At 47.3% G+C, this 144,179-nt stretch overlaps 1 protein-coding gene and 1 pseudogene across 1 annotated transcript; both read left to right on the top strand.

Moving 5' to 3' along the window:
- The first annotated feature begins 31,020 nt into the window (after window positions 1-31,020).
- On the top strand, window positions 31,021-108,965 carry LOC120842143 (tyrosine 3-monooxygenase). The gene is made up of 13 exons (XM_040213173.1): window positions 31,021-31,095; window positions 82,100-82,234; window positions 87,886-87,993; window positions 89,394-89,577; window positions 90,120-90,208; window positions 91,854-91,921; window positions 92,012-92,062; window positions 103,711-103,856; window positions 104,534-104,669; window positions 105,319-105,445; window positions 107,758-107,853; window positions 107,970-108,103; window positions 108,752-108,965. Exons 1-13 carry the CDS (start codon window positions 31,021-31,023, stop codon window positions 108,918-108,920), a joined length of 1,518 nt encoding a protein of 505 aa, XP_040069107.1. The 3' UTR covers window positions 108,921-108,965.
- Window positions 108,966-120,833: 11,868 nt separating this feature from the next.
- LOC120842137 lies at window positions 120,834-121,638 on the top strand (annotated as a pseudogene).
- Window positions 121,639-144,179: the final 22,541 nt, after the last annotated feature.

The raw sequence follows: 144,179 nt of genomic DNA, 5'->3' as shown, positions 1-144,179 counted from the left end.
GATCAAACTATAATACGGAAGGGTCCACAAGGGTAGCTCGGGCATATTCCATTCAGTACGCCAGCCGGTCGTAGGCAGACGGTCTTGCGACGAAGCAACGCTGCGCCGAGTCGGAGTGCCTGCTAGGCCTATATTCCGAGAGCTTCGTCGGAGCGGGATTCGCGGCTGTTGTCGCTCTTCTCGGGTGTTTGTGGATCCAGCGTTCTTGTTCGTCGTGGTTTGTTTTAAGTACATTTCTTTCTTGCTGCTTGAAGTCGGCACGCGCGAGATGAACACGTAGAAAAATAAACGTTCAGTCAGTCAGAGTTTTGAGAGGAAGGAAACCAAAGGAAATAACCGTTCTGAACTTGGCCCTGCCCTACTGCGCACGCGCAGTAGTTGCTTCGTTTACCACACGATAGATGGCGCTTGGCTCTCAGCATTATCAAGCAAAAATAGAGCACTTTGGAATTACAACAGGTATGAGGTAGTGAGAGAGATTTGGAAAGGGGTCATGGTGCCTGGCTTGACTTTTGGAAACGCAGTGCTATGCATGAAATCCGAAGTGCATGCGAAACTAGAAATAAAACAGCGCGGAGTAGGTAGACTGGCTTTGGGGGCGCATTGCAAAACGCCAAACCAGGGAGTACAAGGAGACATGGGATGGGCATCATTTGAGAGCAGGGAAGCGGTGAGCAAGGTAGAATTTGAGGATAGGTTGAGGCTAATGGATGGGGAGCAATGGGCACGAAAGGTTTTCAGCTATTTATACATGAGGAGTGTAGACACAAAGTGGAGACAGCGCACTAGGAAATTAAGAGGAAGGTTTTTGGGCTATAGCGAAGATACGGAAGAGCAAGTCTCAGTTAAGAAGAAAGTTAAGGCCACAGAAAGAGATCGGTGGCTAGAGGGAATGCAGACAAAGACTGCTCTGGAAAGCTATAGATTAAACAAAAGAGTTATTGCCAAAGAAAGCATTTATGACAATTCTAGGGGAAGCTCATTGCTGTTTGAGGCAAGAACGGGTGTTCTGCGAACCAGAACATACAGAGTGAAGTACCAGGAAATTGATACAGTGTGCACTGCTTGTGGAGAGGAGGACGAGACGGCTGAGCACTTGATACTCTACTGTAAAGGGCTTCACCCTATGCCTACCGAAGACAACATAGATTTAATAAAGTCATTGGGTTTTAGAGACAGCGAAGGGAGAGTGGATTTCAAGACTGTAGAGATTACCAAGCAAAGATTAAGTGAATGGTGGCAGAAATCGAGAGAAAACTAGGTATTTTCTTAATCACTGATGGCAAGGGGGTTTCATAGCCTCACTTTCTTTGCACTGCGGAGTGAATATAGATTTCACATTTAAATATTCTAAGCTAAAATGGTAAAACAAAATGGCTAGGTGGCGTAAGCTACCGCCCGATCCAAAGGGCTCAGCCGTATTCATCCATCCATCCATCCATCCTATCAGAGAGCATTATCAAATTTGGCAATTTTCGACACACATCTCTAATTATGCTACAAAATGTGGATCTGAATATTATTTAACAAAACTTTTAGGAAACATTCGCCGGCTATTTATTGTTTACGATCGCGGTGCTGGTGAGGTAGGCTCTTACCCAATAGGCGATGTGGATTCGGCTGACGTGCACCGTTTCTGCGTATGCATCGTAGTGAAAAGGCAGAGCTTTCGAAGGAAAGAAGTCGCAAAAGAGTCCAGTTTTCTTTTAAAAGTTCTATAGCAAATAATTTTTTTTGGCTCCCTAGTCTTGTGTTTTTGTGTTCCTTTTCACACCTTTACGACGTGCGGTGGATGAAATTCGATTTTAAAATCATTTCATGGTCCCTTTAAGACCAGCTCGGCAGCATCGCATCCAGTCCTAAGAAGTCGCAAATGCTTAAAAACCGGTCTGGTCTCTCTCGGTCTTACTTGGTCGTAAGAGTGTGAATGGCGATGTAGTGTCGATGAAACGTGTCTACAAAACGTGTATCGGCAAAAACGTGTTTTCACAAAACGCCAGGAGAATAAGAAAGTCAGTATTATACCTGCGGTTGTAACATGATTGTAGTCAGCTAATGGCAGGCGACTGCCATAGAATTTCGGGGAAATTATTCTCCCGGCTGCTAGAAAATAGACACTGCCTAATTCTAGAAGTAATCCGGAACGGAACTGTCAATTGTTGCAAAGGAGTAGGTTGCAGAGCACTTACGATGAAAACGCCGGACTCGAAATATGTAATCCGAAATATATGTCGATCCGGGCACTGCAGAACAACACAAAAACGAAAGGAAAGGGGTCCGTGAAGATCCAACACAATGTAGCAGAAGCAGTAGTTCGCCGAACCGAACACTAAACTCATCAGAAGAATTCCTTGGGCTTTTCTGAAGAACTCGCTTGTTGCCGATATACTCGTAGGACTTCTCAAACACTAAAAATCTTGGCACACTCGAATACATCGTCGCGGACGAAATCTACGGCAGCCCCGCTGGTCGCGGCACAGCGCACAAGAAACTAAGCCGGGAAGCACCGAGATAAAAAAAAAAAAAAAAAGATACTAAGTCATCCATGAAACCTTTACATTCTTCCGTGCTTTCAGCTTATGGAGAGAAAGAAAAAAGAAAGGAGTATGAAAGTTGCAGCTCCTTCAAGGCCAAAAGGGGGTGCCCTCGCAAAGGCTTATCTTCAGGGGCAACCCCACAATGAACACAACGAAAGGATTATTCACTTATATCCTCTTGAAAGTTCGACCCAGTTAATAGTGCAGTGGATGCTATCCGTGGCCTTGGCCTTCAGGCAGGTGCCGTGCTCTGCCTTATCTCTAGCTTGGAGACTATAGTCACGTGATACTACCCGGAGACCCAATTCGCCTAAAACAAGCATAGCGCCCACTCTACTGTCAATACCGAGTGAATGGGATAGCTCCATACTTCCTAAGAAACTGCCAAACCCAACAAGTGACCCCCAAAAAGGAATCCAAGCACAAGCTGATCGGGACGCGCGGCTAGCGTGGGGGTGCACTGATACACCTAGAGGTTTTTAAGGGAGAGGAGGATGCTCATTGTCGGTGTACAAGTACACTGGCTGAGAAACACAGGGTGCATCTTTTAGGAGAAGGGTGCATGTGCGCCCGATGCACCCGACTACACCCTTTTTTTCTTAGAGTGTGATGAAGATATGTTTGCGCTTTGCCTGGGCATTAGTGCTCTAAAAGGAGAGCCGCGAACGGTGAGCGTCAAGCTTCGGAAGAGCAGCAATACACAGTATTGGTGTCTTCGCGTCACAGCCTCTCAAATCGCGGCTCACCGTCTCGGTTTTAGTGTATTGTAACACGTAATCAAACTGCTCTATGGTTATTGATAAAAAAGTTTATTACTGCAGGCTACCGTGCGGTGTAGCATTACTACCGCAAGCTCGCGCTGTGCCTTTGAAGCACAATTTTCCGTGCGCGCCAGAAGCGTTGCCGTGCTCATCACTCTAAAAAAAAAAAAAAATAAATAAATAAATAAAAATGTTGTAGTTTTACATCTTTTGTCACATATACGACACTCCAAAACTTCAGTTCGCCGTGCAGCCCACTGGCGTCAAACTGACGACGGCCCCAACTTTTACGAGAGGATTGATGACGGCGCAATATTAAGATATGAAACAACTAAAGTACGCATCAAAGAGTACCGAAAAACAAAAGAAAAAACACCGCGGTTTTGCTGTAGGGCCAAGAAAACCCCGATTACTTTTTTTTTTTTTTACAGTCATTTACACTTACTTAATGTATTTTAATAATCTTAATAGGTGGGAACAGCGCAGGAAAAACCGACGAAGGACGAGTAGAAGACTTCTTCTACTCGTCCTTCGTCGGTTTTTCCTGCGCTGTTCCCACCTATTAAGATGCCTAACCAACTCGCCCAACTCTCTGCCGTGTATTTTAATAAGTTGCGCAACTAGGCTATCCAGCCGCTCGTGAAAGTTGGTAGCGCCGGTTGAACGTCGGTGTGCTGTACGTCCAACTGAAGTTTAGGGGTGTCGTACGCTATGCAAAAACCGCCTATTAACATAATCGGCGTCCTTTAGGGGTTTTATTTATTGCTCTATCAAAAAAATATTTTAATATACCGTACATTTTTTGTGCTGTGTTATTTGGAACATTGCGGTCCCTCTGGTCAAAACTGCGCGTTCTAAGCTCTCGTCACAAACGGCTGGCTAACACAGACGCGCTTAAAATGCTTCGAGCATTTCTTTATTTGCTTTGTCATTACGTGAAAGCAAGTACGGGTATTTTGTCTTTTTAAAGTGTTTGGATTAAAACGCGAACCCATTCCCGATGTGTATTGCTCGACATACCGTTGCGCGACGAGTTTTCTCCTACTTATGGCAAAGAATAGACTTTCCGTAGACCGTACTACAGAGTCCTTCATTATTAGCGGGAGCGTTTTCTGTCACGTTGAGCACAGATTGAGCTGGCGGCCATGCACAATACCAGAAATCCGCAGCGTATGCGATACGCGAAAAGTCCCTAATGAAATTAGACCTCCCGGTCCTTTGTGCAAGGCTGTTGCAAAGCGGAGCACAATAATTCCTTTTTTACCGCGCTCCATTTTTTCGTTAAAACGTCTTCACGCATAAAGGCCGACAGTCCCTGCCACCGTTTCCGCGCCGCCGTCGCCGTTTCCGTCCCCGCTCCTCTGGTTCTACGTTCGTCCGCGGGAGGGCGAGCGGCGCGCTGGAGGAACTCTAGTGTGACCTAAAGCTATGGTGCCTGGATCGCGTCTCCGACTGGTGTGTTTAGCGTCCTATCCCGCCAATACATCAAAAGTGGTCCCATAGTGGCAACAAATAACGTCACATAAGCCGGAGTGTCATGCTGTTGACTGCCGCGCATACCTCGGCAAACCTCACTCATGAGGGCCCTCACTCACCCTCACTCACCCTCATCTTCACAGGTGAGGTGAGGGTGAGTGAGTTTCTGAACCAGGAAAATTCATGAGTGTGAGGGTGAGTGAGGGCCGTGAGGGCTGTGAGGGCGGTGAGGGCGGTGAGGGCCGTGAGGGCGGTGAGGGCCGTGAGGGCCATGAGGGCCGTGAGGGCGGTGAGGGCGGTGAGGGGTATGAGTGCGTGAGGGGCGTGAGGGCGGTGAGTGGCGTGAGGGCCATGAATGCGTGAGTGGTGTGAGGACGGTGAGTGCGTGAGGGGTGTGAGGGCCATGAGTGCGTGAGGGCAGTGAGTGGCATGAGAGGCGTGAGGGCCGTGAGGGCGGTGAGTACATGAGGTGGTGTGAGGGCCATGAGTGCGTGAGGGCGGTGAGTGCGTGAGGCCCCCTTCAGATCGAGCATCTTTCTCAGCAATTATGGTAATAATGGCGGGTTGTTCTCTAGCTTTCCCTAGATCGACACGAATTGCTGAGATCGGGTCCGGCTCGAAATAAGCAAGCAACTCGGAGCAATTCGAATGCGTTTGAAGCGGCTGCATCCAATCAGGGACGCAAAATTTTCACGTGATACCTCGTGCCGGCGATGATGACACCGAAAGACTTGGTTCTGGTTTGAAATCGATCGTTTTTTTTGGAAATAAACTGTTTCAGAAAGGTGCATTAGTATTCTTAACGAGATTTATATGCATAAAAACACGTTTATAACGCGTAATTGTGTCTAAATAGTGCAAGAAAAATAAAATTTTATGATGACGATGGCAAATTCCAGCAATTGGTTGCTGCATGTGATCGCGGGCGGCCCGTGTTGCTGGTGTTGCGACGTAAAGTTTCTAGGCGAAATTGCCCCATCTGAAGCTGGCCTGAGTGGCGTGAGGGCCATCAGTGCGTGAGGGGCGTGAGGGGCGTGAGGGGTGTGAGGGCCGCAAGGGCGGTGAGGGGTATGAGTGTGTGAGGGGCGTGAGGGCGGTGAGTGGCGTGAGGGCCATGAATGCGTGAGTGGTGTGAGGACGGTGAGTGCGTGAGGGGTGTGAGGGCCATGAGTGCGTGAGGGCAGTGAGTGGCATGAGAGGCGTGAGGGCCGTGAGGGCGGTGAGTACATGAGGTGGTGTGAGGGCCATGAGTGCGTGAGGGCGGTGAGTGCGTGAGGCCCCCTTCAGATCGAGCATCTTTCTCAGCAATTTTGGTAATAATGGCGGGTTGTTCTCTAGCTTTCCCTAGATGGACACGAATTGCTGAGATCGGGTCCGGCTCGAAATAAGCAAGCAACTCGGAGCAATTCGAATGCGTTTGAAGCGGCTGCATCCAATCAGGGACGCAAAATTTTCACGTGATACCTCGTGCCGGCGATGATGACACCGAAAGACTTGGTTCTGGTTTGAAATCGATCGTTTTTTTTGGAAATAAACTGTTTCAGAAAGGTGCATTAGTATTCTTAACGAGATTTAAATGCATAAAAACACGTTTATAACGCGTAATTGTGTCTAAATAGTGCAAGAAAAATAAAATTTTATGATGACGATGGCAAATTGCAGCAATTGGTTGCTGCATGTGATCGCGGGCGGCCCGTGTTGCTGGTGTTGCGACGTAAAGTTTCTAGGCGAAATTGCCCCATCTGAAGCTGGCCTGAGTGGCGTGAGGGCCATCAGTGCGTGAGGGGCGTGAGGGGTGTGAGGGCCGCAAGGGCGGTGAGGGCGGTGAGTGGCGTGAGGGCGGTGAGTGGCGTGAGGGCGGTGAGTGGCGTGAAGGCGGTGAGTGGTGTGAGGGCCGTGAAGGCGGTGAGGGCCGTGAGGGCGGTGAGGGCGGTGAGTGGCGTGAGGGCTATGAGTGCGTGAGGGCTATGAGTGCGTGAGGGCGGTGAGGGCGGTGAGGGCCGTGAGGGCGGTGTTGGCCGTGAGGGCCATGAGTGGCGTGAGGGCCATGAGTGAGTGAGGGGCGTGAGGGCCGTGAGGGCGGTGAGGGCCGTGAGGGCCGTGAGGGGCGTGAGGGCCGTGAGGGCGGTGAGTGCGTGAGGGGCGTGAGGGCCGTGAGGGCGGTGAGGGCCGTGAGGGCCATGAGTGGCGTGAGGGCCGTGAGGGCGGTGAGGGCGTGAGTGCGTGAGGGCCGTGAGGTTCAGTGAGGGTGAGTGAAGGGCTGAAGGTGAGTGTGACTGTGAGGGTGAGGGTGAGTGAGGGGCTGAAGCTGAGTGTAGCTGTGAGGGTGAGGGTGAGTGAGCGGCTTAGGTGAGTGTGGCTGTGAGGGTGAGGGTGAGTGAGGGCGACCTAAAATGCCGACCTCTGCTGCCGCGATCTTGGCGGTTGGTCATAGAAATGCTGGCGAAAAGCACGAGCGAACGCGAGTGTCGCTGTCGTCGCGGCGTCCCAGGTGTCCCAACTTCAGGCTGCTCTAGACTCCCTGGTCTGTCACATTGGAGAGCGACCTGCAGCAGAACAGGCGTCTGCCATAGATATCACAACTGTTGAAACGCCGCCAGGATCGCGACCGGTGACAGCATGACACTTTTATGACGTCATCAAGCGGAAATCGAGGGACCACTTTTTTGGGCGCGGTAAACACACCAGTCGGAGACGCGTTCCAGGCACCATACTAAAGCCCCTCTATCCTGGGGAAAATGGTGCCATTCATTGTTGTAGAAATGCTCAAGGCACGTGTCGCGCGCCACTTCTGGGGAATTCATGGCGTCTGAAATCTAGTTCAGTGCTGCGCTGTGCCGCCATGATCTTCCCAAGGTCTGCACGTTGCACGTGCATCGACAAACCTTGCGCTACTTTTGGAACAGAAACGGTCGTATGGCTCGTGGCACCGATGTTGCTGCTAGTCCCCTGTGCACGTTACACGTTCACCGCCTGCTCTCGCCCGCGTCACGCGGTGCCAGCGCTGCCCAGTCTGCTCCGCTAGCCCAGCCTGCTCCGCTAGCCCAGCCTGCTCATCTATCGGAGGACTCGGAGGATGCCAAGCTGAGTTGTCTCTGATATGGGCTTCTGATCCGCTGTGCAGCAATTTTTACATGCTTTTGTGCAAGGCATCACGAAATGGATAAAGATTTCGCGGCTTAACTTGTTATTCTTTCGCACATAAAAAAAAAAGACGCATAAACGAGCATGTTTACAAGAGGCGTGGAATGAGTTCACGATAACCGGTGCTTTTGGCGCAACAAATGAGATAGACGCGCCCGGAATGGATGGATGCTTGCGCCACCTAGCCTAAGTCTAAAACGACAGAAACGTGATTCCTCCCGTCCTTTTAAGACCAATTTTTCTTCTTCTAACTATCACCGCGCAGTGTGGGATATCACCAGGATGACCTTCGGGGGATCAGGAAAAAAAACATCACCCCCCTGCCTCTTCCCCTCGGCGAAGGAGTCGCCAATTTTCCTCTGGTCAAACCTTTTCGGCGTTACCCCAGCACCGGACCCACTGGGAGACACCGTTGAGACTTTGGGCCGGAGCAACGTGGGAGGGAGTCCCAATTTTCCTCTGTCCCGCCTGTCCCCAGCTGTGCTACTTAGTTGTCCATCATTTAATTTTCCCTAGATAATTTCCACCAATCTTCTAATCGTCTCTTTGTCACTGTAATCTTTTTCTCTACCGTCCTTCCATCGTCGCCAGTGAAACCCAGGGCCCCGGTCAAATCCGTTACCCCTTCAGGGAGGCAGTGACGGATCCAAGGGGGGAGGGGGGCGGTGGGGGCGATAGCCCCCCCCCCCCCCCCCCCAAACGCCTCGCCAGGCAACCCCCCCCCCCCCCCCCCTCCGTGGTTCTTCGTCAGCTCGAAGAAAAAACGTAAGCAATCGACGCGAGAAACAAAAGATTAAAACAGCGGTGGGTGGACGCGCCTGCTGGGCGCTTCCAAAGTGGGGTTTATCTCCGTCAAGGTCACTATACGTCTTCCCGACAGGGACAGCGCCAGGAGTTTCCAAGTGGAGAGACAGTGGGGAGGCGCACCAAATATCAGGGTCCTCGACTGCAGGCACACTTCCAAACAAGGCCAGCACGTCGAGCACGGGGGGAAAATACCTTCAACGTATCTAGTCCCCTTTCTCTCTCTCTCTCTCCCTCTCTCTCTTTGGGGGTTGTCTGCGAAAAATTTGTGCCCTGAAAGCTCCCAAACGCAGACGTCAAGCAGCCTTCCTCAAGGGTAGCGAAATATCGTTCATCTCTAGCGGCCGCCTTTTCATCACTTTTCGTTTGATGGTTTCTTCGTGGTTCTGGGCTTTTCTTTTGGCATGTCTTTTTTGGCTTGCTTTGAGATGCTGTCGCCCACGGGCTCACTAAAGGTATCTTATTGGCACGGTGTGCTCATTGCCAAGGGAAGTGCGGAGGGGACGTACCGGGAGGAGACGTTATCGGAGGGGGGGGGGGGGGGGATGCTGCAGCTTGTACAACCAGGAGACCAATTGCTTTTCTTTTCAACTGAGAGAGGAAGCAAATGCTTTGGATACAGTGTAGTCTGGGTTTGAGCTTCTCCTAAAAACGCTCCGGACTTCCCCACGACCTTGGCTTAAACGTAAGCCCGCTTTCGCCCTCGCCTCCATCCCTCACTGAGGATCAGCGCCGCAGCGCGGAATACAGAAAGAAGCCGACAAGCACCAGAAGGGGGAGATGTTTCCTCTAATGGGCTTCATACTGCCTGCGGTACGACTTCTCGTGGCGGGAAGCTAATAAAAGAAAGCTAAACGGTACGAGCACTCTAAAGGCTGGAGGCTGCTTCCTCAAGCCGACGCCGTAGGCATTTATTTGTATACAATGCCGTTTCAACTTAGGGTAACGGGACATATTTTAGGAAAGGCGCCCGCTACCCTTTGTCTCCCCTTGGCGCCGTCTTTTCCAGTTAAACGCGGCTTCTGTGGATTGACGGCAGAGCTTTCGCGCGGCTTTGCAGGAGCGAATATGTGTGTGTCGAACGGACTTGGGGAAAACGAGGCCATTTCAAAGATGCGGCTATACATAAATTAAATAGACAGTGCCTGTGCCCGTTCGAGTGAACACCGACTCCCAAACATCCATGCTCCAGTCGTGATTGGGCTTTTTCCCAGTTGAGATTCGCCGACCTTCCAACCGCTCTGCCCTATCATATCTCTGCACCTGTCCTCTCGACCCTGACGAATGAGCTAACTACCCAGAAACAAGTAAGGGTTCCTTTGATACAGAAAATATCCAGACGAAGTGCAATTGAATATAATTTGGAAGGACCCATTGCTGGTTTAAGGTCTTGTCTAAGTTCAAAAGTTATAGTTGCCGAACTGCAACATGCTTTCAAAAATATTCAACAATTATTCGGTTTCGTTCTCTCGAGTTTATCCAGAACACGTGAAAACACGAGTTTGGGTTGGCAATGCTGCATGTGCTGAGCTCTGGACATTCCAAATATACGGCGAACAACCGACGAACTTGCATGGCAGCGTTCGTTTCGCTCGCCGCGTCAACAGTGTTTTGACGCCGCGAGCAGCGTCGAAGCCGCCGGGCCATTTTTGTCGCTTGTTTGCAACGTACTTGCTCCGCTGATTTAAGCCGCTCTTCCCGTCGCCGCAGCAGTTGAGCACTAGCTCCAACCAAAATGTCTGCCAAGGCAATGTGTTTAAGCTGCCCTAAATCGACTGCTCACGTAGTGTCGGTCTGAAACTCAAGTTTCAGAAAGGATAGTGTCACCACAATTTTTGAGATACTTACCTCTAGCGTGGTCACCCGAAAGGTTTTAATTCAAAGAGTTCATCCCCGACAGGTAAACCGATACAACAGCTCTCAAGAATCCATATTATGTTATCAGAGTTTAATAAAAACGATAACTCCACAAAAAATATAAACAATCCCCCCTCCCCCCCCCCCCCCCCCCCCCCCCGCCGTTTTACACCGAGGAACCGCCCCCCCCTAAAATGGAGGTCTGGATCCGCGCCTGCTGGGAGGGCAGGGCGAAGCCCCGTGCACTTCAAAACCAAGTGCTCTAGTGTCTCGCTATCATTATGGAAGGCGGCACATAGTGTGTCTGTCTCCTGAAATTTAGCCCTATACGTCTCGTCCTCAAAAGCCCCGTTCTTGCCTCGAACAGCAAAGCACTTCCCAGTGAATTGTCAAAAAGATTTTTCTTTCTTATGTCCTGCGTTCGTGACCTGTACACTGTTAAAGATGATTTCTCCTGCATTCTCCCCTCCCGCATTTTCCTCTCTGCCTCTTTCACCCCCTTTTTTACTGAAGTAGTCTGTTCAGCCCCGTCACCAGTGTGTATGTATTTAAATGTAAGCTTTCGGGTTCGGGTTGTCCATTTTGTGTTTAAACTTTTCATGTGCAAATACTTGAATACCTTCCGTGCCCACCGCGTATCATCCATTTCGGTCAACCTGTGTTCAAATTTCAACACCGCCTCCCTGCTCTCAAAAAATGACCATCCTCCCTCATTTGGTGTTTTTCCATGTGCTCCCAGCGCCAATCTGCCTACGCTTTTTTGTCGAATTTCTAGCCTTGATTTAACCTCAGATTTCATGCACAGTACTGCATTGCCAAAAACAGTCCTGGTACCATCACTCCTTCTGTACTACATCTGACCACTTCATATCTGTTATAGTTCCATAGTGCCTTGAAATTCATAATAGATGAATTTCTTTTTTCCTTTTCTAATTATATTCTCCTCGTGTTCCTCTAGATATTTCCTTCCCTCAATGAGCCAGACTCCCAGATATTTGTATTTTCCTACATGGTCAATTGCAATGTCTTGAGTCCTTCAGGGGTTCCCTCTTTTCATCATTAAAAACCATTACTCCAGACTTGTCACTACTAAAACTCATGCCCAAAGTGTCCCCTTCCTCTCCACATATTCCAGCCAGTTCCCGTAATGTATCCTGGTCATCTGCCATGAGTACTATGTTATCTGCATACATCAGTCCTGGTATTACCTGTACTACATTTCTCCCTCCTTCCATATAACTCACATCAAAACCTAATTGCACTGCTCTAATTTCTTTTCCATTTTCCTTAGCAGAGCAGAGGTGACAGTGGACAGCCCTGCCTAAGTCCTCTTATTATTGCTGCGGGTTGTGTAGTTTCTGCTGGCACAGCCCGGCAGGCTTGTCGTCAGGGTTGTGCACAGTCTAGCACACTCCGTCAGGGCTGCCAACACAGAAAGTCAGAATTTCCCCAGTGAAACGCCTGACATATCTCTATTTTTCTGCCGACATTTTCCCTTGCTTGCCCCAAAAAATTACGTTATATGAAATATTCGTTGTTTTTTTACATCACTTCTATTTTTACGATGAGAGATATATTCTGTAGCCTTTACGGCTCGCATACGTTTTGCAAAAAATTCGTTTATCGGGCCAAAACCGTGGCCAAAGCAAATCTGGCGAGAGGAAGCGTTACCGCGGGAGTTTTAAACTGACGAATGACACTATGGCTGTGTTCCAAATCTTACCCAAATGAATCCGAGTTACCCCGGCGGGTCGTGTCACGTGACAACACAGATTGAAAAACGCTGGACGCGGGTACGTTTTAGAACGCCAAAGTACAAAACCGTTACCCGGAGTAGGATCGACTAAATTTTGGAACGCGCCGCTTATGTGATGCACGCCATCAGAACATATGGTACTGCTTAACGTCCCACGCGCCACACGCGCACGCCTTCCTCGTATATAGGATTCTAAGTAAATAACCAAAATAAAGAGCTGGAGAACGCGCGTGCAAGTTGCCATTTGTTTTAGGTATTTGCTTTAGAAAAGTTACTACTGCTGAGGCCAGCACGTGCCAGCGCGTGAAACACCAATCCCTGCATTTCCCCTTGATGCTTGGGTAATTTAGCAATAGGTCTATTAGCGCCGAGATGTTTCGGTGGCGCCCTCTTATGGTTTCCCCTCCGTGACGTCACGACTGGAATTTGCCTCGCCGTGACGTCACCAGTTGTCATTCCGGCTACTTACCATCGGGAGGAACCACGAGTTCGATGATGTGTTCAAAAAGCACAGTAGAAGCTAGGAGCCATCGCAATTCGAAACCAACACCGTCAAAGTTGACAATCTGACAATGCTCATATACCCATGGTTTGGCCAATCGTGGAAAGCTGACCGCAGCGACGCTTTTGGCCGCGCACATCGCTAATTGACCCCCGTAAGTGGACTACGTCACAACATGGCGTCTGGGTCCAAACAAACCATTGCTAGGGACGTTGCTATGGACTAGTCCATAGCAACGTCCCTAGCAAAAACTTAGCCTCATGTGGAGTCTCCATGCATTAGCTAATGCATGGAGACTCCACATAAGGCTAAGTTTTTGCTTACAAGTAAGTAAATAATATTTTGTAAGCAACCTAACTTCTTGATATCTAATTATGAAAATGTTCTTGTCGTCTCAGTGTCGTATTGCAATGATGAAAGCCATTTCTGAAGTATTATACTCTGCTTTGCTTTGGTAGCAGACGACACGATATATTTGCTGGCCTCTGTTGCAACGGGCGTCTTCATTGAACTGCGTCGGTAAACAAGCGACAAAAACAAGTCCATTGCCGTGGCCGTAGAGGCCTCCGCAATGTGCGTTTTTTTTTTCTTTCTGTGAACTGTGAAGAACCCAGCTTAGTTCAAAGGAGTGAAAATGCCGTAAAATCAATCCACGTCATGCAGATCAGTTACGACGACGACCTGAAGGGCATGACCGGCGTAGTGCAGGGCCAGCATGAGAAACAAATCGTTACGCCGTCGAGGTAAGTCGTTTGTTCTTATTAATATTATTGAGGTTGTCAGGTTATTAAAGAATTGCATGTCTATCGCGATTTCGCAGTATTTTGCTTTTTTTTCACCCCTCGGTATAGATTAAATTTCGAAGATGTGCTCTTTTGGGGAAGATCTCCATCGAACACGCAATGAGAGTACAATCTGTAATAAAACTTACCTTAAGTTTTTTACCCTCTTCTTTCGTGCTTTGATGTCTTCCGGAAATCTGAACAAACTGCTAGAATCTTTTACAACCACGAAGCACCCCCCCCCCCCCCCCCCCCCCCCCCCCCCCCCCCCATTGCGCGAGTCCGCAAACAAAATGTGGGATCTCAACCAATCGCCTGAAATGCTTTTCTCACGGGTGCAGTGCGATCTTTTAGCAGACGATCATCTCGATCGACGCCCGGGCTTTCGATAAACCATATATATTTTCCATGGCACCCCACTATGAATTCTTATGTTTGAAACTCATAGTATTTCAAACAAATGCAATATCAGAATATCTTCTTTATCCACTTGATTCAAACGACGGTGCCGGCTTGGCCGGCCGGCGTGCCGTACACGGCATACTTCTTGTATTTGTCGTCTGCTGCAGACATCTTGAAGACCGGAAGTTGTAATCGTAAATATTCCAGAAACGAGCGATTACCGGCACACTTCTGTCGAAACATATATGCCATTCAAGCTTTCTATATCTGTTATTTTTAAAAGTTTAAATCCTACTCCTGATTTTTGAACGGTCGGGTTTTCGTGGCGAAACCTAGCCACATGTATTTGTCCATAACAACGACCCTAGCAACGGTTTGTTTGGACCCATGACGTCACACTTACGGACTCAATAGTCACTTCAAAACAAAAGGTGTAACATAAGCGAGAGTTCTCAAACTCGGACAAACGGAACGCGACACACAGTACTGCCATTTCGTGCACGGCACTTCACTCAATATTATTAGTCATTAAAAGTGTGCACCTCCAGACATCGCAGTATTTCTTATTGTTCTTATCGTACTCCAAGCTTCCTTTTTCTAGAAGACACAGCGGCGCCGTAGGAAGTTTCCATTTGGCTGATCTCTTCCTCCATAGTTTCCACGGGGGCGATGAAAACGTAAAAAATTAATTTTGCCCCCCCCCCCCCCAAAAAAAAAAAAAAAAAAAAAAGAATGTTTGAGTGCACCTCGGTGGTTCCAGAAGTTCGCACAACAAACTGCTAAACGACTGGAGGGAATAACCTAAATGTAACCAAAGCCGCTATAAAATTCCAGTTATAGATGGGGCCCAAAATTTCCCTCAAACTAGCAAGATTTCCCTTATTATAATCTGGGAAATTTCCCTCGGGTTGGCAGCCCTGCAGCCTGCAGTCCATGCAGAACCAAAACAATTGTGTGGCTTCGGCCTTACACAGACCGTGGCAGCCAAGTGAGTATACGCCGGAGTTTCATTGACTCCACAAGCAACCGAATTGAATGTAAGGATGAAGAAAACCGCCTTCAATTCCCTATTGTTGTACAAGCAACTTAATTGCAATTCGGTTGCTTGCAGTACATGCAACCGAACTGAATTTGTGGATGAAAAAAGCCTCCTTCAATTTCCTATTCTTCAATTCCGTACCTTGAATCTGGGTTTAGCTCCGATCACGATAGGGAATTGATGGAGGCTTTCTTCATCCACTAATTCAATTCCGTGGCTTGTGGAGTCAACGGAATTCCAGGCGTACTCACTTGGCTGCCATGGTCTGTGTACGGCCGAAGCCACACCATTGTTTTGGCTCTGCACGGACTGAGCTAGCCGGGCGCGTCTGTCACGTTGTTGCTCCAAAGGCGCCTGCCATCGTGAGCTCATTCCAAGCCTCTCGTGAACATCCTCGTGAGCGTGCGTCCCGTGGCAATCCTTCCGCTGCGTTGCGGAAGGATGTACCGCTCATTCCCACTGGAAGCGGATCCGCATTCGCAAAGCGGTTGCGAACGCGGTTGTATGTATACGATCCACTACAATTGCACGCGCACTTCATGTCATTGAGTGCGCGTGCAATTGTATTGGATCTTTATACAACCACGTTCGCAACCGCTTTACGAACGCGGATCCGTTTCCAGTGTGAATGAGTGGTTAGAGCTGTGCTCTAAAAGACTAAAGCGACAGGTCCAAAAACTGGCACATGCCTATTCATGGATGCTGTTTCAACTCTCCCAAAAATGTTCCTTGACATTTCATACACCTCACAGCAACAATGTTCTTTGTCGCTCACCTGCATTACCCTATTCACTCTTGGGGATCAGTTGAAAGAGAGGATAACGTCAACTCCCTCGCCGATGGCGTTGGCCCTGAGTCTCGACCCCCTTGGAGGTCGGAGGGGGCAGCTCCGAAAAAATCTGCTAGAGGACTATTGGCGAGTCCCTCGCCTGGAGCACTACTTTTATTTGTTTTTCCCCGAATGTTTGGTCGGAACTGGCCTCCTGCAGAGTCAATCCAAACTCATCCTCGTCTTCTTTCATTTTTGTGAAATTCTTATTAGAGCGCAGCAGTTAGGCGCCCGTTTCGTGCTTCGAATTAAGTAAATATCGAGTTTTTCTAGCAGTAAATTGCGATTTATATAATCAAACGCCTTTGTAAAATCTACAAAATGCCAAGGGCCAATTTCTTTCTCTCAAAACTCCATAAAATAAATCATTTTTGTTCAAGCAATGCAAAATCCGTTGATCGATTTTTTTCGAAAGCCGAGCGGAGCATTAGTAATTATTTGATGCTTATCCACTTGATTTTATTTTTACATATATTATTGAATTTATATGCACTTGAAGAGCTAGGTTCGAGCTTTGTGATAATATCAAGGTTCTTATAATACCTTACGTTGGTCACATTACTAGAACTTGGCAAACCAAAAGTCATTAAAAAAAATCTCAACTTTTTATTAAAAAATTATTCTAAAATACTTTTTTTATTTATTAAGCATTATTAAATTTATTTTGAAAGTGTCTCAGAAGAGGTCTAGGGCAGTAGTGTTTAAAGGTGCAGGCATACCAAGCGGTCAAACATGCGATCTCCGACAGGTGTAATATACGTCAGTTTAAAGGTGCAGGCGACCAACCCGGAAGGACGCCTTACCAAGTTACAGATGCGATTTCGTCCAACGAATAATTATTCGAAATAAGTAATTTTGCAGTGCAATATGGTAATGGGAATCAAGCTCTAGACACAGGAGCAGCCGAATAAATATACAAGTGTGCTTAATTTATCGTTGCCATCTTGTTAGTTTTGATCGCGAACATAACTCTATGCATATATCTCCGCCCTAGTACAAAAGCAGCAATTACTATCGTTTTGTTTGTGATATTGCTGGAACAGTATTCACGTGCAGGCTCCCACCTTATTACTCCTTCGTGTCTCGAATGTCGAAGTTGAACGGAACGAAGACTGTGAGAGTACTGAAGACAAAAAAGGACAGAAAGAAGGATTGTTTAAGCAAAACAAAAATAATGCCAGTCTTGTTTGATGCTGGTTTGGCTCTTCCCTAACAAAAAACGAAAATACATCCCTGCTTGCCCTCCTCATCACCCTTTCATAGTGTTGAGGCAACACCCAAGAGAGAGCTACCGTGGAGCCAGGCTGCCAGCGGCCAGGCGACTCTTCAGTCCGCGGTCGTCGGTCGCCGAAGCTTCGCTTTCTCGATCGTGTCTGATGGCGCCTTCGAATTGTGCCGCCTGTTGCCGCCATTGAACAAGAAAACATCGCCGACAACACGTAGATGTTTTCTTGCCTTTTATGTTTGGCCTTTTTTTCTTTTTACGAGCGTTTTTTTCTGCAAGTTACCGGGGCTTTTTTTTAAACGCCTTTAAGTGTCATAAAAAGGCATTTCGCTGCTGTCACTAGAGCGAGTGAGCGGACCACTTTTCTTTGTTCATCTGTACCTTCGTCTTGCTTCTGTTTTCTTTTTGCTTCCGACACCTCAATTGTAAGATGCCTGAGCTCCTTTTTCACTCTTCTTTGTTCATTTTGTAGGGCAAGAGCGAATTAAGCACCTTAGCGATTCCCGTCACGTCACAGTTGTTATGACCTGCATGGAGACTTTTAGTGTTTATTTCCTGCCGTCTGTAGGCTTGCTTCTTTTTTTTGTTGCCTTTTTATTTTTTCTTAAATTAAGCTTTTTAAAAATGTTAAAAAAAGTACCATCGCCACTCCCGGAGGCGATGGTACTTGTTTTCCGGTAGAGTTCGAGAGAAGGGGGGGGGGGGGGGGGGGGGGTCTAGGGACCTTGAGTCCCCCGTAGTCGGCGCCTATGGGTCACGTTACCAACTCTTGCGAACCTTCGTACTTTTACGAGGACACACTGTTGCCCCCCAACAGATTGTCTCATTGCTCCGGCGAGAAAGGAATATGGCGTCCAACGATGAGTTCAATTAGTTTGATTATGTGCGTGTAAGGCATGGTGGATGCTTGAGGTCGCTGCATTTTTAAACCAGTAACGTCAAAGTTGACAGTCCGACGCTGCTCCTATTTCTGTCGAAAGCAAAATTAATCCCAATGCCAGACTGTCAACGTGGCGCTGTTGGTGCAAGAACGCGATGACTTCAAACTTCCGCCATGCTTTTCGCACACAACATTGAACGTGTCGTTCGACGCCATGTTATTTTCTCGTGGGAACAATGGGACAATCCCGATCCTCGGTGGAGTGGCCTAATACGCAGATTAGCGAGCATTCGTGAGGCGGCACATGTGACTTCGAAACGTGGTGACGTCCGCTCCTTCCTGCGTAGAAAACCTCTGTGCGAATACACTGTAATTTGTTGTTGGGTGTTTAGGCAGCGGAAAGTGGAACTACCCCAAGGTGCGCCTGGTGTTTCCGACGTGAGAGAGAAATTTAGCACGCCAGTACGATGGTCATCCAGATCGAAACGGGCGGCAGTGTGGTTCGAGTGGACGATTCCCATGGGTTCTGCGGTGCAATTTTTCCCTCCGCGTTATTCTCCTTGTGTGTTTAGGTATGAAGCCAAGTGTGCTCATGAATAAGCGCTTGCCTTGTTTTGCAGTTCGAAGCACCATGACCGGGCTAGACTGAACAGGCGCGATCTCTCACGGCCTTTACACGGGGAGGGCTGCGGCCGCATCTCAAAGGAGTCGCTGTAACCGTACCCCTCCTGCGCATTAATTCGCTCTGAGGGGCACGTCCACTTCACAGTGTTGACCTCGTTACTCCGGGTTTGAGTTGGAGAAGTTTCTGGAGTAATTAGAAACCCGGGATATGAGGCCGCCTCTCTGCAGGGACTTACGCGGAACACTGCTTCCTCTTTGTCTCCTCAAAAAACGAGTTTCTGTAGACAACCGTTTAATTATAGTGAGCCGAAACCAAATTCAATCGCCTCACTACAGTTAGTTCAGATAAGCATATTGGCATACATTTTCAATCGCAGTGATCAGGGAACAGTTGTTCAGGATGGCTCAGGCAGTGTTGAGCAAGGTAGCATGGTCGCACACCCACGCGGCTAAAACAAGTTCTATTGCTCTTAGGCGAGAGTGAAGGCCGCAAGAAAAGCCGCTCTCTAGCCCGGCCGTTGAAGAACATGGCAGGGCGGTACTGATCATCCCGCTTAATTTTATCTCGCAACATTGATTGCGGGCACTTGCAAGAACAAAAGTGGAGTGCGAGAGAACTTTACGAGTTATGATCCTGGCTGCTTATAAGTTGCAAAGGACAGGACTCATGGTGGGTGTAGAAAGCTCAGTAGAAGCTTGGAGTCGTCGCATTATCAAACTAACACCTTCGAAGTTGATCGTCTGACATTACTATTATTCCATTAAATAAAATAAAAAAAATATTCAAAAGAAAGACGACTTTAGGAGGGTAGCCCATAGTGCTACACTTTTGGTAGCGCACTTCACGGGTAAGGGTTTTATAAGACCCTTTTCCCGAGCATCAGATATGAGTAGCAAAAACTGGCTTCCTGTTACCTCACTGAGATGCACAGTCACTCAAAGGGGTAATAACAAATTGACCCCAAGACAACCTTATGGACATAACGCTGTTGTGTATAGAACTCGGTAACCTGCTTCGCCACCAGAGGAATGAAGTGAAGCGTACCAAATGATCGAGGAAGAGAAAGTGAAGGTCAGTTATGGCTGCGCACATGAAGATCTGCTTAGAAGCGTCCATATGTCAAGGGCAAAGTCAGCGCCACCATAGGAATTTACCTGAACTAGTAGTCGTTCAATTTTGGTCACAACTCAACAGATGGTACAATCGACCATAAAAACTCCAAAAAAAGCCTGCCATTATGTTTTTTTTGCTGACTTTAGACTAAACTGAGCAACGTTTACTGAAATTAGAAGCTACTGATTTCTGTACGCGATAATAATCTATCCTCTTTACACAAACATTATCTCTGAAGTGGTGAAACATTTCTATAAAAATTACCTTTTTGTTTCTAAAGAAGGTATATATTTCTCAGCAGTTAATTTTTTTTTCATAAACACTAAGCGCAAAATTTAAGAAAAAGGGCCTCGATATGCAAACGAGCGTATATTTAATTTGTCTGCCAGAAGTTCGGATACTTCGTGTTGAAAACTAACGGCGGTGTATAACGAAACAATGTTTGCCTATTTTTTCGCTTCTTATTCATTTTCACGCGAGCCTTACAACAAACAATGAGCATCAATCTTAATGACATTTGGCACATATCTTGAGGTTATACCCATTAATAACTTTTCCAAGTTTAAGGCGTAAACACCGAGCTGTTGTAGTGGAAATTATTCGTGAATTTACTCCCATGAAGCCTATTTTACAAGGAATATAGCTATCAATATAAAATGAAAATAGAAAAAGGCCACGATATGCAAAGCAAGCCCTCTTTATCTAAACCTCTTAAAAAATTGAACCAATTCTGTCCAACATTAAACTCTGCCCGTTTGTACTACCGAACTATGTAGGGCCAAAAACGTCACTTTTCACATGTTCTCATCGAGCATAATTTTGAATATACTCATATATTTTTTATATCAAGATGAAGCCAATTTCTTAATATATATATATTCGCATATAATAAATATTTTTAGGAAGCAGCGAAGCGTGGGAATTGCGATTCAAACACCTGCTTATATCGTAACGTTTTCATGGCCGCCGTAGGGCCTCAAGGCCGGTTCAGACACTTGCGTTTGAGTGCGTTTGACTGCGTTGCGTCGAGTGCGGAAAGCTAGTCACCGGCACATCTGTGCTTCGTATGAAGCGTGGAATCCAATCCAAGGAATCATCTTGGCACGCGATATAAGCAGCAGGGATGTCCTGGTTTCTCGCTGCCGCAACGCAGTCAAACGCAGTCAAACGCAACTGTCTGAACCAGGCTTCAGCCTTATTGGCCCGATCCTACGAATATCGCTTTGCCGCATGGCAGCCCCGTGAGTAGGGAAGAACACTTCTTCGGAGCGGGATGGTAGACTCGCATGCGTGAGGTGAATGTTGATGTAACAACTCTACTTTGCAATAATAAAACACACACACACACACACACACACACACACACACACACACACACACACACACACACACACACACACACACACACACACACACACACACACACACACACACACACACACACACACACACACACACACACACACACATACACACACACACACACACACACACACACACACACACACACACGCACGCACGCACGCACGCACGCACGCACGCACGCACACACACACACACACACACAAGCACGCACGCACACGCACACGCACACGCACACGCACACGCACGCACCCACGCACGCACGCACACACACACACACGCACGCACGCACACGCACACACGCGACGCTCAGTCTTGGCTTGGCAGCCGTTAGAGATGGAGCTCCCACTCGCTTCTCCCGCCAGGTACGAATCACGCTGTGCGATTCGTTTTTTTTGCGTGCAAAAAACACTGCGCCGATGGGAATTCAAAAAGTGTAAGAGAAAAGTGTATGAGCATACAACAGGCGTGCAAATGGTGCAGAGAATTCAAAGACGGACGACAGACGTCCATGACAAACAGCGTTCTGGACGGCCATCGGTTTCGGACGAAACGATTGCGAAAGTGGACATTAAAAAGTGAAAGCCGTTTACAAATCCCTGTAACGCCGAATTGGAGCGCAGCTCTTGAGGAGGAGGAGTGAAGGGAACTGAGGGGAGGGTAGACCCCTCCCCCTTCTCCTCCTCCTCCCCTCATTCTTTAATATGCTCCGGGGGGGGGGGTGTCACGTGACTTCGGGGAGGGGGTCACGTGACCTCGGGGAGGCGTGACCTGGGGGTGACCTCAAGGCCACGTGACCCCAAAGGTGACCCCCACGTGACCTTGGGGTCACGTGACCTGGAGGGGTCACGTGACCTCGGGGGGTCACGTGACCTCAGAGGGGTCACGTGACCTCAGAGGGGTCACGTGACCTGGGGGTCACGTGGGGTCACGTGACCTTGAGATGACCTTGGAAGGGGTCACGTGACCTCGGGGGTCACGTGACCTTGGGGAGGCGACCACGTGACCTCGAGGGGACACGTGACCTCAGAGGGGTCACGTGACTTGGGGTCACGTGACCTTCGAAGGGTCACGTGGGGTCATCTTGGGGTCACGTGACCTTGAGATGACCTTGGAAGGGGTCACGTGACCTCGAGGGGTCACGTGACCTTCAGGGGGTCACGTGGGGTCACGTGACCTTGGGATGACCTTGGGAGGGGTCACGTGACCTTGGGGGTCACGTTACCTTGAGATGACCTTGGGAGGGGTCACGTGACCTTGGGGGTCACGTGACCTTGGGATGACCTTGGTTACGCCGACGGCGACGCCGACGCCGACGGCGACGCCGCTCAAGCCGGGAACGGGCCCCTAAGAGCTGCGCTCTAAAAGTGAAAGCCGTTCACAACTCCCTGTAACGCCGAATTGGAGCGCAGCTCTTGAGGAGGAGGAGTGAAGGGTACTGAGGGGAGGGTAGACCCCTCCTTCTCCTCCTCCTCCCCTCCTTCTTTAATATGCTCCGGGGGGGGGGTCACGTGACCTCGGGGGGGGGGGGGTGTCACGGGACTTCGGGGAGGGGGTCACGTGACCTCGGGGATGCGTGACCTGGGGGGTCACGTGACCTTGGGGGTCACGTGACCTTGGGAGGTCACGTGGGGGTCACCTTGGGGCCACGTGACTTTGGGAGGGGTCACGCGGCCTCGGGGGGTCACGTGACCTTGGGGAGGGGACCACGTGACCTCGGAGGGGTCACGTGGCCTTGGGGTGACCTTGGGGGTCACGTGACCTTCAGGGGGTCACCTTGGGGGTCACGTGACCTTGAGGTGACCTTGGGAGGGGTCACGTGATCTTGGGGTGACCTTGGGGGTCACGTGACCTTGGGATGACCTCGGTTACGCCGACGCGACGGCGACGCCAACGGCGACGCCGCTCAAGCCGGAAACGGGCGCCTAAGAGCTGCGCTCTAAAAATGCTGAAAAATCGAGAGGGCGATGGTTTGGGAGCTCTGCGAGATGATCCCTGATGTCAGCAAGACCTGCATTGACAAAATTGTGACAGACCACTTAGGGTATGCCAAGGTTCGTGCAAGTTGGGTCCTGAGAATGCTCACGAAAGACCACAAACGGCAACGCGTTTAAGCGGCCCGCGAATTTCTTCAGGCCTACGAAACCAATTTCGAGGAATTCTTGGAATCTATTGTCACTGGGGACGAGACCTGGGTCCACTACACGATACTGGAAACGAAACAACAATACCGTCAGTGGAAACATCCAGAGTCGCCGAAGCCGCGGAAGTCCAAACAAACACTGTCTTCCGGCAAAGTGATGGCGAGCGTCTTTTGGGACAGGAAGGGGTTATTATTTTGCGAATTCATGCCTGCCAGTACAACAATCAATGCGGACCGCTACTGTGGGACGTTGAAGAACCTTCGCCGCGCGATTCAAAACAGGAAAAGAGTCATGCTCACGAAGGGAGTGCGTTTCCATCAGGACAACGCTCGTCCACACATCGCCCGTGCAACAAACGATCTCATCAACAAATTTTGATGGAATACTGTCACATACAAGCCCTACAGCCCATATATAGCCCCAAGTGACTACCATCTCTTCCCTGAATCGAAGAAACACCTGGAGGGGACGGATTTCAGAACCGGGAAGGAGCTGAAAGAAGAGGTTTTAAGCTATGTATACCTTCACGGGGGGGCGCGGCGGGAGAGTTCTACGATTCAGGTATAAAGAAGATGGTACACCGCATGCAAAAATGCATTGATTTCAACGGCGATTATGTCGAAAAATAGGGGAATGCCTAAGCTTTCCAAAAATGTATTATTCGATGCCAATAAACATGTTTTGTATGGTGAAAAATCAATGGGAACCTTATTTTACGGACAACCCTCGTATATACACACACACACACACACACAAACACACACACACACACACACACACACACACGCACACACACACACGCACACACACACACACACACACACATATATATATATATATGTATGGGTGATTTCATCTCAAATCGTTCAGGCAAAGAAAGTCGAATTTCTAATTTTGCTGAAAAAAAACAACATGTTATGTCGCCGTTTTTGAAAACGCAGTAGCCACAAACCACAAGTTCGTCGGATTTTTCGTTCTCGACTTGCGAATTTTTAAAAGAGGCCGCGGCGGTAAGCAGTGTTTTTCACATCCGTCGTGAGTCGGATGTCTCGCTCGATCTCCCGCCGTGGATCTTCAGTCCACATTATATTAACTTTTTTTTTAGTACTCTGTGAGTGCAGTTATAAGGTTCTAATGCCATAAAATAATTTTAGGCGCTTTGCTTTTTCTGTAAAAATGTCAAAAACGCCCCTCGGTTAATTGTTGATAAAATTTGACAAAGGAGCGATGCAACGATATTCAATTGGAATGTTTTTCACTTTACACGCCGCTTACTTGCACTAGTGGTACTCACGCATACTCGCACTCAACGTCACTGGCCAAAAAACTCCTTTGTTCCGGTGTAATTTCAAGGACAAAAGCTATTATTTTCATTCAATCTCTCCTTTACAAAATTTGATGACGGAACGTGGGGATCGCAGTACACCCCAATGGCGATATTTGAATGCGGCTCATAGATTGGACCCGAGCATTGCGTGGCACTCGATTGGGCTCGTGATAATTACTAGCTCGAGAAGCATTCGGGTAGTGGCCCGTGTCCAATGGCAGCAACGACGACAATAGCCGAACCATATCAATGTCTGGAACTCAGCGCGTGTTCTGTGCTTTACCAACCCCAACGCGTGGCTATGATAAATATTGGCGGCATATAATCGGCTCCAGATCACGTGGCCGCTTGTTCTGGCTCCGATTTACGCTGCTAATATTTCTTTAATTTTTTTTCTGGTAATTCTATTGCGTGCGGTAAAAGAAATGAACGCGTGTTTCATAGGTCATTAACGCCAGGGATCCGTTCTAAGCGGTATATTTGCGCAAAGTACAAAAATTGTTGCATCGCCCCTTTAAGTACTGGCGATCTACTTGGGTCACGTCGATATTTTGTATGTCTATGAAGAGCCCAAAATATGCTCTTTATATATATAATAAAATCACTCAGATGCATGAAATTGCCTTTGCTGTACGTTTACATTAATGTTATGCTAAAACCAAAAAGTACCGATTTTAAAATCGATTTCCTCCAAAAACCCATTTTATATTTATTTTTTATTTTTTGTTACAATGGAGATATGATAGTTGTCTACTCGAAAAGCAAGTCGAGAAAGTGTGTATTTTGTTTGTATGCTCAATATTTAAGCATCGATATTGTAAAAACAAAAAAAAAAAAAACGTTTTTACGGTTTGAAACGGACTTGCGAATTGCGTATCTTCACAAACTTGGAAATACTCTTGCCTTCTTTCCACGTTCCCACATAAAAATGAAGTAGTTCCGCAACTCCAGCGACCTATAGGGGGCGCCACCACCAAACAAACATGGCGGCTGAGTCCAGGTCGCGTCGGCTCGGCCGGGCCGCCTGAATGGGTGGCGCATTCAATTTAACAAATTTTCTTTTGTTGAATGCCCAATTTTATGGGTATTTGAACTGAGACAGTTAAGTGTAGCCGGTGCGCATAAACTTGCCGAGCATAGCTTTGTTTTTCCGGTGTTTTTTTTTTTTTTTTCATGTCAAACTTTTGTTTCGGTGACTTCGATCAAAACCGAAACTATGGGCTCCGGAGAAACGGTAATAGACTCTAATTAGTTTTGATCATCTAAGGAAAGCGGCGAGGGCTACAAAATTGTTCCACCGAGAGTAATTTTTAGCTAACTCGCATGCCTCGACCATGCGACTTATCTGTCCGCAAATTGAGCTTTTGTGCCTGTCCGCGTTTCAAGAAACAGCTCCAGTTGTGTGCTCGGTCAAGAACACATGCTGCAGGAAAATTACAAAAATTAAGCAAGCGCTTCTTGAGCCAAGGAGCATGTCAACTCGCTGGCGCTTCACTAAGCAGCTGATACTCCTATTTCAATTCAGGTTTTAGTAGCAATCGCCAAGTCATTTTAACGAATATGCGGATTATGTATCATATTACGTACTATGGTCCCACTAAAGCGATATTAGTATATTCTTCGGGTTGAAATATGAACTTAGTTAACTAACTATTATGTGAACTGCTGAATAAAAGTATATTTGACAAACAGAGAGATACTACTTAAACTTAGCCACACGGTTCTAGCCGGTAGAACGGAGACGAATGCGGACAAACTGAGGAGAGTCTTCATCGGAGATTCACTCAGACCTCTCTGCATTGAACTTGACTTCGAATCCTGAACGGATAAAATGAGTATTTTTTGTGGCCGGTCAACCTGAGCAATGTAGACGTGTATTGCTGCTGGCTTCGACAGGGGTTATAATATAAATATTGGAGGCGCGATAGATCTTAATGACGTGACAGCTTCTAACTTTGCGAGACGCGTCCCCCACCTTTTGAAAGCAGATAATTTCCCTCATTAATCATACGCAGCGAGCAGGTTTTTTGAATCAAGTAATTGCGAAATTAGCCCAACTCCCTTAACTTGGTCTTTTTCGGCGAAAAGCCGCCAAGATGAATAGCCAACGCACCGGCCGGCGTTACTGGCTCAAATTAACTTGAAGCTAATCGAGCACAACCAAACTCAAGGAAAGCAGCTATCGAACCTTCCCATTCACTTGACTGCAACATTGATGTTCCCTCCAGTGAAACACTTCGTCCGTCGACCTCAGTCCACTGTTCTACATCCTTATAAAGAAACCACCTATCAGTTACCAAGCAGTCGTCCCTTTGAATGTGATTAGAGACAGACGAGAAATCAAAACGTTTTTCCGTGATTCCTCCTCATCCAAAAAATTTAAAGCACGCGACCGTGTGTTGTGGAGTAAACGGGCTTTCAAACACGTGATGGAAAGAAACAATCTACTGAGGCTTCACCACACTAACGAACACTCAGGCAAACTTAAGAAATTTTCGGACCTTCGTCAAATTACATTGCTCGCCCCCGCGCCGACAGCACGTATCCGCGAAAGCCATCAGAGACGCGGCGGTGCGCGGAGCGACCTGGACCGACTGGTTCCCGGTTTTCCCGCTTGGCGGCGACCGTTTTGCTGGAGTCGCGAATATTTATTGCTCATTTAAGTTTTATTATAGGCGGCAAGCTACATTGAGGAGTTCAAAAGAGAAAGCAACACTTCTTAACAGACCAGCAGGCGTCGTACATTTTTAATGTGTAGAAATCGGCAGACGTCGTATTGATTCGGGGCCCTCATTGGCCTATATGAACGTCCCGCCCTTTCGGAATTAGCAGGTGGCCGTCAGCTTTCGCGCTGGTTGTGTTAGATGGGACGGCCCCTTGACAGTAAAGCGAGCAGCGCACCGTGTCACGAGGAGTTAAATGTTACGAAAGTTTCGTTGACGCGGCGAACATGTGACGACCACCCAGGAGGAGTCAGTCAGTCAGAGTATTGCAGAAGGGAAAGCAAATAAGTGTTGCCTGGGGGGATGAGGACACCAGTGCCTTAGAGTATCGGCGGTCCACAACAGTTCTGCCGGCCGAAACAGCGCCACGTGCGCGCTAAAACCGGCGGCGCGGGACAAAAATCCCGCAGACGCACACACGAAGATGGGCCGGTTCCGTTAGGTATGTGGGCAAATATTGAAACCAGCCATCCGTGCACGCGTGAAACGATACCGCGTATTTGCCCAAGCTTCGAGCGACCTATCCTTGAAACGGCCGTGTTCTCTCTTCGCAGGGATCCGATAGCACCGAAGGGTCATCTCTTTTGGAAGCAGCAAAGCCCCGAGACTAGTTGGGTCAAAGTCAGCCTCCTTGTCAACTATAGCAGTTTGTGAAGAGTGGTCTTCTCCCGAGATGAAAAGTTAGCGCAGGCTGACGTGTTCTTTTGAAAAAGGGAAGGGGAAAGAAGAAGTTTTGAGTAACTACAGTAACTACCTCGAAAGATCCTTTCCCGATATGAAGCTCGAGGCATGCTACGTCTCGGTTACCTTCTCGCGCATCGCTGCTCGAAGCTATTCTTCACTCTGTTCCGCACAAACGTCATGGCTATGCGGAACAGAGTGAAGAATAGATTCGAGCATCATCTGGACGCCGTGATCCTGCCAGGCTTCAGTGTCGTGGGACTGGACTCCGCGTCGGTCAGTTAATTTTTATTTCGTGTGTGTTTCTTCGCCCCGCTGAACTTTGTTTCGTTCTTTTTGGAATGTTTTCTTACTAACTGTTTGCTAGCATTGTTTACTTGTTGCGTTTATTTTGTCATGGCGTAGCGGCCTGACGGTGCTGTGGAGAAGCGTGTTCGCACGCATTTGGTTGCGTCCCGTTTAGGGATTGCCCGGAGGAGTTGGTTTTTGTTTTCGCCGTGTGCGGCTGAGTTTTTTCGTCTTGGTTAAATTTTTGTTTTTTGTTTTACCTTTACGTGTCGTCGACTTCTTTGTCTGACTCCACTAGGCGCGGACCTACCGCCTTGCCACCGCTCAAATCTAGATCTTTTATTTTTTAACGTAATTTTTGTTAAGCCTCGGAGTTGGGTAATTTTATCCTTGTTTATTTATTTTTATCCCTACCCCTTTCCGTGACAATCTCTCCGTGTGTTTCGGACCGTTTCTGTGTCTTCACTTTTGTGTATTAGGGTGATCTGAGCGATGTGCGGTGAACAAACCCTATCGTTTGGTTTCAGAAAGAATTGTATATAATATATCAATGGTGTGGTGACTTTCTATGTCTTAGTAGTATTACAGCTAATATATCTATAGTCGGTGACAGGTCAAGAACAAAGTGGAAGCTCCTCCCACCCCTTCGGTGGAGAGCGAACGGTGGAGAAGAGGCGACCTCCTCTCCACCGTTCGCTCCGACCCGACTCCTGGATATTGAAAGGCTACTAGGCCTGCGGATTTGATTAGATATGTTGCTCGTGGTATCCCGCTCTTATCAAAACATAAATAACTATTCAATACCACAAATTGCGTTTATAATTGATTACATGAAGCGAACAAAAATTCAAGAAAACTTTGTCACACTTCATAGAAACGCACGGGTCGCTATGTCTGACTCTACAACATACAAACAAAATAACACTTTCTCGACTTCCTTTTCAAGTAGACAGCTATCATATCAACATTGTAAAAAACAATTAAAAAATATAAACATAAAAAATGTTTTTTTTTAGAAAATTGATTTCAAAATTTATATTTTTGATTTTATTATAAAATTTACGTAAACGTACGGCAAAGGAAAATTGATACAGCTGAGCGATCTTATAATATATATAAAGATAGTGTTTTGGGCTCTCCATAGACACAAAAAAACATCGACGTAACCGAAAGTAGATTGCCAGTATTTAATTGTTAAAGTTCATCAACAATTAACCGAAAAGGCGTTTTTGACATTTTTACAAAAAAAAAAAAAGCAAAATGCCTAAAATTATTTTATGGCATTAGCGCCTTTTAACTGTGCTCACAGAGTACTTGAAAGAGGTTAATATAATGTGGACTGAAAATCCACGGCGAGAGATCGAGCGAAACATCCGACCCACGACGGATGTGAAAAACACTGCTTTCCGCCGTGACCTCTTTTGAAATTTGAAAGTCGAGAACGAAAAATCCGACGAACTTGCGTTTTTAGAGATGACGCCATAACCTATATTTTTTTAGCGAAATTAAGACTTTTGATCCTTTTTGCCTACGTGATTTGAGATAAAATTACCCATATATATATATATATATATATATATATATATATATATATATATATATATATATATATATATATATATATATATATACAGGTTTTTTTTTTTATTCTTACACATTTGTTTAAAAAATACCGTGAAAGCTACACTAATGCGGTTTGCGCAGGTGGGTTATACGGCCAGGTGGACATTATGTGGGTGGCTAATCTTTACGATAAGTCGGCTAATTAATTAAAATTCGTTAATTAACTTTTTAATTACTGGAAATAAACATATGGTTTCAGTTAGAAACTTGCTGAGCATCATCAAAAACCCCTAAATCAACTATTTTTAGCAAGATATAACGCCGGGGCAGCATTTTACGGCGTTCTGTAAAAACGCACTATTTGGACGCGTTTCTAGATTTCGGTTTCTTATCGGAGCGCATCTACGCGCCCGCGGTCCTGCTCCCCGGTGGTCACGGCGCGAAGCCACCTCCTCGCCTCCCTCGTAGAATGGAGGGAAGTACGGCGCACATCTGTTGCGCGTCTCAGCCACTGGGGAGCAGGACCGCTGGCGCGGTGATGCGCTCCGATAACAAACCGAAATCTAGAAATGCGTCCAAATGGAACGCTTTTACAGAACGCCGTAATATATATATAACAGATAAACTCTCCATTACGGAGTTTTAGACTGTTCCGACGATACCTCGATGAGCTTCGAAACGACCTACTAAAACTTTCTAATGGGGAGTCTTCAATAGCTCCGATATCTCCGATAACGGTACCCGATAGCGATTCGATGGATGCGTAAAGGCGTCGGCGGGATATCGGGAATCGCCATCTGAGATATCGGAACGATCTACTGGGGAATTTTAGGGGATCGTTCCGATAGCCCCGATGACGATATTCGGCATTCCGCTGACGCTTTCGCGCTCGCATCATATCGTTATCGGAGCTACCGGAACAATCCACTAAAACTCCCCATTATTTTTTAAACTGATCACGTGACCTACGCGTGATCCCCTCGCCCACCAGTCTGAAAGGGACGTGGAACGTGGGGCGGACCCTACGAAGGGACGAGGCGGCGGTGGGGGGACGCGCCGCTCGTCCTGATTGGCGGAGGCAGCCTTTCGATCCGATGACGTCACGGCAGCGCCCCGAACGCGAACCCCACGGGGCGCGGGTCGGGGCCCCACAGTTGGGACTCGGCGCTCGGCGGACCACCACTTGTTGCTCGCTCCAAGATGGCTTCCAACGTTATCCCGAACCTCGCTGCCAGCAACCGGGCCAAGTTCGCCATCAAGAGCTACAGCGTGGAGGTAAGCTGCGGCTGATTCAGAAAAAAGAAACAAGTTTTAAAATTAGTTGTTCATTGTTTATGTGAACCGTGGCGAACTTTAAAGTTTCGTATTTAGTTCTGCTTCGAAATAGTTTTTTTAGTGAAAGTTAGGTGCCGACTCGTGACAAATAAAAAAAAAAAAAAAAAAGAAGAAGAAAAAAAAAAAACGTTAGTGCGTCTATTTCTTAATGTAAACCACTCGGGAGCCAATAAAATATAAAGAATTTGGCGAATGATAACATTAAAAAATCGTTCCGACATAAAAAAAAAATTAATAGGTGCGCGTATATGGTTTGAGACGAATTGCGCTTCGTCACTCATAGCCTTCAAGGTTCAAAGGAAAGCCATTGCCATGGCAATGCATACCGCCCGCCTTACTTTACAGTATTGAACCTATGGTTCTGAAAAAATCCAGTTTGTGTACTTTCCCGCGAAGCACTTGGAAAGCCGGGGGGATCGGTGGCCGAGTACATTCCATTTTCGAACGCGCGAGCGCACGGAGGTGAAATCATGAGCTCCGAAGGAGCGGCGATAACGGCCCTCGCCGGCCGCGGTGATACTGTTTTTCCCGGCTCAAGTGAGTACAGGTTTTTGTTGCCCCAGCTTCCATCAGGTGATTCAATGAAGAAAGCGGTCGTCCTTCACTGCGACATGGCCGGGAGGCCATACAGGATTGAGGATTTCCGGCAACCGCTCGACGAACTGGGGGTCCTCAGGGAGGTAGCCGGAATTGGGGCGTACCAGATGTCCCATGTCTGGCTACTTGACCTGAGGACCGACGCGGCCAAGCTCAAGCTGGTGAACGCAGGGCGGCTCGCTGTCAAAGGGCGCACCTGCATCGTCGTGGACCCCTCCAGGCAAGAGGTGCGCATCAAGCTGCACTGGGTGGCGTTCGACGTGTCGAACGACACCATTCGCAAGGCTTTCTCGGAGTACGGCGAGGTGAAGGACGTCGCGTCCGATCGCTGGAAGGTGCCGGGCTTCGAGGGAGCCGAGTCTACCACCCGGATAGTGCGGCTGGTACTCCGGGAGGGCGTCAACCTTGACCGCCTCCCCCATCAGCTGCGCTTAGGAGGCGGCTTGGTATTGGTCGTCGTGCCTGGGAGGGCCCCAGTATGCCTCCGGTGCCGTAGGACGGGGCATATACGTCGAGACTGCCGGGCTCCCAGGTGCTCCGAGTGCCGCGCTTATGGCCACGAGCGTGACGACTGTGTCCGCTCCTACGCCCGAGCCGTGGGACGAGGAGTCAACGAAGACCACGTCGACGACATGATGGACGAGGAAGAGGCGGAGAGAGCGGCCGCGCCCGTGAAAACCCAGGCCGAACAAGCCAAGAGCGACGACGCTTCCGGCACCTCCCCCGAAGTGAACAACACCGTGCTGCCGGACAAGCCGTCGACTACGGCTCATGCAGATCCACCTGCAGTCGAGCGCTCGACGGTACCTCCAACAGGGAGCGCCGGCGGGGCAGCTGGTGCTTCGCCATTGCCAGACGAGGTCTCCACCACGCCAGAGATGGACGTCGAGCTGGGCTCTGCGAAGCGTAGGCTCGAAGACGTCACGGACACGACTGGTCAGGAACTTCGGCTGCGTCAGCTCGAGCGCAGGTGGAGAATGGTGTCGGGCGGGAGCGGAGTGGATGGCCACCAGCGGTCCGGCGCAGACCGAGGAGGACCACGCGACAAACTGTCGCAGTGAACGACAGTGTAGGCGGGTTGGTCCTCACTAACCCATGGTCTCCTTACAAAGTCCTGTCCGAGTAGCGACCCTTAATGTCCGAGGCCTCTCAGATCGCAGGAGGCAGAGGCAACTCTGCCGTCTAGCAGTCGAACAGGACCTCGACATCATCGCTGTGCAGGAGACCAAGGTCGAGAGTGAGGACCAGACCAACTTCATGGTTAGACCTTTTTCGGCGCGTTACGAAGTGTGTGTTAGTCACGCGGTTGGGTCGTCAGCGGGCTGTTTGTTGTTAGTGCGCCAGAGTTTGGGTGCAACAGTCGAGGCGGTGACGACATGTGATTCAGGGCGCTTTATTGTATGTGATTTTTCTCTTTCATCGCATGATTGGAGGGTCATTTGTGTGTACCCCTCCAATAAGGTTGATGAGCGGCGGGAGCTCTTTGATTTCATGCATCAGTATTGCAAAAGTGATCGCCTTATTATTTTTCTTGGCGATTTCAATTGCGTCTGCTCTGCTGGGGACAAGTCCAGCTCAACGCCCTATCGCGATTTAAGCACCGAGAGCCTTCTGAGGTTAATCAACGAGTCCGGCTTTGATGACGTCGGGGAATGTTTGAGGAATGGCCGCGAAATCCAGTACACCCATTTCCAAGGGTCGAGTCACGCCCGTCTAGATCGAGCGTACGTTTCTTTAGATTTGATACCATTATGTTTTGAATATCGCGTGCACCCTGTTTCCTTTAGTGATCACTGTCTAGTTTCCTTTTGTATGCGTAGTAAATCCCAAGCCAGGAAAGTCTTCAGCTGGGAATTATGGAAATTGAACGCGAAACTGTTGGAGGATGACGTTTTCACTGCCGAAGTGCAGGCCGCAGTTGAAACACTGGAGAGCCAGAAAAAATTAGGGTATGGTGTGAGATGGGAGCTTTTTAAGCAGGAAATGAAAATGAAAGCGTTAGAGCGGGCAGGCGTACTTAAAAGCACTGAAAGGAGCAACGAAATGTTATTGCGTAATAATTTGCGGATACTGCTAAAGGAAGAGACTAAAATGCCTGGGGCATACAAAGATGATATTTCTTGTGTGAAAGATAAACTTGAGATTCTAGATCGGGAACGATATTGTGGGGCGATTGTTAGAGCCAGAGCCGAAAGATGGTCAACAGGCGAAGCGCCAACTAAGCGTGCGCTGAGCCTCGAGAAAAGATACGCTCGGCGTAACGAGATAGCGGGGGTAGAGAGGAACGGATCACTTACGACCGATAAGGAAGAAATCGAACTCGCATTTTTCGAGTATTACAGTAGATTATTTGCGTCCTGTCCAGTAGATGTCCAGCTTTTTAAAGATGAATTTTTGGGTTTCATGCCGCGCATAGATGACGAAACGAAAGAATTACTAGAATCGACCATCAGCGTAGAGGAAGTGGTCTTTGCAATAGAAGCCCTAAACCCGGGAAAGTCCCCTGGCCCAGACGGCCTAAGTGCAGTTTTTTATAAGACTCAGAAGAACGAGATTGCCGCAGTCCTAGTCAAGGTATTCAATGAAGCATATGATTTGAATATGTTGCCTCCATCTTTTATGTCGTCGCACACAGTGTTAATTCCCAAAACAGATGACGTAGTTAAGTTGCAGCACGTCACAGCGTATCGGCCGATCAGTCTGACTAATGTAGACTACAAAATTTTAATGAAGATCTTAGCAAGGAGATTGCAATCTGTAATATCGGAAATAGTGGGGCCCCATCAAACTTGCGGCATTAAAGGAAGGACTATTTGCACCAACATCCACAAAGCACGCAGTGTTCTGGAGTGTTGCGACGCAATGCGTACTTGCGTTGCGATGCTCCAGGTAGATTTGGAAAAGGCTTTTGATCGCGTGCCTCACGACCTGCTTTTAACCATTCTCGATCATGTAAACGTCGGCGCTGTTATCCGTGAAGGTGTCAGCATGGCGTACAACGGTTGCTCGACGAGACTTATGGTGAACAAGTCGGTTGGAAAACGTATAAAAGTGAATCGATCCGTCCGCCAGGGGTGTCCTTTGTCACCACTTCTTTTTTGCATTTACATAGAATCCCTTTGCATTAGTATTTTTAAAAACAGTACTATCAGTGGTTTTCAGCTTCATTCGACCGAAGTTAAAGTGTTAGCGTATGCTGATGATATTGCAGTGTTTTGTTCCAACCGCGAGAGTATTGTTCAAGTCGTTCACACGCTTAAACGTTATTGCGAAGTCAGTGGCAGCTCTGTTAACTGGGCCAAGTGCCTGGGATTTTGGCATGGAGAGTGGAGCTCTACTCCTAGTTCGTTTGCCAACATGCAGTGGGTGACCACCCCCGTAAAATATTTGGGAGTGCCTCTAGAAAATTATCGCGATAGCGAACCCTATTGGCGACGGCAGGTAATGGAGCTTCGCGAAAGAGTAGAAAAAAGTCGGAGGTATGATCTGTCTATTTTTGCACGGGCCACAGTTTGCAATTTGTTTTTTGTCAGCAAACTGTGGTACGTTCTACAAGTTTTGCATTGTTCGCGGGTAAATGTGCAGAAATTGCACCGGGTATTTGCAGTGTTTATTTGGGGTTCCACGTGGGAGCGATCGAGTAGGACGAATCTTTTCCGGCGCGTACGCAATGGGGGGCTTAGTTTGACGCATTTATTTTTACGTCAGGTTGTTAATCGGTTCATGTATTTTCGGGACATAGGTGACCCCTTTTTGCGCACTGTTTGTCAAGTGAGAGTTGCAAGCAGGTTGCCTGAGTTGATTGTTTCCACGTCATCGATGTCGGGTGGTATTCATGGATATTTAAAGGAAGTCGTTGCCTCATGTAAATTTCTGTTATCTCGTTTTTCAGTTGAGTATTTGAGTGAGGTTCCTCGGAAAAGATTGTATAAGGCTGTGTGCGATACTGTGTTTCCTGTACCTCTATACAGAGCCTTATACTGTGCAGGCCCAGGGCAAGATGTCTTGAAGCGCGTTAAGCGTATGGTGGTGCCCGCAGGCACCAAGACTTTCTTCTTTACATTACATTCAGGTACACTGCCGGTCAAGACATGGCTAAACGAGAGGGGACTTTTTGTACCGTGGGGGGATCACTGCTTTTTATGCAAGAAGCCAGAGACGGTCGAACACGTGTTTCTTGAGTGCTGGGATGGGGTCTTCTTCTGGGACGTCCTCCAACGTACCCTGAAGAAGGACCTCCCCCTGGATGCGCATGGAATCCGTTATCTATCGGTTAAAAACGAGGAAGGTTTTCCCTTTGACCTGGTTATGCTGTTGGGTCTGCACAGTATTTGGAAGTCCCGAATGGCTCTACACAACGCTGACAATAATGTACGGGAGGCGCGGGAATATTTTCGTGAAAGTGTATCTTTGTTAGTTGAAGTCAACAGAGCACAGAAGTGCGAGCCTGAGTGGCTTCCGCGCATTGAGGCACTTTTGTCCATGAAACATTTTTAGCCTCCGACGCCAGTCACTTCGGACTGGTTTAGTTTAGCCTTGCCCTGCTTCCTATGGTTTGAGCGATATGCCTGCCTATTTGACAATGAAAAAAAACCCGGCAATAAAGAAAAAAAAAAAAAAAAAAAAAAAAAAAAAAAAAAAGATCGGTGGCCGAGTGGACTGAAGCGCACACCCAGCTCGACGCGCGTGGAGCGAAAGCTCGCGCTGCCGAACCCAGGGATCCTGGGTTCGAGCCCCACCCCTGCCCGTTTCGATCTGGATGAGCATCGTACCGGCGTGCGGTCGTGTATCACTACTGCGTGGTGCACGTTAAAGACCCCAGGCTAGCGGTTGTACTGCACTGGCAAAATTGCTCATCTACAGTGTAAACCAGTGTCGCCCCTACTGGCAGACCAACCTTACGCTGTATAAATCACTCAAACGTCCAATTTGACTTTTGACTTGGAAAGCCAACTGCCGAAAATACGTTTTATACCCCCCCCCCCCCCCCCCAATCCCTCCAAAGAAAGAAAAAAACGATGGTGCGTTGTGGCACTATGAAGTTTCATGTGCTTTTGTCATGCTCATTGTCATTTGTCATAACGCAGGTTGCTTTTTTTAGGTCTAAACATACTTCAAGCATCGTCGTTTGCCGATGCTGAAAATCCGTAGGTTGCAGCGATTGACTTGCCCATTTGCTCTGCGGAGAAGTGGATGCTCCAAATTTCTTACTGTGTTGAGTTTCGCCCTTTCCGGAATTCAGTTCGGCCACCTTGATATCTGTAATCACCCCTCGGCAGTGTGCCGTATGTCAAGGGGAAGACGGGACAATAGAACACCCGGTGTTGATCAGGTGTACAGGGCTTGCTCCCGCCCTCCCGGAGGGTGCCACGGATTTGACCGCAACGCTGGGGTTTGCAGACGAGAATAGAAAAAAATGGTTGTGATAAGTGCATTTTAATAGCAAAGAGGAGATTGGAAGACTGGTGGAAATTATCTAAGGAGAATTGAATGACGTACCACTAGCTAATACAGCTGGGGACAGGCGGGTCAGAAGAAAATTGAACCCCCTCCCGCGTGGCTCCGGCCGAAATTTTCAACCCTGTCACCCACTGGGCCTGGTGCCATAGAGTGACGCCGTCTAGGTTTGATGAGAGCAAAACTGGCGACTCCCTCGCCGGGGGGAAAAGATGGGGTATTTTTAGTTTTTTTGCCCGGACCCCCAAAGGCCATCCTGGTGATAGTCACTAAAATGCGTGATAGTCACTAAAATGCAGAGGGGAAGCAAATTGGATTAGAAGGGTGAAGGGAGAAACCATACTTTTGCTTTTCAATTTCTAGGCTAGGTGGCGCAAGCTACCGGCCGTTATAAAGGGTACAGCCGTTAGCATCTATCAACTCATTCAAGTTTATATAATCCGTACATGCTCATGGCTGCCTTTTGACGGCTGATGAGGGAATAATTTAAAGACTGGCGCCGATGCGGAGCCTGAACATTTCGGACATTAGTGCGCTGTATTGTGGTTCCACGTCAGCGTGACAAGCTTCGGTACGTCAAGCATTTGAGTGTGTCATGTGAATCCTTGAAATGGTCGGCTTCGACACGTCCCCAACTGCCCACAATAGAATGTGGCGAATATTATCGAAACATTTATTCCAGTAAGCGCCTGGCATACAGGGGTAGTAGACAGTTTTAGTGGACCGTACGCTCAAGTTTTGCGTACGCAAAGAAATTGCGGGTCGAGAGTGCGCATGCGCGGAACGCAATTGAAGGGTTAGCTTACTGCGTACGCAGGCAACGTGGGGGATTTGGCGTTGCGGGCTAGCGGGTTTTGCGGGAAGCTCTCCAGAGATCCCGGGGCCCGCGAAAGCCCCAGTTTCAAGATGGCGGTTAGCTCGACTGGCGCAGCAAGGGCGACGTGGTGTTCCCGGGAGACAAGGATACGAGAGGGGACGTCAGAACGCCGAGCTGTGGTTGGAATCATTAGTGGAGACGCTAAGCTATCTGCCTTTGTCTCCACTTGCACTTCGAACGGGTTCGATTGCCAAACGCTGGCGTCCAGCGTTCCGCGTCCGCGTTCGAAGCCGTTCGGCGAGTAAGTAGCGACAAAAGGCAACTAGCTTTAAGCCTAATCATGCCAGTCAGAGCTCGGCGTTCTGTCGTCCCCCAAATACTTTCCTAGGGGGATACAGGACACTCCCTCATAATACATAGAACAAGTCGACAACGAAGATCCGAGGGAACATGCGTGACGGCGGCAGCGGTACTGTCTTCTCATCCGCGACCCTGTCAATCGCACCGCATCTCGAGGCGTCGCCTTCACGTGCTCTGGCGACGAGAGGAGGTGGGGTGGGGGACAGAGGCGTCGCCAAGTAAACCACTGCACCAGGGGTGGTTTAGGGCAGGGCCGTCGTTCTGTCTAATGCAAATGAGGAGAGTGTCCTGCATTCCCCTCGTGAAGTACTTGGGTCCCGTCTCGTCTCCCCCTCTCCCTTAGATTCTCCGCGCATAGAGAAAGAAAGAGCCGTAAAGCGAAGAATACCGTAATTATCGTACGCCTGCAATTGGCATACAATGTCGACACCGGTTATAACGAAGTCGGTTATAGCGAAATAGTGGCTACAGCGAAGCGATCACAATTTCCCATTCCTTTTTGCACTTCGTTATAACCGAAATCGGTTATAACGAAATACCGGCTATAGCGAAGTGATTTCCGATTCCCGTTGACTTAGTCTTAACCGTTCTCGACAGTACATTATAGATTTTTACCGCCATTTGCATACTCAAACTTGGACCGATATTTGAGTCACTAGATTGGACTGAATGTCTGAAAGGAGAAAAACCAGCGCGTCCGGAGAGCCAATCAAAACGTAGAGAAGATGGCGAATGAGGAGTTCGTGGTTGTGTCGTCGGTCGTTTGCTTAACCTGCAGTCTCGGGGTTGTGTTCTGTGTAGTTACAAAACTCGTTTTGACAAGGGTGCGCGAATTATGATTCGAATTGAACAGTACCGCGTCCTTCACAACCTTCCCTGTTTCAGGGAAAACTGCTATACGCCGAAAAACTGAGGGAGAGGGGGAGATGAGAGCGCTCGAGGACGTCGGAACGCCGAACTCTGTGTGAAATATTCAGTGGGTAGACCTAAAGTTAGCTACTTTTGTCTCCAGTGCAGTCGTCGATCGTGTTCGGATACGAGAGCCAATCGCCAGACGCCATCGTTCTAACCCGCTTGGCGAGTGTAGACGCCATATTTGAGAGCGATGATTAGAGCGCATGCTCAGAACGAGCTTACATTAATAGCCTGCTAAGACCGGCAATTGTGATGGTGCGGAATGCACGTTGCAAAAGAACTGCGGAAGCTCGCCGTCAGCTCGCGCTGAGCAGTCGCGCACACAGCCATGGCCGCCAGTAAATACTCCTTGAAGGTCACTGGCGGCCATAGCCGAGTGCATAGCTGCTCAGCCTGTGCTGACGGCGAGCTTACACGGTGCTTCCCCAACATGCATTCCCGTGCACCATAAAGATTGCCTGTCCTGCCATCCTATTCGCGGCGAGAAGTTTTGGTATCGCCGCCTAGTGGAATATTTTCACAACCCAGAGTGAGGATACTTGAACTTCCTCTGCTGGTGCAAGCACGTGCAATTCCAAGCTTCTATGCACCATGAAAACTAAAACACAACCGCGCGTGCACTCCCTATACGCCAACACAATGTTTACAAACAAGCCCGCTTTGCCCACACCATGTGTGGGCGGTGCGCGTGCGCAGAAACCTAATTAAGGAGGGGTGCAACATCTGTGCATGCGCAGTGCCGACAGTAGCGCCACCGCAGCGGCGTGACGTCAGAGAGTTGAGAGTGTCTATAGTGAGGAAAACAGAAGCGCCCCTGGCGAGCTTCTCATCACGAATAAAGGCCTGTTCACACATGAAGCGGAGCGCTACAAGCAGAGCGCTGACCTCGCGATTTGCGCGTGCTGACGGGAGCGTTCACCAGCTTTGGATCGCACCGTCGAAACTGTTGCTCATGGCAGACGATAAGTAGCTGACGCCACGTGAGCAGCGCTACATGGGAGGAAGACGAAGCTACCCAAGCTACCAGACGTGTTTTTCTAAGCTCCGCTAAGTCTTCGGTAAACCTTAAGGTTTAATCACTTTGACGGACGGGACCGAGCCACTTGCTTCGGGCCTTCGCTCCAGGGCCAGGAACGAAGACCACGGTGAGGACCTGTAAGTCGGACAAGATGAAAGACATCTTTCTAAGCCCCCGAGGAATGCCTTAGGCCTTAGTGGAACACAATCGGGAGACACCAACGAGACGACTCTCCGTTTACGTGGCGGACTTCGTGGCGCCGCCAAGTGCTGCGAGCAGCCACCCAAGGCAGCATATCGGCAGAAATGACCCAAGCAAGTCACTTCGGACCGAGTGGATTCAACACAGAACAATACAAAATAATCAGCGCGACAGGCGAAACGTTTTACAATTGGGATACGTTACTGAATGACTTTGGAGCCCAAGTTAAGGCTTCGGTGGAATCCCAGATGAAGGCGCAAATGGAAGCACAACAAGCTCAGTTTCAAGCTCGGATTGAGTTACAACTGAAAGCCCAGGAAACTCAGCTTAGAACGCAGTTCGAAAAAGAAATGAGGGAACGACTCGACCCACACAAGACAGACAGAAAAAGTCCAAGGACAGAGGAACTCCAGCACGTAGACGAAACAGTGGCCCTAACAGAGCCACCCATGGAGCCGGACAACGAACAAGACGAAGAAAAGGAAGGACAATGGATAGAGGTCCGCCGCGGGAACAACGCGGGCGTGCGCAAGGTCAGAATCAAGAACGACAAGCCTAACACGAAGCTGGACATAGATCACCGAACTTTCAACCAGACCATGAAGAAAGCGGGAATCTCGCTTGAAAACGGAGCAAGAGCAAGGATTGACCCGAGAACCAACGACTACATTGTCACCACAAAGAAGGAGGTGGAATATGAAAGGCTTTGTAACCTGAAGAAGTTTACGAATGAAAGAGGCGAAAGCACGGAAATCAAAGTGATACCAGGCCTCGCAAGCAACCACTCGAGAGGGGTCATATACCTGAGAAACCCGGGGAACGATATGGAAGCCCTCTGCGAAGAAATCATATGCAAGACGCATCAGGTCATTTCAGCGACCATAATTGGCAAGAAAAGAACCACAGTCCTATTAACGTTTGAAGGGAAGGAACCACCAAAGAAGCTAGCGGTTGCAGTTATAATTCAAAAGGTCTTCCCATACACGCCAAGGCCGGTAGTCTGCTACCGTTGCCATAGAATCGGCCACAAGGCCGAAACATGCACAAGCAAGGTAGAAGTATGTAAGACCTGCGGAAAGCCCCACCCAAACGGGCTAGACGCGCCATGTGGAGGGGACCCCACATGCGTGAACTGCAAGGGGAGACACCTGCCGCTCAGCAGGGATTGCCCGATGAGAGTCCCGCGGAAGGACGGCAAACCGACCTACATGCAAAACACTGAACAGAAAGGAAAAAGCGCAACTCCCACGGAAACGGCAAAACCAGCGAACAGTGCTGAAAAGAAGACATACGCAGCTGCAGCAAGAAAGAAACCTGTTGGGGAAATCAAAGACCCTCTCATAGCATTATTGCGGCAACTCACCAAGCTTCTCTCAGACGAATATGGAACCTGAGCTAAGAGACATAGCCCCAAAAAGAATGTATTGTATACTACAATGGAACTGCAGAGGAATTAAAGGTAAAATTAACGAACTCAAAACCAGAATAGAGACATGGGGAGACAAGAGCCCCGACATTCTTCTCCTGCAAGAACCGAGGCATGCTAACCTGAAGGTCAGGGGCTACAACACATATCTGAACAGGACGGTAATCACCAACACGAGCAAGCAGGAAAAAGAGGGGGTCGCCGTACTACTAATCAAGGAGACACACCCTCAAAGCCAAATTAACACGGATTTTGCTTGCAATGAGGACGAAGAATTGGTAGGAGCCACAACCACAATCGGTAAAAAAACCTACTCTTTCTTCTCCTTTTACCAGAAGCCGGGGAAAGGAGATGAACACTACAGATGGATTAAACGGATACAGAACATAACCCAGCATAAGAGCATTGTTGGGGGAGACTTCAATGCAGAACACAGCGTATGGGGAAACCAAGACAACAGAAAAGGGATGAACCTGCTTCACCAAATGCACGGGAACTCCTTCGAATGCCTCAACAAGCCAGGAGGAAGCACACGATTAGGGAACAAGAACCAGAAGGACACAACCCCGGACAGCTCCTGGACGAGGGGAGTACCCGAAGTCGACTGGGAGGCCCACGACGATACATGGGGTAGCGACCATGTTCCAATAATCATCACTCTTCACAGAAAGACCAGAGAGAAACGAACGGCCCGGGTCACCAATTGGGACAAGTTCAGAGAGATCTTGAAGAAGAAGATTCAAGTAGAAGGCCCAACAGATATAGAGAAACACATAAAGAAAGCCGCACAAGAAGCCACCACGACAACGCAGGTGGACGCAGACGCCCCTAACCCGGACCACCATTTGACAAATCTCCAAGAAGCGAGACACAAGGCACTGCTGAGGTACAGAAGGAAGAAGACAGACACCAGCAGGAGAATAATCCTTAACAGAGCCACAAAAGAGGTGACGGCTTACACAAGAAAACTGAGAAAGCAGACATGGATACAGCACTGCGAAGGGTTTAACGACCGCACCGGCGTCAAGAAGCTCTGGAACACATATAGAGCCATGCTGGGGAAGAAAAAGGAAAAGAACACGGGTCGCAACCTCGCACTGAAACTAAACATGTCGGAAGAAGAGCTGGCGCAAAAGCTCGTAGAGACCTTCTTCCCACAACCCGACGACTGGACACCTCTTCTAATAGAACACACGGAAGAAAGAAAAGAACAAGACGTCAAGTTCAGTATAGAAGAGCTAAACTACGCCATCAGTAGGGCGAAAAAGGGCACTGCACCCGGGGAGGATGGCGTTACGCCTGCAATGTTGAAGAACCTACCGAATGAGGGAAAACATGCTCTCCTTGACCACTACAACAGGATATGGGAAGAACACACTCTACCACAGGGTTGGAAGCATTCAACGGTCATCCCAATTCCAAAACCAAACAAGCCCAAAGATAAGATGGCGAATCTTAGACCAATCTCGCTAACTTCGAACATATGTAAGACTATGGAAAGAATGGTTCTGGAAAGAATAAACTGGACACTAGAAAGCAGAAACAGCCTACACCCGATGCAGACAGGGTTCAGAAAAGGGTTGTGCACACAAGATAGCCTAGCAATGCTTCACCACGACCTGACAAGCAGAAAGGTTACCAAAGTACCAAAATTCCTAGTGGCCGTCGACATCAGGAAAGCGTTCGACTCAATCCCACACAAATCTGTCATAGCCAGCGCGAAAGAAAATGGAATCGAAGGCAACATGCTCCGCTTCATTCAAGATTTCCTCGAAGAACGCACATATAAAGTTAAGGTAGGGGAAACAGAGGGACTGATTCAATACAATAGGATAAGAGTCCCCCAAGGAGCAATACTCTCTCCGACCCTATTCAACATAACGATGACTGCACTGGCAAAAAAACTAGAAAAGATCCCAAACTTATCATTCACAATTTACGCAGACGATGTAACAATATGGACCAAGGGAGGGCAGACTGGAAAACAAGTCAAGGCGATTAAAGAGGCACTGAGAGCAATAGACGACTTCGCAGAAGAAGTCGGGCTACAAGTTGCTCCAGAGAAGACAGCCTTGGTCATCATCGCGACACCAGAAGGAAGGAAGGCAACAGCAAGCAAACACAAGTTCACCTCCGCAGGAAGACAGCTAGAACCAACCAGCTCGACAAAAATCCTCGGCATGAACATCAGCCAAGACGGAAAAGCGAAGGAGTGGCTAGAAGGTCTACGAAAAAGCTGGACACATATCCTTGGAATCATCAGAAGAACGGCTACAAAATCATGGGGTGCCAACGAAAATACACTAAGAACGTTAATACATGCCTTCTTAGTGTCTAAGACAATCTACGGGTACAACTACGCCACACTCACTAAGACACAACAGGAGAAAATCAAATGCCTGATGAGGAAAGCCCAAAGAGTCGTAACGGGCCTCCCGAACCACGCAAGATTAGAAGAGGTCAGGAAATGGGCGCTCCTCAACGACATCGAGGACATTGCCCGGGAAGGCGCTGTTTCGCAAATAATAAGGCTTCGCGGAACAAAAGCAGGGAGGGTCATCCTAACCAAGCTTAGAAAAATCAACCTGCAGATGGAGGAGCCCGAGGAACCCCTACCACCGTGGGAAACCTCTCTGCCACAAGAAGGAAAACCGCCGCCCAACGCAGGGAGGGAAACAGCAAGCACGAGGCACCAAAATAGAATTCAAGCGCTTAAGGACCCCAACAAGGAAGTGATATACACTGACGCAATTGTACAAGGGAGAATCGTGCAGCCTGTGCCTGGTATAACATCACCACGGAGAAAACAGGCAGAGCAATTCTGCCTGAAAAGACAACCGTCAGAGACGCAGAAATAGAAGCAATAGCCAAGACAATCAAGGACTACAAGGCAACACCGGAAGAAAATATTACATTTTCTCGGACTCGAGGGAAGCCATCCAGGAGTACAGGAGCCCAGCCACAACACTGAAAACGGTGCAAGAAACAAGTAAATACATCGATGAAGCCAAGAAAGCTGGCACGAGCTTTACGCTTGAGTGGGTCCCAGGGCATGCGGGGATCCAGGGCCACGACAGGGCGGAGCGGGAAGCGAAGGCGGCGCTCATACACCATTATAGCACCCTTAGTCAACTTCCCGCGGTAGACTCCATCGATTCCACGGACCCCTACGATTACCCACCAGACATCGCAAAACAAGTAAATAAAGAAAAAAGGAAAAAAAGGCTGGAAGCTCTAAGGCCAATACCCCCCGCTCTTTCAAATATGAGACTCAGCAGATGGCAAAGAGTATGTCTGAGAAGAATCATCTCGGAAGCTGCAAACACGCCTGAAACTCTCCACAAGAAAGGCATTATTAAATCTAGTGAATGCACATCCTGTCGGTTTACTGGACCAGCAGGACTAGAGCACCTCATTTGGGACTGCCCAACATGGGAGAGGGCAAGAGCAAGGCACATCAAGCAAAACAAAATCAAGGACTTTAGGGACTGGTGCCAACCAGTCTTTAACTTTGAAGAGAGCGATCGCAATAGAGGTCTAGTCAAGAGCCTACTAGACTTCATTGCGACGACAGGAATCAGAAAGTTCCTCTGACCTAGTTACCCTTTAATTTCCCTTTCCTGGAAGGCTATCGGCTTCAGCCACGTGACTTTCTTTCTAATAAAAACGATTTTTCTATCTATCTAGCAGCGCTACATCGTTCGGAGCATGCCCAATGATCCAGTAAACACGGCACTCAAATAGGGCGTCCAGTGGTGATGGGGGTGAAGGCGTTCGTTTTATTAATATTGAGACCTCTTGCCCTGTGATTGACCCGTCGGGACAGGGAGAGAGAGAGAGAGAGGTAGAGAGTTTAAAAAAGTGCTTCTAAATAGCCCCAATAAATGAGGTACGTTTTAGCTTCATGCGATATACCAGCACCTCGTGCACTGGTGCAGGAAAGTGTGGAGCGGTGTACTTCCGGTCGTATCTCGATAAGGGCCGCCCACACTAGCGAGAAAACGCGCGTGGCACGCCGATCGCGGCAAGTAACAAAATGTTGCCGAAGCACAGTCAGCGCCACGAGCGCGTGCAGAGACACGCCCTTTATCTTCCCGCTTAACCGATTTATCGGCGCGCCGGGCGCGTTTTCTCGCTAGTGTGGGCGGCCCTATACACGTACCGGAATTGCACCGCTCTACACTTTTCTGCAGCGGCGCGGGAGGTACAGATAAGTAGAACGAAGCTAATATAGGATGGATCTGAGTATATTGGAAACGTCACGCTCAGTTGACAGATCGCAGACCTAATTTTTCGGTGAAAGCAAGGTGTGCGGTTCGAGCGGAATAGTGCACCGTCATCCCTAGGTTCCACAAATCAAAGAGAAACGATAAGTCGTGGGTTGAGGGCTGTTAAATGAAGCGTCATGCAGTCGACGCTTCAAAGAATGCCGCTACTTGTAGGGAGCTCTTATCTGGCGACTTTAGTCTGGTGGTCTGCGGGAGAGGGGAGTGCTGTAAGTACGGGGAGAATGAGGGTAATGGGGGCCCACGCGAATCGTTCTCTTTATACAAATACCTACACCACCCTTACTAGGGCATCATTGTAGGGTGAAGACTATACAAAATTTTAGACGGAATACAAAGCACAAATAAGTGAAAACAAAATCGTCGATGTGGTAGAATTTGAAATTAAAATGACATCACAGACGGATATGAGCGCAAAAATATTAACAGAAGTCAAACTAGCAATCCAATAACTAGTTGAGTAGTAGGCTTTGCAGTGCTCTAAAAAACCGTCATTAAATATGTTATTAAACAAGGCCAATCTATATTTTCACCAGTTTGCAAGCAAGGGCCACCCTAATTCAGCACTTGGCACAAAGAGCAGAAGAGCTTATAGAAAAATCATAGTTGCCCGAAACAAACCGCGCTGCTCGTTTTTGTATGCTTTCTAGCTCATCCATACTTGCCTTTGTACGAAGGTCCCATACGGTACCATGGTATTCTAAAATCGGACTCACGTTTGTCATATATAATGTTTCTCTAAGCTCTATAGGTGCCTGCCTAAAAGTACGTTTTATAAAGTTTAACGTGCGACTAGCCTTAGTGGAGTAATAAATAATACGAGCTTTCCAAGATAACTCGCCGGAAAACAAACCACCTAAATATTTGTATCGCGATACAACAGTTAGAAGTGTGCCATCGAGAAAATAATCTGTAGTTATAGGACATGTCTCGTTGGTTAATCTGACTAAATTGCAGTTATTAAAGTTGAGAGTCATCTTCCACGTTTGTCACGTTCATCGTTCACTGCGGTGTTCCTCCGTTGTTCGCCATGGTTGCCTATCTTCGTGTACGTCAGGAAACTTAACTAGCATACTTTTTTTTCCCGTCTTAGTTTGTACCGTTCGTAAGCACAGTCTTCAGTGTTCCAGCCAATGAAAGGTTGCCGACCGTAAAGTTCCACTGCTCGTACCTCCTACAAAATACCTGCAGAGTTCTCCGCAGGTATGAAGACAGCATTTCTGCGGACACGGCAGACAGTTCTTGTTTCACCAATGTGACAGGGCATTCATACAAGGAACGAAGACAGAATTTCTGCGGACACGGCAGACAGTTCTTGTTTCACCAATGTGACGGGGCATTCATACAAGGAACGAAGACAGAATTTCTGCAGACACGGCAGACAGTTCTTGTTTCACCAATGTGACAGGGCATTCATACAAGGAACGAAGACAGAATTTCTGCGGACACGGCAGACAGTTCTTGTTTCACCAATGTGACAGGGCATTCATACAAGGAACGAAGACAGAATTTCTGCGGACACGGCAGACAGTTCTTGTTTCACCAATGTGACAGGGCATTCATACAAGGAACGAAGACAGAATTTCTGCGGACACGGCAGACAGTTCTTGTTTCACCAATGTGACAGGGCATTCATACAAGGAACGAAGACAGAATTTCTGCAGACACGGCAGACAGTTCTTGTTTCACCAATGTGACAGGGCATTCATACAAGGAACGAAGACAGAATTTCTGCGGACACGGCAGACAGTTCTTGTTTCACCAATGTGACGGGGCATTCATACAAGGAACGAAGACAGAATTTCTGCAGACACGGCAGACAGTTCTTGTTTCACCAATGTGACAGGGCATTCATACAAGGAACGAAGACAGAATTTCTGCGGACACGGCAGACAGTTCTTGTTTCACCAATGTGACAGGGCATTCATACAAGGAACGAAGACAGAATTTCTGCGGACACGGCAGACAGTTCTTGTTTCACCAATGTGACAGGGCATTCATACAAGGAACGAAGACAGAATTTCTGCGGACACGGCAGACAGTTCTTGTTTCACCAATGTGACAGGGCATTCATACAAGGAACGAAGACAGAATTTCTGCGGACACGGCAGACAGTTCTTGTTTCACCAATGTGACAGGGCATTCATACAAGGAACGAAGACAGAATTTCTGCGGACACGGCAGACAGTTCTTGTTTCACCAATGTGACAGGGCATTCATACGAGGAACGAAGCACGCCTCACACACTGTCTACAGACTGCCTCCCGTATGACGTGTTAGCAGTGTCACGGCGGCTCTACAATGTACGCCATGCGCATCGTGGCGGTTTTTTTGTTCAGACATTACACGAAGTTTTCATTCGTCCGTTACGTCCATTCTCCCCCATCCCTCCCCCCATCCTTTTCTTTTCTGGTTTTATAAAAAGTTTTTTATTCTCGCCTTTTCCCGCGGGTGAGAGGGAGTAAAATCGATTAAAATACTGTCTGCGTCTGTGAAGCGCATATACGCGGCCCAGATTTGCGAGTGAAAGCCCGCGTCCTGTTTTTTTTCCCCAATTTCCGCGCGCCCTCCTCTCCGACCGGAAGCCCTAAACCGCGCAGAGCGCGACTATGGAGATGTCACGTGAGGTATCCGGGGTCGGCGATTGGTCTAGTTTGACCCGTAGTCGGAAGGGGAGGAAAAGGGCTTAGTGCAGCGAGATCGCGTGATGGATGGGGGCACCGCGCTGAAAGCTTCCGCCCATTTCAAGCTAGAGCTTTTTCGTTTTTTTTTTTTTTAAAGAGGATTTTTGTTTTAAAGTTTTCGTAAGTGTGTCTTGTGACATGTCTATCTCCTCCACTCGTGCTCATAGCGATACATTTACCTCGTCATTTTTATAGTAGGTCTTCACTCGCCTTTTAATCCGTAGTGCGATGGTACGACTATTTATAACACATCTAGCGCTGTTCGTGATATCTATTTGTGTAGGTCGCGAAGTTTAAAATATGCTCTAAAACTTAACAGCCCAAGTTGTTTCTTCATCTTTTTTTTTTTTTTTTTCAGTGGCGCTTTAAATTTTCTTTAAGGGAAAGCATAAGTTTGAATGTTTTGTCACGATGTGTAGCTTTTTTTCAGGCGTCTGTTATGAATATGAAAAAGAAAAAGACAATAAGAATACATGTGTGTTTATAAGGTGAAGCGGCTGCACAAATATTGGTCGGCGAAGTCACTATGAATTTCCGGGTTGTTATTTGTTTTCCGTTGGGCTGGAACACGCGGACACGGTTTCGTCTTTTTCAAGGCAAATAGGCACACATTTCGTTACACGTTCCGTTTTCAATCACGCTCTGCAAACTGGACCGAGCGTCTAGTAGATTCCTCGAGTCAATATTTTGTTTTTTCTCCCTCGAAGTCAAGCAAGCAAGTATGTATGTTGGAAACTTGGCGGTAGCCCAAACCTTGCTTTCTTACGCGTTCGCGCGTTCCAGCTTTTCGGCACACAAACCGAAAGCTCGCGCTGCCGACTCCGCTGATATCAGGAGTTCGAATTCGAACGGTCATGTCGGAGATTGAATTTGAGCTCATGATGTTAAAGTCCTCATGACATCGAAATCTCGTTACGTAAACCTCATGAAGTCGCCGGCGTTCGAATCTGAGCGTATAATGTCGGAGCTCACACGATGTCAAACCCGTGCAGTTCGGAAATTGAGCTCATGATGTCTCAGTTCGAATTCCAAATTATAACGTCGGAGCTCTCATGACGTCTGAATTCCAACTCATGATGTCTAGCTCGTGATATGAGTTCGGAAAGTGAACTCATAATGTGAGAGTATGAATCTAAACGTGTTATGTCGGAATCCGAACTCACGAATTCGGACTCATGTCGTTGAGTTGGATTCGAACTCACGATGTACTAGTTTTCGTATGACGTCGGAATCCGGACTCACGATGTCAAACTCGTGGTGTCGGTTTGAATGTTAGAACTGACGATGTCGAGCTCGAACTAACGTTTCATATTGAAGCTTGTCGCTTGCGATGTTGTAGCGGCCTTCATTCGGGTAATCACCACTGCCTACCTGGTGCACGCTAAAGGCTGCAGTTGTATAATGCAGTGTCCAAATCGTCATGAAGGTGCTAGTCTATCACGCCGAATGGCACCGTGCACATCGCGCGGCACGTATGACGAAGCAGAAAACAATGGGGAATTGTAGTAGACCGTTCCCGCAGCCCGCTAAGCACCCGGATAGCGCTCCGTAATCCGCCACAAGACCTTAAACTATGCAGACAAGGCTGGCGGCGCGCATGCGCAGCTGCGGCGTTTTCTACAGGGATACCGTAGCGGAGGAGAAAAACGGTCTACTACAATTCCCTATTAACACTTCACCTCGGAGGCGTCCAAATCGCGTCTCGGCGAACTAGTAAAGAACGCCACGCGCATGCGCAGTCCTTGACGCCGGTTCCTCCTTAGCGTATGGTGAAAGGACTTGGCTTTACGCGCGTGCTGTCCCTTGCAAATAAGCCGAGTGAGATGTATTGCGCTGCACTACTATGGCGTCTGGAAAGCGTCTCCGTCTGGTGCGTTTACCGCCTCTTCACATGTGGTCCCTCGAATTTCACCTGCCGACATTATAGAAGTGTCGCCTTGTTTCCTGTGTTGCGATTTTGGCGGTGTCGCAACAGTGATATCGAGGCAGACGTCTGTTGTGCTGCAGGTCGTTCTCCGACTTGACAATCCGCGGAAGCTTCAGTAGGCAAGAGTTGTGACTCTTCGACTACAGCGACATATTCGTCACGCAAGCTTCTGTGACGTCATTTATTGCCACTTCGGGACCAGTGTCGATGCTGGTTAGGGCGGTGAACAGACATATCGTAGAAGCGTTCTAGGCGCAGTAGAGCAGTGCTACAGTATTTGGCGCTATTAATGACGGTGACGACAGAGCTCATTGCAACGAATACGGCAATAAAAAACAAAACTTGCACCCCCCCCCCCCCTCCGCCCCTCTCCCAAAAATAAAGTAAAAATAAAAACCACTTTTGGCGTGTTTGCCACTTGGGGCACTACGGTGACTTCATACGCAGGCCTTGTCTTCTAGTTGGTATTGAATGTGGTCCAATTCCACAGTGTTATCACAATGTACGCTAGAGGTTTAACTGGCGCTAGTGTTTATGCGACTTCCGGGATGCAAATCGAAGCGAACAGCAACCAGTCTACTTTTGTGGTGCTTTTGTGCATTCCTATGGGAAAACCCACGTGCATTTTGTCTCTTCGCCGGAAAATAACGTGCATTACTCTTGTTACTTGGTTCGTGCCAAACAGTATGTACCTTAATTAACATTGTATAAGTGTCTACTGCTTTAACGTCATTTTTCTTAACCAGTGAACGACGTTAAACTTCGCTATATTTCAGGCCCAAACCTGTGTCCCACAGAAGTTTGTGTAAACACGAGCGACGAATCTTGGCAAAATAACAATCGAAAGGAATGTAAAGTGTCTTCAAAATTCACTAGCATTCCGGTGACGCTTGTATATTGCTAATATGCCAGTCCTGTCACATATAAGAAAATGACACCATCGTGCATCTTTACGAGCGGTTAAAAGCATTCCGAACGTAAAGAACAAAGTACGTGGACTATGAAACATATCTTTTTATCATTTCCTATGCCGGGCAGTTTTTGTTGGGCACCTGCTTTCTGGCTTCTTTCTATTGTCAAACATTTCGAGCGCGCGGTTGTTGTTTTGAACGCAGAACAAGCATCTTGGCGCATATGCACGAGTAGAGAGAATAAAACAATAATTATTGCACATCAGACTATATTAACTTGGCCTTACTTTATTTTGATCGTCTACATGCACAGGAAGCTACTGATTCAGTGTTACTGCGTAGTTCTTGCCGGCTCTCTTGGTTTTCTACATGTCCTTCGCTCGCTTGATATGTAAATCCCCCACATAGAAAAGCGCCGACGCCGCGTTCACGCTAATTGTGAACGACATTGCACATAAATGTTTGAATAAAGCTGTTTTTACACTGTGTTTATTTCCACAAATTTGACAGAAAAACACTGTAGCCAACCAATATTTTCATTTACTTGATTGAGAAACGTTATAAACTACTTACTACGTTATAATCATTCGTAATATTTGCTCTTATAATCAAGCGCAGAGAAAAAGAAGGAAAAAAAAAAAAAAAACAAAAAAAAGTACTTGCTTTTTTTCCGCTGAAATATTTTACCGGAAATCAGTCTTCGACTGGTTGCTGTCTGCTTCAATTTGCAACAGGCACTAGCGCCAGCTGAACCTCTAGCGCACATTACAATGACTCTTGGTCCCCCCACTTAGAGGAGGCAGTCCGTCCATCCGGGCTCGGACCCCGGGCTCAGGAACGGAGGCGGGAAAAGTGGATCCCGTCCTTAATGAGTCTGCCCCATTGACGTCCAGCGCAGCGGGAGTAAGTCGAAGAAATAATAAGAATAGAACAAAGAGAACGTCCCGGATGCACGGTTCACCGACCCCTTCCGTTGGTCCTCACGTGAGCAACGTCTGCCCACTCGGGCTTCCGGTGCCACAAAAAATGGCTTACGACTCGTTCACTCCTAAGCTGTCAGTGTGCTGTGGAGGCAACGTGCTCGACGGACCAGTCGCACGTCAATATTTCGCCACGTGATCACGGTCTCGCCCACAGCAACGTGCAGAGAGAGCGGGGTGAGCTGGTGCATAGCCTCCTCCATACTCACAAAGCCTGGCAGTTCGACGACGGAGCCATAGAGTGCCCGGTCGCAGATTTGGAGCAAGTGGATCTGGTAGCACAGAGCATCAAACAGCCATTTCTCGGGGAACCTGGACATCAGCGCCCAGCTTTTGCAGCGGCGAGGACCCGAAACACACATGTTCACTCCAGAGAAGTGTGTTTCGGCGTCTCGCCGCAGTGGGGCGCCAGTCACGTGGCTCCCCTCTCATCCATTGCCTGCCGCTCCACCTTTTCCATTTTGGCGGCCTCTTTTCGTGGCAATCATGCCAGGCTTTGTCAGTTCGATGCAGACGCGATGACAGAAGTATTTGCGCACACGCCTCATATATGTTCGAAGATTATTTTGCTTCGTACGTATGTACGCTTCGAACGTAACTCCGTTGACAACTCTCTGCGTTTCGTACACCGAGTACGTGAGGTATCTGTTTGCGTATTCCGTGTTACCCGTATATCATATACGGCGTGCAAGTCTGTCTGCTCCTTGCGCTCCTCGTGCTTTCGATTTTCATCGGTGTGGACCATGACGGTGCGCCCACTGGGCTGGCTCGTCATCCCGCATTCCCTGCGTGTTTTCTATTTTGCCTCTTTGATTGGCGTCTCCTGATTGAGCTCTGATGGGCCGAAGACAGATTTTGGAGCACTTGCTTGCCCCGCAGTCACAACAGACGGCTTGAGAAATGCAGGGCGGGGCAAGTTATCTAATTATCGCTAGGGAGCCAAACAGATTGTGGCATTAGCGGACAATAACGCCGAAGGATATATCACGACGACAGATGTATACTAAGCCACACCTTACGTTTCTAAGGCTCTCTGTGACTGTAGCAAAAGCAGATGGACAGATATGGAGGCAGGACGAATGAACCTGAAATGACCTTTTTGGTACCCGAAAGCTTTACTGGCGGCCATATCTGTATGCGCGGCTGCTGAGCGCGTGCTGACGGTGAGCTTCCGCAGTTCTTTTGCAACGTACGTTCCGCACCATCAATATTGCGTGTCTTAGCAGGCTATTAATGTGAGCTCGTAATGAGCATGCGCTCTAAACGTCGCCCTCAAATATGGTGCCCAGTGAATACCCCCTATACTCCGTTCACTCTAAAGCTGAGACTGCAGCCAATGCTACAAGCACCAGAGCTCGAGGTCACTGCTTTGAAGCGTACTTCCGCAGAACGTGCACCCGCGCTATACTCCGTCATAGACTCCTCTATATTGACGAAGCCTGGCCACGAGACGCTGCCGCCGAAATTTCAAAGGTGGAGCGGCATACAACGGATGAGAGGAGAGCCAGGTGGCGGGCGCCCCGCTGCGGTGAGACGCCGAAACACACTTCTCCCGAGTGATTGAACGTCCGTTCGTGCTCCTCGCGTTTCTTGCGCTACCGCTTCGTTTCTCATAGGGATTGAAATCAACGTTTCGGGTCCTCGTTGATACAAAAGATGTGAGCTGAGGTCCAGGTTCCCCGAGAAATGCCCTGTGCTACCAGATCCTCGCGCTTCAAATCTGCGACCGGGCACTCTATGGCTCCGTCGTCAAACTGCCAGGCTTTGGGGGTATAGAGGAGGCTATGACTCCGTTCACTCTTAAACTGAGACTAGAAGCTCCGCCTTCAGCGCGAGCTTTCTGCCCTTGCTAACACAAGGGTGAACGCGTAGGCACGCGCAACCAAAGCACTGCGGAAGCCAGCGAGCTCGCGCCGAAAATGGAGCTTCTAGTCTCAGTCTGTACTGAGCTGAGTAGAGAAATGTACGTCTCAATGCCAGGAGAGCGGGCCAGCTCGTGCGTGTAGTCCTTGCTACAGTCTCAACTTGAAGGGGCGGTGCAATAATATTCAATTGGAGTGTTTTTCACTTTATACGACTTTACTGGTACTAGTGGGACCCAAGTAAACTCGCACGCAACGCCACTGACCAAGGAACTTCCTTTTTGCGGCGTAATTTCAAGGACAAAAGCGAGCGTTTTCTTTCAATCTCTCCTTTGCAAAACTTGATGACGCACCTGGGGGGTCGCAGTACCCCCAGTGACGAAATTTGAATGCAGCTGATAGATTGGTCGCGAGCATTGCGTGAGCACTCAATTTGAGCTCGTGATAATCAGTAACTCGTCAAGCATTCGGGTAGTGGCTTGTGTACAATCGCGGCAATGACGACAACAGCCGAACCCTAACAATATCTGGAACTCAGACCGTGTCCTGTGCTTTGCCACCCCCAGCGCGTGGTTATGATCAACGCTACTAGATCAGCTCAATTGACAAGCTCCACATTAGCCGCGCTTCGGAAAGCCGGCCCCCTCCGTTCGCGCGAGCATGGTGGCGCGTGGCGCTGTCGTCGCAGCTCACCCGGTCCAAGGCCCGCCAAGCTCTGGGCAAGCTCGGGACGTTGGCTTTTCATTGCGAAATCAGGCGGTCGGCGGCACATCGGCGGCCCTTGCTCATTTCTTTTTAAGAATTCGACTCTGCAAGTAGACTCTGCTGCAGTCACGATTGGAATTATGCACGCTAACGATTTCTTTGATTTTTACTCTATAATTCATCGGATAGCAGTGTGGGTGCCTAGCTTTGGGTCTGGCTTCCGAGTGCGATTCTATAATCGTGTAATATCAAAGTATAACGGAATCTATGTCATAGTTGATGTCTCTCATATTCGTCTACGATCAGCATTCACAAGCAGGGGCTCGCGTGCGCTGTCCGCGTCGTATGCAGTTCTCGAAAAGCGCTTCCACTTGTCACAAGAAAGCGAACAAAATGCGTTTTCTGCCTTTTATTTGTTACCACAACAAATCTTCGGCAAGGCTAAAATTGCTGAAGAATACTGTGTAACGTTTCTTTATTTTTGCATAAAAAAAATTGCGAGCAGAATGCAAACTCCAAGACTGAAAATACCTATAGTTGACGATCACAGGACCCGAGCTTTCTTGTTTGCTACTGCCTCCTTCTCCGTCATTTCTCGATTGATGTATCTCGCGTAGAAGAGCATTTGCGTTACAACGAAGACACATTGCAGTTTTCAAAAGTGGTCTTTGCACCCCAGCCTTCCTATGTCGCATTCTCAGCGTAGCCAAAATGTCTTTATTTTGGCTTGAAATAGATCGCAGAAACGTCACGAGATCAATAAAACATTATCATTTATGGACAACTGCAACGTTAAGAAAATAGTTGCTAACATAAAGAAAAATTTTAATTAACGCGGGCTTATAAACTCGTCAACAAGCATGTTGCTCAACAGGCACATGGAGCATGCATACGCTTACACAAATACACTCGTTTAACAAAGTCAACGAGGGTGTCTCACAATTCGTGCACTGCTGCCGCGAAGCTGTAGCAGGTACTGTAAAATAAAGCTTTAATATCTACCGCACGTTCATCTCCAAATTTACACACAGGAATGCGCGCTGATCAGCTGATCGAAAGTGATGACTTGAAATTCTTACCCCTCAGTCACACGTCTCCGAAACGGCACGCACATGCAATTAACCGAGGTTGCCACTCACGTAAAGAACACAAGAGAGGAATAACTCAGTTGTTTTCACCAGTAGCAGGCCTCGACGTTGCCGAATACAAATACAAAGACAGCCCGATTCTTTCAAATGACGAAAATGTCTTCGAATTGCATGCCATTCTTTCCTAATGCGGCTTTGGTATGTATGCAGCAATTCACGCTTAAGCTTCTGACACAAACACAAAACACCAAAAGAGGGAAGTTCACGGTATTTTAGTCCGCAAAGGACCATGTTTCCGAGCTCCTTGCCTTGGTGCCGAATGTCGGAAAACTGACACAACTAAAAAGGCCCGGCGGGCTTAAATTTACCTCAAATGTCCCAGGAAATGTTGTCTCAATCCGGACATTATTACACTGGCCACATTTCTTAGGAATACACTTTGTGAATCCACACAAAAACGAGGTTTCACGGCGTATCCACGCGGGTACCGAGACCAGTCGGACCGAACGGGTCGGGCTGGCTTGGACACGAGCGCCGATACGCGGCAGTGAATGGCAGCGGGTCACTTTTTTCTCGGAGCTTGTCAATTTCTCCGATCCAGTAACGTTGGTTATGATCAACATTGGCGGCATATAATTGGCTCCAGATAACGTGGCCTCTTGTTCTGGCTGCGAGTTGAGGGGCTGAACGCTACTAGGTTTTCTTCGACTTTTATTGCGCGGGGAGAAAAACGAACGCGTGTTTCATTAGTTATAAACGTCAGTGCTTCGTTCTGAGAGGTATTCGCCCAAAGTGCGAAGATCGTTGCACCGCCCATTTAAGGGTGAACAGAGAGTTTAGGCTGAGCTTCTTTCACCTCCAAGCTGACAGTATGGGGGATCTACGCGCTCTCCAGACCTATCAACCGCCTTCCTATCATCACCTGGGCCGGCTTGCTAGAACAGCGTTTCAGCTGAGACTGGGTGAAAGAAAGCACTGCAAATGCTGGGGCGTGCGTGCGTCTGGAGACGCCGTTTGAGTCCCACTCAGCTCGTGCGCTGGCTTTGGCAGTGCTTTCTTTTCCGCAGTATAAGCGGAGACGCTGTTTCTAGCAAGCCGGCCCCGGTACCTCACTCTCTTCGCGTGGGCGGGAGCAATCCCATGACGAAAGATAAACGTAGGATTGCTACAACGGGCGAGTAGCATCCATCGCACTGTCACTTTAGGGGTGAAAGAAGCGCGCGCACACACACACACACACACACGCGCGCACACACACACACACGCATACATACACACACACAGACACACACACACGCATACATACACACACACAGACACACACACACACACACACGCAAAGAAACAGTTCTTCTGTACATTGATGGATGAGAACGGTGGCGACAACCCGCTCTCATGGCTCGCTCTTATTTCCTCCTGCCGAAAATTGGCTATTTCGATTTTTCTTTTTTGCCACCCTTCCTTCCTTTCCCGAGCGCCTTCCCAGATTGGTCATCTCCGGCCAGGCCGAAAACCAGCCGACCGGAACCGGAAACTGCCCCCCTCTTAGCGCCATCTTTCGGCCTTCGTGCCTTCTAGGCCCCCCCGAGTGGACCCCCCAGCGTCCCCAAAAGATGAACGACCGCACTAGCCGCGGTTCACTGGACACACGTACCGGCTAGATGAAGAAGAAACGAAAGAAAGTTTCGGATCCCCAAAATGGCGGCGGCCTAGAGGTCTTCACAACGAGGTGGACGTAGGAGGAACGACACGAAGCTTCGAAGTCACGTTGTCCATAAAGCCGCGATCAAACTGCTAATACGCCGTACAGAAGACAGTCTGCATGTAGATATACTGTCATATTGGTCATACAAAAACTGTCTGCAGACATGTTTGAAGCATGTAAAAAGCACACACGCTTCGAGCATGCTTGAAGCGTACGTCAGCAGATAATTCATGTCATCATGTTTACAGCGAACACCATGTCTTTTGCATGATGTACGAACAGTGCGACTGCGGCGTTATACAAAAAGACAGTCTGAAAACGCGAGTCACCGCAACATCTGAGGTTCGAGTGCCGCGTGCCAAGTTTCTCCTTGGGCTCATTGCCGTGCGGCATTTGAAGCACGGATCTCGCGGTGACTCACCTTCGAATCTGTATGCAGACTGCCTTTTCGTATCATGTATGGGATCAGTGTGAAGATGATCGCTGCGCATGCTCAGAACTTGGGATGTTGCGAACCTGCCGAGATTCAGGTTCGACCAGGTTCGATTTTGTCGAACTTTAACGTAAAGGCTGCCAAAAGTTTGATTAAAGTTCGACTTTAGTGCACATGCGCGAAAATTGAAAACGAGATCACGCCACCTGTAGGAGGAAATTTGCCATATTGGTCGGGTATATGTGTAATTATTTCACATCAATAAATGAATTAATAATGAAAAGTACATTTCTGTTCGCTTTTATTTGTGTAAACATCGTTAATAATTTTGTGTAGAAGTCGGGCAACACAGTCTATTTGTGGACGAAAAAAATCCTCCAGCCTCGGACTTATCGGACGTGTTCTTGGAAGCCTCCCGAAGCTATAGCCACTGTTCCGAAACAAAGTTTAATTATTTTTTCTGTTTTGTTTCTTTCGTGATTAAGTGTTCAGGGGATAGTAAATATATATATATATATATATATATATATATATATATATATATATATATATATAATGTTAGGTACAGTAAATTACAATAGTTTATACTTTTCCGATATAGTTTATACTTTTGCGATATCGCGTGATAGGGTTTTGTTTGAACCGTTGGCGGGATAATTGGCCGCGTCAGTAGTTCTGTTTGGTGTGACGATAGTTTTAAGGCTTTAGCCTGAGGCAGCCTTTACCGTAAACTGTGTGTTGTTTCCATAATCGGTCTTGTGTGCCCTATGAAGCAATAGGGCGATAGGCAGGTAACTTGGTGGAGCATTTACCAGCTTTGTTGCGCCACACCTTGGGCAGTTTTGGTGTTCATTAGATAGATAGATAGATAAGATAAGTAAGATAAATAGATAGATAGATGGTTAGATGAATACAGGGATGGGCAGTATTTCAAATACAAGTATTTTAAATATGTATTTTAAATACTTTGTGTATTTTGCATTTGCATTTAATTACAAATTGGATAATGTATTTGACGTGTGTATTTAAATACTAAAACATGGGTATTTCAAATACAATTGTAATTAAATACAATTTTGTAGGCGAAAATACATCCCTCAATTTATTGTCACTGTCCAGAGCAGTAAGAAAACTACGCTCTGCACTGAATGCAGTGTCTCTCAATCAAGCACAAGCATTTAGTGACTTGGTGGTTACGGTGCTAGTCCAGGGCAAGAATAGTGACGAAATCGACGTTCACAGGCAGACAGGCTAAACAAGTGCCGGTGTCAACTTGTGGTGCTTTCCAGCCTGATTTCCATCCATTTTTGCCTGGAAAATTCGAAATGCGCGGGACGTCCAGATTTTCGTAACTGATGCGAGTTGCAACAATAAAAAATTCTCTAGCTAGTGCTGCGCGCCTTGGTCGTCTCAGTTCTTTGTTGGTCTATACCAAAATGCAATAGACAAAAAAGCTGCTTGAAGATCTTTACTTTTTTCGCCTATTACGTCCAAGCTGATCACATATTTTTTATTATATTTTTTATTACGTTACTAAAGCCTCGCACACTAACTCCCTAGTGTGCTATGCAAGATTAAAATGAGATACCCAGAAACGCGTTGCAGGTGCCATGAAGTCGCTGACGCAAATTTTGAGGAATGTATTTGGAAAAGTATTTGGAGGAGACCAAATACATTTGGTTGTATTTGTATCTTGTACTTAAATGCTTTTTTGGAAATGTAATTAGATTTGTAATTAAATACATTTTTGACGAAGTATGTTGTATTTGTATTTCGATACATATTTGCAAGTATTTTGCCCATCCCTGGATGAATAGATGGATAGGTAGGTAGATAGATAGATAGATAGATAGATAGATAGATAGATATATAGGTAGATAGGTAGATAGGTAGATAGATAGATAGATAGATAGATAGGGTAGATAGATAGATAGATAGATAGATAGGGTAGATAGATAGATAGATAGATAGATAGATAGATAGATAGATAGGATAGACAGATAGATTTATGTTTATTTCGCATCAAGTACAAGTAAATGATACTGGAGGCCTGCGAAAAAAGCTATCACGGACAGCTTGACGAGGTGGAGCGTACATGGTGTTAAGACGCTAGTTTTAAATAGCGGCAATAATTTAGGTTAGTGCAGGTATACGGCGGCTGGGTAGGCCATTAGGGTCAGGCTTTGTTCCAATCTTGACGGGAAATGAGTCGTAAAGGACGGAAGAGTAAGGTGGAAACGGAGTTGGTAGAGTGTGGAGAGTGTAAGCGATGGTGCTATTTAGTGGAGACCGACTTCGAGAGCTTAGCTGACGCGGTGGAGGATAGCTTCACTTGTAGTCTCTGTGAGAATCTTGAGGTGGGTGGCTAAGTCTGAGGAGCTTAAGGGGGAGTTCAAGGAATAGAGGGAGAAGCGTGCTGTGCTCGAGACGCAGGTCACTAAGGTGAATGATGTGCTCAGACAGGAACGGAAGAAGCGGGCCGAACTTGAAAATCTTCGGGTAGGTTTGAAGAGGATAGAAGGAGACTGGGACAGAATTGGACAAAGCGAGAGAGAAGCGAAAGGGGTTGGACGAGGCCTGGCAAGGTCAGCTGTTGGAGGTGAAGGCGAGACAAAGGTCCAACGAAGGTAAACGTGAAGCAACGGAATGGCAACATGAGGTGAGGTTAACAAAGGAGAAGGAAGGGCGAAAGTCAGTGGAAAAAGAATTAGAAAGGGTGGGACAGGAGCTGCAGGAGATGAAGATATAGGGCACAGTGTCTGTTGTAGAGAGCGAAAGAGCAGGGGACATATATAATATTGCTGTGGTAAAGGCAGAGGAGCCGTTGTACAGTACGGTGGTGCGATGGCAAACCCCTAATCCAACAGCCCAAAAACCTGCGATTCTGGAAAAATAAAAGGGAAGGTGTCAGAGAATGTTGATGGTAGGGAGGTCTGATGTATCCAGGTGCACAGCGGAGGTCACCAGCAAGGTTGGCGGAGAAGGGCAAGTAAAGGTGACAGCCCTACCAGGCAAGAAGGAGGATGAAGGAGGTGCTGGACGTGGCGGTAAAAATGTTGACTGTAAACAAAGGAGAGGAAAACCTTGTGAACGTACATGCAGGATTGAATGACGTCCTAGGTATAACGGGAATGGGCCTTACCACACACATCAAATATAGAGTGAAACAGTTGAAGAATTTTACCTCCCGGATTGGTGCCGTGTAGTGTCCATTGACTGCTATCGCAGTTAAAGCAGACCAAGTTATACCAGAAATGTTCTACGCGGACGACGTTGTACTGTTGGCGTATTCACACGGCACACAAAGGAAGAAAACCAGGTCCGCGGAACAAAAAAATGTGCGTAGCACGTGAACTTGACGTCATTACATCATTACAGAGAAATCCGCAGCTCCGCGGTTAGTCCGCGGACCTACTCTAATTCCCATGGTTACCGTGGCCCGAAGTGAGGACTGCGAGTCCGAGCTCGTAGCTTCGGTTGTTGCTTTTTCTGCACATGCTACCAAACCAGATCATCACCTCTAAAGGTTGTGACCCTGCGCCCGTAGCTTTCGCTTCACTCCAAGCTCAAAAGGAACCACCAGGCAGCGCATGTGATGCTAGATTTAGCGTCTGGCAAATCTGTCAGTGAAGAAGACTGGAAGGCCCCAGCGACGAAACGTCGTTCTTCCTAATTTTACTCTTAGAAGAATTGATTGATGAAGTAGACGTTTATTGAACCTTCCGGTAAAAAACAGGGACCAAAAGTACACAAGTTTAAATAATAATGACTAGGCGGGACATTGGTGATTTACATTCTATGATACAGCAGTGATTCCGCCGCCATGCGGGGGAACGACCCCCCTATATGTGCAGGTCCAGCCCGGTCTCACTCACGTATTAAAGCAGGCCGGACAGGACCGCGACGTGCTTTTCCTTGTCCCCCTCGGGGCGGCATCAGGCTTGGAAGCACAGGGGGTGGCGTTGTTGCCTTAGCGTGTCCAGGGCTTTCATCCTCTCCTAGTCGAAACTTGGGCTGTTCCATACGATGTGCCGTTCATCGCACTCTACATTGTAATTCCTGCAGTATATGCAGACCCTGGAACAGTCTTCTGTTTCTCGTCCTTGTTTCCTAGGTAGTTAGCGGGCTGTAATCGTGGTCTTCTTCAGCCGCAGCCCCGGTAACGGTATCTCTCCTCTTGTGCGCCGCTTTCGCCCACTGGGTTTGATGCCGGCTTGAACCCCGAGTTTTCGCAATTTTACCATCTCGTGCCTTCGGTAGGCCCTCAAAGCAATGCTCGCTTCGGAGGGCTCTCCTCTGACTTCGAGCTAAGTCTTGACGGTTTTCCTGAACGCCAACTTTGTGTTTAGGACGGTGACTCCGGGGTCATACGGGTGAACGCGGACGGTGCCGGTTGCACAAAGGGGGCGGCGGCCGGGTCCTGGCTTCGAGGGTTAATACGATTAGGATCTTCGATCGCCGCCCGGTGCGCCCTCTTATTGCCGTCGATGCCCGCGTGACCGAGTATCCACTCCACCCTGACGGAGAGTGGGTTAGGGTCGCGTCGTTCTAGTTCATGTGCCAGCCGGAGAATCTCTCCGACTGCGGCGTGTGCCTTGACTTGCATCCTGAGCGCCCTAATGGTGGCCTGGGAGTCCGTGAAGACACGTACTTTTCGAAAATTTTCGTTCGATGTCGCAGTCATGTTCTTGATGGCCTCGAGTACGGCTCTGACTTCAGCTTCCTGCGCAGATCCGCATTGCTGCAACGTCTTGCTCTTGGTTTTGGTTCAGTACTGCCACGCTACCGTGGCTGCCACTCCATCCTTGAACGCGGCGTCGACGCATACTTGAAGCTAGTCGTCACCACCGCCGCTCTGTTCGTGTCGTCCGGCAAACTTGCGCCTCCTGCCAGTGTGAATCGTCGAGTTCATCCTCTTCGTGATTGGAGGGGACGGAATGACCGTCGTTTTTTGCCGTGGTGGGATGGGGTCCGGAATCGGTGACATCGTTGTGTGCGCGCGCAGGGAGCTCCACGGGGGTATGAGTTCTGCCAGGGCCCTGCGCTGTTGGGTGTGCGCCTGCTTGGCACACTACATCCGCTCCTGGTTCCTTTCGACCTCTTCCAGGGAAAGGCATCGGGACGGCGTCGTGCAGTAGGTTCCGACATCTACACCTTGGCATACCCGAGATCCAGCGTCGCGCGTCGTTCATCAGTGTTTCCAATTTGGCCCGCTGAGCGGCGATGAATCTATACACCAACTCATGTTTACAAACAAACCGGAGCGCTCCTAGCAAACGCCACCGGCGCCGCGCATGCGCGGTGGATGGTGGGCAAGAAGCCCGCCGTCGCCCATAAACAAACCATTGAATTGCGTTGTTGTCGGCGTCGGTGGGAGCAGACTTGTACACGTTACTGAAAAATAGTAAGAAATTACATTTACAATTACTCAAGGCTAAATTGTAATTTATTACAATTACAATTACCCTCCCATAAAAGCAACTGACCGTTACCCCAAAAAGTAATCCGTTACTTTCGTGGCGTTACTTTCAGCAATATTCTCTTTAGTTAAGAAACAAATGGAAGGAGGTTATTCAAGTTCTTATTGTTGCAACCTGTTCCATTTAATGACCCTGAGCATTTTGAGCAACAGCTGACGCTCGAAAGTCTCGTCAGACATTTTGCGTTATTTCTTACTCACTATGTCGACTGCTACGCCGAACACCCCTTGAACTGAGGCACTGGATGGGAGTGCCCTATTGTTCCTTACGAACGTTTTATGCCTTGCATTGGGCTTCTGCAGCGAAGTAATGGAAGTACCATTCACCTCGAAGATAGAGCAAAGCTTCGTTGTTGTAGCCATCGCTCCGAAACCTCCGATACCACGGCGGCCGGATAACAATATGGTGAATGCGAAAAGGCGGCGGCGGAGTATCGGGTATCCTTCTCGGAGTCATCGGACCAATCTAATAAAATTCTTCATTGTCAAAATCGCGAAGCAGTAGAAGTCATCATACACCTAGCCAAAACTAGAATAAGAATTAATTTATGACCATCTTACTATACCGGCCCTGCCCATATTGCCAGACCATAGCAAAACATAGTTGTAATAGTAAGGTGATAATTGAATAATAAATAAGGTTTGGCTCGATATTCTTCTTCCTTCGGTTCTGAACATGTCGAGCCTCGTTTGAGACGTTGGGGAATAAAAAAAAAAAGTTTCCAGTATATAAATATAAGTAATCGAAAAAAAGTACACTCGTAACAACAATTAATTAGAACGTCGATTAAAACAAAGAAATGTAAACGTACATTTGCCGTGCGTACCTTTTTTGATGCCGTTCAAAAACGCACGGAGCACAAACAGACTGAGTTTACTCCGGTGTTCTCCAGATAGACGTCCGCTGATGCCACAGCTAGGCAGCGAAGGGCAGAGTACTGTGACCCGGGCTCACGAGTTTCCCCCTCTCCTCAAGCCCAGAATATCAAGTCTACGTTAGACACCAATATGTTTAGTTTGTGGAAATATCTGCTTGAGATAAGATGCGCCCTGCTGGGGTAAAAACAGGAAGAAGAACGCTAACTGACAAAAAGTGTGACTGACATGAAGATACCTGGCTGGAATTCACAAATAAAGTGGGCCAACCCTAGAAGTTGGACTACAAAAAAGTAATTAGCTTTTAAAACAGAGTCAAATAAGGTGAAAGAAACAGAAAAAAAAATACATCCCGTTTTCGAAAAGATGATAAGTGTTACACATTTTTGAAAACCGGAGCGTTGTCTAGTGTTGTTGTATTATGAAAATGCTCGTAGTCACTATAACCGAGAAGGACATTGTGTGTTATTGTCTGTGCATTTACCTCCTCGAGCTTCTCGAAGAGGCACACAATCACTTGGTATCCTCCTCTCCCCGTCTTCGATCGCAAAGAAAAAAACAAAGGGACTAAAAAAGCGAAGATAACTTGCCCACCCCCCCCCCCCCCCCCCCCACCGCTTTTTTTTTTTTTTTTGTAGAAATGCTTATTTGGGCTTGACATTGTTTTTAGGGTCTAAAAAAATGGATTCAGGGGCTTGGTGTTGCAAAAAAAGGCTTTGCGGAACTGAAGAGTGCTAAGCCTCCCTTTGCGCGGGTCAATTCGCGTGACAGTGTCAACTGCGCCTCGACTTACCCCCAAAAAAAAAAAAAGCTTTCTTGAGAAAAGGGGGGGGGGGGGGGGGGGGTTGGTCCTGTAAAAAAATGTAACGGATTACAAGGAATCCGTTACGCAAAAAATGTAAGGGAATTACTTTAAAATTACTCTAGAAAATATGTAATTATTCCGTTACAAAATTACTCATAAATGTAAGGGATTACAAGTAATTTCGTTACTTGTGACGGATTACGTACAAGTCTGGGTGGGAGTCCCCGTGCTCTTTTTCGCGTTGAAATCGTGGATTTTACGTCCTGCTAACAATGTCTGACTACTTGAGCGGCTTCAGCAAAACTAACGAGGCAAAACTTTGCGTGAATAATGTGACGTGCGGCGATTCATTTCACGTAAACGCCGCAGAATGGCCTGACTCCCACGATGAGATTCTGCTCGCTATTTTCAGTCGCGACGTCGCTCGGACTGCAAAAGCGTGAACCGTAGCTGAGATGGTGGACGTCGATACTGAAAACCGCAAGTAGAATCGGGCATTACAAGTCGGTGATGGCCACTGGTAACAATGATAAACATCTTCTTGTATCTGTTTACACTTAGCCTACTTACCCAAACCAACCTTCAAAAGTGTTTTGAGGCCTGCACTTAGTTCTTATCGCAATTACCGGGTCAACGTTTTGTTTACGGGCCGCTGTCGTTTGAACGAGCTGGCGACAAAAAGCAGCCAAGTTTGAAAGAGCAGACGACAGTTCGAACGCATGCGTAATGGAGTACGGGCAAGAAGCACCTCGTCCCTCGTCAACAAACCATTCGAATGTCACGTTGTCGGCGTCTGTGTGAGTCTGCATACTCTTTTTCGCGTTGGAATTGTCGATTCTACGTCGTCATCGCAATGTCTTACCACTTTAATCGCCTGAGCGAAATTATCAAGGCTCGTTACGCCGCTAAACTTTTCGTAAATAATTTGACGTGCGGCGATTCATTCGCATGAACGCCGCAGAATGGACGCCAAAACCATGATGATATTCTTCTAGCTATTTTCGGTCACGACGTCGCTCGTGCTGCAAAAGCGTAGAAGGTAGCGGCGATGATCGACGTCGATACCGAAAATAGGAAGCGGAAACAGACCAAGCGCAACAAGTCGGTTATGGCCACCGGTACCAATGATCAACAACTTGTATCTACTGTTTACACCGAGCCTACTGAAGTCTTTTCAGGCCTGCATTTACTTCTTATTGCAATCACCGGGTCAAAGTTTGGTATACGGGGCGCTTTTGTTTGAACGAGCAGACGACAGAAAGCAGACAAGTTTGAAAGAGCAGACGAAAGTTCGAACGATCAGGCGGCCGTGTGAATTTGAAGACGCACTGAGCCCGTGGGTGGTCCGGACAACTTGGCGGTTTTCTCTCGTTCATGTTGGAACAAAGCAAATACATCTGGCGACCACAAAGTGTTGCTCGCACACGCAATCGTAGTTCGAAAGCGTCTGGTTTGTCCTTCTCAAGCTACTAGCCACGTTCTCGGACGAACGGAGGGGGCAAAAACACATGAAAACTGATCTTCAAACCTTTCCAGACTCTCTTGGTACCGCCCCCGTCGTAGCATTTTGACGAGAAGGCAGGTTTTTTGTCTCGTATCTTCCGAAGGAACACAGGAACGCATGTCTGGCAAGGCGACTTCTGCCCACCGCCCCAGACCGGAAGTGCGTCCGGCGCGCCACCACCGCGGCGTGACGTAGGAGAGTTGAGTTGGTGTATACGTGGCTTGCACAGGACGTCATTTCCGATGCCCTCCAGAGAAGAGGGAAAGAAGGAGCTCCCCTCTTATCAGGGTCCTCCTTTGTGCCTCCCGAATTCGTACAGGCATCGCTATTCTCCTCCCAGAAGATTATAGAAGATTAACCTGTCACTCAAAATTCTTACAAAAGCAGCTTCTCTCTCCTCCTTTTACTTGGTGTTCAAATGTGTGCGATGTGACGTCAGTGCAAGGAGCCTATAGACATTTTCCACAGGGGCGACGCCATCTTGAATTGTCGTCACTTCCAGTATGGGCGACGAAAAAATAATAAAACGTTTCAACCTGTAACTAGCAAAATAATAGAGGGGAGCCAAAACGAGAATGTGTGACGGTTAGGCTTATATCCTAAATGTCTTCTATTGGCGTGGCGACGGCAAAACAATGTTTTCGCCCATACTGGAGGTGACGACAACTCAAGATGGCGGCGCCCTTGTGGAAAAGGTACGAGATCTTGGACAGTGGCGAACCAACTTGTTTTTGAGTGCGGGGGGGGGGGGGGGGGAGGGCAAACCAGACCTCCCCCTCTCTTTCCCTCCCCCCCCCCCCTCCCACCCGGGCCGGGGGGCGGTGCCCTTGGGTATCCCTTGGGCGTCGCCGGCCAATGTTTGCCCTGCCCGGTGGCGGCTGTTTCAGGGGGGGGGGGGGGGGGGGGGTGCAAAACACATGCCTTGCCCCCCCACTCTGAGAACAGGGGGGCAAGGCCCCTTTTGCCCCCCGGTCGGTACGCCCATGATCTTGGATACCAGGGTGGCTTGGACGGCGGTCCTCGCCAACCACCCCCTGCCCGCGTTGTCAGGCGCCGGACGAGTGCTTGGCCACCTGGTCGATCTCCTGGCCGTCGAAGTGCAGGTCCGCATCAACTTTCTCCCATTCCCTCCTAAAAGCCATGTTCCTGGCCTTTTCGGGCGACGGGTGCAGGCCAGCTTCCTTCAGAAAGTCGCTCACTATGTAGAGTGCGCGTTGTATCGTATTCTCGGGAGGGGGCGCGTTGTCGCTCCCCATGATCCACACGGTAATGTCGTTCGCGTTGGCAGTGCATGCCAGGTCTGGAGGGACGGCGATCTGCCACACAAGCACGTGCCATCGCCAGGTTAAAAAACATCGGCGACAACACTTCCCCCTGCGGCATACCCATCTCGTTCGTTTTCTCCGCACTGCCGCAGTGCCTGCCGATCTTTACCAGATATTTGCGCCCACTCAGGAAAACCTTGACGAAGTTCAGGAGCCTGCCGTGAACGCCCAACTTGCGGGCCGTGGCGATGACTGTGACGTGAGGCAGGGTATCGGAAGCTTTCCTGACCTAACGTAGCGATGCAGGTGAGTTGGTTATGCATGTTGAAAAGTAGTGAAAGCGCACAATAGAGACGAATATGAAGACGGAGAGGCAAACATGACGAGCGCTGACGTCCACTGCCACCAGGAATATAGCACTGCGTCGATCGGTTCGCCAAGTACTCGCGAATGAGGACCAGGCTGTCCTGTGTGCTGTGCCCAAGTTCTTGCAGTATGCCGTCTTACCGGTGAGCAATATTTCTCTCTTTTGCTCAACGACTCAGTCGATGCGCGCGAGCACCGTGCGCTTCATTAATTTGCTTAGTTTGGAAGTGAGCGAAAAGGAGGTGACGTTACTCGCGCAATCCGGCTTTTTCTTTGGCTTAGGAACGGGGCACACCCAGGGCAAGTTCCAACCATCTGGGATATTGCCCATATGCCAGGCGTCGTTGTGGAAGAATTTCTTCAACCGCAGTGCCTCCAATACGATCAGTACGGAAAAAAACGATGTAAAATGCCAACTCTGGCCTCAGCGAAGGAATGCAGCGGCTGCGTCTGTCGGTATGGGCCTTACATGGCAGATGAGATCAGTGAACGCTGGCTGATTCGTGTGAACCGCGCAGTTATGTTTTACCGGTTATTCTTGTTTTACATAAAAAAAAAATGTTGTTAAAAAAAAAAGACGCGTGTTTAAGCTAGAACAGGAAACGGCAAAAAATAAAAAAAAGAGTAAAGTTTGCTGAGGATTAGTACGGAGGTTCCACTGCGGCCTCCAGTTCGTAGTGCGAAACAGCCTGTGCTTCCCAGGGCATGCACATAAATCTACCGAGAAGATGAGGATCCTTATGTCGTGAGTAAACTAAAGGCGATTTAATGACTCCTTGTTTTACGTTGACGAGTGTTCGCGCTCCCTTTCAACTGATGGAACCAGTGCTTCATGTGCGAAACAAGGCTGCCGATGTTTAGCATAGTTAAAGCTTTGCTCAGCACCGCTTGCTTTGAACCCGGTTATGACGACGCTCTGCATATTTCGGCATTTGTTCGCTCGAATAGATAGGTTTTACTGAAATTTGAAGTCGACACCGAGTGAAGCTGCTAACGCTCGTCATTGTCAGCTTCTTCTCGCACCAGATGCACGCTCCATCAAGGCGACAAATTTGGAATGAGTGAGTACAATCATAAACGTTGCCTTGGGAAATAAAAAAAACAACAACCTAAAGACGAGTCAAAAACGCAATTAGCAGCTGGTTTTCTGGAATACCAGACGGAAGGGGCTCACGAAAGTTAAGAAAGACGGCAATAACTGGCGAATTTCTTTTTACTTTATCGGTATTCTGCGAAACAGAGTTGGGATTGTTTGTGGCTGATATACGACAGCATCCTGCATTGACACGCCTCACACACATCGTGCCCAGCAACGCGTCCGATTGTGGGACAATCAGGCTTGCCTTGGAAGTGCCCAAAACGGAGAGATAATTGGAGACAAATACTGAGCTTCCGGTGGAAATTCCGCAACGGTGCGTTGTGGGCAACCTGGGGATTCGAAGCGGTTGGCCCAGGCTGCCCCTCCGACAATCATGAATGGTCATCTTGACCACGAAGGGGCCAAGGGCAACTGGCCACGCGAGCGGCGCTCCGCCGCTGATAAAAGGCCGTCGCAGCGGATGTGCGGCGGCGGTCGGGCTCGCGGCGCAGGCGATAGCGGTCATTAAATGTTTACGTGTTGTTGAACCGGTGTGCTGTGTCAGTTCCCGAGACGGGTAGCAGCAAGAAAAGCCCCACAGTGTTCAATAAAATCACTGATAAACTTCGCGGCGAAGGTTTTTGATAATGTGGATGGTACTTTTAAAATAATATTGTGGACCATACAATTAAACGAAAGACGTCACCGAGCTTGTAGGAAATTGTCCGGGGACTTGTACGCCGTGTGAATAGACCCTTACAATACACCAGCCAGACGGAATAGGCTTCAGAAGCTGATTAAGGTATGGAGAGAGGAAGGAGCACGTAGAGAAATATAAATACCTAGCAATACATAACGAACAGAAAGAAAATGTGCCAAAGAAAGGAAAAAGCAATGCAGCAATATGAAGCACAAGGCACTGTGGAATTACAATACTATATATAAAGTTGATAGGGAAATATGGAAGGAAGTCATGGTGCCGGGGTTGTCTTTTGGTAATGCAGTATTATGCATGAAATCTGAGGTTCAGTCGAGTTTAGAGACCTGCCAGAGGAGTGTTGGCAGACTGGCACTGGGGCGCATGGGAATACACCAAATGAAGGAGTGCAGGAAGACATGACCATCTCTCGTGGTTGGAGAGGCGATCAGTAAGTTGAAATTTGAGCAAAGGCTAGACACAGTTGAGGATACATGATGAACGATAAAGGTATATAAGCATTTATACATGAAACGTCTGAACACTAAATGAGCAAACCGAACCCGAAAACTAGAATTCAAATACCAACAGTCAAGAGCTTAGGCAGAGCAGACTGCCCCTGTGGAAAAGGAAGTAAACGAAGCCGAAATAAAATGTGGGAGGAAAGAATGCAGGAAAAATCAGCTTAACTATATATAAGGGATGAAAACAGGAAAGAAGGAAGGAACGAGGAGTTCGTTGTTATTTGAGTCTAGAATATTATTGAAGACTCAATAATATTGAGATTGCAGTGATGTGATTGGCCTAAGGCATTTTGGAGCAGCTTTTGGAGCAGCAAAAACAGTGTTTTGGAGCAGAAAATATGGCCTTTGGAGCAACCAAAACAGTGTTTTGGAGCAGCAAAATAAACTTTTGGGGTAGCCAAGACAGTGTTTTGGAGCAGCAAAATAAACTTTAGGGGTAGCCAAGACATTGTTTTGGAGCAGCAAAGGTGGTTTTCGGAACAAATATTCTTAGAAAAATAATAAAAAAAAAACATTTGTTTTAAGCGCTGCACAAACGAAGGGCACTTCGTGTTGAGTTCTGTTCTCATGTGACATGTTGTGACGAAACTCGCTGCTTGTGTTTTTAGTGCTGAGACACCCCACAAATGTACAGTGCTACAGGCGTTGCCGAGCAGTTCCGAAAAATCGCGTGTCACCGTTTTACTGGTTCCTGACGTGCCAGCTTTTCGTCAAAAGTAAGCAAACGTAAAACAATGAATTGCAAGCGTCGCGGCTGGTGCCTCCTTCGTGCAATCATGTTCGCATGCACGTGAGGGCAACTTCGGCAGGCTTGCAGTTGCGCGTGCTTCGCCGCATGAGAGGAGACCAGGGCTGTTCGATCAAAACCGAAAACATGGCACTCCGCTCCGTCGCCGAATGATTTCTAAAATTGTATGCAAAATTTAATTGTCGGGCATACGACAAAAACAGTCTAGCGGCGCGTGCTTGCCAAACCGGCATACAAAATACAAGCTAAAAAAAAGTTCATGAATGCATTGATGCAAGACATCGCCAGCCAGGGTCAGAAAGTTCTTAGAGCACTTTATGCAACGACTGAGCTCAAGACAATCAAGCGCGCTGTGCGGGGTGAGCATGCAGACGTTGCCTCCTTTGTTTTAGCTCACTTCTCTTCACCAACTTCCTTTCGAGGCAGATTTTTCGCGTACCGAGGTTCCTCTCGAAAGAAAGCCCACCGAGAGAAACCTAGATAATCAATACTTTGACAGAGGAGTCTTTGAGGTAAAGAGGGATTCTGTAGTAAACCTATGATTTAAACATGAACAGGAATGTTGGTGAACATACGACGGTACTTAGTTTTATTTTAGAAAGCGCCATATCCGCAGCGACGTGGGGACGGCAACACCCGACGTCGCGCGACCATGATGACTGGAAGGCAGGGACCGAACATATTTTCCCCACGGCCATTACTTTCAGGAGTGAGGGCTTCAGCTCACAAAATCACTCCCACCGCACAATAACGTGGTTTCGACTCACGGCATGACGGCATGGCTGGTACCCTGTACGCTAGCGTCGGAGCGTCCACACGCGCCCGCGTATATCGTTCAAAATATTTAAAAAAAAAAGAAAAAAAAAACATGAGACGAGACCCACGAAACGACGACAGCGCGAAACGCGGGACGGCGGGAAAACCATGCAAGACCGGATGTACGATTGATGAAGGGTACTTTGTGTCGGGCGGCCGCTTGCGCCACGTATGGCACGCGTGCTCAATTACGGTACTCATTTTAGTTTCGGTTTTGAAAGGCAACCAAAATTGTTTTTTTGACGCAGGCCTGGCGCAGATTACCCATATTTTGACAAAATGTAGCAGTATGTAGCAGGGTTAGCCAATTAGCGCACTTTGGCGCAATTGGCGCGGCAATCACATCACTGAGATTGTATTGAAGACAAGGACAGATAAGACAATGTATGAGGAAATAGATACGCGATGTGCGGTATGCCAAGTTGCACACGAGGCAATATAACTTGTATTATTGAGATGCAAATGTCTTGCTCTTGCCCTCCCGGAGGGGGCGACAGATGTGGCATGAGTGTAGAGGTTTGCAGACGGGAATGGAAGAATGGATGATAAGTGCATTTTATTAACAAAGAGGAGACTGAAAGGCTGGTGGAAATTATCTAGGGAGAATAGAATGACGCACCACTAGCTAATACAGCTAGGGACAGGCGGGTCAGTGGAAAATTGGGACTCCCATCCGCGTGGCTCCGGCCCAAAGTCTCAGCCTTGTCGCCCCGTGCTGGGGTAACATCGACTAGGTTTGACCAGAGGAAGATTGGCGACTCCCTAGCTGAAAGGAAAAAACGGGGGTTGATGTTTTTTTTTTTTTTTTTGGCCGATCTTTCAAAGGTTGTTTTGGTGATATCCCTCACAGCCTGGTGATAGTTATGGAATTTTAGAAGGAAAGCAAATTGGCGTAGAAGGGTGAAAGGAGGAATTATACTTTGGTTTTTACTTTATAGGCTAGGTGGCGCAAGTTACCGCCCGTTAGAAAGGGTGCAACCGTTAGCATCCATCCATCCATTCATCCATCGTCAATTCTTGATAAAAGCTCGTAAGTTCTCTGAAAAACGCTACTCATGACTACAGCGAGGGTCGAACGGATATAATCAATTGTAAACTAATCCTAAGAATCTGTTTTGCATTCCCCGAAACTAACTTAGCACGAAGGCGCGGCTGGGTGGTGCATTTCATATTGAAAAATATTCAAGAGCAAGCTTGCAAATAAAAGGTTAGAATTAAAACCCAGAATTTTTCTACGGATCAAGCAATCTCGTGCCAGTGCGAAAAATCGCTCTCAAGGGAGTTTCGGATTTTACGAAAGGAAAAGAGAGAGTGAAGAAACTTTCCCAGCTTAGTGCAATAAAATTCCCCCATAATCTACAAGAATTTCTTTTTTTTTTTTTCATATCTAATTTGAAAAGGCGCGCCTTACTCCGTACTGAGTCATAAGAAACTAGTGGTTTTCATTTGTAACTTCTGGTCGAGGCGGGTTTTGACTTCGATAGTTTCACAAAACAAATGCATCACCTAGGCATAGTTCCTTGGTAAATTATAGCGTCGAAACTCGCGAAAGTGAATTTTGAATAAATGTTACGAAAGAAGGACACACAAAGGACAGAACACGGACAGCACGTCTTCCGAGATGTGCTGTCGGAGATCTGCTGACCGTGTTCTGTTCTTTATGTGTAATTTTTTCGTAAAATTTATCCAATACCAACGCACTCTATAAAAAATAAAAAATAAAAAAAAACATTTAGCCTTTCTACTTTGGTGAAGAAGGAAGACCAGCGAAGCTGTACTATGGTGGGAATGAAGTAATGGCCGGCCACAAGTCGGCAAGCCAGAATGGAAAGGCTCGAAAGGCTGCGCCATCTATGAGCGACGGCGGCAAGCGGACAACCGGCAAACACAACGTGGATGGATGGATGGATGGATCTGGCTAAACCCTGTGAATCGGGCGGTGGCTTGCGCCACCGCCATCTATGAGCGATGGCTGCAACCAGAGTTTTGTGTCGACATTTCTTTGCGGGGGACTTCGCGGGGATTTTGAAATTTGTTTTAAAGGGGTTAAATCCATCCGGTTCTCGCTGTAGCTCCTCCCATTGCTCGTCTGCCAAGAGCAAGAACGACCTGCAGTGAGTAAAAAATATGAACACTTATGCACCTTCAACCTGCATTCAATGAGGATAGTGGTTCTCGGTATCGGTATAGGATAAGTGAGAGCATGTACCGAACATGCGCTGCGAACAAAAACCTCAAATATAGCGTCCAGTTCAATCAATCAATCAATCAATCGTTTTATTTATGGCCTTTAAGCCAACGGAGACCCTAGACAAAAAGCTGCCAGTGGCAGCTTGACGAGGTCTGGGGCCCGTCTAAAATTTGTTAAGAGGTGAATGCTCCCCCAAAGGGCTGTATGCGCATATAAATTAAGTATATGACATGGTCTGCGTGCACGATGAATTTGGCCTGCCTGTATTGATGTTTTCAGCCGTATCCAATTGTCTTCAAGCGCTTTTTTAAATTTTTTCTATTAGCGTCTAAGATTTTAGAAAACCCGCGTTCGTTGTTGGAGACGTCTTGTACCGAACGCTTGCATGGCGAATAGAATCGTTCAAAAGCGACTAGCAACGTCACTTTCAGCCGTCAAATTTGCCCTGCACTTTCCGCGTGTCATTTTCAGCCGACCGGTGTGAACAGCTTTTATGATAATAGCCCTTTAATACGGTAAACGTTAGGAAACAAAATTACACCTGATCTTGTGTGATTTGTTTTTCCATATTGTTGGAGATATTTGTTGTCCCCATGTTCATTCAGTTGCAATGCGCCCACTCTGAATGAAGGTTCCAGAGCTGGCTGAGCCTCGTCCCTCTCAGCGTTCTCCGCGATGCCCACCGTTTGCGCTGAGTGTTTCTGAACTGATATGACTGTTGGAATAAATGGAGGGATGAATAAATGTTTTATTTTTATTTTTCTGTCCATCCTTTGGGCAGAAGATACTCACATGTTTTTGCGAAGAGGTGCTCCCGTCGCACAAAGTGCAATCATTAGTTGTACTACTGGAGGCTTCACTTTTTGTTTTGTCTCTTAGGTAGAGGTTAACTGTTGATATTAGGAAAACTCTGGCTAGGTGGCGCAAGTCGCTGCCCGACTTTAAGGGTTCAGTCGTCTGCATACATCCATTCAATCATCCTAATTTAGTGCCCAGTTTTGTGCGCATGTCTCTCAGTTGATTTGGTGAGTAGGGCGGCTCACAGAGTCGCCCGTCTGTTGAGCGATGGGTGGGATCGATACCGGCTGGGCTTGAGTTGCACTGAGGTCTCTCTGGTTCACTGCATTTCGGTCGTCTGCTACTTTTCCTCTTTCGATATTACTATTTTCCTGGTGTTTTCTGGTAGGAGTGCCGCCTATTTCAGTCAAAGCGTTACTGTATAAAAAATATATAGAAAACTTTGTTTGGTTGGAAGGATCTGGTGGCGAGTCGGGAGCAGATGTCGCGAATTGCCCCGTGAGGACTGTCAGGGTGACCACGGACTGTGTAAACATAGCTACGAACCGAAGCTGCAAATGCACAACAAAATGCAAAAAAAAAAAAAAAAAAAAAAAGTGAAGCTTTTTTTTTTTTTTTTTTAAGAAAGCAGAGTTTATTTTTCCTCGGAACTTACGAAATGTCACAACTTGTAGAGTTCAGTCAACTTGAAGTGCATATTGCTGACTTCTATGTGATACCTTGGTCAGTCGGGCACATCAAAGGAATTCTGAACGAACTCCTTTAAAAATGGGCAAATTAGCTCCCGATCTTACTCTTATCGGCGTGCGCTGGTTCGCCGACGCGTTAAAAAAGATCGTAAGGCCTTTAACGTGCACGACTGACCCAGGTATGGATCTGCGCATTTTCCTATGGCAAGTTATTTTTTGTTTCTGTTGTTCCATGAAGTACCAAAGGTCCTTAAATAACAACGTTTGTTCAGTGTTCGTTTTTTTACAATGCATTTTGGCTACCTAAGCTAACTTTAATCATAGCCTCCTTTATACTTTATACTACTTATCAGTATAAAGGAGGCTATGCTTTAATTTGTGATTCTATTCCGGTAATTCTGCATATGCATGGCAATATATTTTTAATTTATTTTCCAGTTTTACACGAAGCGTTAAGTATATCTATAAGAACTGCGACTCTATTGATGCAATCTTGCATGAACTGTACCCATCTGGATGCAAGTTAATTAATAAATATAGAACTATAAAGATAAGTAAAAAAAAATGAAAGCCGTTCACAATTCCCTGTAACGGCGGTTAGAGCACAGCTCTTGAGGAGGAGGATGAAACCGTACTGAGGGATAGCTGACTCCTTGAGGCCACGTGACCTGAGGAGGGGTCGTGTGACGTCAGGGGGGTCACTTGACCTTGGGAAGGGGGTCACGTGACCTCGGGGAGTCACGTGACCTTTGGGGGGGGTCACGTGACCTCAGGGAAGGTCACGGGACTTCAGGGGGTCACGTGACCTCAGGAGGGTCACGTGACCTCGGGGGGGGGGGTGTCACGTGACCTGAAGGTGTCGTGACCTTAGGGGGTCACGTGACCTCGGGGGGGGGGGGGGGGGGGGTGTCACGTAACCTCAGGTGGTCACGTGACTTTGGGGGGTCACGTGACCTTGGGGGTTACGTGACCTCGCGGTTACGCCGACGGCGACTGTGACGCCGCCCAGGCCGGAAACGGGCCCCAAAGAGCTGCGCTCTAAAAACAAACACCCGAAGATAATTTGTCTGCACTACGCAAGTGGAACTGTGTAGTCCGAATATACCATTCGAGATAGGTGGACTGTGATGCGATGATCAATCACGTGGAGTGCATTGTTGCGAATCGCTCCCCAAATTCACCGCTGCCACTTGATCGCCCAGACATTGAGCTCTCGCCGGCGACTGAAAAATATATCCGTCCGATGAAGTCAGCTGGGCGAAATCCCTCGTCAACCCGGGCTTTTACCTGGTATAGATAGTTGCTTGGACTAATATTTATCTTTTTTTCTCCTTCTTCGGCTTGGCACTGCAGTTAGCTGGCTGGGTCTCAATTTTTGGGTAGACAAAGGCCTCACGCGTGTGTGCCGCTCCAAGATAGGGCGGCTTCATTTCACGGCTCGAAGGTCCAGCGCGTTGAACTGAGCAGTGATCCTTCTATAAAGATACGAAGGGATTATGATCCCGGAGATAGATATAAAAAAAGGAAAAGCGAAAGGAGCACAAAGAACTTTGCGTCTCGACCTTGGTCGCCGAGCCGCTTCACAACAAAGCCGTCTGTCGTCTATAAAAGACTCCACTCGCTTCAGTACGTGGCGAGCACCCAACGTCTTAAATTTACGCCGTATAGTCATTGAAATTGCGAAATTCGTTGATGGAAACACCAAAACACGAATCATAAAGCGAGAGGCGCCAACATAATTCGGAGCGCAAGTTCGTCTGCTACTTTTGCAGGCGTTGCGGTGACGTGAGAACGCCGAGCCCTGCTTAGCTTTGATTGGAAGGACAGTGGGTAGACCAAGTAGCCTTTAAGTCTACCCACTATCCTTCAATCAGAGCCAATCAGAGTTCGGTGTTCCGACGTCACGGCAACTCCTGCGCAGGAAGCGGACGAAATTGCGCTCCGCAGAATCACCGACAGCAACGCAGGGCGTGGGCGGGTCCCGAGCATCTCGTTATCGTTACACAGCCAATAAGATTGCGACATCATCCTACGAGGACCAATCACGAAGCGCGAAGCAGGAAAATAGAATGCCATGCTTTTCGTTACTGAGCCAATCAAACGGTGCTAAAAGAGCACCGTCAAGCTGCTCATCTTTCCGCGTTTGAAATGCGAAGAGAAAGTCGTCTGCTTTCTTTGTAGGGGTTGGGGTGACGTCAGAACGCCAAGCTCTGATTGGTTCTGAATAAAGGCTAGTTGGTAGACCTCGAGGAAGCTTTCTTTGTGGTCTGCGCAATATCCTTTAATCAGAGCCAATCAGGGCTTGGCGTCTTTCTGACTTCACCGAAACTAATGCGCAAGAACCAGACGACTTGTTCTCCACATAAATCGCTAAACCAATCGCGCACGGTGGAAGTAACGTAATCTTGCACTTTTTACTGCGCGTGATCGGTCCCGTCAGGTATGGCAAACACACACAGAAGACGAGTGCGGTGACGATGCACTTTTTGCGTTGCTTGATCGGCACTGTCTGATCTAGGGACTGCCGTGGTTGGATTTCGAGTGAAACAGAGTGTAAGCCTTCAATACGTGTATGGTGCCTGGAGTGTGTCTTCGACTGGCGTGTTCAGCGTCCTATGCTGCCCACACATCGAAAGAGGTCCCGAAGTGGCAACAAATGACGTCACAGAAGCCGAAGTGTCGTGCTGTTGCACGTCGCGATCCTAGCGGTTGGTCGTAGAAATGCTAACGAAAAGCTGCGAGTACCACGAGTGAACGCAAGTACCGCTGTGGTCACGGCGTCCCAAATTCTGGCTGCCGAAGCTTCCGTGGACTGCCACACTGGAGAGCGACGTACAGCAGAATAGGCGTCTGCCACATACTCCACACCTGTTTGGGACGCCGCCAGGATCGCGACTGGCGCATCATGACACTTGTATGACGTCACCAGGCAGAAATTGAGGGACCACTTTTTTGGACGCGATATACACACCAACCAGTTGGAGACGCGTTCCAGGCACCATAATACGGGTACTGGTCACGGAACTTCTCCGTAACGCGTAGCGTTACGGAGAAGTTCGTGACATACGCGACCACGCGTGGCGCTAGTATCGACAAGGGGGCTGCGAGCCGCCGATGCCCCAATGTTTAAGGAGGCTTAAGCATCGCTGTATAAATGTCACGTATTGTACTTTCTTTTTATGAATTTTATTAAATTAATTATAGAACTTGACAGTTTGGGGTAATGAAATCATGCGTTCTTATATTTTCAATAAATAATAATAAATGAGTTCAAACGCTCGGAGACGCCAGATCGCTAAAGTAAAATTAGGTTGACACACTTTTGTTAGGCAGGCAAATAAGAATGTGACAATTAGTCATATCTGAATATTTTTACATGTTAATAAAAAAACAAAAAAACTACCATCCACACGCGCTAATACGACCACATTCACATACAAACGCTACATGTTATTGTAAATTATTTACATTGAGTTGAAATTATAATGGTCGGAAATATATAAGAATCGAATTGGGCTTCAGAATCAATGGTGAGAATATTCACAGGTGCGAGGTCAATCTGCAAAATGCTTATGCAAATAATATTCAAAATGAAACCAACAGGAAATGGACATGAAAATAATACAAAGGAACAAATATCTGACAGTACTGGAAGTGGGACGTAAAAAAACCGGCAAAAAATACCTTCATAGGCAAGTAAAATCTCCAACCTCGACTAAAAACTAAAGCAAAAAACAAACAAACAAACACACTTCATAGGCAATTAAAATCTCCAACCTCGGGTGAAAGCTGAAGCGCTTGATCTGTATGCTTCTTGTCCTTGTCTTTTTTGCGCTATTTTTATATGTTTATTTAAGATGAACCAACCAGCCCAACAACAACGTACCCTACTGAAGCTCAATTTTGTTTCTTTCAATATTTTGGCATGTTAACGGTATAGTTTTCTGCTCGGACCGCAGACGGCGTCACACGGCGCCGTTGAGGTAGGCTCCAAAGAGGATTGACTCTCAGCACGCAGTGTAAGCAACAAAACAACAAACAATGCGACGCTATTTTTGTTGTGCATGTGTTTGAGTGCGTGTCTATTTGTGCGAGTGTGTCACCGAGCGCTAGGACGCTTGTGTGAGCGCTGGGGCTTTCAGAGAGGTTCCGTCGGCGCCGCAAACTCTTCCAAAAGTAATTGTAATTGTGCTTGAAATTTTGCAAGTACTAACGCTGGAAAGCAATTAAATTACAATTACAATTTCTTTTAGCCGAAAGTACAAGTAATTACAACTACAAATTACAAGAAAAGTAATTAAATTACTTGAATTGAACCGCGCCAAATTTTGAATTCGGCGCGATTCACTGGGAGCGAGGTGACAAAACAAAAATGCTCCCTCTGGAACAGTAGCGCCCCTGGCGTTAGCTGTTGGCCCTGTACCAAACTTTGGCCGAAGTTGCGTGACCAGCGGCGTATTGAAGGACTCTGGAATAAGCCTTGTTGGGAGTCTGCTGCGGACGCGATTGGCCATCTGTAGACCATTCCAATACTCGTCGTCTGCGCGCCGCCATCTTTGTCTACTGGGCTGTGGAAGGCGTTCTGAACATGCGCAGTAGCTTCCTGTTGTACAGTAAGAGGCGCCGTACATGCGTCCACTGCTCAACGAATCGGCATTTTTAGCCTGGGTGATAAATAATTAAAAAGTGTACAGGGCTCTGGCAAACCTTCTGTTCGAAGATAGGACAATTGTCTTTCATCGTAATTCCGTAAGGAGTAGCGTGAATTAAAGTTCCTGTATGTGAGGAACACTCGTGCTTGCTACAACTAGCGACGTTCTTTGAGGCGCCGACTGCGTGACGTTGCAGGTTTTAGGAAACGAATTGCGGCGCACAACGGAAGACTGAACTGAATGATGCTATTTCGCTCGAGCGGAATGTGCTTCGTCATTCGTGTTGGTCGTCGTTACCTGTAAGAAGAAGCATACAAGGTCTAGCGTAGATGCTAGCAGTACGACATATATTTCCCCAGCGGCGGTTATTAAAAAAAAAAAAAAATTGGCCTACGTTACGAGTTTATAGTTGTTTGTAGGGATGCAGGTAAGAACGTCCTGTCTTCACGCTTAACTCGGAAACTGCTTATTTTCTGGCGATTTCAATGGACATCCACAGCGTACACGTCGTATTTTCCCCTATTTTCGTCGAAGATGCACTGACCGGCTCGCAGTAGCAGAAACTTCTTAATAAAATACCCAGAGCAACTTTATGGGCGAATGATAGGACAGGAACGATTTTACCATATTGCACTTGCGTTTCATATAAAGGTGAAAATGAAAAGCTAGAATGAGTCAAAGTGCCAAGGGACGACAGACATATTAAATTGTTTTTCTTCAGTTGTCCTTTGGCGCTTTAATTTGTTTTCCAGCTATGCCATACCGAGTTCTATTGAGTTAAGGTCCGTTCACTCTCTTGCAACCGAGAACGACCAAGAGAGACCAGACCGGTTTTTAAGCCTCTTGCGACCTCTTAGGACCAGCCCCGCTGCACCGCATCCGGTCCTAAGAGGTCTCAAGAGGCTTTAAAACCGGTCTGGTCTCTCTCGGTCGTACTCGGTTGCAAGCGCGTGAACGGGCCTTTATATACAACTCTCTGTAAAGCTATTTCGCGCTTACGATGTAAAGCTATGCGAGCGCCTCTTCCCGCAGCAGTGGGACAAAGAGCAGGCATGTTACTCATGTGTCCCGTGTTTCCACGCAGCATGGCTACCCGTCTAAACGACGCTCGTTGCTGGACGACGCCAAGTTCGAGACGCAGAAGCACAAGGAAGCGGAAGAAGTACGCAGGCAGGCCTCCCGGGACTCGCAAGACACCATAGACTCGCTCCTGGAAGACGTGAGTTCGGAATGGGATTACGAGTCAGACGTGTCGGGACCCTGCAGAATCACCTTTGGCGACGTACCGTTCTATTACGGTACCCGCAACGCGTCTCCGTCTGGTGTGTTCAGCGCCAGACCCTGTCCATGCGTCAAAAGTTGTCCAGGAGAAACAAAAAAATTACGTCCCAAAAGCCCGATGTCACGCGGTCGCATGTCGCGATCCTGGCGGTTGAATGCAAAAGTTCTGGAAATAAACCACTAGATAGCGCGAGTGTCGCTGTCGTCGCGGCGTCCCTACTCCTGGCTGACGAATCTTCCGTGGGCTGTCAATTTGGAGAGCGACCTGCAGCGGAACAGGCCTCTGCCACATACACCACCGCTGCTGTGACGCCGCCAGGATCGCGGCAGGCGAAAGCATGGAGTATACTTCTATGACGTCACCGGCCGGAGATCGAGGGACCATATTGCAAGACGCGGTAAACACAGCGGTCAGAGAGGCATTCCAGGCTAGTTTCGTGCCGTTAGTTAGCTTCGTTAGCTGTTACACGCGAACAGCGTCGTATGAGAGGTGAGGGAACGATCCGAATGTTGCCAAACGTCTTCGGTCGCATTTTTCGGACAAAGTGTTTCGGAGAACGCCTACTTAGTGGCGCTGGCAGTACGTATCGGTGTGAACCGTATGTAAAAAGGAAGAAATCAATACGAATAACAAGGAGTAACAATGGCAGCGGCGGCACCACCAGCAGAGCCACATATTTCCCCTGGCGTGCGAACTAAAGAAATGTCCGAAAATTTTATTCTTTGAAAAATTAAATCTGCATGACGTTAGGATCGAGTCAAACGATGGAGTTATTGAATTTTTCTCAGTGCCGCCGCTAGGTGTCGCGTGCTTGTGGTTCGCCACATAGAGTTAATATAATGTACGCTAGAGGTTGAACTGGCGCTAGTGTCTATGCGACTTCCGTGACGCAAATTGAAGCAGACAGCAACCAGCCTACTTTTGCGGTGCTCCTGTGCATTCCTATGGGAAAACGCGCGTGCATTTTGTCTCTTCGCCAGAAAATAACACGGAACACTTTGGTTATTTGGGTCATACCGAATATCATGTACCTTGATTAACACTATAAAGTGTAATTGCTTTAGTTAGCGCATTTTTCTTCATCAGTGAACGATATTTAACTTCGCTACATTTCAGCCCCAAACGTGTGTTCCGCAGCAGGTGTGTAAAAACAAGCGACGATTCAAAGCAAAATTACAATCGAAACGAATATCGAGTGTGTTCAAGGCTTGCCAGCATTCCGGTGACGCTTGTATATTGATAATATGCCAGTGCAGTACGTCAGTCTATGAAAATGATCCCGTCGTGCATGAGCGGATAAAAACCTTCAAAACATAGAGAATAAAGTCCCTGGGCTATGAAAGGTGTCTCTTCGTATTGTTTTCTCTGCCGGGCAGCTTTTATCGCGCGCTTGTTCTCAAAGATATCTAGCGCGCGGGTGATATTTTGAACGTAGAACAAGCAGCTTCGCTCAGGGCAGAAAGAATAAAGCGGTACTCACTTGTGTAAAATCGGATTAGATTACGTGGCCTTCAATTTATTTTGATTGTGCATGCACTGCGAGTTACTGATCCAGTGTTAGTTCTTGCCGCCGCTCTTGATTTTCCAGATGTGCTTCGTTCGTTTGGCATGTATATCCCCCATGCTGGAAATCGCCGACACCGCGTTCGCGCTAACAGTGTCCGACAGTGCACATAAATACATGTACGAAGCTGTTTTAGCACCGTTTTTAACGCGATGAATTCGAAAGAAAAACGCCGTAACTGACCGATTCTTTCGTCGGCCTGACTGAGAAATGTTCCAAGCTACCTAGTACGTACAAATTATTTGGGATATTTGCTCTTATGATCGAGCGCAGAGAGAAAATGCACTCACTTTTTCCCATAGAAATGCATTACTGGAAGTCAATTTTCGACTGGTTGCGGTCTGCTTCAATTTGCGTCAGCACACTAGCGCCACTTGAACCTCTAGCGTACATTATAATAACTCTATGGTTCGCCACTCTGGTTCGGCAGACATGCTTACTACCACGCCTAACCGCTTTCGACGAATGGAGTTTTCTCACGTGAGTGCCTGCAACCCTAGTGGATGGGCGGACTCTTTGTATATACGGCTCTTGTAGCGGTTACTGTTCAGGTGTTACGGCTAAGGAAGTCTAATATCGTACCGTTTTCAAATGCCAAAAAGGATATATACGTAATTATGCGTGTTGTCGATTGGGGAGGCTCAAACGGCCTCATAGGAACACCTGCTCAGGGAGCAGATAAAACTAAAATAGCATAAAGAAAATTAAAAAAAAAAAGTCATTTTCTGCAAAAAAAAAGTAAGTTGTCGATTGATGAATAGAGACATTTGGAAAGTCCATACAGAGGTGCGGAACAAATCTTAGGCCTGCGGTCCATTGTTTTTATTGCTATTACTCTAGATCGGGACGGCGTCACGTCATTTAAATGGAAATGCAGAAACTCCAGAAATCTATAACAGCTTAAAGAACAAAAAAAAAAAAAACAAAAAAAAAAAAACAAAAAAAACACCTGTGAGTTTTTGTTTGTTTGTTTGTTTTTAAAGACTTTGTATCACACAAATGGATACCCTTTGTTAAAACAGCGTTCCTAACTGGAATACCGCGAAACACCACACAAATTGGAACGATTGAGAGGTTTCTATTTATTTATCACGAGCTTTCAAAAATCAATAATAAAACATACTGTGATTCAATAGAGTCCGATGTCACCTTCCGGTAGAGAAACTGTTTCAATAATAAATGCACAAATTTTTTTTTTTTTTTAGATTTCGGAATGTGTTTTTTAGTTCGTTTTTTTCCCTTCGTATCTTGTGGTTACCGTGCAATATGTAGGTGGGATCAAGTTTCCTACGCTTCGTTTCAGCCTATGTCAGAGCCTAGTCGACGCTACATGCGAGCTGATAGAGCCAATCAAACGGCTCCAAAAGGGCAAGGTCACGGCTTTCGCAACTTTTATCTTGGCGTGCTGTCTTTGGGTAAACTAATCAACCGCACTAATTGCGCTCTGACCTCGCGCTTTAGTATACATGTCCGTGTTCGCTCGTGTCCTCGACTTTGTCCGCGCTCAGAAGAGCGCACCCAATCGAGGATAGAGAATTTTGAGTGTTGCGCATAGGAACAGAATCAAGCGTCTGCGTTGCGTGCTCGCGCATCCACGTCGATCGTCTCCACGCACCGATCCAAGACCGCAGTTCGGGCTTCGCGCAGGCGCATAGTGTGGAACACGCAAACGCTAACGCAAACGCACAATGCTTGCGTTCGCTCGTATGCGCAATACTAAAACCCACGAATAACTAGTTTTAAAATAGCGTATGCAGAAAAAAAAAAGAGACCCGTGCGCAAGAAAATAGCGTTGTCGCCATGCGCAAGTCTAAAAACCCGGTTTTGAGCTTGTCGCATGCGTAGTAGCGACGACGCTGTTTTTTGTTTTTGTTTGTTTGTGTACGGACAGATTTTGCGTACGCTATTCTAAGACTCGTTACTCACCTTCACATGTGCTTATTTAGGAGTAAATTTTCTAGATTCCGCTTAACATCAGGTCCAAGCGCAGCCGATGGAGCCAATCAAACAGCGGTAAAAGTGCATCGTCACGGCGCTGCATTGTTTTTTGGCGTCGCTAATTACCGGCTAACCCAATCACGCGCACAGAAAAACGCAGAATGATGAGGCGTTCACTATGATTGGTTTTTTTCCGGGGATAGAAAACGGGTATCTGGGCGTCGATTAAAAACTTTTACCCAATATTTCGCAGTTCTTTAGTCGATGAATTAATCGATAAATCGGTCTGGTTCGTTTCCACGCGTACCACTTTAAAAAAGTGAAACATTACATTTTTTTTATTGTTTTTGCTCAATGTGTGATAATTGTTTTTAAGTGACGAATCGATTTTCATTCCGGATCGACATCGATGCGTAGTTGAGAACAGTTTAAAGATACCCAGACTCACAGATGCTCCGGACACTGACACTTCTACTGCACGAGGCAAACGGGTTCGTTCATATTCTCCTCCGGCAAGAGCGACTTTCTTTGATTGCTTACCATGGTCTGAGCTTCTGTAAACGTGCACTTGCACGGCGTTGAAGTCGTCGGGATACGTGTAACCTACCCGCACTTGTCTGAAGTTACAAATCTTGCTCTCAAGCCGGGGTCAAGCCGCTTATACATCATACAAAAGACATGTCTGCATACAGATTCGAACGCGAGTAATTGCGAGATTCGTGCTTCGAGTGCCGCATGGCAATGAGTTCAAGGAGAAGTTTGGGTACGCCGCATTCGAACCACTGATATTGTGGTGACTCGTATTTGCGGGCTGTCTTTTGTATACTTTATGAGCAATGTGACCCCGGGCTTTACAGTTTACTTCAAGTAACCTGAAGTTTTCTTTCATACACAGGTGTTGTCGTCCACGTCTGCCTGGTGAAAGCGTTCAGTTATCGCTTTCTTTTGCTTCGTCAAAAGTTTACCGATGAACCGGTTTAAAAAAATGATCGCGATTAAAGCATTAATTGACTATTCGTTAAGTTACCCAACCCTAGAGATTAAAAAAAAAAAGCAAAAAAAAAAGCACAAATTTGACGAGCGTTTTGACGGTACACTCTTGGCGTTGCTTGCCTCCGTCGGAGCGTGGGCTGCGGTACAAACTTGGTGTGAAACGGAGATGCATCTCCGTGATCGCATGTTCTCTAAACTCTGTGTTCTGACTTGATTCGGAGCCACGCTGGTCAAACGTCGTACAGAATACAGTCTGCGGGCATTGTCTGACGCATCCTTCATCCTTGTACGATGGTCACATCGGACGTACAAAAGGCTGCCTGCACACGGAGAATTATCTGCGTGCCCGCAGATATTTCTCTCATACATCTCCGCGGAGAAACTCCGTGTCTGTTGTATGACGATTTGAGCAGTGGGACTACGATGAAAGGAAGTACAGTGTGCACAAACTATTATTATTACAAATCGTTTTTCTTTTCCTTAAAGGAGAGAAAAGATTGTGGATTCTGCTTGTATGTGCCGTCTACATATCTTTCGATGTTGTGTCTCATGAATGTCTTGTGACGCTTCGATCACGTTTTTTTGTCTCGTTACTTGATGTCCAAAACCCCGTGGCACGTGACGTGCTTTCGTTGCGCTAGTTGGGAGTCGTGTGCGTAATCAAAATTGCGATTTAACATCATCCAATATGGGTAATTTGTGAGAATGATCGTACAACGTAGCCACGAGAACGAGATTAATACAAACACGTGCAGGATTTCCGAGTAAACTTTTTATGAACGTTGCTTCCACAAAGAAACCATCCGACAAACGTAAATTTAAAAAAAAAAGAACGAAAGAAAAAGGGGGAGTCATACAATAAACTTAATCTGTATACAGTTTATTCTATCCAGTATACAAACGCAATGTTACAGAACACGAATGCTTTTTTTGGCAAGTCTTACAAATCACGCGGAATTTAAGTGAATACCCCGTTCCACATCAAGTCCGATCGCTACCAACTCTATGGAAATGAACTGTATGAAGACAGAGCAGCATTTCTCAAGTACGCCGTACATCCTGCGGTGATATGCGTTCTTGGTTCGCGTCGCAGGTCTACTTCGAGGATGTGTTGTCCGGGGGAAAGGACCAGACGGCCAGCGTGGTGTTCGGACTCAGAGACGGGGTGGAAAGTCTCGCAAAGATACTCAAGGAAGTGGATGTGCGTAAAGGTTACACATTACGGCGTTTTCTTTTTTCGTTTGTTTTTTGATGCTGGGCCCTTTTCTAGACTTGTAGCGATTTGTTAGCTTGTTTATTGTATGTATTTTAATGTAATTAATGTTTCATTCCTCGCAAACCTAGTTAAGTTATTGGGGGATACTAGGGGAGTTTTCGTAGACCGCGCTGCCCCCTCCGCTAAGCGTTCCGCAACGAAGAAGTTGCTACTACGCCTGCGCGCCGATAGCCTTGACTGTGGAGTTCCCGCTGTCGTGGCGGGTTGCAGAGGACCTTGCGGGACGGCGATAACGATCTACGAAAACTCCCTACTATTTAGTGCGTTACATACTCCATGAAAGGAAGATACTTAAATCGTGAATGTAGAAAATTTACCCCGATCATTGGTATAATGTGGTCTGTGCTTATGATGAAAAATGAAAGACGTTTACAATCCCCTGTAACGCCGAATTAGAGCGCACCTCTTGAGGAGGAGGGAAAGGTACGGAGAGGAGGCTATGCCACTCCTCCTCATCCGTACCCTCCCCTCCTTCTCTCCTGCTCGCCCCCCCTTCAGGGGAAGATTTTCGCAAAATTTTCTGCCAAATTGAGCGGAAATCTTTTTCCGCTAAATTTAGCGGGGAATTTTTTTCCGCTTAATTTAGCGGGAAAAATTTTCCGCTAAATTTAACGGCGAAATTTTTCGGCTAAATTTAGCGGGGAATTTACTCATAATGTCACGCGTGGTGCCGTCACGAGTGACGTCACTGGTGACCCTCGTGACGTCACGTGTGACGTCATCATGGGAGACGTCCCATAATATACCGCGCAGTTACGCCGACGGCGACGGCGACGCCGACGCAGCTCAAGCCGGAAACGGCCGTCTAAGAGCTGCGCTCTAAAATCAACAAATAAGGAAATAATTTTACCCAGTGCAAGAAAAGTACAGGATGAGAGGGAAATCGAAGCTAGCAAAATACTAAGAATCCAAATATTTTCTAGGCTGTTTTAGACAAATGTCTTTGAACGTCTTTCATAACCAGTGTTTCGCTCACGACGATAGAGATATCTCAAAACGTAAGACATGTACACTGCTGTATGCGTCATACAAAAGACGGTATTTGCTGCTGGCATGTTGGCAGAATTAGCTGCGGACAAGGCTCATGCCTGTTCGAAGCACGTTTTCTTCCTACGTATGTGTGCTTAGAAAATATCTGCAGACTGTCTTATGCATGATATACATTCAGTGTGACTGCGACTTTGGAGCCGCTGCATGTTGAGAGTTGCGCATTCTACGTGTCGTCCGTTTGAGCCGATATAAACGACTCAATGGAGCTTCCCGATCGGCTGAAGGTTCAATAAATGATGATGATGATGATGATGATGACCTGGCTGGCGTTGCAGGACTGCGGCGGTAAGGTGAACCACCTGGAGACACGCACCTCGAAGCAGCCGAACCAGACGCACGAAGTGTTCGTCTCCATGAACATCAGCCGTGACCAGCTGCTCGGTCTGGCAAAGGCGCTGGCGCTCAACACCCTGGCGGACATGCGAGTCATCAAGGACTTCTCTTCCGCTATGGCCGGCGGTAGGGACATCCCTCCTGGCCGGACGCCATCTGCCTTTTTTCTGGGTTCTTCCTATGCAGAGCGCAAGTTTGTCTGCTTCTTTTGACGTCAGAAAGACGCCGAGCTCTGATTGGCTCTGATTGGAAGGATAGCGGGTATACCTCAAAGCAAGCTGCCTCGAGGTCTACCCACTGTCCTTCAATCAGAGCCAATCAAAGCTTGGGGTTCTGACGTCACCGAACCCCTGCAGAAGAAGCAGACGAACTTGGGCTCCGCTTGGTCACTGGCCGCTTAAAGCCACGGTAACACTGCTAATATATCATACAAAAAAAAACAAAAAAAACACTCTGTTGACACTGTCAGGGGCGTGCTTCTTCCTTGTCTCATACTGATCATACAAAAACGACCTACAGCCATGTTCGAAACACATATGAAGCTGTTTCGAACATGCTCGTGGCATGTTAGTTGTGTCATCATGTCTGCGTCGTTTTGTATGTTGTATGAACAGTGCGACTGCAGCTTAATCGCTTCTCGCTTTTTTTTTTTTTTAATTTTTCCCAAGACATCTGGTTTCCGCTTCACATCTCAGACCTTGACTTCTGCACCCACGTCTTGACCAAGTTTGAGCCCGACCTGGACAGCGATCACCCCGTAAGCTTACGTGCATGACGCTGCTACACGTGTTCCTTGAGCGCGTACGCTTTCTCATTGTCCGCACGAATGCATGTCGTGTATAGCGAACGTTTCCTGGCGCCGTTATAAAGTCAACCGGATGAATCGGTGTCTGGATCTGCGTATAGCGAGCTGCGATCCCCGTTTTTATAGCTGTATTTTACGCGTGTGTGCTCTTGTTGGGAAACTTTAGAGCCCGCTGTTTCTCTCTTCACTTTCGAGAAGGGCTGCCTGTCGCGTGAGCACTCATCGGGGGTATGACGGGACGCCGCATTCGTTGGGACGCGGTTCGCAGCTGACGCCCTGAGTTAACGCACCATTTATCTTCTGCCAAGAAGAAAAATCTTTATTGGGAGGAATCTGCGATTGTATACACGTTCCACGTGCATTCCACCCTTTTTTTTTGTTCTTGGCAGACAATAAAGTGGTGCTCACACGAGGGGGAATTCTCGGAAATTTCTCCCCGCCGTGCGTATCAGGTGACGAAAACGTCAAGCTTTTACGATGCGGCACTACGGCGTCTGCTCGGAGGAAGGGAGGGATCGATGCTCGGATGGCACAAACAATGTATGATTCGGCGTCGGATCAGTTTGTTTTCGATAATAGTTTGTCGTTAAAGGTTTTCGTTTTTGCGTCAAATCTAGAGCTGGCCAAGCCCGCCTGCGGTGGTGTTCAGAACGGAAACGCCTAAATCGGACTGCAAACGCTAACGTTGTTCCTTCCCTGGCACTTCGTCGGTGTGAACGACGAAGCCGAGGAGGAAATTGCGCCCGCTGTTGACGTCACGCACGTCTGTGCGGATTTCTCCCCCGTGTGAATACCGCTTAAATGGGCGCTCTGAGCATACGCTAAGAACAACCACGTGACGTCCCGTGAGTACTACGTAGTACACTTAACGTTCAAATTTACCCTTCGAAACCCCGTGAACCTCTGGCTTGTAGAACTGTACATTGTCGTTTTTTTTTTCTTTTCTAGGACATAGAGTTAATCACTGCGATTATGAGATAAATCTCGATTTGCGTTTGATCCAGGGAACGTACGTGACGTGTCATGCGGTGTGTCGCAGCGTATTGGCTCTTTCTCGCGTGAGTTGAAACGTGGTGGCGCCAGTGTGCAAGTAGCCCCCAACGACTTCCGGTTCTGAACTGAACGGCGGGTTTCGCAGTATTTGCGAAATCAAATATGCACGCTATCTCCTGAAAACGGCCACTTATATTGCACTGTCACACTTATTTCACTCGTATCATAAAAGATTGACGAGTAAAAAATTAGGAAATATACGTGAACCGGAAGTGTGTAGGAGGCTTCCCAATAGACGGCGCCACTGAGTTTGTTGCCAAACAAAAAGTATGAATATAAAATACGTAAAATCTATCTCGCTCTCGTAATACACTAGGCTCCTGCCGTAGGCTGTAACGGCTGCTTCTCAGCATTCATTAATAGCAAGTGGGCGAGAGTACCTCGGTCATAAATTGTGCGGGTTATAATGGTAAACAAAAACAACAACTACAACAACGCCAATATTCGCTTGCTTTTTCTCTGACCAACCGTTGAAGTACATGTTGCTCAAAGATGGTTGATATTTTATGTTTCAAGATCTGAGTGACTTACTGACGTCTTGCAGGGATTCTCTGATCCTGTATATCGCACCCGTCGCAAGCACATAGCGCAGATTGCCTTCGACTATAAGTTGTGAGTATATTTGTTTGCTGTGCCGGATCTTTTCCAACCAATTGCTCGGAGCAGGATTTCTAAGAAACTTACTTTTTTTCGAAACCTTAGTGGACAGCCGATTCCCAGAGTCGCTTACACTGCCGACGAAGTCAAGACTTGGTAAGTTCATTAATTCTCTTAATATTCTCAATTGAACTCAAATCTTTCAATTTTCTTAATATTCAACGGTTGCGTTTTCTACCTCACTATTATCTAGAATATCTGAGTGTTGTACGCAGTTTGCCTAACGACGTCACTTGGTTCATCACAACACAAAATAATAAGAAAGCTCCTTAGTTGCGAACCGCGTACACCTTTAAATTCAACTACGAAAACAGTATAGGCGTCTACGCATTAGTACCGAAATTGTGTTCAATATTATTTCATTTCGTTTCAATAAATATTGCGCCTAATTCAATTATTCGGGTTGGCTTTAAAGCAATGAGCGATTCTGCTATGTCGTGACCTACTGCTCACGAAGAACCCGGCAGCGACAATAAAATCGAGACGTCAAAAACCTGTGAGGTCACTTTACTGCAGAACATTGGTACAGCCAAGCACGACGAACATTAAAAAGATTCTAAAAAAAAACAAAAACAATGCTGATAATATGATTAGATCTGAAAAATGCAATGTGCGCGGAGACAGTAAGCAAGTGAAACGACATGCTCATTATCTGTACTCACATCGCAATTTCGTGGTCTAATAGACTATTTTCAAAACTTCATACAGCAAGATTGGCGGTCGAGATTTCTAGGCTAGGTGGCGCAAGCTAGCGCCCGTTATAAAGGGTACAGCCGTTAGCATCCATCCATCCATCTATCTATTAAGGTGCAACCCCACTCTTGGTTAGTGTGATTCTGAACCAATAGATGGCGGTGTTATCGCCTTTCAGGATCAGGGGAAGCTCATTGCTGTTTGAGGCGAGGACGGGTGTTCTGCGAACCAGAACATACAGAGTGAAGTACCAGGAAATGGATACAGTGTGCACTGCTTGTGGAGAGGAGGACGAGACGGCTGAGCACCTGATACTCTACTGTAAAGGGCTTCACCCTATGCCTACCGAAGACAACATAGATTTAATAAAGTCATTGGGTTTTAAAGACAGCGAAGGGATAGTGGATTTCAAGACTGTAGAGATTACCAATCAAAGATTAAGTGAATGGTGGCAGAAATCGAGAGAAAACTAGGTATTTTCTTATTCACTGATGGCAAGGGGGTTTCATAGCCTTACTTTCTTTGCACTGCGGAGTGAATATAGATTTCACATTTAAATATTCTAAGCTTAAATGGTAAAACAAAATGGCTAGGTGGCGTAAGCTACCGCCCGATCCAAAGGGCTCAGCCGTATTCATCCATCCATCCATCCATCCAGGTGATCCCACCGCCATTTATCATGAAAAATTCTGGCGATATGTAAACTCGATGGACAGGAGTGACCCACCACCAACCGTCATAGAGGATCACACAGGAAATGTGGTACAGGATTTGATGGAGCATCTGTCGGAGTACCTGACAAAGGCATTTGAGTGGGAAGATGGTAGCACACCAGTGAGCGGACCTGATCAGAGTACCTTCAATGGCATATACAGACCCTGTTGAACCAGAGCAGCCAGAATCCCTAGAGCAGACAATCGCGCCAAAGCGGGAAATGGTGAAAGTCGTGCTTGACAAAGCCATCGTGCACATTGAAAAAAAAAAAAAAAAAAAAAGCACTGCACGCGGAACAGACGGCATACCTGCGACCTTGCTCAAATGCATGGGCAATGACGCTCGAAGGCAGCTGGCAAACATCCTAACCGACATCGTTGCGGGTAGTCCTATTCCCAAGGGTTGGATGCACAGTAGGGTTATACTGGTGATGAAAAGTGGAGGCAACAAAAAAAGGCTGAATGACTACCGTCCCCTCACAGTGACAACGTCATTTACAGGGTGTTTGCCCATGTTATAAAGGAATGGATGTGTGGCTGGGCGGAGGCAAACGCCAAACTGACTGAGCTCCAAAATGGCTTCCGCAGAGACCGCAGAGGATAACCTGTTCGTTCTTACGCAACTCGAGATTTTATATGCTGCTTCTTGGATGTAGCGAAGGCCTATGATAGTGTACCCCACAGGGTCCCTCATCCAATGCCTCAGGAGACTAGACATGCCCAGCCAATGGACGAACTTAATACGACGATTGTACGACGGAGGAGCTGTCACGGCTGAGTTTAGAGGCGTGATGTCCAGAGGGGTTAAGTGAAAAGGGGCCTGAAGCAGGGCTGCGCTCCCTCACCCCTCTTGTATATGTTGTACACGGGCGAGCTGGAACGACATCTCCTGAAGTCAGAGCTCCGTTTCTCACTCACACGCCTAGAAGAGGATTGTGAAACGCACTGGACATTGTCGGGCCTCAGATACGCTGATGTCCTCGTACTCTTTGCGAGGGACATGGAAACACTTCAAAAGTTGGTAGACGTCTGTGAAGAAGAAATGGCACTACTGGGACTGAAACTGAATGTTTTAAAATCAGCGGTAGTGCAGTTCTCTGGAGACTACACAGAAAGCAAGGTGTTGAGGCTACAACAGGAAGCTGTCGCGGTGTCGAATCAGTACAGATATCTGGGAGTGACACTGACGAACGCGCCCGACTACTGTGACAAATATCAAGCATCAATATTAATATCAAAGGGGGCAAAACATCTTACGTCTGCGAATGGAGCGGCAATAGATACGTGATGGTGAAAGAACTATGGAAGGCTGTGCGGGTACCTGGAATTACGTTCGCCAATGAAATAATTTTTGTGTCACGCCTGATACACGAGCCTGGTTAGAGCGCCACTTGTCCCAGGCAACTGAGTGCCTGACACACTCAGTTGCCTGGGACAAGTGGCGATTGAGGCGATTCAGGGTGACGTGGGATGGTCGACTTTCGAAGCAAGGGAGGTAGCCAGCAAGCTTTGCTATCGAGGACGGCTCCTACACATGGATAAAAGTCCATGGGCCAGACGGACATTTGACTATTTGGGTCTCCGATGCCTACAGACACGGTGGGTGAAGCGCGTCTACCAGCTCCGCAAGAAAAACGTTTTTTTTAACCGACCCAGTTCGGGAAGACACGGAAGGCAAGTGGGCAAGGAGGGTGACAAGGGGTGTAGGAGGAGCGGAGACAACAGACTGGATGGAGGAGGCAGGAGTGAAGCCGACTCTAGAAGTATATAGGGCCCACAAGCATAATATCGGAGCTGAGGACTTCTATAACAACAGCCTGGGCAGCCGCCTCCTGTTTGAGGCGCGAGCAGGAGCGCTGCGGACACTGGCATATCAGCAGCGGTTCGACCCGACGATAATTACCATACAGTGTAGGCTCTGTGATCAAGACGCAGAAACAATCGAACACCTGGTCCTCCGCTGCCTGGCCCTGACGCCAAATTGGGAGCTAGCCGACACCCAAGCCGAACAAGCATCCAGCCATGACAGTGGACGGCAGGCGACGCCACCGGCGAGTGTGCACGGAGGCCATAGAGCTACTGCCACTACAGCTCCACAACCTACACAAGCGCCATCCTTAGCGGAAGCACTGGGATTTCAAGAGGCGGCCGACTCCGGAGCACACCCCACGGTGAGATGGGCGATCCGAAAAACAAAACGGCTGGAAAATTGGTAGAAAAAAAAGAGAATAATGTGAAGGCCGACACAAAGGAGCCCACCGGCTTGGACCCGATTAGTACGTGACCCCCCGTTCCAAAAGGGATAGCTACATTATCATCATCATCATCATCATTACCATCCTCATCACCATCACCATCATCATCATCATCAGACGTGTACATCAATGCGAAAAATCGTGTGTGGTGGCGCCTTCGATACAGTGGGGTATTTTTCTATATCCTGAAAGTGACGTCCTTGGCCTTCGCTTGTTTTTCTCTGCACGAGCTTTCTTTGCAACGCGCACGGCTGCGCCAGTTCTCGTGCCAGGAGGCCGGTTCCCTAAGCTCAGAGCTCACGTCTCCAGAAAATGTGGTCAGAACAAAACGCGAAAATTGCCTCAGCCAAATGGCGAGACACATGCACAACAAATCAACCGACTTGTTGAAAAACATAAAATTGCCTGTGCGCTGTTAGCACCCCGCGGGGATTTCGGAGGCCAATTACACGTATTTCAATGTGGTCAGATTTATATGACGGGCCGGCTCTTTCGTCGTGCATGTGTTTGGCTCTTTGGGGATTTTCAGGAAAAGGTGATGACGTGATAGACTTGGGTTTCCAAAATTCTAGCCTGAGGAAATAAATATCTAAAAAATCAAAACAAATGAGCTACTTTTTGGGCTGTCAGGTGTCTCATTTAGGTAACTGGGTGTTTGTTTTGACCAAAACCACGAAACTGGAAAACACAAAAAATGAGCCTCAGGTTTAGATCTTAAAGGGGCCCTGCAATGACCTTTTTACTAATTTTTAAATTGCACCGGACCTGAGCGCACTGAACGTAGTAACTTAGTGAAACTTCTCTTTTCTCGAAATTCCCTTTAGTTTAGAAGTTATAGGCAAATTAAAATTACAAAAACAAGCAAAAAATAACCTCCCCATGACGTCCTTGGTTGCTTGAGAGTGGCCGTGAACTAGAGGAGAAGTAGTGGGCTCATCGAGCGCTCACGGCTGCCGCACTCCGAGTCGACGGCGCAAGAGGGCGCCACTAAAGCATGTTCTCGATATGCTGTATGCAGCGGGCAGCAAGAGCGGCTTTCATTGCATTTGCTGCGCGATTAAAGGCTAATTCGGCATGACACTTCATTGGCCACAAACGACAGCAAACACGGGGTAAAGATCAGTTCAGAATGGGAGCTACATTGCGCTGCCACACCGCGAAACGGCCAAAACGCAAGACAAAGCTTTTCGCCGAAGGCCTTCGGAACGCTCGGAGCCGGTCGGATGCTCCTGCCCAAACGACCGCAGCGCCGCCGCGTACATCCTGGACCTTTCCGTGTCGGCGTCTGATCCCACTGCTCTTTTCTAGCGCGCCTTTTCCACCGCTTGGTGGCGGGTATGTCGACGGGTCATTTCTTGTTTCCGTACTTTATGAACTGCATTCGTTTCTTTTTTGATCAAAAATACTGAACAAAAACTACTTTTACAAATAAGTGAAACGGTTTGCGTCGCTTATATTTTGTATTTCGACTAAAAAGAAGCTTTTAGCGGCTCTGACCAGTAGTAAGCCCAGGACCAAAGACGTCAGATTTTGCGCGCTTTCGGTACCGTGGGTCGCCCTCGTCGGTGGAGGAGGTTTCCGCGTCGTCCGGTTAAAATATGACGCACTGATATTTAGTTACTCTCCCCGTGCCTGCTGGCTTGCCCGAACCCCAAGAGACGTGGAAACCGCAAAAAAGGTGGACGCTTAAATATGATTGCAGGGCCCCTTTAAGCTTGGTAAACCCAAAGTAGGACTGGTGCGGGAGTCATTAAAAAAAAAAAAAATGCCCAGGTTAAAAATGAAGTGGCAGCAATAAATCATAAGAATTAATTTTAATACGAGTTCAGTGATAAATGCGATGGTTGGCTAGTCAAAGATTCTGGGTATGTGGATAGCTTTTGCACAGAGTTTAAGCAATGTACCGGTCTTAATTTGGTGATTTAAGCGCGCAAGCAATGGTGAGCAAAAATGAAAAAAAAATGCAAACGGGTAGAGTTTGATTTTGTATAAAACATAGCGTAAGTACGCACATGGTACGCTGATTAAAACTGGAACAGCGCTACATTTTACACTAGCGTTTAGCGTATCGATAGCTAAGGGTGCATCGAAAACTAAAGCTTGTACACATATACTGATCAGGACGTTATGTTTGAATGTACATAGTACTATATTACCCTCAGGCTTGGTTTTAGTTGTCTCCCGATTGCTTACAAAAGAAAGAAGAAAGATCTCTGGGCTGATAGAAAACCTCCACCTGCTGACAGCTACCAGTCATCTCGGCGCCGATTGTACGTATTCACTGCATGGCCACGGTCGCGTGCTTAGAACGAGTTTTTCCCATGTGATTTTCGTACAATCGCAATTGTTCTTGACAAACAACATTGTTTACTGACGCAAGCGGCCTCTTGTGAAGTTTAGAATATTTTGTATTGATTGTGGCACACGTGGAATGTAGCATAGGGTTTTTCTTTTTTACAATCCGCGAAAAAGAATGCTCCTGGGTTATCACAGTCTATAATGCATGTAGCACACAAAAGAGCGCAAGCTGAATCGCAATAGGAAACAAAACAATAATAATAAACAGTGTGTAATTACGTGAAAACCGAGGGAATTGCAGGTTCTGCAGCGTGAGCTCCGTGCTCTGAACGAAGCTCGCACTCGCGCGTTTCTCCAGGTGCTCTGATCTGCGGTGCCACAACACACTCGGCCAACGATCCCCCACCGCACTCGGTTTAGCCTGTGAGCTAAACCGAATGAGCTACGCTTAGAGTATCGGAACTCTTTTCCCCGATATTCTTGTGGGCGCCGCCATCTTAGTGTTTAGTACAAATCAAACGCAACTACCGATCGTTATGATTCAAAAGTGCGACTTCCTCAGCATTAGTTTCAGTGTTAGAAAGCTCACGTAATATTGTTTTGCTTTGACGTGAACTGTTAAACATTTGTGATGGACGGAAAAGGGTTTCTTTTGATTTCAGATAAAGCTTCAGATAACTGACAACTATCATTTTAAACACCAAGATGTGTATGAAGCGTAGCTTATTTAGTGGCTCCAGTTTAGCCCGACCGCCTAGGCACAGAAAGAGAACGAACAGCATAACCTCGCGCTCTTGGCGATGCTACAGTGGCTTCATCAGCTCGTACCGTTGGCTGCTCTCTGAATCAAGGTAAAACAAAGGAAATATTCAGATCTTAGGGTTTTACTAGCCAAAAAAACAAAAATCACTTAAAACGCCCCGACAAAAAAACAAAAAATCTACGGGTTTATTTTGACTGATTGGAGGTCTTTTGACGTGCAACCGATATCTCAGATTGGCTTTCGTTAAATTGCGGGCACCTCGGCCGACATTTAAACCCGACAAATATGGATTCATGGGCCAGCGCGTTGGCTCAGAGACACTGAGACGTTTTAATGTCGAACCATTCCGACATGCAGAGTTTGATTGCGAAGATGATTTTGGCTAGTGATAAATAACATTTAAATGCTTTCGCATACTTGGCGGAATCCCAAATGGCGGAATCCCCTTCATGGCGCCTATTTCATTTGGATCACGTCAGGCATGTGTACCAACGTACAGTAGAACGCGCGCAAAAGCAGCTGCACCCGCAGCCTCGCGCTTGTTGTTCTGACATCTCTGGCTCGCTCACTGCGGGCATCCAGGCAAGATCCAGGCATCTGACACCCTGACATCTCGCGGTTTTTCTGTCTTTCACGTGGCGTTCCAAGCGGCACACGCCGGAAAATGCACATCAAGCTATTCTTGAGCACGTGTCGCAATCTAGAAACTGCAATTTGCCGTAACTGAATGGGAAAGGTTTAAGGTTTAATAACATTCTTAACGTGTTGTATATCAATATGGAAGTTCTGTAAAATATAATATCGAACGATGCTTCGTACTTTAATGTCTCGTAATTTTGATTAGTTGACGTGATTCCATACCATAAAATAATACCATTTTAATCTTTATTTTTTACTTTATACTATACATTATCTGTACAGTTTGGTGCTTACTTTTTTCATTCATTATATCCAACCGAACGCACACGTAAAATATCGTGGACAATGGGACGTCTAGGCTGTATGCTTTTTGGTTTTAACCGAAAAACACCGATAAACATCCGCCGGTGACCGAAATAAAGACCGTTGCAAGCGAAAAAAAACATGTTCCGAATTATTTTTTCCCAACACTGAAAAAGTCATACGGAAACTTCCGTCAAACGCATTATCTTTCCCAGAATCATGAACTTTTCCTGTCTTTCTCTTGTGACCTATGTGGTCTTGGACCACGTAGGTCACAAACGTATAAGACCGACACGCGGAGCGGCTCTGTTTACCAACACGGCCGGAAGGCCGCGCATGCGCGGTAGCTATGTGGGCAAAAGCAGCTCGGCTCTCCGTGTTTTCGCCATTGCGCTCTGTGGCATGCGCTCGTTGTTGACGTTGTAGGGACGCTTATATCTTTATTTATGCGTCGTATTTCCTCACAACGTATGTCTTATGCTATGCCCGACTATTTGAGCTCGTTGCCCGAGCCTGAACGGCAGCGGTATCGAAACAAACTGTGCGTGGACGGCGTTTACTACGAGGATCCGTACGACCGTATAAACAAGACCTGCTGGACTTCCGACGTAAAGTTGCTGCCACCGACGTCGATGGCTCACGTCGTCGTTTATTTAGTTTTTTCGCCAAGCCAGTTCACGGCCGACACGGTGCAGGCGTACACGTCTCTCGAGGTCTACGATTACTTCGAGTTGGTTCCCGCACTGCCGGCGGGATCAGCAGCCTGTGGGTCCGAGGAGGTGTATGTATTCATTAATTGATTAAACACACACAGCGTCTTCAAGTCAAGGTATGATATTTTCCCTGCCCTCATGACCACAAGGCATGACAAGCAGTAACGCCTTGTCCGTTCTGCAGTCTTGGCGGTTACAGGTTACATGTAACGGCGTTGTTGGTAACGCGTTACTTTTTTCAGTAACGTAGTAACCCACTCGTTACGTTTTCGACACAGTAACGGATAACGTACTTGTGTTACTATTTCAAGTAACGTAGTTACGTTACTCGTTACTACTTCCTAGGTCTTAAAGAAATTACACTTCAATTTTTTACGTGTTTTAGGCGTCAAGCCATGATTTTCTGTGCGTTTTTTCTCGAAAGTATTTAGGTGAAACCGTAAAAAGCGATAAAGTAATTATGTTCAGTTTCTGTATGAGCATAATGTTTCTTGATATATTACCTGTATCGTCAAAACCGTAAAATGTGTTAAATCATAATTTAAAAACGTAACGCAGAATCAGAAGTAACGTGCGTTACTTTTTATCAGTAGCGGTAACGCGTTCCTTTTATTTTTAGGTAACGTAGCTCAGTAACGTGTACCTTTTATTTGCAAGTAACGAGTAACGTATTTGGTTACTTTTTTTCGGTAACGCCTACAACACTGCCGTTCTGTCGGCGTTCTCCTTCTGCTGGGTAGCACGGGCGTAACGAGCCTCCAACGAGCGCTTGGCCGGTGCTTTGTGCGCGAACACCATGGGAACAAAATCCGGGTGGTCTCAATCAGACAACGGTTTCCCTGCACATAAGCAAGCCTCGGGACGGAGATTGAAATGGAAGCCGCACTTGCCTTCAAGAAAGTGTTTGCCGCACAAACGGTCGTTCGCGCGAGGCGACCATACTTTTCGATCCACGGATATTATGCACCTCCTATGCCTTTCAGAGTCTGCCGGGAACTTGTGGAAACTCACTCTGCTGCTTTTCTTGTACATTTTGGCGCAATTAACGGCAACACAGCTTCGCGGCATGCTGAAATGCTATGACGCACATGCGAAACGTGCGCGCTTTTGCTCACACCCCCCGGCTCCGCGGCGCGATCGCAGCGCCGCCGCAGCTCCGTGACGTCAAGCCCTCGTGTCGGTCTATACACCAACTCAACTCTCCTACGTCACGCCGCGGTGGTGGCGCGTCGGACGCACTTCCGGTCTGGGGCGGTGGGCAGAAGTCGCCGTGCGAGACATGAATTCTTGTGTTCTTTTCGAAGAAACCAGACAAAAAACCTGCGTTCTCGTCAAAATGCTGCGACGGGAGCTGTGCCAAAAGAGTCTGGAAAGGTTTTAGATCAGTTTTCATGTGTTTCTGCCCGCTCCGTTCGTCCGAGAATGTGGATAGTAGCCATGAAAAGGGCAAACCAGACGCTGTCGAACTACGATTGCTTGTGCGGGCAACACTTCGTGGTCGCCAGATGTATTTGTTTTGTTCCAACATGAACGAGAGAAAACCACCAAGTTGTCCTGGCCACCCGCGGGTTCAGTCCGTCTTCAAATTCACACGGCCGCCTGATCGTTCGAACTTTCGTCTGCTCTTTCGAACTTGTCTGCTTTTTGTCGTCTGCTCGTTCAAACAAAAGCGGCCCGTAGACCAAACTTTGACCCGGTGATTGCAATAAGAAATAATTGCAGGCCTTAAACGACTTAAGTAGGCTCGGTGTAAACAGTACATACAAGATGTCGATCATTGGTACCAGTGGCCATCACCGACTTGTTACGCTTTGTATGTCTCCGCTTCCGAATTTCAGTATCGACGTCAATCATCACCGCTACCTTCTACACTTTAGCAGCACGAGCGACGTCGCGACCGAAAATATCTAGAAGATTCTCATCGTGGTTTTGGCGTCCATTCTGTGGCGTTCACGCGAATGAATCGCCGCACGTCAAATTACTTACGCAAAGTTTAGCGGTGTAACGAGCCTTGATAGTTTCGCTCAGGCGATTAAAGTGGTAAGACGTTGCTATGGGGACGTAGATTCGACAATTCCAACGCGAAAAAGAGTATGTAGACTCACACAGACGCCGACAACGTGACATTCCAAAGGTTTGTGGACGCGGGACCCGGTGCTTCTTGCCCGCACTCCATTTCGCATGCGTTCGAACTGTCGTCTGCTCTTTCAAACTTGGCTGCTTTTTGTCGTCAGCGCGTTCAAACAACAGCGGCCCGTAAACCAAACGTTGACCTGGTAATTGCGATAAGAACTAAGTGCAGGCCTCAAAACACTTATGAAGGTTGGTTGGGGTAAGTAGGCTAAGTGTACACAGTAGATGCAAGATGTTGATCATTGTTACCAGTGGCCATCACCGATTTGTAATGCCCGATTCTACTTGCGGTTTTCAGTATCGACGTCCTCCATCTCAGCTAGGGTCCACGCTTTTGCAGCCCGAGCGACGTCGCGACTGAAAATAGCGAGCAGAATCTCATCCTTGGAGTCAGGCTTTAGCGCCCATACTGCGGCGTCCACGTGAAATAAATCGCCGCAAGTCACATTATTCACGCAAAGTTTTGCCTCGTTAATTTTGCTGAAGCCGCTCAAGTAGTCAGACATTGTTTGGAGGACGTAAAATCAACAATTCCAACGCGAAGAAGAGCACGGGGACTCCCACCGACGCCGAAAACAACGCAATGCAATGGTTTGTTTATGGGCGACGGCGGGCCTCTTGCCCACCGTCCACCGCGCATGCGCGGCGCCGGTGGCGTCCGCTAGGGGCGCTCCAGTTTGTTTGTAAACATGAGTTGGTGTATAGGACAGTAGCTTTGTTCCACTGTTGTCCAAGGTCAGCGGTCCTCCTAAGCCACCGACCTTGAAGATCACTATCACTGGCCCGAAAGGCCAGTCAGCGGTCACAGCTGGCCAGTACTGTTAGACGTTTTGGGGCTCCCGTGTCTAGCGCAAATGTTGAGCGGGTATTCTCGAAATTGCGCGTCCTTAACAGGAAGGAGTAAAGGACACGGGCCTAAAATGTAAGCACCGGTATTCTTGAAATAAATCAAAACAGATCGCTTGCACGGTGGGGTTGTATGTGATTGAATCCGAGTCTTCGCCGAAAGCTGATGCAGCTCTCGGGTCTAATACTCGTACATGCTCAAATAACGTGCCCAAATAACGGCGGAAGGGCAATGGCGCGTACTTGTGAGAAAGGTATAATGACTACGAGCTTCGTCATTCGCTGAGATGCTTGTATTGTTCCCTGATATTCGCTGTCTCGTGTACTGCAGAAAAATGAACACAGGTTCCTTTTTTTCTCGAGCGTTCATAAAATTATCTCCTGACAGGGGCATTGTGTACACGGGTATGAAGGCCCTTGTGGACACGCACGCGTGTCAGGAGTTTGTCGACGCCCTCAACACTCTGGAGAAAGAGCTGCACTACGGACCGGACAGTATACCGCAGCTGGAGGACGTGTCCAACTTCCTCAAGCGTGAGTTTCAACCGTTATCTCCACACGACTGACTGTCCTGCATAACTTATGTATTATTTAATGTTATACATGGCTCGCTTCGCATGCGGGCCGGTTCTTTTCTTTTCGAAGTCACCGTGGCTGGCCAGTGAACTGTATTGCTGGAGCCCGCTCTTGCTGAAACCACAGCCTATAACCTCGCAGAATTTGTCTTCGGAAGCCACCGGTTGTGCAGTCAAATTTCTTCCCTGTCAGATGAAGCGCGCGCGCCGCCACCGGCGAGCTGCGTCGTATTCCAGCGAGATGATGTCATGCCAATTGTGCTTCCCTCTCCACCGCCGTTGCCTAGACAACCCATTCGGTCACAACGACGATCACACGCCACGGACTGGCTGGCATTACGGTGCATAAACGCGTAGACCACCGTAAAAGATGTGTGGCGTGCTGTATCATATGCACTGCGGAAAACACTTCGCAAAACAAAAGCTAGGTATCACACCGATTGCCTAATGCATCTATGCGCGCTGAGTATTAGACGGAGCTTTGTTTGCTTTTGTAGCGGCGGTTCTTGAAAAAAAAGGTGTTAATTAGCAACAGGCGTATTCGGCGCATTCTCAACTTGTATTCGACTATAGCTAAAAACAACAACAACACTAACTGAGGAAACAGAAGCGGCTTTGAATCTGACCCTCCCGCAGGTCGGAGCGGCTTCACCTTGCGCCCTGCGTCAGGTCTACTGACGGCGAGAGATTTCTTGGCCAGCCTCGCCTTCCGGGTGTTCCAGTGCACGCAGTACGTGAGGCACAGCTCAGCACCGCAGCACTCGCCGGAACCGTAAGTTCCACGCCAAATTAGGCTTAAATCACCCTTTAGAGATAAGACTTTTGGATACAATTGTAGCTACTCGCTCGAAAAATAATTAAATTAGAAAGTATTTAGCAAAGTTTATTAAATTTACCTTCTTTTCTGAGGTCAGTTTCTCCTTTTTTACATATATAGTTTCTCAGTAATGGAGTATTTTTCATTGGTTAGAGATTAGAAAATAATGTTGCTCAGGTTGTAATAAAAATATACTGAGGACGTTTCAGAAATTGTTGTCCTCAATATTTATAGAACTGCAGGACTCCTAAGGACTGTTCCTAAATGTTTCATGCCTTTCCTTTCTACAGCGTGCTATTAATACTGCCCTGATATTTATCAATTAATAAACACTTCTCTCTTGAAAAAAAAAAGTTGCTCAGGTTTTCTAAAAAGACGTGGGTTATAGCGTTCTTAGCAGCGATGAGCGTTCGCGTGCACGCTGCCTCATAAACTTCTGTGGCCAATAAGGCGGCGTCATTAGCCGACGAGAAGGCCCAAGCACGAATCATGAAGCAGGATGCATGAACATAATGAGCCTCCAGGGTGCGTTTCTTAATAAACTTAGATAACGAAATAAAATAAAAATCACTTCACTGCCTGTCTGCATGGTGATCGGTTGCAGAGACTGTATCCACGAGCTGATTGGCCACGTCCCGATGTTCGCCGACCCCCTGTTCGCCCAGTTCTCTCAGGACATTGGCCTGGCTTCGCTGGGCATCTCGGACGAGAACATCGAAAAGCTGGCCACGGTGATGCTTTACGGCATTCTGCAATTGAACCATCATCTATACTTTTAAGGCGAAGACATTAACTGTCCCATGGAGCGAACCGGCGTTATCAGCTTTTGAAGCCGCGCCAAACGGCACCTAAAGTCCCCTGTCCCATGGAGCGAAGGCTGTAGTCTGTAGCAGCGAAACGGAGAAACAACTCCCCTTGCCTGGCGCGCCCCCTAGTTTAGGGGAACGCCACTCTATGGAGCTGCGGGCCCGCACCGCCGCGCCGGTAAGGAACACGGTGGCGCGCGCTCGGTCGATTCTGTTCCTCTGGTCGCCGACGAACATCGCGCCGCCTCAAGCATCTACATCGTCAGCGGCCGCAAACCTCCGCGGAACACTTCGCGGCCTTCAATTGGACATTCATGCTTTCGCATTCACAACTCATAAGAAGTGCTTAGGTGTCCTCGGAATTTTGAATGCAAACAAGCGCGCGCTTGCCCACACCTATAGTGTAGCCAATGCACATGCGCAGAAACCAGTTTTGAGTGAGGCGAGGTGTCTGCGCGGGCGCCGTGCCGCCAGCAGCGCCACTTCTGCGGTGTGACGACGGACGCGGATTTTGGTCTGGAGCTCTTAAGCTTTGTGGTCTGCAGCGAAGGAGCCCTCATACACGTATACTTAGCCGGGATCGTTTGTACGTCTATTTTGTTATTTACCTTTGACTGCATTCGAAGGCACAATGAGGTTATTGTAAAACATTAAGTTTGCACCTTCGCACACGCCGTTGGAGGCTCTAAGGCCCGTTTGTCACGATTATTCATGAGGACTGCGTGTTTCACCCTACGAGTAAACGACTTCAGTGCGTCGGGAAGGATTTTATGCTGAAGAGTCGATTACGCAGTCATCTACTTTCACCAATCAAGCGTAATGCTTTATCAAGTGTATAAATAAACTGCTGGATATCTGCACTGACTTATATGTAGGGTTCAGATTTTTCGGTTTAAACCGATAAAAACCGATAAAAGTATGCCGAATCCATTTTCGGACATTCGGTTTTAACCAAAAAAGGTCAGTTTTTATGTTCGGAATTTTAAATTTCAACTGATAAAAACCGATAAATGTACGTCAAATCCATTTCCTAAAATTCAGTTTTAACCGGTAAAGGTCCCTTTGACCTTCCAGTCGTACCGCAGGGCCGTGACGGAAGGTGGAACAGTGTCTACCGAAACGTGTCCGAATGTATGGGATACAGGGATGCCATCACGACGTTTTGGTTTAATGTGCGCATCATCGATCAAAACGTGAAGTCCGAAATGCCCCATGACTTCGCCATGTACGAGCGTGTTTTCAAATTCGTTGCAAAGAAAACTGACTTGATGCAAGTTCTGCATGTTGTGTTGTGCTTCAAAACGTTGCACCGTATCTCTTTTGGCGGTCACAATTAGTGTATTGGCAGATCTTGGCTCAGGCAGCGCTTCATATCCTCAGCATGCCAGAGTCCAGTGTTAGCGTTGAGAGGGCATTCTCGAAACTCAGGGTCTTATTAACAAGAAAGAAAGAGTGCGAATCAACGAGGAGAACCTGGGAAAGTACACGTGTGTGTACTATTATAAGATCACATAATCCTGATGTACAGAAGGTGAAGTTTCATGTTTTTGGGGCATATTTGACTTGTTTGTACGTCTGTGTTTTTCTTGTTTGTTTGGCAGTTGCACATATTTGCCAAATATTGTGTCGATTTTTTTTTAATGTATCTGTGCCGTTATTGTTTGAGTGATTACAAATGTCAGAGCTACAAGGATCATCTGGTCCAGTGTCCGTTGGTGTTTATATTATATTCACCGGAAGAGGCCGATTAACTTTTGTGGACATAAATATACACCGAAAAAAACCGAAAATCGGATTTTAAAAACAACACCGAAAAAAGTATGCCGAATTTCGAAAAAATAGAAACTGAAAACGCGGAACCATACAAGTTATATGGTATGTTTGATCTTCATTTCTGGATGTTGTTGTACTCATGACTAATGAACTATACTTGTTGTCACATCCAGAAAAAGGAAAGATTTGTGCATTATTCCTGCGTTGCGCCAAGTACCTTTTACAAGGTTTGGTTGTCGAAGGAAGAAACGATCGGTGCTTGTGGCGTTTGAAACGTGTATGTCTTCATTAAATAACATCAAGCTGGTTTAAGATGCCCCTACATATACCTTAATTGGACGCACAAAAAATAGTAAGGCTCCAAAAGAAGCCGAACCTTTTTTTTTCTAACTTTTTTTGGGGTGAATGCTCGAGTATAGGTTAAACTCGGAATATATAACCTTTCGCTCTCACTGATTTTACAGCTTTACTGGTTCACTGTGGAGTTTGGACTGTGCAAACAGAATGACCAGATACGGGCCTACGGTGCAGGACTGCTGTCTTCTGTTGGCGAGATACAGGTTGGTGAGCGTTATCCTCTCGTAGATAACGCCGAAAACTTGGCACTACGGACTTGGTGTCTAGGATGTGTTGGTGGCACCAGGTTGTGAGTTATGCTACGCATCTTGTTCCCCAGCACGCACTGTCAGGAAAACCGGCCATTTTGAACTTCGATCCCGAAGTGACGGCGGTCCAAAAGTACCAGGACCTCGAGTACCAGGACACCTATTTTCTCGCCGAGAGCTTCGAGAGTGCCAAAGAAAAGCTGAGGTACCTACGTTTTTTTTTCTTTTTACGGCATATTTTTTTATAAAATGATGGTTAGTCCACTATGCTTTTGATAACCTTTTTGTTATCTCAGATTACATTGAGGTTTAAACAAAACACGAAAGGTGGTAGAGGCAAAATAGCTGAACCAATGACGATATTGCTTTAGTGAGGAATCTCGTATAAACACACAGAATGTCTAATTTCCAATTTGGAAATGTTTGCTTCCGCATTTAAAGAGGGAAGGGCATGCGAAAAACTTCATCCGACCTTTGACAGCAGCTGTAAGATTTTCTTTTTACCTTAACGTAGTAATAACGTAGTAATAAGGATATCCCGGAACATGCGAACACATAAAAGCAATACAAAAAGAGCATGAAAGAGCAACGTGGAATTTTCGTCATCAGCCTCACATGACGTGGCATGTCAAGCCTCGTGGCCACGTCATGTAAAGTGGCACGAGTCTACAACGCACCGACGTTAGTGTCCCATAGACATACGTTCAATGTTCAAGAACTTCGCCAGGGGTGACCAAAACGGGCTGCTATGTGTTTTTTGCTATGGCGTCACCACCATTTGTCGTATCATCGGCTCAAATGGGTATTAATTACCCTCTCTTTCTTTCTCTCACTTTCTTTGGCCTTCCAACAGACAATACGTCGCCAAGGGCGGTTTCCGGCCCTTCGAAGTGAGCTACGACGCGTACCGACAGTGCGTCGTGGTCCTGGATTCTCCGAGAAAGCTCATGGGCCTGGCCGACACCCTCCGAGCCGAGATCAACTCGCTTACCAACGCGCTTGACAAGATGAAGTGGAAATGAACTTCCCGTTCGTGTACACCGCAACCAGCACCACCCGTACTCCGCTTCACCGCAAGTCAGAAAGCAGCAAAAAACTGAAAAAAAAAAAAAAATATACAGACGCAGACGCACGGACTGAACGCGCACGATCAGAGCTTCGTGCAATGCCACCTAAAAAACAAGGCCTCCTGCAGATGACGTCATAGTTAGTGGATCCCCCGGACCCGCCCTAAGCGCCAAACACGCCGACTTTCTCTTCAAGGCCGTATTGGCGCATGCGCCGCTACGACCCGATGAAGTCAATCCTGCAGCGCCAAAAAGGGAATCGTAACGTGCGTTTGATACCACCGGTTAGACCGTTCGCGCTTACAAAAAATAAGCACACCGTAGACACGCTTACCTGTAGGAATGCAAAAGGATTCCTGCAGGCAGCGCGCCAGTCTCATTTTGGCACACGGCGCTCCGACGGTGACATCACTCTCCCCCACTGCGCAGGCGCGGCACCCCCGCCGGCTCCACGGCTTGCGTGACGATGCATCTGCGTTGCTGTGCTTTTCTTTGTGTTTTATTTCTGAGGCGCGTCCGCTTTGACCTTCAGCGACGCGTGCTTGATGACGTGTTTTTCTGGTCATCTTTCAGGCACAACGCCGACGCCGCCTTTTCGCGTAATAAAACATAACAATTTCGCCTTAAAAAAATGAAAGAGCACACAACGCTTTAAAGGGATGCTGAATCAAAATTCGAATTTCACAAAATAAGCTTGCAGAAATGTTAAACGGGGCGCTATAAACCACGAAACATCACTCATATGGCCACATTTCGAGCGGATGGCCGTAATTTCCGGGAAATAAAGGAGCGAATGAGGGAGAATGTTGACGTCATCTTATCGCTGATAAGATGACGGCAACGTCTCCGTACCCTCGCGCGGAGAGGTTGACGTCTCCTCTACGCGCGCTCGCGGATTCAAAGCGAAAAGAGGAGGAAATGAGAATCGCGAGGTCAAGCGTTTTTTCGGCCTTGTGCGAGCGCGCTCTTCTTTTACAAAAATACGACGATCCGTTGGAGATACCGCTTTACGAGTGACGCTTTGGGATTTGTAGCGTGCCGCCTATCGATTCGGCGTTGTTTACTAAAATTCGATTTTCGGTTGAGCATCCCTTTAAGACGACGGGCGTCGTGACGATTCAATTTTGGCGCTGCCTTGACTGGCCCCATCGAGTCGAAGGGTCGACTGCGCTCTGACTTTGGGTGAAGCGGACTATCGATAGAAGGCTGTATGGAGCTGAATTCTACGGGGCTCGTGCTCTGACTGATTGGACGCGAGTCACAGGTAGCCGTACGCTGATACGGCGCTCGGGTCCATTAGATGCACTGCGCTGGCCTCCTGTGGCTGTTGTAGACAATTCGGCACTATACGGCCTTCTGCCTACGTGGTGTTGCAACGACGTGTTCGCTATGGCCTCCTCTCACCAGGGCTACCTACAACGAACGCCACTTGCTTGGAAATTGCGTCATATTGGCGACCACTCTATATACGCTTGAATGTCAACCAATTAAACATGCACACACGCACACACACATACACAGAAAAAAGAAAAAAGGTTTCTGGAGACGCGATGTTACCGAAAAAAGCTCCGAGTTTGTTTTGTCCGAGTTTAAAGATTGCAAGAAGCGAACGTAGCGAGCTGGTTAGGAAACATCACAATCTAAACCCTGAGACACACACACACACAAAAAAAAAAACAAAAAAAAAACGGGTTTAGGTTATGATAAAATTTAGTGTTTGTTGCCCTAGGGGGAGCAGGCCACGAAGACCGCGTGTCCTGTGTTGCTGTAATTCTGCATATTTGCTCGCGAGGTGTCGTGTTCCAGCTCCCGTCTGCTCTCGGAAAATGGCGTCTTCGTACCTACGCGGCGTTTGCTAGAAAAAGCGAACAGCGTCTTTCTCACGGTACAAGAGTCACGTACAATGTGAGATTGAGAGCGCATTGCCGTCGGCACTTCTGCGTGCTTAGCAGTCATACTCTACCGAATAAATTTAGTATCCGAAGCGTTAACGAGTGCTACCTTAATTAAAAGGCGGACACCGACCTGCTGTCTACCAGTGTTTGTAGAGTAATCCCCGTGGCTATCGTCAGTACTGACTATCTTGATTAATTGATTAATTTGTTCAATTTGGTTAAATGCGATTGGTTTCCTGTAGGGCTTGTGCCTGGCCTCTTAACTCTGTCGACACAATAAAACCACCAAAACAAAAAGTACTAAAAAGTGCACAAGGTTCAGAAAGCGAAAACCCGAAGAAATATGATTAATATTTGTGTTGTATAGACGCTTTACACACGCGCCAAATTACAACCGCCATTGCTGACCTTCTCTTGTCTTACCGAGATGCCGAGCAACTGAAACGGTAGTTGACGATCCTTTACAAAGGCCGATGCTTCAGAAAAGGACACAGTTGAATCTAATATGGCAATAACCTGGCCTGCTATGGTAATGATGAATTGAAATAAACGAAATAAGAAGAAACAAAAACTGAAGGTCAGTTATGGCGGCGTCCATGCACAGCTGCTGTAAAGCGTCTATAAGATTGTTTCCATCTGTATTTTTTTTTTATGTAAAGAGTTCACGTTTTAGTTCTACCACGCGCAAAACACAAGGGCCGCTTGGAACTGGGTTCCGCTTGGGCTTTGCCAGAAATAATATTGCATAATTCTGGTTTTGGCAGGATTGTGCGAAACGACGTGGGGGGCTGTTGGCGACTCCAGCGAAATCGACGGCACCTAGTGGCTAGGAAGCTGTGGCGGCAGGTTCGCTCGCCAGTCTTCTCGAACGAATCAGATATTCACAGCACCTGGCGGTCTAAAAACAAAGCTATATAAAAAAAACAGGTGTTGAAAATTGCCAATAGAGCTGCTGTTTTCGAACACAGCCAGTGCTTTTCATCGCAGGCTTGTTAAACCCTAAACCGGGGGAAAAAAACGAAGAATACATCTTGCGGTCACAAGTATAGAGATGAAGTAACCGCTTCGGACACCCCTTTCTGGGTATTACACAAGGGAGGGTTACGAATATAATTTGACAATTATATGAAATCGTTAACAAAAACCAGTAAAAAGAAAGCACGGTGCGCGCACACAATGGAGACGAGAGCAGGTTTACAGTTCCTAATAAAATTCTAGGTCTAATTTTCATCGTCAATAAAGACACCCAGCATTCCATGAAATTTAGTGGTGCGATCGAGTTTCTTTGCCTTTGTATTTAGTACACTATTTGGGAGATGCTCGAAAAGTCCTTGGCGCTCAACGAATTGTGGGAACGTTCTATAAGCCTCTCCTTGCTCTGTCAGCCTCTACCACGTGAGAGTGGAGAGATCGACATAGAGAGAGAGGGAAAGAGAGAGAGAGAGATAGAATGCATCCGGTGTAGCTTAGCTACTGGACAGCTCGAGGTGGGGTTGCTAGTGTTAGGTAGAGTTGGCTTGCGCAGTTGATCGCATGCTCTCTTTGTCTCGCTTGCGTTTCCTCAGTCAAAGCACCTAGAAGACAAGGCCTGCGTGTGACGTCATCGTTTGTGGGTTCCTGACCCGCCCCAGGCGGCAAACACACGGACGCTCGACGAGAGTCACCGCAAAGCAGCAGGCGCGTCTGTCTTGGCGTCGCCACTTGCTAACGTCTCGCTCGATGCCTGGGTGCGTTGACGACGATGCTGACTCATGATAAGTGTTGCTGTGTGGATTCACTATGGTCCGTTGTAACTCAAGAAGGTAGGGCGAGGGAAAGGGAGGCTGGGAAGAAGGAAGCAGACGAAACGCTAACGAGAGGTGGTGGTTTTCCCTTCTCCCTTCCAGCGTTCCGTCTGCTTCCTCCTTTCCGCCTTTCTTTCCCTCGCTGTACCGTCTTGGGTTGCAACAAACTATAGTAATTGCGTTGTGGGGGAGGGGGGTAAAGTTTTTGTCTTTGATAGGTGGTATTCTACACCCGTCGTCTCTACTACAGCCGGTTTTGTTCAGTCATTTCCCGGAATTCCGTTCAACGCCCATAAAAAGCGCTGCACGTTCTGAATAAAAAAACAAATTGTACAGCAAATTTCTAGGCAATTGTGTTGGATACGTGACAAGTCCTTGCATCACCAACGTTTCGCGTCATATGACCTCAACGCCGGCTTAATTTTCCTGCTAAATTTAGCGGGGAAATGAATATGTGTTTGAATCACGTCACACGAAGTCATGTGACATTATTTTCCCGTCTAAATTTAGCGGGAAACTGACTTAGCGTTGAGGTCACGTGACAACAATTTTCACCTTCAATCTTGCGGGAATCTCAAGTCGTGTATAGGTCACGTGACACGAAGTCGTGTGACGTTATTTTCCTTGCTAAATTTAGCGGGAAAACTGCGTTGGTGTTGAGGTCACATGATGTCAATTTCTCCGCTACATTGAGCGAGGGGACTGTGATGTCACAGGCCACGGTTTCACAAAATGTGGCTTCACGAGATCCGGAGCAACTAGCCGAATAACGTTTCACGTAAAATTTACATACCTTGTGACCGCTTAATATTATTATTGAAATAATAATAATAAAAATAAATATTTTATTGCATCTTTCATATTGTTCATATACCGGCTCGGCAAAGCATGCATGAGTATACTTGTCTGCGGGGCCTGGCGTCCAACAGGCTACATGCTTGCTGATAACAAAGCATGTGCTGCTGGCGTGCAACAAAACAAAAGAAAAGAAAACTCGCACATGCTAAAATAACGAGAGGAAAGCGCAGTTTCAATCACGTATCACATTTAGAACACCAGTGTCTCATGACCGTATGTTACTCGTTTTAATGAATCCAAATAAAGAAGCTCTTCCGGTAGTTTACAGAAGTAAAACGGAACGTAATAAGCTTCTCTTTGCGCCTGAGAATTCGTCCTTTTTTAAGGGAATTTTGAAATCTCCCTCGAACTAATATTTTACTAGCGTTGCACAGCAGTGCAACTGCACAGTAGTTAAGACTCTGTCTACATTCATTTTCTCGTCTTTCTCTGCTTTCACTGTTCATTGTACCATATATGATGTTACATGCTATTTTGTAGAGAACCTTGGCGGTTTTTTGCTTTTTGTAGTTGGAACACGTTCCGTATAACGAAATACCCTAACGAAGGAAAGATGGGCCCAGTGCGGTATACACTCTTTTTCTTAGAGACATATTTGCTACACTCCGTTTCAAAAAAAAAGATTTACATCCAGACAAATCAATCCCTAAATATCTTGTTGTTTGGACATACTCTAACGGTAAACAGCTACAGTTTCTGCAATGATGAGAATGAAGGAACAATGAAGTCGTCAAGTTCAAATGTTCGTAGGGACTACGAAAGCACATCAGCTTGGTTTTACTAGAATTTAAAAAAAAGGACTGTCTAGAAACCATGCCATTAGTAATTCAATATCTTTTTGAAAAATTAAAAATGCGTTTGTTTCGATACTGTGTTCGAGTACTATAGGGCAGTATTGTAGGGGGGATCGGTGGCCGGGTGGGCTAGAGCAGGCCAGCTCGGAATAGGTGGAGCGAAAGCTCGCACTGCAGAACCTTGGGATCCCTCCACCCCTGCCCGTTTCAATCTGGATGAGCATCGAACCGGCGTGCGGTCGTGTATCACTACTGCGTGGTGCACGTTAAAGACCCCAGGCTAGTGGTTGTGCTGCACTGGCTGAATTGGTAATCTGCAGCTAAGAGACAAGTCGCCCGTTTTTTCGGTCTATCAGGCTGTTTAAGCACACACAAAAACACACAAACTTTCCTCGTGGTGGGAAAGTCGTTGAGGCTGGAGCGCGTTGCCTAGGTGTCAGCCTTCCATATTCCTTCTCCATACTTACGAGAATGTCCAGATAGGAAAGTCGAAACTCACCACTCACCACCAAGTGCTTGCGAAGGTTGGAGGAAGAGGACCTCTCGGACTGAGTATACTTTTTTTTTTAGTGTTTTCAGCGATCAGTGAACTTATCGCCACTATACTGGACAAGGTCAAAGTGCAGTTCATAGCCCGGCCACGGTAACACCTACCCCTCGTCGCTCATGCCAGCCTCTTGTTTGAGCATTAACGGTGCATTACCATACACCTATTTTCCTTCTTTTCTGTAGCTCTGTTAATACCCTTTCTCAACGGACAGGCGATGGAAACACCGAAGAACGGACGTGTCCATTACAATGATCAGGAGGAGAGCGGAAGGCTAAACCAAGTGAATGAAGTGGGAAAAAAACTGTTAATATCTATAGCAAGGTAAAGAAAGGAGTGAACAAAGACAACACAAAGTCATCTTCGGAATGCGTTCCGCTTTTCTTTTTAATTTCTTCTATGCAACGCAGAACAAAAGATTTGACCGTGAATCACGGCCTCAAGGCCTATAAGAAAGAGCAAGTCGACCAATAGAAACATCATGTGTGGCTCTAGTCAGTGCACATTGGTGGCGACTCGCTTTCGCAAAGAAAGCTATCACCGCGACTGCTTCGGCACCGACTACAAAAGCTCCCGTTCGGCGTTAAACAGTTCACCGCTACGCGTCGCCTGTTTCCGCGAGGTGGCTCTGTCGCTTGGCTGAAGAAGCGGGGGAGTTCGATGATGCCGAAAAGGGTGAAGAAGGGGGCGGGAGAGCCACGCACAAAAAGGTTGAAATAAAGGAAAGCTAAATGCGCTTTTCCGCGCGATTAAAAAGGGACAAACAGAAGTAGAAAAACGTCTGCCCTTTGCGCCGCCACTTTGCTCGGACGAAAAAAGTTTTGAGCTCTTGTTTTATTTTGTCGCGTCTAATCTGGGGTCCAACCTCCACACATGGTCGAATCCGCTGTGGTGTTCACAAAATTGGGTAATTATTTTCCTGAAAAGTATCTGTATCGTTGCAGAGACTTTGCAGACACGCGCATCTGACCACGCCCCTGGTACGGTCAGTTGCGCGAGATGTAGTAGAGCTTCAGCACAAAAGACAGGAGATAGCCTTTCAGTGGATTCCGAGCCACTGCTGCATCCGAGAAAGCGAAGTTGCCGACTTTCTGGCGGTGAGGTCCCACAAAGCCCCCTGATGCACACTCCCGACAGTCCCTCAGTTTTCGGACGCCAAGCTCCTCGTGAGAAAAGCCGTCATCCTTAAGCACACGGACCTGGGAGCTGTAGCAGGCGCCTTTCCAGCCCGTCTACAGCGCGGCGTCAACCGCCAAACTGCTGCGGTACTGTACCGCCTGCGGAGCCTGATGTACTTTTACCCCAGCCTGGATAGGCTGTTTCAGGCTCGATTTCGACAGCGACTGCGGAGAGCCTGCTGACGCCGAACACCTCCTCCTGCACTGCCCCGAGCATGAAAAGGAGGGAACCGACCTCAGGGTGGTCGCCTTTTTCCGGTTCAAGCTACCCAACACCAGCTTGAAAGAACTCATTCGTCCGCGGGCGTCCCGAGCCGTGGCAGACGCAGCGCTCAAGAAGCTACCAACTTATACTTAAGAGACAAGAGACACGGAGCTCTCAGATGTCCTCTAATACCCAATTCATACGGGCTGCCTAAAGGACCTGTAGATTAGGTCCTTTAGCTAAAGGTACCTGTATAAAAAAACGTTCGGGATCACACGGCAAATGAACGGAGGATTTAGGGTTGATGTTTATTGGAACGGGGGTAGCCCAGCTAAAACGAGGGGCGAACGAGCAATATACAATTTTAGAGCGCAGCTCTTAGGCGCCCGTTTCCGGCTTGAGCGGCGTCGCCATCGCCGTAACCAAGGTCACTTCAAGGTCACGTGACCCTCAAGGTCACGTAACCCCCAAGGTCACATGACCCCTCCCAAGGCCACGTGACCCCCCAATTTCACCTTAGGGTCACGTGATCCCCAAGGTGGCCCCCCAAGATCACGTGACCCCCAGGTCGCGTGCCTTCCTCCCTCCCAAAGTCACGCGACACCCCCGCCCCCCCAGGTCACGTGACCCCCTCCCCCCGAGGTCAGGTGACCCCCCCGGAGCATATTAAAGAATGAGGGGAGGAGGAGGAGGGGTCTACCCTCTCTCAGTACCCTTCCCTCCTCCTCCTCAAGAGCTGCGCTCCAATTCGGCGTTACAGGGAGTTGTAAACGGCTTTCACTTTTTTTCGTCTAAAAAGATTTGAGACACATTCTTTACTTTATTAGAGGTTGAATATATCGTTCTAAAATTATTTAATAGTTGTTTTATTGATTTTACTGCATGACGCCAGTGAAACATTAGCTTTTCTTTAGCATGTCTCGCTGCTGTGGCCAAATTACCCGCCGTGTTATCGAATCCAAATCCGAAGTAGGTACGCAGTCGTCAAGGCACACAAGGTGCGAAACGTGATCCAAAACTCTCCGTGTTTCCCCTAGTTTGCTCTGCTACTTCTTTGCATCTGCCTCCGGGTCGACCGAGGCGGATCGTCTCGTACACTCCGGCGTTCCCTCTTTGTCGCCGGAGTTCGCCTATGTTGTCCCCCCAAAGTCAAATTAGCGACCATGTTTCCGCCTCGGACCAGTGAACTCGAGGGACTTTCTTACTGGCGCCGCTAGTACTGGCACCCAAGTTCACAGATCCACTAGGCGAAATCATGGTCCCGAAATGCTCTGGGCAGGCGAAGCAGACGACTCGTCGTCGCTACTCAAGGTAGAGTTTTGTTTGGGGGGATTCATGAGTCCGAGGTTACTCCCTGTGGCTGTAAAGGGAGATCTGCGAGCTCCGTTCACTCGAAACCCTCCTTTAGCGAAAGAGACCTTTGTGCACCGTGTGATTACAAACTCCATCTCCCTTTACAATAGTGACATATGCTAAAGGTACCTTTATACCGCACGTGTGAATGGGGTATTAGAGTCTGACCAGCGACCAGCAATACTGTTATTTGCTGCACTTATGCGCCTATGCCTATGCGTTAAAAAAGCCTCCACTCAAGATGGACACAGTGTTGTCAGGATCCCTCCCGCACTCCGACTGCCCAAGCCAAAGTCAACCTGAGAACTTGAGTTTTCATGCCGCGATTCATCTTCCCATTTCGTTTTTATTACGTTTTAGTTATTTATTACAGTTTGTACCTTTCTGCCCATTTCTATACCTTTTCCTCCCAATCTCTCTTTCCCATTGACAGTGACATGTGATCCTTGAGCGTCACCAACTACGACGTCGATTTATTTCTTATCGTTTAAATAAAACAGAAAGAAAGAAAAACAGGAGCAGAAAGCGCGGATCTAATAAGCCACAACCATAACATAAACTTCGAGACTGCAGGAAAAAAACGTCACGAACACTACAAGGTCTCGAGACCCTCTGGGGTCCGTGTCATTTTTTCCCTGCAGTCTCGGGGTTTCATGTTCCATCTAAGCCATGGCCACCTCCTGTGTTTTATTTTAAGCTCAATGCCTCGTTGTTTTATAACAGTAGAGATATCTAGTATTGCGTATAAGAGCAAACGAAAACGCTGCGGGTACATCGTGTGCTCCACGCTGCTCATGCGAGTCGTCGCCATTCGCAAATCCCAGACAGCGGTTTGGGCTCCGCGCACGCGCAGTATGAAAAGCGCTATGCTAGCGCAAACGCACAGTGCTTGTGTTCTCTCGTAAACGCAATACTAGAACTCACTATACTTCGTCCTAGAGCACTGCACGGGCTCGGGCCGGCCCGAAAGCAGGGGCCCGGCCCAGCCCGCGGGCCGGGCTCGGGTCGGGTAGCACGTATTTTTTTAGGGCCCGGGCCGGGCTCGGGCTTGAAAAAAAAATTTCCGGGCCGCTTCGGCCCGGGCCGGCCCGGGCCGTGCCTGGTCAGTCGTGTGCCGTAAATTTTAAATTGTTAATAACAAAAAGTTTACACAATAATCTTTTAAGTTGATTGAAAAAAAAAAAAGAACGCGAGGTGTAAAGTTGTTACAGCGCCGTTAAAATATTAACAAAAAGGTGTCTCGCAGTTAGAAAGCCTTCAAGCGGATAAAAGGAAACATGGGCTCCACCAGCATAGGGGGAGAGTGCACACTCTCCCCTTATGCTGCTCCTCCGGTCGCAGGGTACAAGATTGTCTTTTTCCTCTGCTTTTCAAACTAAAAAAAAAAAAGAAAAACGTTACCGCGACTTTGTACTTTGTGCGGAGGCCTTACAATGTCACCAAAGATAAGCTAACGTACCCTAGATAATTGTTTTTGTTTATGCAGCCTTTTGAAGATGCACTAGCGAGATTGTGATTGTCTCTTCTTTTCTTCTAGAACCTATCCAGGTTCGAAATGACCAATAGAATCGACCTATATCCTGCCCGTGTTACCAACAGTCCAATGAAAAATTGACGCTTGACAAATCCATCTTTCCAACGAAACTCTTCTTGTATTATCATTTATTTTCTATACTGTCCCTCTTTGTCCCAGTGGCATGTTCTCACGGCGCAGGCGATAGACGCCCTAGCAACGGCGCTCACACCGGTTTGGCTGCTCGTGCAGATGGACGCTGCCGCCGTCACACATAGCAACGCGCGGTTGCGATGCGAACTTGGACTTTGAATTCGGACGTCGCGTGTCACAGGGGGCGTGCACTTCCCCGCCTGCGTTCGCGCTGCTTCGCGGGGACAGTCTGCGGTTGCTCATTACAGGACTATTAACCCACTTGGCTCCCCGTACACGCCGCTTCGCGGTGTCCAGCCGGCAACCCAAGCCCCGCTGCCCCCCATTGCACCTCCGGAAAGGGAGTCCCACACCACTTAGCCCAGCGAAGTTTCGTCGACAACATTCGGTTTTTCAGTGCTAACCATAAAAAAGAAACGTAAATATCGCCAAATGCCTCAACAAAACAAAATGTTCGAGAAAAAAAAAAGAAGGAATCTACATATCGCCAAATGCCACAAAAAAGCAAGATGTTCGAGAAAAAAAAAATACATATCGCCAAACGCCTCAACAAAACAAAATGTTCGAGAAAAAAAATGTAAATATTGCCAAGTGCCTCAACAAAAGAAAATGTTTGAGAAAAAAAAAAAAAGAAATGTACATATCGCCAAGTGCCTTAACAAAGCAAAATGTTCGAGAAAAAAAAAAGAAATGTAAATATCACGATCATCTGGTGGGCTAGTTGGTTGATCATATTGTTGAATTAACAGCGCAAATACGACAAGGAAGGAAAGACAAGGGAGGCAGCATAGAGCGCTGAAGTGACAACTGACGTTTAATGAAAAGAAGAAAGAGGAAGAAAACCCAAGAATGCTTTTAAAGCATGCACAATAAAAACCCGCAAAAACATATGCTATAGCTTGAGTTGCCTGAAAATGAATTGCTAAGAATACCAAGCTTTAAGCTGGTCGCTTAAATGACTTGTTGAAAACGATCGAGTCCTGGGACGACGTGAATAGAAACTCCGGTAGAAAAAAGAAAGAGGAAGTTTACGTTTAAAATATTCACAGATGCTAAGGATCGTTAAAGAGCGCGTCCTAAAAAGTAAAGTTCTTTCTGTGACAAGGCCACGGACGGAGAGCTTAAGCAGGCATCCCCACTGGACAGAATAACCCATGCCTCGTAGAGCTCTCGAGTTCGTCGTTCCCCGAAACGTTTCAGGATTTTTGTTTTCCTGAAGAAGGCGGAGCACTGGAAGTCCCTGACATGGTTGGCAAAGTGGCCTGCTGGCGACGACTTTAGTGACATTGCATGTTCTCTTAGACTATCGTTGACACACCTTCCTGTCTGACCCACATACACTTTCCCACAAGTAAACGGTATTTCGTATACGACCGCACATTGGCATTCGACGTATCTTTGTTGATGTTGAACTCCGCACACATCCTGCTGCTGCTGCTTGTTGTTAATTTTCGGACACAACTTGTTTAGTTTTCCGGTGCAGACAACACGACTTTGACGTTAAACTTCGATGCAATCTTCTTAAGGTTGTGGGAAATGCGGTGAATGTATGGAAGCACAGCCGGTCGGATATTTGTGTCCCTTTGTATCCATGCTAAAGTCCGTCTGCTCTCAGTTCGAGGATATAAGCTCTACTGGAGTCAAGGAACAATCTATTGATGGAAAGCGTGAACAAGACAACACTCAACGAGTTAACCGTGTTCCTGCAACCCTTCAAAGATGCTACCGACGCGCTCGAAGAGGAAATACGTCCAACACTTCCTCTGGTTGTCCTTTACGCTTCTGCGTTGAAGAAACATCTTAAACCTGGTGCGGCGGTGTCTGCTGTAGAGGAAGTGGAAATCGAGAAGATCAAGTCCCGTGGTCGTCATTTCCTGGACACGAAGCTGCAAATTTCCCTCCTCCACAAGACCGCCACATTTCTCTGGCCTCAGTTCCGCCAACTCCGCATGTTGCCCGAAGACGAGCGCCTTGAAGTTTACGCGTACGTCAGAAAGCTACTTGCCCGTGTCACTGAAGCAATGACCCAAGATGAAGATGATACAAACGATGACGTTCCAGATCCCACATCAAAAAGAAGGTGCCAGGGTTTGTTTGAAGACTGGTGTGATGCGGAGGAGGACAAGGTGGCCACCGACGAATCGGAGGAGGATCTACACGGCAAGAAAGACTACTCGTGCTCAGGAGTGTCTGAGCTTTGTGACTTCTGGACAGCGCACGAGAAAGAATTCCCGAAACTGTTCATTCTATCCAAACGCATCCTGTGCATCCTTGCTACAAGTGCTAGCAGCGAACGGAACTTTAGCGCGGCGGGCTACATTATGCAAGCAAGACGGACCTGCCTGAAGAGAGAGTCCATGGACAATTTATTGTTTCTTCACAAAAATATGTAGGAAGGAAATTTCTCTTAAACGAATTGAATAGAACAACAGAAAGTTCAATATGTCTTCAATAAATTCATAAGTAAAAAATTCCCCACTTTTGTCTCAAGGATTGTCGGTGTGCCACGAGTTCAAAGACTGTCGCAAATGATGCGCATATTTCACCCATACTCTCGACAGTACATATTCTAAGTCGACATATTTATGGTATAACAAACTCGGTCGCAGTTTTCCGGCTCGGGCCGGGCTCGGGCTCATATTTGAAAATGTTATCGGGCTCGGGCCGGTCCCGGGCCGTGTCTCTACCGGGCCGGGTCGGGCCGGGCCTAGAAATAAAATATTCTGTTTGGGTCGGGCCGGGCCCGGGCCGTGTCTCTACCGGGCCGGGTCGGGCCGGGCCTAGAAATTCCGGCCCGTGCAGTGCTCTACTTCGTTCCACCTTAAGTCCAGACGCAGCCGACGCTACGAGCTGACTGGACCAATCAGACATCGTCAAAGGTGCACCATCGTGGTGTGTGTAGTGTCTCTGTCATCGCTGATATCATAAACGGGAAAGGTCATGCCCGCGAATACACGAAACCGAAACGAGAGGAGGAAGCCTAAATTTCGCAATATATAGACCAGGGGCCCTAATCTGGACGCTTGGCGAAAATGTCGGCGAGAAATCTGGCGGCTATGACTGACCGGCGCCAAGGTCACGTGCGGCGTTGGCTAATCACGGCCGCCAGATATCTCGCCGACTTTTTTGCCAAGTGTCCAGATTAGGGCCCCAGGGACCTTAATCTGGACGCTTGGCAAAAATGTCGGCGAGACACCCGGCGGCTATGATCGGCCGGTGCCTAGGTCAAGTGCGGCTTGGTCAAGTGCGGACAGCGGCTTGTGCAGAGAGGTTAAGTAAAAAAAGAGGAAAGATGCCAACTGGCAATTATATTAGTGTTAGAAGTTTGGAGTTGGTAGTGTCCGCCCCAGCATAGGATGATAGCAAAGCAGAAGTTTCATGAGGCTACTAAACAACGCCCTGACGTCGTGTGCAAAATTATTAATGAAGTTTTAAATTGTAGAAAGGTTTCCCACTCTATTGGCGAATTAACTATAGACGGTCGTAACATGTCAGTTGCACGTTTGGCGGAACAGTTTAATGCTAACTATTCGAATGCACAACCTAATGCACAGGCAAACGTAAATAATGAAAATGTTCTTTCTTCTGTGAAACATACTGATGATACGTTTTTTCTCAATCTAACTGACGAAGTAGAGGTGTTTACCATCTTTCTAGGACTAAAAAATCAGCTAAAGTATTGACATTGATAAATTACAAATAAAGCCAGTTAAATTTGTAATGGATATAATTGCCCCACACTTAGCATACATATACAACAATTATCATTATCATCTGGTCAGTTTCCCGCAAACATGAAGTTGGCTAAAGTCATTGTTGTTCATAAAGGAGGCGATAAGCATATAATGAATAACTATAGGCCAGTATCTGTGTTACCTGTCTTCTCTAAGGCACTCGAAAAGATTATTCTTACGCGCCTCGATCACTTTTTTTGTAAACATTCTATATTAACAAACTATCAGTTCGGTTTTCGCAAAGGCAAATCTACGGAAGCCGCCCTGTTTTATAAAAAAATATATATATATTACGAAAAATAGAAAAAAGGTTGATTACTTTAGGTGTGTTCATTGATTTTAGTAAAGCGTTTGATGTCCTAAATCATACAGTACTACTTATGAAACTTAGTCGATATGGCGTCCGCGGTGTACCCCTTGCCTTACTTCACTCGTATCTAACGAATAGGAAACAGTGTGTAGCTATTGACGGTTTTTTCTCTTCTTTCCAAAGTGTTCTTTGTGGTGTACCACAGGGAAGTATACTTGGACCTTTCCTATGTAACGTCTACATCAATGACCTCGCAAACATCGATAACCAAGGGCAGTTCGTTATATATGCGGACGATACGAGTATGTTTTTCTCTGCGGCTGATGCTGATACACTGTTATGCCAAGCCAATTCTACTCTTACCAAATTTGCATTGTGGTCTGATACTAACGGCCTTAAGGTAAATACAATGGTCTAAAGCAATCTTATTCAGATAAAAAATAAGCCCATTTCAATAAATTACACTCTCTCACTAGGTACAATCGAAATAGTCAGCCAGCATAAAACTTTAGGTGTATTTTTTTCAGAGAATATGACGTGGGATAGTCATGTAAATTATTTAACAGCTAAACTTTCTCGGATCGTTGGTATTGTTTCTCGTTGTCGCAACGTTTTACCACTCAACATTAAACTTAAAATTTATTACGGATTTTTTCAATCCCACTTGAGTTATTGTCACCTTGTATGGGCTACTACAACAAAAACAAACCTTAAAAACATACTATTACTGCAAAGGAAAATAATACGATATATTGCTGATGTTTCTTACACAGACCACACAGAACCTTTATTCTTAAAATATCAAATAATTCCGGTTGAACGCATGTATGAGTATTGTTTGCTTTGTTACATCCGTTTCTCCTCCACACTATTCATCGATTTCTTATTCACTATTTCTGAGCTTGTAAGGCATAGCAGTGATGTCAACATACGCCGCAGACAAGCATGGGTCCTACCTTGTTCCCGCACAAACTACAACTTACAAACTTTACATTACAACCTGCCACTTATTTTAAATAAATGCCTCACAAACAACATAAACATATACATGATTAGCGAACGAGACTTGCGCTCTTATATCTTCGTTGTTCCCTAACTTAGTGTTATAATGTTTACAAAATTCCGATTTTTTTTTAAATGTTACGCTAGGAGAGTGTTGCGCACTACCAAGCTGCTGCCATGTAATAAGGTTCCCAGACCCAGTCAAGCTGTCTCAACAGCTTTTTGTCTGGGACTCCTTCCAATGTTTCTGGAAAATAAAGCTTTGATTTTATTTGATTTGAGTTTGTCAATCAGGGAACTTATTCCAGCAGGTGACACCATTACAGGACGTTGCCAGATGAAAGAGGAGATGAATCTGGAGGAGGTTTTAAAGCGTGAACACTGAGACAAAAAGTTTTTGAGGCCATTACACAGTCACTATTTGATTGCGTTAATACTGCTGTCTGTTGATTCCAGGCTAGAAAATAAGAGTTTGGTGATAGTAGCTGCCGCAATATCGAATTGGATTCTTGCAAACAAGTGAGGGCATGTCGTCAGATATAATTTTTTTTGCATGTAGAATGTTTTTGGGAAGTTTTTTTGAGGAGTTCTTTGTGTACTTCTCAATTTTGGATGAGGCTACTACGTTTTTCTTTTTTATGGCGCGTTTCCTTTTTGTTATTTATAGCTTTGGAAGTCTTATTAAGGCAAAAATGATTAATGTCGGATTTAATGCAAACTTTTAAAATAAAGGTATCAATGAGATCGGTCAGCTTGTGCCGAAATAGGTTCCGGTTTTTGCAACGGTTCATGAAGTAAAGTGTTTATAATAGCTGTCGCTTTTTTGTACTGCTTAATACATTTTTGCGTAGGTATTTGTTTTTATTGGTAGGAAGTGACAACGTCATGTTTAAGATTTGGTGTTCACCTAACCCTGCAAATAAATGATGTTTTAAATATGCTCAGGTGTTGTTGAAAATAGGAGATCGAGTGGGTTGCAGAGCCCGGTGTGAGGGCGGAGTCAAGTGTTAAGTTGATGAACCCTTTCGATTCATTTGCGGCAGTTTTTCCTGTGACTGTGACCGATGTGCAGTTGATGTCTGGGTAGCTAAAGTTGTAAAAAAAAGAAAAAAAGAACGATGCTTTATGGTGCGCACCTCTAAGTTTATCAAATGCATCTCGTAGATGATCAACAAAAATATTGCTGCTGTCGGGTCCCTTTAGCAAACTCCACTGATTACTTTCGAAGTAAGTGTTCTGATTCCAACCCATATTAATTCCAGACTTGTACATGTTACGGAAAAATAGTAAGGAATTACACTCAAAATCACTCCCTGCTAAATTGTAATTAATTCCAACTACAATTACCCTCCAATAAAAGTAATTGACGTTACCCCAAAAAATAATTCGTTATTTTCAACATTATTGTCCTCAAGTAAGAAACAAAGGCAAGAGGGTTATTCAAGGTCTTATTTTTGCCACCTGTTCCATTTATTAACCTTGAGTATTTTGAGCAACAGCTGGCTCTCGAAAATCTTGTCTGACAGTTTGCGTCATTTCTTACTGAAGATGTTGACTGCTACCCTGAACACCCTTTGAACTGAGGCACTGGATGGAAGCGCCATATTGTGCCTCACGAGTGCTTCGTGCTCTACATTGAGCTCCTTCAGCGAATCAATGGAAGTACTATTTACCTCGAAGATAGAGCAAAGCTTCGTCATGGTAGCCGTTGCCTGATATTCGAGAGTTTTAGTAGATCGTTCTAAAACTTCCGATAACGATACCCGTTAACAATTTCATGCATGCGCAAAGGCGGCGGCGGAGTATCGGGTATCGTTGTCAGAGTCATCGGAACGATCTACTGACATTTTCTATTGTCTAAATCGCGAAGCTGTAGAAGTTGTCATACAACTACCCGAAACTGGAATAAGAAGTAATTTGTGTACATCTTACTATACCGACATATATTACCAGACGATAGCAAAAAAGCGATGGTAACATAAAGGTGATAATTAAATAATAAATAAGGTTTCGATCAAGATTCTTCTTTCTTTAGTTCTGAACAGGCCGAGCCTCGGTTGAGAAGTTGGTGCACAAAAAAAAAAAACGTTTTCAATATATAAATATAAGTTATCATAAAAACAAAAATCAGGACACATATTACAACAGTTAACTTGAACGTCTGTTAAAAGAATCAAATGTAAACGCACGATTGCCGTGTGTACCTTTCTTGGTGCCGTTCAAAAACGCAGGGAGCACGAACCGACTGATGTTTACTCCGGTGTTCTCCAGATAGACGTCCGCGGTTGCCACGGGCAGCGAAGGGCAGAGAACTAAGCCACACTATGCCCCACTCACGAGTTTCTCTCTTTCCTCAAGCCCAGAATCTCAAGCTACGTCAGCCACCATTTTGTTTTATTTGTAAAAACCTCTGTTTCAGATAAGATGCGTCCTGCTGGGGCAAAAACAGAATAAAAAGGAATACTATTACCATTTTCGAAGTGCTTGAAAAAAGCTAACGCACTAAAAGGGTGACTGAGATGCAGATAACCTCTCCGGAATTTACAAATAAAGTGGGCGAACCATAGAAGTTGGACTACAAAAAGTAACCAGCTTTTAAAACAAGGTCAAATAAGGCGAAAAGAAGCAGAAGAAAATATATTTTGTTTTCTAAGAGATGAGAAGTGTGCAGCAACGAACGAGGATGCTTGTGGCAATAACACCTTCACCTATTATCACATGTTTTTGAGTAGATTTTAGGGTAGACGGAGCGTTCTCTCGTGCTGTGAGATTATGAAACTTGCTTGCCCTTACTTCTTTTTCTTTAAGAAAAAAAAAACTCATTTGGATCTTTTGACATTATTGTTAGGGTCTAAAAAATAGATTCAAATAGATTTAGTGGCTTGGTAGTGTAAAGAAAGGCTTTGGGAAACTGAAGAGTGCCAAGCCTTCCTTTGCGCTGGTGACTGCACTTGACTTTACCAAAAAGAAAAACTACTTTATTTTTTTAGGAGGGGGGAGTTGTGCGAAAATTGTAAGGGATTATAACAAATCCGTTACGTAAATATGTAACGGAATTACGTCACAATTACTCCAGCAAATATATAAATATTGCGTTGCTAAATTACTGACAAATGTAACGGATTACAAGTAATTTTGTTACTTGTAACGGATTACGTGCAAATCTGATTAATTCAATGCAACTGTTACGACTGATGCAGAAGGATGATACCTTATTTCTTATAACAACTAAGACGTCGCTTCCCCTTCGCATGGGACAATCACGACGATAGATATTATAGTTAATGTGTTCATCCGGAGAAGGATCAAGCGCTCGCGCTAGAGATTCATGTCTCAAAGACAGGAGCGCGGTCTATAGCTCGCGCTTGTAGCTTTGGCTGTAGCCTCAGCTTATGAGCGTTCTCCGCCTGGTCACATTCAGGACAGACTACTAGAGAGCCATACTGCCGCGAACTGGAGCTGCTTCTTAGAAACTTAAGGCGTGACGGCATTCCAACGGAGGTGCACAGACCTCCACTAAACTCAATTTTTTAATTTGTTTATTCGTTCGAAAATTATTTTTCTTGAGTTCTCTGCCTGCAGCCGAGAAACGCTAGTCTAGGCGTAGTGTTTCTGGGCGGCCGGCACAACATGAACCGCATCTAAAAAAATAAATAAAAGTGCAAACATTTCGTTTCCGTAGTCCTTCAAGTGGTTTGTTAGCGCTGTGAAGTAACTTTGCCTCAGCTTCGCACGCAGCGAACCTGGGTTCGGTCGCCACGGGCGGCTTGCGATCTTTTTCAAGGATTCGGCAACATGGAATATGAACACCCTACTACGCCAACTTCAACATCAGCAACCACAACAACTACAACTACAACATCAACAACGAACGTCATTTCAACGGGTGGGAAGAGCCCGTAACAGCTATCGCTGTAAAACGAGGTGTGAAAGGCAAGTGTTTCGCCTGTTATTCGCGGCGAGAAGTTTGGGTAGCGCCTCCTGGTGGAATTTTGTCACAACCCAGAGTGAGGATACTTCAACCTCCTCTGCTGTGCAAGCACGTGGAATAATACCAAGCTTTTATGCACTATGAAAATTGAATCATAATCGCATCGGTAGCACGTGCACTGCTCATAGTGAGGAAAACACTAGCGCCCCTGGCTTCTCACTGCAAATAGGTTTGATGCGACGGCTGTAATTGATGCGAGATGATATTCTGTCAGGAGGCAAAAGGAACGTGTCGTGCGACGCAAATTCATCAGACGGGAAGCGGCTCGCAAGCGATGAGGAACATACAAACATTAGATCTGCAATAGAACAACCTAGAAAGTTGCTGAAACCGCAGAAAAGAGGCCTGGCCATTTCACTGCGTCCGTCGGCGACCAGAATGTGTTTTCGTGTGCTATCGCAATAATAATTTATTTTGAGCCTCTTGTGTCACGGGTGGAGGTCAGAAGGCAATCATTACATGCTGGCCTTCTGACACGTATATAGCCGATAAGTCACATTTGGTAAACGCATTTTCTTGTTTGACTTTCTTAGATCTCACTTATAAAAAAAAAATAAAAAAATAAAAAAAAGACGATAATTTAGGTAGCGCTTATTTTCGATTTTTCACTTATTTCTGTATATCTTTTTTTTACGTGCAAAACTGCCCGCCCAACCTGTGGTGGGAAGTCGAAAGCGTCCTATTACCTCAATGTTATCTTTCAGGGAAACACGGTGGATGCACTAGACATAATATACTACTTCACCTATTTTCCAATTGTGTTGTTAGCATGGACGTCAACATTATGTTTAAAATAAAAATATTTATCATTTCAGGGCTCAAGGATGGCGTCGTTCTTGGGCATGGCATCGTCCTTAAGCATACGATTGAGCGGCGCGTGCTTGATGACGTATTTTGATGGCCATCTTTCGGGCACAACGACGCCGCTTTTTCGCGCAATGGGAGAAGTAAGGTTTTCGCCTCAATAATCATGGAAAGGGCCGGTGTAGACGCTAATATTTACCAGGAGTATTTTCAGTCGTTGTAACTTAATAAATGAATCCTAGAAGTCAGAGTTGTTTTATTGACTTGAAATCATGAAAGCTGTAATTCGACTAATTACGTCGTCGTCACGAACTGGCATGTCAAATTCGTACAATGTTTCCAATCGAAGCTACAGCCAGCCTCGCCAGCTCGTCGGCACAGCAAAGCCCAGCGGCCCAGTAGACTGTCACTTTTACGCTCACTCCCCTGGCTACAGTGACGTCACGGAGCGAACGCGCGGTCCCCAATTTCCAGAAGGTGTTGGCTGCGGTTGTCACGCTGCTCAATGCCTTTGTGCATTTTCTATTACCGCTTAAACCAATCACGCACAGAAAAAAAAAAAAACGAATCACGGCGCGTTTACTTTGTGTGATTGATTTAGGCAACGACAGCAAACGCACAAAGACAACCAGCGCCGGGACGATGCACGTTTTGGCGCAGTTTGCTTGGATAGATGAATGGATGGATGAATATTTGCTGTACCCTCTATATCGGGTGATAGCTAGCGCCACCTAGCCTAGTTTAAATTCCCCTTTTGAACTTTTTAAACTTTGGAATTAAATTTCGTCTCTTGTTAATGCGCGTAACCCCTCAATTTTGCCAAATTATGTCTCCAGAGATATTTCTTCTTAAAAGCTACCATCCGTATGGCGGAGGCACCTTTTGCAGCCAGTGCACCCGCCTTCCGCCCCACGGGTCGTACGCCCAACACCACAATTTCGTGAAATATCACACTTCCCGAGATCCTTTCCACCAATCTTCTAACCATTTCTTTCTTATTGTAAGTATTTTTTCCTCTATCCTCCCACTCCCATCAGCAAAACCCAGCGCTCCTGCCGAATTTGTCCTCATCCCCTCCAGAAGGGTGGGATGAAGTCCCGCGCAATTTATAACCAAATGTTCTATTGTTTCTTCCTCATTGTGGGCTATAGCATACCATAAGTCAATATTTGCAAATTTGGCCCTATGTGTCTCGGTTCTCAAAGCCCCCGTTCTAGCCTCAAACAACAGAGCTAGAGCTCCCCAGTGAGTTACCAAATAGGAGCTGCTGTTGTTTACTTATTTCCCGTTTACGCGATCTTTATATCGTTAGAGCTGATTTAGCCCGCATCCTTTCCTCTCACATTTTCCTTTCGGTCTCATTTATTTCCCTTTCCACCGTGGTGCACTGCTCAGCCCCTTCACCAGCCTATAGGTAGTTAATTTTTAGTTTTCGTGTTCGATTTGTTCATTTTGTGTTCAAACTCCTAATGTATAAGTACTTTTACACCTTGCCTGCCCACCGAGAGTTTTCCATTTCGTCTAGCCTTTGTTTGAATTTCAGTTTACTAATAGCTTCCCTAGTCTCAAATGATGTCCAGCCCATATCCCCCTGTACCCCCTCATTAGGGGTGTTCCCATGCGCTCCCAATGCAAGTCTGCCCACACTTCTCTGTCGGATCACTAAACTTGACTGCACCTTAGATCTCACGCACAGTACCGCATTACCGAGCGTAAGACCCGGTACCATAACTCCGTTTCAAATACCCGTCACTACTTCATACCTGTTGTAATTCCACACCGGTCTATGTTTCATGATTGCCGAGTTTCTTTTCCCCCTTTTTTAGCGTGATTCCCTCGCGCTGTTGCAAGTATTTCCTTCTCTTGTTCATCCAAACCCCCAAATATTTATGTGTCTACAACGTCTATTACCAAGTTTTGTATTTTTAGGGTTTTGTATTTTTAGGGTTTCGCATTTTCAGTGGCTTCATTGGATAGTAGGGTTGCCTGCGGTCGGACTTTAAGTGACCTTTGCAGAAATCGCCTTCTTCACGCTGCCATTTTTGTCTGCTGGGCTGTGGAACTAAAGTCCCTAGGTAAGAGCTTCCTAGAAGTAGCGGCATTCTTTGAAGCGCCGACGGCATGATGGTGCAGGTTTTAGGAACCGAATGGGCGGCGCACAGCAGAAATTTCAAGTGAATGCCGCCATTTGCTTCCAGCGGAATGTGCTTTGTGATCTGTATTTGTTTGTCGTTACTTGTAAAAGAAATATCAAGGGACTTAAGTTGAAGGATGCATCTCGGCTGCGCGAACTCTCAATCAGCAGGTGCAGATTCCAAAGACAAAGCTACGAGCTCTGGATTCTTGCCTTCAAAAAATATTACCATTAAGAAACAAGTATTTGTTTAAAGTCTTGTAATAAAAATCGCAAAAAAAAGCAAGAACTGCCCAACCAGCAGACTGCTTCTTTAGAGCCATGTAGAGCTTGGTTAATTCCTCAGTAAATTGGGCAGCAAGAACGACAGTTTATTTGCACTCTTGTTCTATTAAAACTGCCAGCACCTCGGCGGGGCGGTGCCATTTTAGTTCTTGTTATCACATGAGGTCAGGGCCCAAAGTAGTCGCGTAAACAAATCAAATGTAAAGATGCCACTGGCAAAACTCCAAGTTTACAAAAAGCATAGAGCACGAGGTGTCTTTTAAAATCTTTTGAGCCCCCGCGTCTTACGTTGGCAGTCGACCTTTCCGGCGTGGGTCATCTGGCCCCCACACTCAAATGAGTTTGAGACCACTGGTATATACCATAAACGCTGTTTACGAACGATTGATCTTTTGTCCGCTGTAGGTGTGGGCATGACGAGTGCTCAGAAACAAGATTCGCGTGGAGCGACGCGTCTGCTCGTGCGCCGTACCGACAACAGCGCCACCGTAGTAGCGGCGTGACATCACGCCGCGTGTTGGAGTATATCTAGTAGGTGTTGGTCGCTGTGATCGTTGATCCGAACCAAGAGTATTATTGCTGACACGCGCGTACGGGAGCGCAAACAAAAAGAAGGGCGTAGAAACGTGTTCTTATCTGACGCCCTGGAATTAAGGGGACAACGAGCCGAGACCGCGTAATCACGATTCCTCGCAAAGCTGTTGTCCGCCATTGACCCAACAGCTCAAATAAGCGAAGGAAAAAAAAAAGTTCTACGCCAACTTTATTTCTACGATAAGGCTGGAGACGAAATTCTTTCGCCTCCCGCTTAACAACCCCTTAGAATTGGCTGCGTCGTACACGTGCGTTTATCAGATCTGACCCCTGTGCGGGGTCTGACCGATAAAGAGTTCTTGTGGTGCGTACAGTGTCCTGACCGCACCAGCGCGCTGTCTAGAAACAATCCCGCCTCTGCCCATACCTGGTGGGGCACCAATCGTGCCCAAACACCAGATTCGCGTGGAGGGAAGCAACTGCGCATGCGTGGTAGCGGACAGCAGCATCGCCGCTATGGCGTGACGTGAGGCGGTTGGGTTGGCTTATAGGCAGAATTTCTCGTAAAGATAAGAGGAAATTTCGGAGTTTATATTTCGCAGAAAATTCGGGGTTTATCGGAGCTTATGTTTGTTAGATTTCCAATCTTGTGGAATAGGCGCAGAAAGTGTGCTATATTCAGGAAAGTTCGCTATGCTCTCCTTTACACGTTTCCAAGCCTTCTCGGCTGGCAATTCTACTCATAGGGTTCCGGCAACAGATAAAGAAATGGTGTATTTACCGGAGGAGGCTTTATATTAGGGCGTTTGTCTTCTCGGGAATCAGAAAGAAAGTTGCTGACTTTAAGAAGATACGCCTGGACTACGAACCTGCCAACAGAGGCCGAGGTGAATGCTTATTCTATGCAAAAAAGGCTGTAACGGTTGGACACAATATGACGGGGGGGGGGGGGGGGGGGGTGCATTGGTGACCGAGTGGGCTAGCGCACACCAACTCGGAGCAGGTGGAACGACAGCTCGCGCCGCAGAACCCAGGGACCCTTGGTTCCATCCCTACTCCTGCGCGTTTGGATCAGGATGAGCGTGTGGTCGTGTATCACTCCTGCGTTGTGCACCTTAAAAACCCCAGGTTAGCGGTTGTACTGCGCTGGCCAAAATTTATCATCTGGAGCTGAAACAACAGACGCCCATTAGGGCTGACAAACTTCCGGCTGTATAAACATACACAAGAGCACAGTTACAATTTGCACGGTCGGACAGCGTTCTGGCAGCAGCTTCGGCACTTATCTTTTTACGCCCGCTTTTGCAAACGGATGCTCTCGTGGTGCCAGGGAAAGCGCTGCACCGGCATAGCGCAGCTTGCGTCTAAAGATATAAGAGAGTTTTAGAATAGGGGCCCCCAATGCTTGGGGGCCCCAAAGAAATAGGGGCTCACCACTGCGCATGCGCAGAACCCAAGATCTGTTTGGGGCTTTGGGTTGGTGCTTGGGGTCGGGTTGCGTCGGCAAACATGGCGGCGCCCTTTCTGCTCGCTTCGGAGCAAATTCGTCATGGTCGCTGCAGTATTAGCCTATTTAAATGCCAGTGAATAGTGCTACCGGCTTTCGCTTTGCTTGATCTGGCTCAAATCACAAAGAATGAGCGGTGGGCTCGCCCCATTTTAAAGATCGTCCCCGATTTTGGCCGTTTCTAAGCCTAAACATACGCGGTAACCGTTGACATGGCAACGTATTGCTACTCGGCGGCACGATACCTGCATCTTGAAAACAAGTATTTCAAGGCTTCAAAGTCGCTCCAGCTCAGATTTAAATGGTGCAACTGCCCACAGAGTATGCGCGCTCGCGTTCGTCTCAGTCTCGGCATAGTTGAAGGCCAAAATCTTTGGCTGCATATGGTCAAAGCGCACACCCAAAAATATCGAGAACGAGCCATACCTAAAACAGCGCGCAAGCAAAGGAGGAAGAAAATAGAACACAGGAAAGAGCGCTGACTCCCAACTTATATATTGTGAAAGAAAGAGAAAGAGGAAGCTTCAGACATGAAGCCCACGCGCACTAACAAGGTATAAAGAAGAAAGAATAAAAACATATAAATTACTAAATTGCAGTAGAAAAGGAGAAAACTGACATTATAAGGTCACGAAGAAAAAAAAGATGAGAAAAAAGAAGAAAGAAAAACAACAACGTGGGCTTCATATCTGAAGCTTCCTCTTTCTCTTTCTTTCACAATACATAAGTTGGGAGTCAGCGCCCCTTCCTGTGTTTTATCTTCCTCCTGTACTTGTGCGCTGTTTTAGGTATGTCTTCTATGTACAAGCTAGCTCAACTCTCTATGTTACTACGAGAACAAGCGCCAAATTAGAGCGCTACGGATTGGATTGTTTCGACTACACCCGAAATGGGATGGCCGAACGAGCCGAGGCCGATCCAAGGCAAAAAGAAAATGGAGGAAGAGAAGGCTCCCGCGCGCGTTCGCTTCTCGATCGACGATGACATTTATGTGCTACGCGAAGTGTATGCCACTAACTCATTCCAGACTTCCAGGAGATGGACTTGAATGGCCGAAAGGGTCCCCGTAGCAATCGGAAGAAATTTCCCCACGCGGGCCATCCGCGACCGGGTCGACCTGCTGCTGGCACAGTTTAACACGAAGCACAGATTTCCCGGTTACTTTTCGTAACTTAACGTGAAAAAAAAAAGAAAAAGAAAGAAACGGGCCTGTGTGAACGAGCCTTTAGCCGCGGAGTAGCAATACGTGACCATGTCAACAGTTACGACGTATGTTTAGGCTTAGGAACGGCCAGAATCAGGTACGATCTTTAAAATGGGGCGAGCCCACCGCTCATTCTTTGTGACTTGAGCGAGATTAAGCAAAGCGAAAGCCGGTTGCACTATTCATTGGCAATGAAATTGGCTAATACTGCAGCGACCATGACGAATTTGAACCGAAGCGAGCGAAAAGGGCGCCGCCATGTTTGCCGATATACAACCCGGCCCCAAGCAATTGGGGGCCCCACGTTATTTCTCGAATTTCACGTTGGGGGCGCGAGCCAACCCAAAACCCCAAACGGAGTTTGGGTTCTACGCATGCGCAGTGCTGAACCCCTATTTCTTTGGGGCCCCAAAGCTTTGGGACCCCCGATTATAGAACTCTCTATAACTGTCGTGCTGCTTCAGCTACAGGATGAGCTAACAGCAAGCTACACCTACCAGCGTCGTGCCTGTGCCGGGGAATGGCCCATCCAGTTCTCAGATAATTCCATTGGCTCACATGATAACCTGGTATTTGAGGGCGTGCACTCTCTTGTTGACCAGAGAAGTAAATCTTCTGATTCAGAGACGGTCGGCAGATGGGCCTTGCTATGCCGTTCCAACTGGTGTTACCCTCCCTATTATTTGAACCGCAAGCCACAATAAAGTGTCGTTTCGGCGGAAATGTTTTGCGTTTTAATAATTTTTTACTGTTAAGAAGTTCGTTCGTTGTCCACAATGGCGCTGCATGCGAAAAAGGCGAGCGTGCCGCGTTGCGTCGTCACAAACCCTATTCTATAAGCACGCTGCGTGAGGTGTCGTTGCGTTGGGTACCCCAAAGCTTTGGGTTACCCAAAACGTTGGGGCCCCCTATTCTAAAACTCTCTATAAGCTGCAGCTCGACCCGCGGGCTAACGTGTCTATAACCCTGCCATGCCTGACGTTTATTAAAGCTCCATGTCAATCAAAGTGGGAGAAAAAATCGACGAAGGTATCAATTTGGAATGAGAACGTCCGCCCCCAAACCACCAGCTAAGACTGGAAGTTCCGCCTTCAGGGCGAGCCCGCTGGCTTCCGCGGCACTTTGGTTGCGCGTGCCTGAGCGTTCACACTTTTGTCAGCAGGGGTAGAGGTAGAATTGAGAGTAGAAGGAAAAGTAGAAGCTCGCGCTGGAAGCGTGAGCTTCTTATCTAAGCTTAAAGGAGCTGTGCAACGATATTCAATTGGAATGTTTTTCTCTCTACACGAGCTTACTCGCACACCTGGGACTCAAGGATACTCACACGCAACGCCATTGGCCAAGAAACTCCTTTGTTGCGGTGTAATTTCAAGGACAAAAGCGATCATTTTCATTCAATCTCTCCTTTGCAAAATTTGATGACGTAACTCGGGGATCGCAGTACACCCAAGTGACGATATTTGAATGCGGTTCATAGATTGGACCCGAGCATTGCGTGGGCACTCGACTTGGGCTCGTGATAATTGCTAGCTCGAGAAGCATTCGGGTTGTGACCCGTGTCCAATCGCTGGAACGACGACAACAGCCGAGCCATAACAATGTCTGGAACTCAGCGCGTGTCGTGCGCTTTGCCAACCCCAGCGCGTGGCTATGATCAACACTGGCGGCATATAATCGGCTCCAGATCACGTGGCCGCTTGTTCTAGCTGCGAGTTGAGGGGGTGAACGCTGCTCGTTTTTCTTAAATTTTTTTCTGGGACTTCTAATGCGTGGGGTGAAAAACGAACGCGTGTTTCATAGGTCATTAACGTTAGGGATCCGTTTTAAGCGGTATTTGTGCACAGTACAAAAATTGTTGCATTGCTCCTTTAAGGGTGAACGGAGTCTAAACAGATATTCCACGTAGCACAGCAATCGTCAATCACACAGACAACAAAAAGTGACGAAAAGACAAAACTGGCTTTAAAACCATGAACTTGAGACCAAGCCTCGGGTTATTTAAGCTGTAGTCAGATACATGCACGTCAAGTACGTGCTCGTAGCCTTTCGTAGCGCTTCGGCTGGGCATGCTCACGAGTTCCCCATGTTGCGTTGAAGGAAGGAAACTCACGCTGGAACGTCAGCACCTAGAAGACAAGGCCTGCACGTGACGTCATCGTCAGTGGATCCCCAACCCCCACCCAAGCGACGAACACGCTCGAGGTTGGACGAGAGACGCCGCAACGGTACACGGTGTCTGGAACCCGTCCCCGACTTGTGTGTTCATCGTCCTGTTCCGCCAATGGATCGAAAGTTGTCCCGAACTGGCGACAAGTGACGTCACAGAAGCAGAGGTGTCATGCTGTTGGATGCTCCACCGATCCTGGTGGTTCGGAGTAGAAGTTCTAGAAAAAAAGAAAAAAAAAAAAAAAAAAAAAAAAACTCGAGGGAGAACGTGAGGGAGACTGTAGTTGCGGAGTTCTCCTGTCTGTCTAGTCTTCCTTGGACCGTCATGCCGGAGGGCGACCTGCAGCACAGTAGGCGTCTGCCACAACCACTACCAACTACAGAGACACCGCCAGGGTGACGGCTTGTGACAACGTGACCCTTCTGCGACCTCATCAGCCGGAAATTGAGGGGCCACTTCTACAAGATAGTAGCTCTTGCGGGCTCTTCCCACCACTGGGAATGACGTCCGTTGTTGACGTCTTCGATGCTGTAGTTGGTGTAGTAGGCCGCCCTTCGTCAACGTTGCCGAATGCTTAAAAAGAATTGTCCGCCACCCGCGGAATTCGTACCTGAATCCGCTGCACGCGAAATGGAGGCGTTACCGCAGAGCAACGTCACAGCGTTAACAACCCGATTTACGCTTAGGGTTTTTGTAGTACCCGATGCCCACTGCACGCGCTCTCTAGATAAATGCGAAGGAATAGCCGATAACAAAATGCCGTCGTAGGACTGTCACTACCAAGGCCTCGTGCCGGCAGACGCGTTTTCACGCACTCCGGGAAACGAAAGAAACTAAAGCGTTCGGAACAAAATGGTCAGACGTCTTTTTTGTTTTGAACGTTTTTGTTCACGCACTCCAGGGTGCGTGAACAAAAACGCGACGCCCATTCGCAACGACTTCGCCATAACGTGTCAAAGCTATCGCTGTGACTGTACCCTAGATTAACACAGGACTGTTAAATTTTTTTTATCACGAGATAAACACATTATAAGCCTGTTTCTCTCGGCCAGGGGCCGATGTGGTGTTCACAAGCCGCAACCACAACAGAGGCAGCGCCGCTAGCTTCCCCGGGACACGACTATCTAATGCTGACGTGAAGCGGCGTCGTGTCCCATCATAAACCTTCCACGGGCGTAAACTAGCGTCTGTCAGCTTTCCTCGGCGTCTGCTCATGGTTCATGCGCACAAACAGAGCGTTTGAAAGTACGTAACGCTATGCACAGTGAAAACGGGACCTAGAAATATCCGATGTTTCTAGCCAGGGGCGCTGTTTCAAACTCGAGAGATCAGGCCTATCGCAGTTCATATGCCTCCTGCGTTGCCGTGGTGGTGGTGGTAGTAGGGGGAATGGGGGGGGGGGGGGGGGGCGCTGTGAAAAGCGACTTGTTAGAACTTGTTTTGAGTAGTACCATTTTATTTAACAATACTCCTCTATACTCGCAAAGCCTTGTAGTTCGACGACGGAGCCATAGAGTGCCCGGTCGCAGATTTGGAGCCTGAGGATCTGGAGCACAGATCATCAAAAAGCCATTTCTCGGGGAACCTGGACGTCAGCGCACTGCTTTTGCAGCGGCAAAAACCCAAAACACACTTTCGGGTCTTCGTGTCAGAGGCGAGACGCTGCGTTTCGATGTCTCGCCGCAGCGGGGCGCCAGTCAGGTCCTCTCATTCGTTGTCTGCCGCTTCACCTTTTCCATTTCGGCGGCCGCTTCTCGCGGCGAAGTGCCAGATTTCGTTATAGGAGACTATGGTAGTACAAACTTGAGCGTCTCAAACTGCCGCACATTTAGAAGCGTGCCTGCTCTGGGTGCGGAAAGCGAGATCACGAGGAACATACAAAAAAACAACAAAAATTCGAACGCCATCGAAGCACAGGTCGAAGCACGGCCGGACTGGAAGCGCGCGTTCTCTTTCTCTTCTTACGGCGTTTGCAATTGGGGCATTCGCCACCTCCCGCCGCAATTCGCGGGGGGCGCTGTCACCTCACCCCTGGGCTAACCTTTGCCGTTTGCACAAAGCGCGTCTGACAGAGTATCTCAACGCTGTCGCAACTTGCGGCCGAGATTTTTATAGCCTTTGACGCACATCTCCGAGAGATTTGGGAGTAAAAAGTAGCAAGTAGAGACAGCGAATTCGATTGCGGAAAACCTATACTCGTCTTTACCTTCTGGACTTCTGTTGCAACTCAAGGTCAGGAGGAGACGGACTCCTTCTACCTGGAGAAACTTTAAATGATAAGTAATTCGTACACTCTCGTGAAATGCAAACAGGCCCAATCTACCTATTGTCATGGTCTGCATCATCATTTCATAGGCCGCACACGAAGTCGGTCAGCTGCTCTAGACGAGGGTGTAGGTCTGTACAGTTTTCGCGCAGCGCATGTTACAGCCTAAAGTGCTTCCTCGAGAAATTGTGCACATATCCAGCTGATTTTTCGTTTCTGTCCGTGACCGTCTTTGCATGGTTAATCCGACGTATTATGAGGAACCGTTGCCAAAACCACAACCTACGAAGCTCGAACACCAGCGCAAAGCAGCTCGAAGGGACTCTCCGAGCGGGGTAAAGTGGGGTGAGGTGGTTGCGCCCCTGGTGGCAAGCAAGTGAACTACATACGGAGAAAAAATGCCATTGACTCTTGGGCGATTGGAGGGGAGAAAAAAGTGATCGGAACTGCTACGCGTTATTTTCGACCTCTGTACATTTTTTCTTTTATGCCACTTAATCGGTTCTTTGACTTCGTTAATCCTTAGAAGGCAAGCACTACGACAACTGGCACGCTGCCACCGGATAGAAGAGATGCTTGATGGCACATCGTTTTCAGAGAACGATGTTTTCATCACTGCTGTGCACTGTCATAAGCAAGGTATCCACGATCCATCTCAAGACGGCAGGCACTCTAGCTGCTCAGGCCCCGTAAACATGGACAGCGAGACTTCTGACGATGGATTCCAAAGGGTCATCAGGAAACGCACTCGGCCAACGAGTGCCTACTCCTCTTCGAGTGTGGAAACCATCTGCACACCGAAAAAGCAAGTCAACTGCCTCACAGTCATTTTTGTGCCTGTGGCACATGAGACCAGGCTAACAATACTCAATAGCCTGAAAGTGTCTAATGCCCTTGAGCAGCTATGCCAGGAGTGCATCATTCAGATACGGTACAATGGCCGACTAAATCTGATCGCCGTGGACGTTCAGAATGGGCAAGCGGCGCAAACTCTATTGAACATAACCGAGCTCTGCAGTGTCCCAGTTCGAGCGTATTCCCCACCCTCAAGACCCACGGCTAATGGCGTTATAAAAGGAGTAGCCGTCGAAGTCACAGACGACGAAATCGCACAACACCTTCGCACTGAAGACATATCCAGCAAGGTTGTTCATGTTCGTAGACTTGGAGGCTCCAGCACTGTAAAGATTGCATTCAGCAGCAGCAAGTTACCCAGCTATGTGCTACTAGGTCACGTTCGCCATGTCGTGTCACCTTTCAAAGAATGACCGCTACAATGCCACAACTGCAACAGATTTGGCCACAAAAAAGTGGCTTGTCAACGTCCCAAGGCCTGCAGCCACTGTGGAGAACACCATGACACACTGAACGCCGAATGTCAATCAGCGACAGTGAAATGCATCAACTGCCAGGGAAATCACCAGCCACATCGCACGACTGTCCAAAATGGATTAATGAACGGAATATTCTCACGTACTCAAGGGAAAATGCAGTGGCATTCACCGTTGCAAAATCTGCCTTGACCCTTCAAAGTAAACAAAGGGTTGATAACATTCAGCCGTTATCAAAAGAGGACATAAAAACCAAATCTGAGTCCAAAACATACAAAGCAAGCGGCACAACATACGCTTCCGTTCTCATCGGAGATCGCCGAGTAAAGCAAGCTATTAACACCTCACCGGAAAGCAATGGTCCAAGGGATCAACAAGAGACACTGCCAAGGACTCAAGCTCTCACAAAGACGCCTCCTCAACGTCCAACCGGTAGATCGGCCACTGAGAAAGGGAACGTCGAGACCGTGGAATCCCCCATCGCCATATCACCCACCTGGGTTTCTATCTTTGGGACAGTTGCGAACATGACCCTTGCTATACTGTCCAAAATTTAAACATCATGGGCCCGCATAATTACTTCTGTCCTGCAGACAATTCTTCCCGTTTTGGGGGCAAGCTAAGGGTGGCAAGAAACACAAATGTGCAATGTCATGGGCAAACAAGCTCCCCCGGACGAAACCCTTTATCACAAGTAAAGAAGAGTACCCCTCGACAAAGACAAAGTCCACCTTTCCCATCCCTTCTTCAGTGGAATGTGAACGGCTTGCGAACGCGTTTATCTGAGCTACGCCAACATCTTACAACTGAACGCTTTGATATCATTGCTCTTCAAGAAACGAATGTCGTTCTCGGGGAGGTGCGGCTCTCGCCATATGTGTTTAACCACAGTAACCCTGTAAACATTAATGGCAGATCCCGAGTGGCTGTACTTGTTCGTGCTAATATACATCATACCCTTCTCGACCTTTCGGACTTAAGTTCGGACATTGAGAAGTATGCCGGTATGATTGTTAGAATTGGTAGATACGACACAATGGTTGTTTCCGCCTATATCGCGCCACGTGCTGTCTGGAATTCGAAAGCACTAAAGAAAATTCAGAAGCAAAGCAAAGGTCAGCTCATTATTTGCGGCGACTTTAACGCACACAACGAAGCTTGGGGTGGCAAACGAACAGACTCCAGGGGACGACAGCTAGAAGCCACAATGACAGAGCTCCAACTCCGAGGACTCAATCATGGGTCCTCCACGTTCCGCAGGCAAGGACTTAAACCCAGCACCATCGATTTGACATTGGTGTCACGAGGAATTTTTGACTCGTTGACTGCGCGACCGGACACGGCAGGAAGCGATCACGTGCCAATAAGTGTAAAACACCCAACCGCGAGTCCCCAAAACCTTAAAATATGCAAGGTGACAAACTGGGACCTATTCCGTCAATATGTTGGGTCTGTCATGAATAGTGGCAGCACTGAATATTTAACGACCTGCATTGTGGAGTGTTTACGACTTGCCACGCGCACCGTCGCAGTTCCTGTTACGCGTCCATCCCCTGATCTGGAGTGACTAAACCTCCGAGCGGCCCGACGACAGGCACAGCGAAGGGCGCTTAGTACAGACGCCCAATGGGACTGGTCACGCTACAACCGAATTGACGCCCGATTCAAGCGCCACACGAAGCAATTGCAGCGATGGCAGTGGAGACAAGATTGTACATCCCTTGGCAGCCCAGGTGGTTGCAAGCGCGCTTGGAGACTTGCCCGAGCTCTCGCCGGGGCTAAGGTCCCACGGCATCCCATTGCCAGTCTTGCAATTGATACCGGTAGACCCCTTAAAGAGATAGCAGAGGTCTTAGCAGATGAATTTTCTCGACAACAAGCAGCCCCACTACCATTCCCCGACCAACTCAGAGAAATTACAGATACACCAGTCAACCCTTCTCCAGACAGAGAGGTGATGCTGGCGAACTATTCCGATTTTACCCTGACAGAGCTCACGGAAGCGCTGGGCCGATGTTAAAAAAAAGTGCTCCGGGACCAGATGGTTAACTTACCAAGCATTCAGAAATGTGGACCCTGTCTACCACGCAGACATTCTTGAAAAATTTAACATCATCTGGAGAACCGGCATCCTTCCGAATGAGTGGAAGGAAGCCACTATAATTCCAATACTTAAACAAGGAAAGTCGGTTGCACAGCCTTCGTCTTACAGACCTGTTTCATTAACAAGCTGTGTGGGTAAAGTCTTTGAAAGAATGGTTCTTGTGCGCCTTACATGGCTGTTAAATCAAACAAATGCATTTCCTTCTGAAATGACCGGTTTTAGAGCGAAAAGGTGCAGCGCAGACGTCATCGGAGACCTCGCCTCAACCCTCGAGGAGGCAAAAGCTACAAAAGAAAAAAGTGGTACACTGTGTCTTCCTAGACATCAGTCGAGCTTTCGACAGCCTACCTCACCTGACTATCATTCAGCGGCTACAACAACTCGGGATATGTGGAAGGATTCTTTCTTTCATTCGGGCATTCCTTGTTGGAAGATCAATCCGTGTCAAAGTGCCTGGTGCTGTCAGCACACCTCGCCTAGTGGACCGAGTTGTTCCACAGGGCCGCGTGTTAAGTCTGGTACTTTTTAACATTGCGAAGGCTGCTCTTCCCGATTGCCTCCCGGCTGACCACTCCGCACTCCGAATCAGAATGGCGATATACACAGATGATGTTGGCATCTGGTGTATCGGATTATCAAAGAACGCAATCGGAATTCGCAATCGGCTCCAAGTGGCCCTAGACGCCACGGCATTAATGATAGCTAAATTGGGCCTCACTTTGTCGGCGGAAAAGACCGCTTCACTTCTTTACCGACCGACAGGCCGAGCACCCCAGAACGCCCTGCAGTTGAAGATTACTGGAATACCTGTGAAGAGAGTCAAAACTCACACTTATTTTGGAGTCATCGTCGACGACCGCGTGACTTGGCGGCCAGAAGTTCAAAAAACATTAAACCGTTGCCATCGACTACTTACTGTCATACGACAGCTAGGAGGATGCTCTTGGGGGGCATCGCAACATGCTCTCCTCCAGCTCTACAAGGGCCTTATAATGTCCCGGCTTATGTACGCGCTTCCTCTCCTGGCCATTGGAAGTGCCCAAGTTCGAGCCATAGAGGCATTTCATCGCATTGCCCTTCGTTGCTGTTTGGGACTCCCCCCTTCAGCCGAAAACATCGCGACACTTGTGTCGGCAGAAGAATGGCCGCTTTCATTGAGACTGCAGGAAAAATCCATGCGCAACATCTCTCGCATGAATAGCTTGGCTCCAGAAACCAGCATCTGGCGTCACCTGCGGAAGCGACAGCATTCTCATCTAGGGCACCTGATGTCACGATTTGATCAAGAGATAGGAGGCCCTGGAGAGTTTCTTCCACCTGTGCCTCCGCATTCAACACGTTCACCACTGCAAATATACGAGACAATGCCCATCTCCCAACGAAAGCCAAATGTTCCCACATTTGTTGCTCGTTCGGTTGCCCTAGAAAGCCTTGACGAGGACTACGAAGACTGGACCCATGTTTTTTACGGACGCCTCTGTTAACCGAACTAGGCAGACAGCCACAGCTGCAATCACCATTCCCGAAATGAACTATGATGTGGCAGGCAGACTAAATTTCATGA

The sequence above is a fragment of the Ixodes scapularis genome, unplaced genomic scaffold, assembly GCF_016920785.2.
Source record: "Ixodes scapularis isolate PalLabHiFi unplaced genomic scaffold, ASM1692078v2 PGA_scaffold4__175_contigs__length_147842914, whole genome shotgun sequence".
Lineage (NCBI taxonomy): Eukaryota > Metazoa > Arthropoda > Arachnida > Ixodida > Ixodidae > Ixodes > Ixodes scapularis.
Note: the sequence above shows the minus strand (reverse complement) of the source record. Positions and strands in the feature narration are given on the sequence as shown.

Excerpts from the sequence above, each read along its gene's own strand:
- LOC120842143 (XM_040213173.1), top strand. The coding sequence starts at position 31,021 with ATGGCTTCCAACGTTATCCCGAACCTCGCTGCCAGCAACCGGGCCAAG. Across the intron at positions 91,922-92,011 it reads ATTGCCTTCGACTATAAGTT|TGGACAGCCGATTCCCAGAG; the intron begins GTGAGTATATTT and ends TCGAAACCTTAG. Across the intron at positions 108,104-108,751 it reads AGTGCCAAAGAAAAGCTGAG|ACAATACGTCGCCAAGGGCG; the intron begins GTACCTACGTTT and ends GCCTTCCAACAG.